We start from the raw sequence: 144,179 nt of genomic DNA on the forward strand, positions 1-144,179 counted from the left end.
TGTATCTCACACGTACAGAAGCAAACAATTAAATATTTTTGCCCAAAATGGGTGTTTTAATAATAGCAGAATAGATCTACAGTATGTAAAGGGTGTATCTCACACATACAGATGCAGACTAGGCCGCAATTAAAGAATTTTTCCTAAAATGGGTGTTTTTAAAATAGCAGAATAGAACCACAGCATCTAAAAGGTGTATCTCACAATGACATATGCAGAAAAGGCTGCAAAATTACATGTTTGGCCCCAAATTAGTGTTTTTTTTTTTTAATAGCAGAATAGAACCACAGTATATAAAGTGTGTATCTCACACGTACATATCCAGACTGGGCAGCAATTAAAGATTTCTGCCCAAAATAGGTGTTTTATTAATAGCAGAATAGAACTACAGTATCTAAAGGGTGTATCTCATAATGACATATTCAGCAAAGGCTACAAAATAATGTTTTTTGCCCAAAATGTTTTTGTTTTTTTTATAACAGAATATGACAGCCGTTTATAACGCTTGAATTTCACACGTGCAGATGCAGCAAGGGCTGTAAAATTGTGTATTTTGCCCAAAAAGGGTGTTTTTTAAAACCCAGAGAATTATAGCTGTATTTCTAGTTTAAATTGCAGACTGACTAATGCGGCAGCGGCCCAAGATGAAGTTTATTGCCAAAAATGGGTGTTTTTTCAAAGCCAGGAAATTATTGCAGTATTTAAAACTTGTTTTTAACAACAACAGATGCAGCAAGGGCTGCAATATTAAGTATTTTGCCCACAAAGGGGGTTCTTTTTTTTACTAACCGAATATGACAGCTGTATATAACGCTTGAATTTCACACATGCAGATGCAGCAATGGCTGTAAAATTGTGTATTTTGCCCAAAAAGTGTGTTATTTAAAACCCAGAAAATTATAGCTGTATTTCTAGCTTAAATTGCACACTGACTAATGCTGCAAAGGCACCAGATGTAGGATATTGCCAAAAAAGGGTGTTTTAAAAAAAAAAACTAATTATTATTGCAGTATTTCAAGATTGGATTTGAATGTCACAAAAGCACATATGCAGTGCTGGTGCAGTGAGCTTGCATAAAATGGCCTCAGCCACCCACCTAATTAACAAATGGATAAAAGTAAATTTTTCTGTGTCACTGGGCTCAGGGCAGGGTAAAAAGATTGTGCACTGCACCCACACAATTAAATCTATGTAGATCCCTGAGTTCAATTGGAGTTCTGATTAAAGATTCTGTCCTATTCTTTCCCTCACAGCAGCAGCATCTGCTAAGCACAGCAGAGTGATGTGCAGCGCTACCTGACTCCAGCTTATATAGAGGCTGGGTCACATGCTGCACTGGCCAATCACAGCCATGCCATTAGTAGGCATGGCTGTGATGGGTTCTATGTATGGTTGAGCGAACCCGAACTGTAAAGTTCGTGTTCGTATCAAACTTTTGTATTTTTGGAACCCGGACCCAAACCCGAACATTTTAGTAAAAGTTTGGGTTTGGGTTTGGTGATTTCTCTGCACTTTTTGAAAGGCTGTAGAGCATGCCAATCAACAAGCGTTTAACTCTGTGCCCTTAGAAGCCATCACAGCCATGCCTACTAATGGCACGGCTGTGATTGGCCAGTGTAGCATGTGAGCCAGCCTCTATATAAGCTGGAGTCACGTAGCGCTGCACGACACTCTGCTGTGCTTAGTGTAGGGAGAAGATGCTGATGATGATTTCAGGGAGAGAATAGGAGAGAATCTTTGCTCAAAACGTGAATCTAACTCAGCGATCTACATACATTATGTTGTGTGGGTGCAGGGCACAATTTTTTTTATCCTGCCCTGAGCCCAGAGATGGAATAAAAACTTTTAAGAGTCAGTTAGGTGGGCAGTGGCCATCTTATGAAAGCTCAGTGCACCAGCATTGCATCTGAGCTTTTGGGACAAAGAAACCAAGTTTTAAAAACAGCACAAATAATCTGTTTTTATAAAAATATAAAAATTGGGCAATTTACAACATCTGGTGCATTTGCAGGCTTAGTCAGTGTGCAAATTAAGCTAGAAATACAGCCATCATTTTCGGGTTTTTAAAAACACACTTTCTTGCCAAAAAACACTATATTCCAGATCTGCAAGTGTTATATTAACGTTTAATATATACAGCTTTCATATTCTGTTACCAAAAAACCCCCACTTTTTTGGCAATATACAACATCTGGATTAGTCAGTATGCAATTTAAGCTAGAAATGCAGCCATCATTTTCTGGGTTTTTAAAAACACACTTTTTTGCCAGATTCCACTATTTTTCTGGCCTTGCAGCATCAGCACATGTGGAATTCCAGTGTTACTATACTGCTGTAAAATTCAGTTATTAAACAAACACCATTTGGGCAAAAAAAAAAATTGTTGGCAGCCTTTGCTGCAGATGTCATTGTGAGATACCGCCTTTAAATACTGTCTTTCTATTCAGTTATTTGAAATAAAGCTGATTTGGGCACAATTCTCTGATAGCGGCCTAATGTGGATCAGGGCGTGTAAAATACATCCTTTAAATACAGGGCTTCTATACCGGTATTTGAAATACAGACATTTTGGCCAAACAAATTTAATTGCAGCCTAGTGTGGATCAGGGCGTGTGAGATACACCCTGTATATACAGGGGTTCTATTCAGGTATTTGAAATACAGCCATTTTGGGCAAACAAAATTAAAAGAAGGCCTAGTCTGGTTCAGTGCGTGTGAGATGCAGCCTTTAAACAAAAGGGGTTTGATTCTTTTATTAATAAAACACCTTTTTGGGGGCAAAATACACAAATTTTGCCCCCAAGGCCTTGCAGCTTCTTGATGTGTGAAATTCCAGAATTATATACTGCTGCTATATTCAGTTATTAAACAAACACCTGTTTGGGAAAAAAAAAAAATATTTGGCAGCCTTTACTGCATATGTCATTGTGAGATACACTCTTTATATATTTGGGTTGTATTCAGATATTTGAAATACCACCATTTGGTGCACAAATCTTTAATTGAGGCCTAGTCTGGTTCAGGGCGTGTGAGATACACCCTGTACATACTGTCGTTCTATTTTACTATTAAACACCCATTTAGGGCAAGTTCCTGAATTTGAGAAATATGAGGAGAGCGTCAAATAAGGGACGTGGCCCAGGTCGTGGTGCTGCTGGTGGAGCTCCTGTTCCAGGGAGAGGTCGTGGTCGTGTGCAAGCTACACACACAAGTAAAAACCCTTCCTCAGGTGCGAGTAGGCGACAGAACCTGCAGCGGTATGTGGCTCTACGAATGGTGAGGCCTGAACAAGTACAGGCGATAGTAGATTGGGTTGCTGACAGTGGATCCAGTTCCTTCACATTGTCTTCCACCCAGTTTCCTGCTGAAAGACCACAGTTTGCACCTGCAGCCGATGTCCATCAGTCTTTCACCTCACCCCCTTGCAAATCAGCCAAGCAGTCTGAGCCCCAAGTCATGCAGCAGTCTCTTCTGCTTTTTGATGACTCTGTTAGCAGGGTTTTCCAGGGCCATATATCTAGCCCTGCCCCAGTAGCACTGATGCCCAACCACTTATCTTTCAAGATGAGCACATGGGAGGACCATTGCAGCATGTCTCGGATGATGACGAAACACAGGTGCCAACTGCTGGGGCTTTCGAAAGTGTGCAGACCGACAAGGAAGGCAGGGGTGAAGACTGGGTGGAAGATGATGTGGAAGACGATGAGGTCCTCAACCCCACATGGAATCAAGGTCATGCCAGTGACCTAGGTAGTTCGGAGGGAGAGGCGGTGGTTGCACAGAGCCACCAGCACAGCAGAAGAGGGAGCAGGGTTCAAAAGTGGAGTGGCCTTCCTCTAGACAGTACGCCTGCTACTGCCCACCACAGCAAGGGACGGAGCACACCAAAGCCAGCTCCAAGAAGTTCCCTGGCGTGGCAGTTCTTCAGACAATGTGCTGACGACAAGACACGAGTGGCTTGCACGCTGTGCAATCAGAGCCTGAAGGCATAAACGTTCTAAACATGAGCACAACCTGCATGGCCAGGAATCTAAGAGCAAATCACGTGCTGCAGTGGAGTAGACACCTAAAAAAAACAAGAAAGGTCTCTGGCTCCTCCTGCTTCATCTTCCACTGCAGTCTCCATCCACCTCTGGAGTGACAGTGCCACCTGCCACCCCGCAAACAGAGGATCTTCCAGCAACACCACCTCCTGGGTCACCAAGCATCTCCACAATGTCCCACCGAAGCGTTCAGCTCTCCATCTCCAAAACGTTGGAGAGGAAGAGGAAGTACCCCCCTAGCCATCCGCGATCACTATACCTAAATGCCAGCATTTCAAAATTACTGGCCTTTGAAATGCTGTCATTCCGTTTGGTGGATACGGATAGTTTTAAAGGCTTTATGGCATTGGCTGTCCCACAGTACGTCGTGCCCAGCCGCCACTACTTTTCCAGGCGAGCCATTCCTTCCCTGCACAACCAAGTGGGGGACAAAATCATGTGTGCACTGCACAACGCCATCTGTGTCAAGATGCACCTCACTACGGATACGTGGACCAGTAAGCATGGTCAGGGATGTTATATCTCCATAACAGCACACTGGGTAAATGCAGTGGCGGCTGGGCCTTAGGCGGTTAGCAGTTTTGTGCATGTCCTTCCACCACCGAGGATTGCAGGGCACTTCAGTTTGTCTCCTGTTGCTTCCTTCTCCTACTCTGCTTCCTCATCCTCTACCGGCTCCTCATCTGGTCAGCGTAACACCTTTACCTCCAACTTCAGCACAGCCAGGGGTAAACGACAGCAGGCTGTTTTAAAACATATCTATTTGAGGGACAAACCCCACACCGCGCAGGAGCTGTGGACGGGCCCTGAACAACAGACCGATGAGTGGTTTGTGCCATTGAGCATCAAGCCCGGCCTGGTGGTGTGCGATAATGGGCAAAATCTCGTAGCAGCTCTAGGACTAGCCGGTTTGACGCAGATCCCTTGCCTGGTGCATGTGCTGAATTTGGTGGTGCAGAGATTACTTAAAAATTACCTAGATATGTCAGAGCTGCTGCATAAAATGCAGGCCGTCTATGCACGCTTTTGTCTTTCTCACCCTGCTGCTGCTCGCCTTCCAGCTCATAGCCTCATATGCAACGTGCCCACAAGGTGGAACTCCACCTTGCACATGCTGGCCAGACTGTGCGAGCAGCAGCATGCAATAGTGGAGTTTCTGCTGCATGCATGGGTGAGTAACTCGGCGGAACAGCACCACTTCACCAACAATGACTGGGCCTCCATGCGAGACGTGTGTTCCTTGATGAGCTGTTTCGAGTACTCCACCAACATGGCCAGTGCCGATAACGCCTTTCTCAGAGTTACTATCCCACTTCTATGCCTCCTTGAAAAAACGCTCCTGGTGATGATGGAAGAAGATGTGGCACAGGAGGAGGAGGAGGAAGAGGGATCATTTCGTAGGATTTCCGGCAGTCATTCTCAAGTGGCTCCGAGGAGGGGTTCCTGCACCCACAAATGGCAGGTACACAATTGTCTAGCCAAGGCACAGTTCTGGAGGATGACAAGGTGGAGGATGAGGAGGAGTTGGAACCATGTTCACAGCAGGGTGGCACCCAGACCAGCTCATGGCCATCACTGGTGCGTGGCTGGGGGGATACAGAGGACACAGACAATATACCTCCCACAGAGGACAGCTTTTTGTTGCCTCTGGGCAGCCTGGCACACATGAGCGATTACATGCTGCAGTGTCTCCCCAACGACCGTTGAGTTGCCCACATTCTAACTTGTGCTGATTACTGGGTGGCCACGCTCCTGGATCCCCATTACAAGGACAACGTACCGTCCTTAATTCCAACACTGGAGCGTGATCGTAAGATGCGCAAGTACAAGCACACGCTGGTAGACGCGCTGCTGGTGGCATTCCCACCTGACAGCGGGGGCACAGTGGAAGCACAAGGCGAGGGCAGTGAAAAATGGAGAGGTTGCCAACGCAGCTGGGGCACCACCAGCACCTCAGAAGGCAGGGTTAGCATGGCCAAAATGTGGAAAAGCTTTGTCAGCACGCCACAACAACCAGCACCACCAGCTGATATGGAACGTCTTAGCAGGAGGCAGCATTTCACCAACATGGTGGAGCAGTATGTGTGCACATGCCTACACGTGCTGAATGACTGGTCTGCCCCCTTCAACTTCTGGGTCTCCAAATTGAGCACATGGCCTGAGCTTGCCCTTTTCTCCTTGGACGTGTGTTTAGCATGGCAGGGGGCGTCATCACAGACAAGTGCAGCCATCTGTCCACAGCTAATGTGGACAAGCTCACGTTCATTAAAATGAACCAGGCATGAATCCCTCAGGACTAGAGTTGAGCGAACACCTGGATGTTCGGGTTCGAGAAGTTCGGCCGAACATCCCGGAAATGTTCGGGTTCGGGATCCGAACCCGATCCGAACTTCGTCCCGAACCCGAACCCCATTGAAGTCAATGGGGACCCGAACTTTTCGGCACTAAAAAGGCTGTAAAACAGCCCAGGAAAGAGCTAGAGGGCTGCAAAAGGCAGCAACATGTAGGTAAATCCCCTGCAAACAAATGTGGATAGGGAAATGAATTAAAATAAAAATTAAATAAATAAAAATTAACCAAAATCAATTGGAGAGAGGTTCCATAGCAGAGAATCTGGCTTCCCGTCACCCACCACTGGAACAGTCCATTCTCAGATATTTAGGCCCCGGCACCCAGGCAGAGGAGAGAGGTCCCGTAACAGAGAATCTGTCTTCATGTCAGCAGAGAATTAGTCTGCATGTCATAGCAGAGAATGAGGCTTCACGTCAGCCACCACTGCAACAGTCCATTGGCATATATTTAGGCCCAGCACCCAGGCAGAGGAGGGAGGTCCCGTAACAGAGAATCTGTCTTCATGTCAGCAGAGAATTAGTCTGCATGTCATAGCAGAGAATGAGGCTTCACGTCAGCCACCACTGCAACAGTCCATTGGCATATATTTAGGCCCAGCACACACACAGGCAGAGGAGAGAGGTCCCGTAACAGAGAATCTGGCTTCATGTCAGCAGAGAATCAGTCTGCATGTCATAGCAGAGAATGAGGCTTCACGTCAGCCACCACTGCAACAGTCCATTGGCATATATTTAGGCCCAGCACACACACAGGCAGAGGAGAGAGGTCCCGTAACAGAGGATCTGGCTTCATGTCAGCAGAGAATCAGTCTGCATGTCATAGCAGAGAATCAGGCTTCACGTCAGCCACCACTGCAACAGTCCATTGTCATAAATTTAGGCCCAGCACCCAGGCAGAGGAGAGAGGTCCCGTAACAGACAATCTGGCTTCATGTCAGCAGAGAATTAGTCTGCATGTCATAGCAGAGAATGAGGCTTCACGTCAGCCACCACTGCAACAGTCCATTGGCATATATTTAGGCCTAGCACACAGGAAGAGGAGAGAGGTCCCGTAACAGACAATCTGGCTTCATGACAGCAGAGAATCAGTCTGCATGTCATAGCAGAGAATGAGGCTTCACGTCACCCACCACTGCAACAGTCCATTGGCATATATTTAGGCCTAGCACACAGGCAGAGCAGAGAGGTCCCGTAACAGACAATCTGGCTTCATGACAGCAGAGAATCAGTCTGCATGTCATAGCAGAGAATGAGGCTTCACGTCACCCACCACTGCAACAGTCCATTGGCATATATTTAGGCCTAGCACACAGGCAGAGCAGAGAGGTCCCGTAACAGACGATCTGGCTTCATGTCAGCAGAGAATCAGTCTGCATGTCATAGCAGAGAATGAGGCTTCACGTCAGCCACCACTGCAACAGTCCATTGGCATATATTTAGGCCTAGCACACAGGCAGAGGAGAGAGGTCCCGTAACAGACAATCTGGCTTCATGTCAGCAGAGAATCAGTCTGCATGTCATAGCAGAGAATGAGGCTTCACGTCAGCCACCACTGCAACAGTCCATTGGCATATATTTAGGCCCAGCACACACACAGGCAGAGGAGAGAGGTCCCGTAACAGACAATCTGGCTTCATGTCAGCAGAGAATTAGTCTGCATGTCATAGCAGAGAATGAGGCTTCACGTCAGCCACCACTGCAACAGTCCATTGGCATATATTTAGGCCCAGCACACAGGCAGAGGAGAGAGGTCCCGTAACAGAGAATCTGGCTTCATGTCAGCAGAGAATCAGTCTGCATGTCATAGCAGAGAATGAGGCTTCACGTCAGCCACCACTGCAACAGTCCATTGGCATATATTTAGGCCCAGCACACACACAGGCAGAGGAGAGAGGTCCCGTAACAGAGGATCTGGCTTCATGTCAGCAGAGAATCAGTCTGCATGTCATAGCAGAGAATCAGGCTTCACGTCAGCCACCACTGCAACAGTCCATTGTCATAAATTTAGGCCCAGCACCCAGGCAGAGGAGAGAGGTCCCGTAACAGACAATCTGGCTTCATGTCAGCAGAGAATTAGTCTGCATGTCATAGCAGAGAATGAGGCTTCACGTCAGCCACCACTGCAACAGTCCATTGGCATATATTTAGGCCTAGCACACAGGCAGAGGAGAGAGGTCCCGTAACAGAGAATCTGGCTTCATGTCAGCAGAGAATCAGTCTGCATGTCATAGCAGAGAATGAGGCTTCACGTCACCCACCACTGCAACAGTCCATTGGCATATATTTAGGCCTAGCACACAGGCAGAGGAGAGGTTCATTCAACTTTGGGTAGCCTCGCAATATAATGGTAAAATGAAAATAAAAATAGGATTGAATGAGGAAGTGCCCTGGAGTCCAATAATATATGGTTATGGGGAGGTAGTTAATGTCTAATCTGGACAAGGGACGGACAGGTCCTGTGGGATCCATGCCTGGTTCATTTTTATGAACGTCAGCTTGTCCACATTGGCTGTAGACAGGCGGCTGCGTTTGTCTGTAATGACGCCCCCTGCCGTGCTGAATACACGTTCAGACAAAACGCTGGCTGCCGGGCAGGCCAGCACCTCCAAGGCATAAAAGGCTAGCTCTGGCCACGTGGACAATTTAGAGACCCAGAAGTTGAATGGGGCCGAACCATCAGTCAGTACGTGGAGGGGTGTGCACACGTACTGTTCCACCATGTTAGTGAAATGTTGCCTCCTGCTAACACGTTGCGTATCAGGTGGTGGTGCAGTTAGCTGTGGCGTGTTGACAAAAGTTTTCCACATCTCTGCCATGCTAACCCTGCCCTCAGAGGAGCTGGCCGTGACACAGCTGCCTTGGCGACCTCTTGCTCCTCCTCTGCCTTGGCCTTGGGCTTCCACTTGTTCCCCTGTGACATTTGGGAATGCTCTCAGTAGCGCGTCTACCAACGTGCGCTTGTACTCGCGCATCTTCCTATCACGCTCCAGTGCAGGAAGTAAGGTGGGCACATTGTCTTTGTAGCGTGGATCCAGCAGGGTGGCAACCCAGTAGTCCGCACAGGTTAAAATGTGGGCAACTCTGCTGTCGTTGCGCAGGCACTGCAGCATGTAGTCGCTCATGTGTGCCAGGCTGCCCAGGGGTAAGGACAAGCTGTCCTCTGTGGGAGGCGTATCGTCATCGTCCTGCCTTTCCCCCCAGCCACGCACCAGTGATGGACCCGAGCTGCGTTGGGTGCCACCCCGCTGTGACCATGCTTCATCCTCATCCTCCTCCACCTCCTCCTCATCCTCGTCCTCCTCGTCCTCCAGTAGTGGGCCCTGGCTGGCCACATTTGTACCTGGCCTCTGCTGTTGCCAAAAACCTCCCTCTGAGTCACTTCGAAGAGACTGGCCTGAAAGTGCTAAAAATGACCCTTCTTCCTCCTCCTCCTCCTCCTCCTGGGCCACCTCCTCTTCCATCATCGCCCTAAGTGTTTTCTCAAGGAGACATAGAAGTAGTATTGTAACGCTGATAACGGTGTCATCGCCACTGGCCATGTTGGTGGAGTACTCGAAACAGCGCAACAGGGCACACAGGTCTCGCATGGAGGCCCAGTCATTGGTGGTGAAGTGGTGCTGTTCTGTAGTGCGACTGACCCGTGCGTGCTGCAGCTGAAACTCCACTATGGCCTGCTGCTGCTCGCACAGTCTGTCCAGCATGTGCAAGGTGGAGTTCCACCTGGTGGGCACGTCGCATATGAGGCGGTGAGCGGGAAGGCCGAAGTTACGCTGTAGCGCAGACAGGCGAGCAGCAGCAGGATGTGAACGCCGGAAGCGCGAACAGACGGCCCGCACTTTATGCAGCAGCTCTGACATGTCGGGGTAGTTGTGAATGAACTTCTGCACCACCAAATTCAGCACATGCGCCAAGCAAGGGATGTGCGTCAAATTGGCTAGTCCCAGAGCTGCAACGAGATTTCGCCCATTATCACACACCACCAGGCCGGGCTTGAGGCTCACCGGCAGCAACCACTCGTCGGTCTGTTGTTCAATACCCCGCCACAACTCCTGTGCGGTGTGGGGCCTGTCCCCCAAACATATGAGTTTCAGAATGGCCTGCTGACGTTTACCCCGGGCTGTGCTGAAGTTGGTGGTGAAGGTGTGTGGCTGACTGGATGAGCAGGTGGAAGAAGAGGAGGAGGAAGCCGAGAAGGAGGAGGTGGCAACAGGAGGCAAAGAATGTTGCCCTGCGATCCTTGGCGGCGGAAGGACGTGCGCCAAACAGCTCTCCGCCTGGGGCCCAGCTGCCACTACATTTACCCAGTGTGCAGTTAGGGAGATATAGCGTCCCTGGCCGTGCTTACTGGTCCACGTATCTGTGGTTAGGTGGACCTTGCTACAGATGGCGTTGCGCAGTGCACACTTGATTTTATCGGATACTTGGTTGTGCAGGGAAGGCACGGCTCTCTTGGAGAAGTAGTGCCGGCTGGGAACAACATACTGTGGGACAGCAAGCGACATGAGCTGTTTGAAGCTGTCTGTGTCCACCAGCCTAAATGACAGCATTTCATAGGCCAGTAGTTTAGAAATGCTGGCATTCAGGGCCAGGGATCGAGGGTGGCTAGGTGGGAATTTACGCTTTCTATCAAATGTTTGTGAGATGGAGAGCTGAACGCTGGCGTGTGACATGGTTGAGACGCTTGGTGACGGAGGTGGTGGTGGTGGTGTTGGTGGTACATCCCCTGTTTGCTGGGCGGCAGGTGCCAACGTTCCTCCAGAGGCGGAGGAAGAGGCCGAGGCGGCAGCAGCAGAATAGGCCGAGGCGGCAGCAGCAGAAGAGGTAGCAGGGGGAGCCTGAGTGACTTCCTTGGTTTTAAGGTGTTTACTCCACTGCAGTTCATGCTTTGCATGCAGGTGCCTGGTCATGCAGGTTGTGCTCAGGTTCAGAACGTTAATGCCTCGCTTCAGGCTCTGATGGCACAGCGTGCAAACCACTCGGGTCTTGTCGTCAGCACATTGTTTGAAGAAGTGCCATGCCAGGGAACTCCTTGAAGCTGCCTTTGGGGTGCTCGGTCCCAGATGGCTGCGGTCAGTAGCAGGCGGAGTCTCTTGGCGGCGGGTGTTCTGCTTTTGCCCACTGCTCCCTCTTTTGCTACGCTGTTGGCTCGGTCTCACCACTGCCTCTTCCTCCGAACTGTGAAAGTCAGTGGCACGACCTTCATTCCATGTGGGGTCTAGGACCTCATCGTCCCCTGCATCGTCTTCCACCCAGTCTTGATCCCTGACCTCCTGTTCAGTCTGCACACTGCAGAAAGACGCAGCAGTTGGCACCTGTGTTTCGTCATCATCAGAGACATGCTGAGGTGGTATTCCCATGTCCTCATCATCAGGAAACATAAGTGGTTGTGCGTCAGTGCATTCTATGTCTTTCACCGCTGGGGAAGGGCTAGGTGGATGCCCTTGGGAAACCCTGCCAGCGGAGTCTTCAAACAGCATAAGAGACTGCTGCATAACTTGAGGCTGAGACAGTTTCCCTGGTATGCATGGGGGTGATGTGACAGACTGATGGGGTTGGTTTTCAGGCGCCATCTGTGCGCTTTCTGCAGAAGACTGGGTGGGAGATAATGTGAACGTGCTGGATCCACTGTCGGCCACCCAATTGACTAATGCCTGTACCTGCTCAGGCCTTACCATCCTTAGAACGGCATTGGGCCCCACCATATATCGCTGTAAATTCTGGCGGCTACTGGGACCTGAGGTAGTTGGTACACTAGGACGTGTGGATGTGGCAGAACGGCCACGTCCTCTCCCAGCACCAGAGGGTCCACTAACACCACCACGACCATGTCCACGTCCGCGTCCCTTACTAGATGTTTTTCTCATTGTTATGGTTCACCACAACAACAAATATATTATTTGGCCCAATGTATTGTATTCAAATTCAGCGGGATATAAATTTGAGGCCTAGTATTTAGGCGCTGGGTGACCGGTATGGATTTAGTGACAGAATTAGACTTGGAAATGCACAGAAGCGTGTGTGTGTGAAGTTATTCTGAATGACCCAATGTGCACCTTGAATATTATATACCCTTTTAGGGATAGATTTCAAATAGCTCTGATATAGCAGAAACCACTAAATTATGAAATTGCTAAATTGGGAATTGTATTTCAACCCAGAACAAGAAATGTGCTTGAACGGACACTAAATAACTCGCCCAGCTACAGCACTAACGAGAGATTTAGCAGGATATAAATTTGAGGCCTAGTATTTAGGCGCTGGGTGACAGGTATGGGTTTAGTGACAGAATTAGACTTGGAAATACACAGTAGCGGGTGTGTGTGAAGTTATTCTGAATGACCCAATGTGCACCTTGAATATTATATACCCTTTTAGGGATAGATTTCAAATAGCTCTGATATAGCAGAAACCACTAAATTATGAAATTGCTAAATTGGGAATTGTATTTCAACCCAGAACAAGAAATGTGCTTGAACGGACACTAAATAACTCGCCCAGCTACAGCACTAACGAGAGATTTAGCAGGATATAAATTTGAGGCCTAGTATTTAGGCGCTGGGTGACAGGTATGGGTTTAGTGACAGAATTAGACTTGGAAATACACAGTAGCGGGTGTGTGTGAAGTTATTCTGAATGACCCAATGTGCACCTTGAATATTATATACCCTTTTAGGGATAGATTTCAAATAGCTCTGATATAGCAGAAACCACTAAATTATGAAATTGCTAAATTGGGAATTGTATTTCAACCCAGAACAAGAAATGTGCTTGAACGGACACTAAATAACTCGCCCAGCTACAGCACTAACGAGAGATTTAGCAGGATATAAATTTGAGGCCTAGTATTTAGGCGCTGGGTGACAGGTATGGGTTTAGTGACAGAATTAGACTTGGAAATACACAGTAGCGGGTGTGTGTGAAGTTATTCTGAATGACCCAATGTGCACCTTGAATATTATATACCCTTTTAGGGATAGATTTCAAATAGCTCTGATATAGCAGAAACCACTAAATTATGAAATTGCTAAATTGGGAATTGTATTTCAACCCAGAACAAGAAATGTGCTTGAACGGACACTAAATAACTCGCCCAGCTACAGCACTAACGAGAGATTTAGCAGGATATAAATTTGAGGCCTAGTATTTAGGCGCTGGGTGACAGGTATGGGTTTAGTGACAGAATTAGACTTGGAAATACACAGTAGCGGGTGTGTGTGAAGTTATTCTGAATGACCCAATGTGCACCTTGAATATTATATACCCTTTTAGGGATAGATTTCAAATAGCTCTGATATAGCAGAAACCACTAAATTATGAAATTGCTAAATTGGGAATTGTATTTCAACCCAGAACAAGAAATGTGCTTGAACGGACACTAAATAACTCGCCCAGCTACAGCACTAACGAGAGATTTAGCAGGATATAAATTTGAGGCCTAGTATTTAGGCGCTGGGTGACAGGTATGGGTTTAGTGACAGAATTAGACTTGGAAATACACAGTAGCGGGTGTGTGTGAAGTTATTCTGAATGACCCAATGTGCACCTTGAATATTATATACCCTTTTAGGGATAGATTTCAAATAGCTCTGATATAGCAGAAACCACTAAATTATGAAATTGCTAAATTGGGAATTGTATTTCAACCCAGAACAAGAAATGTGCTTGAACGGACACTAAATAACTCGCCCAGCTACAGCACTAACGAGAGATTTAGCAGGATATAAATTTGAGGCCTAGTATTTAGGCGCTGGGTGACAGGTATGGGTTTAGTGACAGAATTAGACTTGGAAATACACAGTAGCGGGTGTGTGTGAAGTTATTCTGAATGACCCAATGTGCACCTTGAATATTATATACCCTTTTAGGGATAGATTTCAAATAGCTCTGATATAGCAGAAACCACTAAATTATGAAATTGCTAAATTGGGAATTGTATTTCAACCCAGAACAAGAAATGTGCTTGAACGGACACTAAATAACTCGCCCAGCTACAGCACTAACGAGAGATTTAGCAGGATATAAATTTGAGGCCTAGTATTTAGGCGCTGGGTGACAGGTATGGGTTTAGTGACAGAATTAGACTTGGAAATACACAGTAGCGGGTGTGTGTGAAGTTATTCTGAATGACCCAATGTGCACCTTGAATATTATATACCCTTTTAGGGATAGATTTCAAATAGCTCTGATATAGCAGAAACCACTAAATTATGAAATTGCTAAATTGGGAATTGTATTTCAACCCAGAACAAGAAATGTGCTTGAACGGACACTAAATAACTCGCCCAGCTACAGCACTAACGAGAGATTTAGCAGGATATAAATTTGAGGCCTAGTATTTAGGCGCTGGGTGACAGGTATGGGTTTAGTGACAGAATTAGACTTGGAAATACACAGTAGCGGGTGTGTGTGAAGTTATTCTGAATGACCCAATGTGCACCTTGAATATTATATACCCTTTTAGGGATAGATTTCAAATAGCTCTGATATAGCAGAAACCACTAAATTATGAAATTGCTAAATTGGGAATTGTATTTCAACCCAGAACAAGAAATGTGCTTGAACGGACACTAAATAACTCGCCCAGCTACAGCACTAACGAGAGATTTAGCAGGATATAAATTTGAGGCCTAGTATTTAGGCGCTGGGTGACAGGTATGGGTTTAGTGACAGAATTAGACTTGGAAATACACAGTAGCGGGTGTGTGTGAAGTTATTCTGAATGACCCAATGTGCACCTTGAATATTATATACCCTTTTAGGGATAGATTTCAAATAGCTCTGATATAGCAGAAACCACTAAATTATGAAATTGCTAAATTGGGAATTGTATTTCAACCCAGAACAAGAAATGTGCTTGAACGGACACTAAATAACTCGCCCAGCTACAGCACTAAGGACAGATTTAGCTGGATATAAATTTGAGGCCTAGTATTTAGGCGCTGGGTGACAGGTATGGGTTTAGTGACAGAATTAGACTTGGAAATGCACAGTAGCGGGTGTGTGAAGTTATTCTGAATGACCCTATGTGCACCTTGAATATTATATACCCTTTTAGGGATAGATTTCAAATAGCTCTGATACAGCAGAAACCACTAAATTTTTAAATTGCTAAATTGGGAATTGTATTTCAACCCAGAACAAAAAATGTGCTTTGACGGACACTAAATAACTTTCCCAGCCACAACAGGACAGCGGTAACGAGAGATTTAGCGGGATATAAATTTGAGGCCTAGTATTTAGGCGCTGGGTGACCGGTATGGATTTAGTGACAGAATTAGACTGGGATATGGCCAAAAAATAACCACACTATTGCTGGTTAAATGCACTTGGTGATGGGCGCAGCTTGCCCCTGATGTAGTATATGGCCAAAAAATGAACAGACTATTGCTGGTTAAATGCACTTGGTGTCACAGCTTGACCAACCACACTACTGAGGGTTAAATGCACTTGGTGACGGGCGCAGCTTGCCCCTGATTTAGTATATGGCCAAAAAATGAACAGACTATTGCTGGTTAAATGCACTTGGTGTGATAGCTTGACCAACCACACTACTGAGGGTTAAATGCACTTGGTGTGACAGCTTCACCCTGATGTAGGCTTTAGCCAAAAAACAACCACACCATTGAGGGTTAAATGCACTTGGTCGCAGCTTGTGCTGGCGCACCACAAGACACAAAATGGCCGCCGATCACCCCAGAAAAATGTGACTGACAAACGGTCTGGGCAGCCTAAAAACAGTGAGCAATTGAGGATCAGCAGCTCAATGATCCACAGCTGCAGATCGATCAGTTAATCAAGTCCTTTGGAGGAGTTAATCTGCCTAATCTCGCCCTACTGTCGCAGCCGCAACCTCTCCCTACGCTAATCAGAGCAGAGTGACGGGCGGCGCTATGTGACTCCAGCTTAAATAGAGGCTGGGTCACATGGTGCTCTGGCCAATCACAGCCATGCCAATAGTAGGCATGGCTGTGATGGCCTCTTGGGGCAAGTAGTATGACGCTTGTTGATTGGCTGCTTTGCAGCCTTTCAAAAAGCGCCAAGAAAGCGTCACAAAAGCGCGAAGAAAGCGACGAACACCGAACCCGAACCCGGACTTTTACGAAAATGTCCGGGTTCGGGTCCGTGTCACGGACACCCCAAAATTCGGTACGAACCCGAACTATACAGTTCGAGTTCGCTCATCCCTACTCAGGACTTGTCCGTACCTTGTGCAGAATAGACATGTATACTGGCACTTACCAGCAGCGCAATTGCTCATTCTTGTATTTTGTATATTTCACACTCTTTGGCCTCATGTACACGATAATATTTTTTCACGGTCCGCAAAACGGGGTTCTATTGTTCCGTGTCCGTTTTTTTTTCCGTGTGTCTTGCGTGATTTTTGGAGGATCACGGACATGAAGGAAAGTTAAAAAAAGAGTCATTTTGGTGTCCGCCTGGCCATGGCAGAGCCAAACGGATCCATCTAGACTGACAATGCAAGTCAATGGGGACGGATCCTTTTGACGTTGACACAATATGGTGCAATTGCAAACGGATCCGTCCCCCCATGACTTTCAATGTAAAGTCAGGAGTCCCTGGGAAGGTTTCAAATCGAAACGCGCGTTGGGGTGTGCAGTCTTCCTGTGGATTTGTTACTTTTTATATACGGTATGTGACCTTGTCTCTCTGAACCGCATGGTTAATTTGACCTGCTGCGGTCTTTTGCCTATTGAACCAGCCTTGGTCATGTTTTTGGTCTATTATATACTTTTTTCAGCTTGCACATGCACTTTACCTTCTGCTGTATTTGGCTGAATAGACATATTAATACATTTAAGAGATCCATATTGAAGTGTTGTCATTTCTTTGCTTATATTATATAGCATGCACTTGCACTTTATAATTGACGTCATTACTTGCACTCTGACTAATAGCGGATACTCTCTTTAATGTATATTCTATATAGTAGCTGTCTTTACTTATAGACGCTTATACTCAGGTCACCTACCTCATCATACTGTTGTACTTGATAAACTCTCCCAGGATTGTACTGCACTTTTTGCATTTGTCTGTCATTTCTTTGTATATGTTTTTTAATTATATATCTAATAAAATAACACTTTTTAGCTTAGTAGTTTTCAGTGTCTCTTTATAGGTTACACTGCTATACCTAGTAGACCTGTAAAAAAAAAATATATATATATTTGTCATTTACATTTTCGGGTGAAATTCACCAATGTTTGGGTGTGATGTACCACTGCTACATTCTTAGGTTGACATTATGCAATTTTAGACGTGAATAAACCCCTGTTCTGCATAGGTCACAGGGAATAACATTTCTGAAATGCTTCTTTAAAAGATGTGTGCCACCACCTTTGATTCAATGCTTAAACTTAAACAAATTGTACCATATTTGCACTTCAATAATTTGTCTCACATTTCCGCTATACTCCTTTGGTCAACATTTGTGCCTCAATAGCTTTTCCCACATTTTTGCTTGACTCTTTTGGCCCACATTTGGGCTTCTGTAATTTGTACAACATTTGTGCCTTAATAGCTTTTCTCACATTTCCGCTTGATCCCCAAATTTTTTTATAAATTTATCTCCCTTATATTTGGTGTCTTTTTCTCATGCTCCCTCCCCAGCGTGGAACCCTGATTCGCCTATAACCGTGATCAACATGGTAGGCTCAGAAAAGAACATTGAAAGTTGATAGAGAAGATATCCAAATGGATTGTGGATATCACTGGGACACCTCTACATAGGTGACAGGAACATAAATTTTTTTAAAAAATTGTCAATTACATTGTCAGGTGACATTTTTCAAATGTTGCCAGATAGAAACCCCTGCTCTGCAAAGTTGACAGGGAATAAAATGTAATAAATTATTCAGTAATTAATGCACACCACATCCTTTCATTCAATGCTTAAACTTTAAAAAAGTTGTCACACTTTTATACTTTAATAATTTGTCCCACAATTCAACTCTATAATTTTAAATTTGAAAAATGAATTCTCCCTTGGATAAGGTCTCTCTTTCTCTCTCTCTCCGGTGTGGAACCCTGATTCCCCGCCACCCGTGATCACCATGGTAGGTGCAAAAAATAACATTGAAAGTTGATAGAGCAGATATTAAATTGGATCGTGAACATCACGGGGACATGCGACATGGTGGGGCAGAAAGCTTGCACACGCCTACATGAACTGACTGACAGGGGTAAGCCCCTGCAACTTCTGGGTCTCCAAATTGGGCACATGGCCTGAGCTTGCCCTTTACCCTTTGGAGGTGCTGGCCTGCCCTTTAGCCAGTGTATTGTTTGAACGTGTGTTTAGCACTACTGCAGGGGGTTATCACAGGTTATATTTCCGAATGTTTTGGGGTGTACCCTAATTTAAAAAAATAAAAATAAATTTAAAACCAAAAAGTTGTGTAGGCTACCTCCTCCTCCTCCACAGCCGCTTCCACCTACACAGCCACATCCACCGCCTCCTCAACCTCCTACTACATATGGACCTGGTCCTCCTAGATCAAGATTATTATTTTTTATTTTTACGTATTTTATGTTATTTTAAGTCATTTCTAGAGTTGAGCGAACACCTGGATGTTCGGCCGAACTTCCCGGAAATGTTCGGGTTCGGGATCCGAACCCAACCCGAACTTCGTCCCAAACCCCATTGAAGTCAATGGGGACCCGAACTTTTCGGCACTAAAAAGGCTGTAAAACTGCCCAGGAAAGGGCCAGAGGGCTGCAAAAGGCAGCAACATGTAGGTAAATCCCCGGCAAGCAAATGTGGATAGGGAAATGAATAAAAATAAAAATAAAATAAATAAAAATTAACCAATATCAATTGGAGAGAGGTCCCATAGCAGAGAATCATGCTTCACGTCACCCAACACTGGAACAGTCCATTGTCAGATATTTAGGCCCAGGCACCCAGGCAGAGGAGAGAGGTCCCGTAACAGAGACTCTGGCTTCATGTCAGCAGAGAATCAGTCTTCATGGCATAGCAGAGAATCAGGCTTCACGTCACCCACCACTGTAACAGTCCATTGTCAAATATTTAGGCCCCGGCACCAAGGCAGAGGAGAGAGGTCCCATAACAGAGAATATGGCTTCATGTCAGCAGAGAATCAGTCTTCATGTCATAGCAGAGAATCAGGCTTCACGTCACCCAACACTGGAACAGTCCATTGTCAGATATTTAGGCCCAGGCACCCAGGCAGAGGAGAGAGGTCCCGAAACAGAGAATCTGGCTTCATGTCAGCAGAGAATCAGTCTTAATGTCATAGCAGAGAATCATGCTTCACGTCACCCAACACTGGAACAGTGCATTGTCAGATATTTAGGCCCAGGCACCCAGGCAGAGGAGAGAGGTCCCGTAACAGAGAATCTGGCTTCATGTCAGCAGAGAATCAGTCTTCATATCATAGCAGAGAGTCATGCTTCACGTCACACAACATTGGAACAGTTCATTGTCAGATATTTAGGCCCAGGCACCCAGGCAGAGGAGAGAGGTCCCGTAACAGAGAATCTGGCTTCATGTCAGCAGAGAATCAGTCTTCATGTCATAGCAGAGAATCATGCTTCACGTCACCCAACATTGGAACAGTCCATTGTCATATATTTAGGCCCCGGCACCCAGACAGAGGAGAGGTTCATTCAACTTTGGGTTGCCCCGCAATATAATGGTAAAATGAAAATAAAAATAGGATTGAATGAGGAAGTGCCCTGGAGTACAATAATATATGGTTAAGGGGAGGTAGTTAATGTCTAATCGGCTGTAGACAGGCGGCTGCGTTTGTCTGTAATGACGCCCCCTGCCGTGCTGAATACATGTTCAGACAAAACGCTGGCCGCCGGGCAGACCAGCACCGCCAAGGCATAAAAGGCTAGCTCTGGTCACGTGGACAATTTAGAGACCGAGAAGTTGAATGGGGCCAAACCATCAGTCAGTACGTGGAGGGGTGTTGCACACGTACTGTTCCATTATGTTAGTGAAATGTTGCCTCCTGCTAACACGTTGCGTATCAGGTGGTGGTGAAGTTAGCTGTGGCGTGTTGACAAAACTTTTCCACATCTCTGCCATGCTAACCCTGCCTCAGAGGAGCTGGCCGTGACACAGCTGCCTTGGCGACCTCTTGCTCCTCCTCTGCCTTGGCCTTGGGCTTCCACTTGTTCCCCTGTGACATTTGGGAATGCGCTCAGTAGCACGTCTACCAACGTGCGCTTGTACTCGCGCATCTTCCTATCACGCTCCAGTGCAGGAAGTAAGGTGGGCACATTGACTTTGTACCGTGGATCCAGCAGGGTGGCAACCCAGTAGTCCACACACGTTAAAATGTGGGTAACTCTGCTGTCGTTGTGCAGGCACTGCAGCACGTAGTCGCTCATGTGTGCCAGGCTGCCCAGAGGTAAGGACAAGCTGTCCTCTGTGTGAGTCGTATCGTCATCGTCCTGCGTTTCCCCCCCAGCCACGCACCAGTGATGGGCCCGAGCTGCGTTGGGTGCCACCCCGCTGTGACCATGCTTCAGCCTCATCCTCCTCCACCTCCTCCTCATCCTCGTCCTCCTCGTCCTCCAGTAGTGGGCCCTGGCTGGCCACATTTGTACCTGGCCTCTGCTGTTGCAAAAAAACCTCCCTCTGAGTCACTTCGAAGAGAATGGCCTGAAAGTGCTAAAAATGACCCCTCTGCCTCCTCCTCCTCCTCCTGGGCCACCTCCTCTTCCATCATCGCCCTAAATGTTTTCTAAAGGAGACATAGAAGTGGTATTGTAACGCTGATAACGGCGTCATCGCCACTGGCCATGTTGGTAGAGTACTCGAAACAGCGCAACAGGGCACACAGGTCTCGCATGGAGGCCCAGTCATTGGTGGTGAAGTGGTGCTGTTCCACAGTGCGACTGACCCGTGCGTGCTGCAGCTGTAACTCCACTATGGTCTGTTGCTGCTCGCACAGTCTGTCCAGCATGTGCAAGGTGGAGTTCCACCTGGTGGGCACGTCGCATATGAGGCGGTGAGCGGGAAGGCCGAAGTTACGCTGTAGCGCAGACAGGCGAGCAGCAGCAAGATGTGAACGCCGGAAGCGCGAACAGACGGCCCGCACTTTATGCAGCAGCTCTGACATGTCGGGGTAGTTGTGAATGAACTTCTGCACCACCAAATACAGCACATGCACCAGGCAAGGGATGTGCGTCAAACCGGCTATTCCCAGAGCTGCAACGAGATTTCGCCCATTATCGCACACCACCAGGCCGGGCTTGAGGCTCACCGGCAGCAACCACTCGTCGGTCTGTTGTTCTATACCCCGCCACAACTCCCTGTGCGGTAGAGGGGCCTGTCCCCCAAACATATGCTCTCTTGGAGAAGTAGTGCCGGCTGGGAACAACATACTGTGGGACAGCAAGCGACATGAGCTGTTTGAAGCTGTCTGTGTCCACCAGCCTAAATGACAGCATTTCATAGGCCAGTAGTTTAGAAATGCTGGCATTCAGGGCCAGGGATCGAGGGTGGCTAGGTGGGAATTTACGCTTTCTCTCAAATGTTTGTGAGATGGAGAGCTGAACGCTGCCGTGTGACATGGTTGAGATGCTTGGTGACGCAGGTGGTGGTGTTGGTGGTACATCCCATGTTTTTTGGGCGGCAGGTGCCAATGTTCCTCCAGAGGCGGAGGAAGAGGCCGAGGCGGCGGCAGCAGCAGAAGAGGCCGAGGCGGCAGCAGCAGAAGAGGTAGCAGGGGGAGCCTGAGTGACTTCCTTGTTTTTAAGGTGTTTACTCCACTGCAGTTCATGCTTTGCATGCAGGTGCCTGGTCATGCAGGTTGTGCTAAGGTTCAGAACGTTAATGCCTCGCTTCAGGCTCTGATGGCACAGCGTGCAAACCACTCGGGTCTTGTCGTCAGCACATTGTTTGAAGAAGTGCCATGCCAGGGAACTCCTTGAAGCTGCCTTTGGGGTGCTCGGTCCCAGATGGCGGCGGTCAGTAGCAGGCGGAGTCTCTTGGTGGCGGGTGTTCTGCTTTTGCCCTCTGCTCCCTATTTTGCTACGCTGTTGGCTCGGTCTCACCACTGCCTCTTCCTCGGAACTGTGAAAGTCAGTGGCACAACCTTCATTCCATTTGGGGTCTAGGACCTCATCGTCCCCTGCATCATCTTCCACCCAGTCTTGATCCCTGACCTCCTGTTCAGACTGCACACTGCAGAAAGACGCAGCAGTTGGCACCTGTGTTTCATCATCATCAGAGACGTGCTGAGGTTATATTCCCATGTCCTCATCATCAGGAAACATAAGTGGTTGTGCGTCAGTGCATTCTATGTCTTCCACCGCTGGGGAAGGGCTAGGTGAATGCCCTTGGGAAACCCTGCCAGCGGAGTCTTCAAACAGCATAAGAGACTGCTGCATAACTTGAGGCTCAGACAGTTTTCCTGGTATGCATGGGGGTGATGTGACAGACTGATGGGCTTGGTTTTCAGGCGCCATCTGTGCGCTTTCTGCAGAAGACTGGGTGGGAAATAATGTGAACGTGCTGGATCCACTGTCGGCCGCCTGTACCTGCTCAGGCCTTAGCATCCTTAGAACGGCATTGGGCCCCACCAAATATCGCTGTAAATTCTGGCGGCTACTGGGACCTGAGGTAGTTGGTACACTAGGATATGTGGCTGTGGCAGAACGGCCACGTCCTCTCCCAGCACCAGAGGGTCCACTAACACCACCACGACCATGTCCGCGTCCCTTACTAGATGTTTTCCTCATTGTTACCGTTCACCACAATAACAAAAATATTATTTGGCCCAATGTATTGAATTCAAATTCAGGCCTTTTTTACAGACACCTAACACTATCTGGCTATCTATTTAGGTACCGTATTACACTAATACAGGCACAGCAGTAACCACAGATTTAGCTGAATATAAATTTGAGGCCTAGTATTTAGGCGCTGGATGACAGGTATGCGTTTACGGACAGAATTTTACTTGGAATTGCACTGTAGCGTGTGTGTGAAGTTATTGAGAATGACCCTATCTGCACCTTGAATCTAATATACCCTTTTAGGGATAGATTTAAAGTAGGCCTGATACAGCAGAAACCACTAATTTAGAGAATTGCTAAATTGGAAATTGTATTTCAACCCAGAACAAAAACTGTGCTTTGACGGACACTAAATAACTTGACCAGCCACAGCAATAATGACAGATTTAGATGAATATAAATTTGAGGCCTATTATTTAGGCGCTGGGTGACAGGTATACGTTTACACACAGAATTAGACTTGGAATTGCACAGTAGCGTGTGTGTGAAGTTATTGAGAATGACCCTTTCTACACCTTAAATCTTATATACCCTTTTAATGAATAGATTTAAAGTAGCCCTGATACAGCAGAAACCACTAATTTAGGAAATTGCTAAGTTGGGAATTGTATTTCAACCCTGAACAAAAATATATCCTTTGCCAGACAGCAGACAGTATTACAATTGGCTGGCCACAGCTGAAACACCAGATTTAGGGTACTGCTATTTTGGCAATTGTATTTTACCCCTCAATAAAATAGCAAGCACAGCCAAGCCCCTGATGTAGGATATTGCCAAAAAATAACCACACTATTGATGGTTAAATGCATTTGGTGACAGCTTGCCCCTGATGTAGGATATTGCCAAAAAATAACCACACTATTCATGGTTAAATGTACTTGGTGGCAGCTTGTAAAGGGGGAATATTAATCCCCCTTTACAAGGGGGAATATTAATTGTAAAGGGGGAATATTAATCACCAATATTATGTGAATATTGATAATTAATATTCATAAATAGGAACAACCGTCTAGTGAAGACTCTGCCTATTTATGCCTTTATATAATAAATAACACAATACTTTTGCTATGCTTTACACTAATCACTAATGCTAGCTGCATGCGCCTTACTAACTCGCTACCGCTAACAAGTACACGCTACACAAAGGGTACAAATATAACGGTATTTATTTAACACACTAAGCACGCAATACACTAACAATACACAGCACTACACATATACAATACTCAAACTACGCTACAAGTTCCCAATTCCACCCATAAACTAACTATACAATACACACATACAAGTATATTAACAAGACACAAAATGGCCGCCGATCACCCCAGAAAAAAGTGACTGAAAAACGCTCTGGGCAGCCTAAAAACTGTGAGCAATTGAATAGCAGCAGTTCATTGATCCACAGCTGTAGATCGATCACTGAATTAAGTCTTTTGGAGGAAATAATTACTGCCTAATCTCGCCCTAATGTCGCAGCTACAACCTCTCCCTACACTGATCAGAGCAGAGTGACGTGCGGCGCTACGTGACTCCAGCTTAAATAGAGGCTGGGTCACATGCTGCACTGGCCAATCACAGCCATGCCAATAGTAGGTATGGCTGTGACGGCCTCTTGGGGCAAGTAGTATGACGCTTGTTGATTGGCTGCTTTGCAGCCTTTCAAAAAGCACCAAGAAAGCGACGAACACCGAACCCGAACTTTTACGAAAATGTTCGGGTTCGGGTCCGTGTCACGGACACCCCAAAATTCGGTACAAACCCGAACTATACAGTTCGGGTTCGCTCATCCCTAGTCATTTCCCTATCCCCTTTCCATGACAGGCCATTTTAGTGCTCAAAAGTTCAGGTCCCCATTGACATCTTTCAAATTTCTGTTTATTGAGATAACAGACATATATAACATCAGTAAGAAATAGGGCAACAAGCCCCTGGATCACAAGAGCAATTAGACACAAGCTTATAAGGGCAAAGCACAGCATCTCATATAGTCACTCAGTTGCTGCTATTGATGACCAATAACATACTAGAGATATGATAAATCAGTGATACAATACATGAATGGGAGATTTAAACAGGCATTAGAACACATCTACAAGGAGAAGTAGTGGGCCAAACAAACGCTGAGAACGTGAGATACTGTTGGGGTACCTATTTGAGGATCTAAAGACAAATCTGAGGATGTCCTCTAGGGCTTCTGAAGCCATGCTGCCCAGGTAATTAAATATTTTCATGGGACAAGGATTCCCAACTAACCTTAGATTCGAGTAACTTATTGTATAAACAGGAGAGTAGTTTACGTCTGGGCCTGGGGGATTGTAGAATGGCATCATACCAAGTGTAATCTTTTTGAACCTTGGCCAGATAATCTTTGCATATGGTACTAAAGTGAAGGTAATGCAAATGTGTCCACTTGTTAATATTATAGGATTCCTTCAACCCATGAAACTCCGGAGTCACATTAACCTTTAACACATCACCAACAGCCGCGTTGCCAAAACTAGGCCACAAATTGAGGTCATCTCTATAGCTATGATTTAAATAATAAGGAACCAAGCGGATAGGCATGAAGGGAGAAGGACCTCTGGGGAGCTCCAAAAGAGGAGATACTTTTTTCCAGACCCTGCCGATACCCAGAAATGTAGGGTTCAGTTGTGTCCAACAATGTTAACAGAGGGCGGGGTTACCCATAGTCTAGCCAGTTCGAATGGGTCCCAAGCATTATTAACTATGTGACAGCCCAGTTTACGAGAGTAAGGGTTCAATATTTCTGAGTGTAACCTCATTAGGTTGGCTAGGTAGTAGTCCTGTACATCTGGCAGGCCAAACCCACCTTTAGAGATTGGTTGGGATAGTAGAGTGTAAGCTACACGAGGCCTAGTCTTTCTCCAAATAAAGGTTGAAAAGAGTCTACGCACTTGTAGCAAATATGATTTGGAAAAGGAGATCGGCAGGGTCTGAAAAAGATAAAGTAGTCTAGGGAGAACATAAGTCTTTAATAGGTTTTTCCTGCCTATCCAAGAAAGGCAGGGAATCTTTAAGTCCATCAATTGCACTCGGATTTCAGATAAAAGGGCAGCGTAATTAAAATGAAACAGTTGGCTTGGGTCACTAGTTATGTTAACTCCTAGATACTTAATATGTGTTGTTGCCCATTTGAAGGGAAAGGAGATAGCCAGTGAGGAAATGGTACTAGCTGGAACATTAATTCCCATGGCCGAGCATTTGGGGAGATTTATTTTAAAGTTGGGCAAATGGCCAAAATCCTGCAGTAGTGTTAAGATCTCTGGGAAGGCAGTGACAGGATCAGAGAGGATCAGTAACATATCATCTGCAAAAGCTGCCACCGAATGTTGCATGGGACCATTTTTTACCCCTCTGATGTTATCATTTTGCCTGATGGCCTGAATAAGAGTCTCCAGACAGAGTATGAAAATGGTAGGGGACAACGGACAACCCTGGCGAGTGTCATTGGAAATGTTAAAATGTGGGGAAAGTATGCCGTTGACCTGTACTCTTGCATGAGGAGCCGAGTACAGGGACAGCACCACTTCAATAAATTTAGGATGGAATCCAAATTTGTGTAGGGTAGCCTCCATAAATCTCCAGTCCACCCTGTCAAAAGCCTTCTCGGCATCCGTGCTTAACAGAGTCAGGCCTCCTCTATTTCGCAGAGCATGTTGTATTAACATTTGGACTCTGAAGGTGCTGTCCCTGCACTCCCGCCCCCCACAAATCCAGTTTGCTCAGGAGAGACAAGGGTTTGTAGAAATGGGGCGATTCTATGTGCCAATAACTTGGCCCATAGCTTAGTATCAGTGTTTAGGAGGGATATAGGTCTGTAGTTAGAGGGAAGGTCAGGGTCTTTGTTTGGTTTTGGAAGGACCACTATGTGAGCCTCTAGCCCTTGTTTAGCAATTGGAGAGCTTTTAACAAAGAGTTGAAGTATGTCACCCAATGTGGGCCTAATACAGGGAAGGGGTTGAGTTTATTTTTTATTTATTTTTTACTTCCGAGAGGGTGATAGGAGAGGTCAGGGATTCACTGTCCGCCTGTGATAGTGCTGGTAAATTGAGAGATGTCAGAAACTCATTAGTAAGGTCAGTGCTGTCCTGAATGATATCGGGGGCCTCATCTGCTCGGATATTATATAAAGTGGTGTAATATGAGTAAATGTTTGCTATGCTTTGAGCGTCAGATACTAAGTCCCCTTTTTCACTACGCATTCTGGCTATATAGGACTGGTCATTTCGCTTTTTGATAAGGGCCAATATCAATCTGTTCCCCTTGTTCCCATGGGCATATTGTTTGTGCCTAATTTTAACATGTGCCTTGGCGGCTTTTATATTTGTCTAAGAGCTGTCAAAGCCTCCAGATCCTTGATTGGCATGGATATTTTGTGGGCTTGTTCCAATAGTGATATTTGGGACAATAAGGGGTCTAAATGTGCTTCACGTATTTTCTTTAAGTGGAAACCTAAGGCTATAAATTTGCCGCGCACAACTGCTTTATGAGCCTTCCAAATTGAAGCTGGAGAGGCATCAGGTCCAAAATTGAATGCAAAGTAATTTGTCAATGTGTTAATGAAGGCGTCTGATTCAGCCTGAGTGTCGAAAAGCGTAGGATTAAGTGTCCAAATCCATTCCTTACCAGACACCCCTGGGACAGTAAAGGAAAGGGAAACAGGAGCATGGTCTGAAATTGTGATACCGTGGATTTCCGTCTTGTGTACCTGGGGCAATAAATAATCTGAAATAAGCAAATAATTGAGGCGTTGGTATGATTTATGCGGATGTGAATAATAAGAATAATCCCTTCTGTCTGCGTGTATGCATCTCCAAGCGTCACATACACCCATGTCTCTAATTTTGCAAAGTATGCCGCTCAATGCCCCATGGGAGACCGCGGACCTGCGAGTGGATGCATCCAAGAGAGGGTTAAGTGTTAGGTTGAAGTCCCTCCCTACAATCCCCCCGGTGTCTTCTGTTCCTCTGCCTCTTCAAAGTGGACCACTTAGGGGGTACTTGTAGAGGAGGTAAATCTTCTTCCAGGGGAATCGGCATCCAAGAAGATAGAACCATAGGCTCCAAGCGTAAAGGTTCCCATATCTGCCTCAAGTCCTCTGGTGAACGGATAGTGTAGCGTTTGTTCCCATGTGTGATAAGGAGGCCAAAGGGGAACAGCCAACAGTGCATGATCCTAGAAGAACGCAATAGATCTGTGAGAGGTATCAACATTCTCCTTTTCTGTAAGGTAGAGGATGCAAGGTCTTGGTAGATTTGTATCTTGGAACCCAGCATCTGGATATCCTCCATAGCTCTGGATCTTTTTAAAATAGCTTCAGTGTCCTGCAAACCAGCATATTATGTCCCTGGGGTTGTCAGAGGGGGGAGGTCTTGGGCGCAATGCTCTGTGGACTCTTTCTATCACCATTTGTGCCGCCTGCCCCGGGCCCAGCAATACCCCAAACAGCTCCTTCATGACATTGAATAAATCCTCTTTTTCTGTAGCCTCAGGCAGGTTCCTGAATCTCAGGTTTTTTCTACGGCTTCTATTCTCCTGATCTTCTAGGAGTAATAGGGAGTCGTTAATTGCCGTGCGGTGAGTGTCCAAGGTGACTTCTGAAGGAGACACAGTGCGACCCAGGGAGCTCTTCGGTTGTATTTTGACCATCCCGGTGGGTTAGTGTGCTTAATATAGGGCTTTAAAAAGGCTTGGTGGCAGGAGCATTACTCTCGAGCTTCCACCATCCAGAGCGGTCAGGCTCCGCCCCCGGGTTCCCATTGACAAGTTTGGGTCCTGAACTCTAACTTTTTTCCAAAGTTCGGCCGAACCCGTCGAACCCGAACATCCAGGTGTCCGCTCAACTCTACTTCTAAGGTCACACAGTTAAACCCTTGTTGATTGGATGCTCTGCAGCCTTTCAAAAAGCGCTAGGAAATCGCCGAAAACCAAACCCTAACTTTTACTAAAATGGTCCAAAAATCCTAAAGTTCGGGTTCGCTCAACCCTAGCCCTGACCTGTCACTACTCAGCAAGTAAAGTCATTCTTGGGCATGGTGGTGTACTATATGAGGTTTGTCCCTAGTTTTGCTACAGTCGCCGCACCATTGACAGGCCTAATGAAGGGATGCAAGTCAGTGATGGTCCACTTAAATGATCAGGGGAAAAAGGCTTTCTCCGCTTTGAAGTCAGCCCTGTGTGGGTCCCTGGTTTTGGTGACGCCAGACTTCAAAGGGGAGTTTTTTGTGCAGACCGATGCCTCCAAGGTAGGTCTCTGTGCTGTACTGTCTCAAGATGTTGACTGGGAGGAGCATCCCGTTGTCTTCCTCAGCTGGACGCTCACCCTAGCCGAGACTGGGTACAGTATAGTGGAGAGAGTGCCTGGCCATCAAGTGGGCATTCTAGTTTCTCCGCTATTATCTTTTGGGGAGAAAATTCCATCTGGTGACTGACCACTCCCCTCTCAAGTGGATGAGCCAGGCCAAAGAGCAGAATGCTCAGCTCACCAATTGGTTTGTATCTTTGCAAAACTTTAAGTTTTCAGTGGAACACGGGGCAGGCAGGTTACAGGGAAACGCGGATGCCCTGTCCCGGGTCCACTGTCTGGCAAGTGTTCACCCCCTCAGGGTTGAACAAAGGGGGGAGATATGTAAGAAGGAACAAGGGTCTGTCATTGATGGAAGATACGTGTCACCGAGGTTCCTCGCCTCGGTGAGGTAAGAACTGGATTTTTCCCTGAAGTGTTAGTTTTGCAGTTGCAGTCTGACGCTTCAGCTGTTAATATGGCTGTAAAGCCGATCCGGGCCGGATCTTATTGGGAGCAGCCAAAGAGCAGGGTGGGTGGCTGTTCCCCACGGTTCCAGGCCGGGTTTTGGGCTGGGATATAAAAACCCAACCACCACGTTCAGCTGGGGTGGATTATCCTCCATGTCAGAGAGGCTGTGGAGTCTGTGTCTTGAGAGCCGCATGCTGGGGAAACAGGCCTCTGAAGCCTGCTGTGGACTGCGGGTGGAAAATTGCTGACCAGGTCAAGGTTTTTTGCACTGTGGACTTTTGGTGGTGTGAACAGGCACCAAAACTGAACACCGTTACTTTTAGCTTGTTTTTCCTTATGTGTGAATAAAACACTGAACTTTACTTTACAACCTTGTTTTTGCCTCTGTACTGCGTCCGCTTAGCCTGCCTACCAGAGCAAATCCCCAGTTTGCAGTTTTTTTCTCAATCACCTCCACAAATAACTTGAGGGCAGGGGGCAGGGGGCAGGTAACAGGTGTGGGCAATATAAAAATCAGACATGAAAGCAGATAAAAAAGAAAGAAGTTCACTTAGTCTTTGCATTGTGTGTCTGTGTGCGCCACACTAAGCATGGACAACAGAAAGAGGAGAAGAGGACTGTCTGAGGACTTGAGAACAAAGTTGTGGAAAAATATGAACAATCTCAAGGTTACAAGTCAATCTCCAGAGATCTTGATTTGCCTTTGTACACAGTGCGCAACATTATCAAGAAGTTTGCAACCCATGACACTGTAGCTAATCTCTTTGGGCGTGGACAGAAGAGAAAAATTGATGAAAGGTGTCAACGCAGGATAGTCCGGATGGTGGATAGGCATCCCCAAACAAGTTCCAAAGATATTCAAGCTATCCTGCAGGCTCAGGAAGCATCAGTGTCAGCACGAACTATCCGTCGACATTTAAATTAAATTAAACACTATGGCAGGAGACCCAGGAGGACCCCACTGCTGACACAGAGACATAAAAAAAGCAAGACTACATTTTGCAAAAATGAACTTGAGTAAGCCAAAATCCTTCTGGGAAAACATCTTGCAGACAGATGAGACCAAGATGGAGCTTTTTGGTAAAGCACATCATTCTACTGTTTACCGAAAACGGAATGAGGCCTACAAAGAAAAGAACACAGTACCTACAGTGAAATATGGTGGAGGTTCATTGATGTTTTGCTGCCTCTGGCACTGGGTGTCTTGAATGTGTGCAAGGCATCAAGAAATCTGAGGATTACCAACGGATTTTGGGTCGCACATTTTAGAGCCCAATGTCAGAAAGCTGGGTTTGCATCCGAGATCTTGGGTCTTCCAGCAGGACAATGAACCCAAACCTACATCAAAAAGCACCCAGAAATGGATGGCAACAAAGCGCTGGAGAGTTCGGAAGTGGTCAGCAATGAGTCCAGATCTAAATCCTATTGAACACATGTGGAGAGATCTTAAAATTGCTGTTGGGAAAAAGTGCTCTTCCAATAAGAGAGACCTTAAGCAGTTTGCTAAGTAAGAGTGGTCCAGAATTCCGGGTGAGAGGTGTCAGAAGCTTATTGATGGTTATAGGAAGCAACTGATTTCAGTTATTTTTTTTCCAAAGGGTGTGCAACCAAATATTAAGTTAAAGGTGTCAATAATTTTGTCCAGCCCATTTTTGGAGTTTGGTGTGACATTATGTCCAATTAGCTTTTTTTCCTCCCTTTTTTGTTATTTTTTTCCAATACCCACAAAGGGAATAAACATGTGTATAGCAAAACATGTGTTACGGCAATACTTTTCTATGAGAAATACTTCATTTTCTTGAAATATTTCAGTGGTACCAACATTTACGGCCATGACTGTAAATATATATAAAAAAAAAAGTTATTTGGGTCAGAATATGGTAATGTAGAGCAAAAAAATATTTTTTGTACATTTTTTGTTAAGTATTAAAGCACAAAAAACATACAAATGTAATATTGCTGTAATCATTAGTGTTGAGGGCGCAAATATTAGAATTGTGAATAATAATCGTGAACATCGGCACTTCCAGAATTTGCAAATATTTAGAATATAGTAAAATATATTAGTATTTTTGAATATTCTAGATTTTTTTATAATCTGAACCCATGATCCCTCCCTGATTCTTGCTTGTGGGCAAGTGAGAAGACTGCAATGTCTTTGAGCTTAGCAACATCCCTAGCAACCAATAGGAAAGTTACCTACCCCTTACTATATAAGAACCTCCCCAGCAGCCATTTTCTACAGTTTTTGAAAGTTTGGAGAGAGACAGCAGTGTCATTGCTGTATTCTGTGCTTTCCACTCATTACATTAGATAGATAGTTAGATAGCTTATATATATATATATATATATATATATATATATATATAATACAGATAGTTATTGGGAGATAGTCAGTGTAGGTTAGATAGTGATATAGTGTAGCTGTTGCAGTGCAGTGTGTTAGGTAGTGTGATAGGTTCTGCTGTCCATACATACATGCTACAGACATAGTGCTGTGATGTCACTACAATACATAGTGCACCAATCAGTAATATGTAGTCAGACCTGCTAAAATGTGAAGTTTCACGTATTGCACCAAAATATTTGCATCATTAGTGCCGATTAGCGCAATCGCGAATATATTGGAGCACTTTATCTGCATTTAAAGCCATTTTTTATGTTCTGCCATCCAAACCATTTTCTCCAGTCTCAGGAAACTACTAGCAGCTTGGAAAATGTAGCAAAAGTGACCCACACTTCTATTGCGCACGCATTACGCGAATATTACATTGTCGATTTTCACAATCAAGAAAATAATCAGGAATACTCAAATTTGCGAATATAAGATAAATATTCTACAAAATATTCATGAAATATTGCAAATTTGAATACTGTCCTTGCCGCTCATCACTAGTAATCATACTGATTCGAAGAATGAAGGGAACAGGTCAGTTTTACCATATAGGGAATACTATAAATATGAAATCCATAAAGCTGTGGCAGAATTTTTTCCAATTCCATCCCTTTTTTATTTTAATTTCCAGCTTCCCACTACATCTTATGCAATATTAAATTATGTCTTTAGGAAGCACAACTTGTTCCACAGAAAACAAGCCTTCATATGGCTTTGTGAACAGGAAAGTAAAAAAGTTATGGCCAGAAGTAAAAAATGGAAAAGCAAAAACAGAAAATAGCCCTGGACTGAAAGTTTTAAAAAAGGTTTAGTCTTGAACAGCTGGTTAATTTCTGTAATAATTATTCTTCACAGGGACATTTATTTTTATGAATTCATGCACCCATAGTCCCAAATCAAGACTATCTCAGCCTGACCAAAATGTGTTCAGCTGTAGCTTCTTCAGTGACATTGTACCATTAGAAGCATTTTATTTGAAGTACATTATTTAGAGAAACTAAGATGATTTCCAAGAGGAAGTTTAATTATTTCAAACAACCCAAGACTGCTGTCTTGAACAATAGGGCCTGGGTTGCACAGAAATTAATTGTCCTAGGGCATTTTAGTGATTATTTACATCAATATGTGTGAGCTAAAACAAGGAGTGGGTCTAAAACACAGATGAGGTGCAACTATGTGAGCTCTTTAAGTACAACTACGTGAGCCCTTGCTGTGATTCCTTCAATGTCTTTGTTGAGAAACCCTCTGTGTACAATACCAGGAAAAAAATTATCACTGAAAACTGCCCAAGACTAATATATCAGCTTGAAAATATTTTACAGTTTCTTAAACCGGATCCCCAAAAACTGACCTTGCACAGTTAAAATATATTGCAACACAGGTGACAGTAAAAATAGAGGGAAAATCAGACCCAAAAGCTACAGTTCATATTATATTTAAATATTATTTACAGTCTCTAAAAAATATTGTGAAAAGCTACAGTTCATAGCTTAAACAATAAGATTAGTTAAGCAGTAATTTTCAATTACAAAATATACTATTCCTATTAATCATGCAAAGAGTTCAATTTAAAAACAGGACGCACTTGCCGTTACTAAGAAGTTGCATAATCCAATTTTAAATTCAGCTTTAATTTGCAACAAATCTGATTAACTCACACACTGTACAGTATTTACAGTTTTGTCTTGTCTTTCTTTAGGTATATGCTTACTCTCACAGTTCAAACCAGTGGGTTAAGAATGCAGTTATTATTGCAAAATAAAATCATTAATCCTATAAAACTAAGATCCTGAACTTGTTACAGGTATTGAAGAGCTGGTAAACTGAACAACAGAAAATCTTTTCTTAATAAATGTTTTTACTAATTAACAATTGCACATAGCAAAAAAAAAAAAAAAAACTACAAAGTGGGATTAATGCATGTTGTATATACAAACTGGATTCCAAAAAAGTTGGGACACTATACAAATCGTGAATGAAAACTGAATGCAATAATGTGGAGGTGCCAACTTCTAATATTTTATTCAGAATAGAACATAAATCACGGAACAAAAGTTTAAACTGAGAAAATGTACCATTTTAAGGTAAAAATATGTTGAATTAGAATTTCATGGTGTCAACAAATCCCCAAAAAGTTGGGACAAGGCCATTTTCACCACTGTGTGGCATCTCCCCTTCTTCTTACAACACTCAACAGACGTCTGGGGACCGAGGAGACCAGTTTCTCAAGTTTAGAAATAGGAATGCTCCCCCATTCTTGTCTAATACAGGCCTCTAACTGTTCAATCGTCTTGGGCCTTCTTTGTTGCACCTTCCTCTTTATGATGCGCCAAATGTTCTCTATAGGTGAAAGATCTGGACTGCAGACTGGCCATTTCAGTACCCGGATCCTTCTCCTACGCAGCCATGATGTTGTGATTGATGCAGAATGTGGTCTGGCATTATCTTGTTGAAAAATGCAGGGTCTTCCCTGGATGGGAGCATATGTTGTTCTAGAACCTGAATATATTTTTCTGCATTGATGGTGCCTTTCCAGCGATGCAAGCTGCCCATGCCACAATAACTCATGCAACCCCATACCATTAGAGATGCAGGCTTCTGAACTGAGCGTTGATAACAATTTGGGTTGTCCTTGTCCTCTTTGGTCCGGATGACATGGTGTCTCAGATTTCCAAAAAGAACTTCGAATCGTGACTCGTCTGACCACAGAACAGTCTTCCATTTTGCCACACTCCATTTTAAATTATCCCTGGCCCAGTGAAAATGCCTGAGCTTGTGGATCTTGCTTAGAAATGGCTTCTTCTTTGCACTGTAGAGTTTCAGCTGGCAACGGCGGATGGCACTGTGGATTGTGTTCACTGACAATGGTTTATGGAAGTATTCCTGAGCCCATTCTGTGATTTCCTTTACAGCAGCATTCCCGTTTGTGGTGCAGTGTCGTTTAAGGGCCCGGAGATCACGGGCATCCAGTATGGTTTTACGGCCTTGACCCTTACGCGCAGAGATCGTTCCAGATTCTCAGAATCTTCGGATGATGTTATGCACAGTTGATAATGATAGATGCAAAGTCTTTGCAATTTTTCGCTGGGTAACACCTTTCTGATATTGCTCCACTATCTTTCTGCGCAACATTGTGGGAATTGGTGATCCTCTACCCATCTTGGCTTCTGAGAGACACTGACAGTGTCAATTGACCTAATTAGTGTTAATTGGTCTTCCAGCTCTTCGTTATGCTCAAATTTACTTTTTCCAGCCTCTTATTGCTACTTGTCCCAACTTTTTGGGGATTTGTTGACACCGTGAAAATTTGAATCAACGTATTTTTCCTTTAAAATGATACATTTACTCTGATTAAACGTTTGATCTGTCATCTACGTTCTATTACAAATAAAATATTGACATTTGCCATCTCCACATCATTGCATTCAGTTTTTATTCACAATATGTTTAGTGTCCCAACTTTTTTTGGAATCCGGTTTGTAGAATTAATGCATGTTGTATATAAAATGTCTTTGTACATTGTGATAAACTTAAATTGGCACATTCCAGTGTTGTGTGTTGGGCAAAAACTTTAAAAATGTATTCCCCTCTCAGGATAGGCACCACACCTCTGTACAGTGACCGAATAACACCGCCATACCGTGACCGGATAAAAGGGTATAAGAGGGCACAGTACAGGGAATGACTAGGGACACTGCACAGGGTGTGGTAAGAGGGCCTAATGCAGGGTATAAGGGGGCACAGTACAGGGTGAGGGACACAGTACGAGGTGGGGGGAACAATCACATGACCTTGTGACATTAGAAGGTCCTTATGGTGAATGTGTTTCATACGCCACCATAATGAGAGGCAGAGGAGCGAGATAGGGGTGTGATTATGTGGCTAGAGATAAAAAAAAAATAACTGTCGGCCAGTACAGGCCCCACAAATTAGCCAATAGGCATTCACCTATTTAATTGCCAATAGGCATTTTTTTTTCTCTCTGCTGTGTGTTGCTATTTAAACCCATTTTTTTTTTTTACTCTGCTTGATTAAGGGGAGTGCTCTGGGCAACCAGGTGCTATAAATTAAATCACTGAACTCTCCAGAGCTTGCTCTTTCTGAGGCTTGCTCTACTAAATGGGCTTCTTATTAAGTGGAGTTAAAGAAAAGGGCTTCTGATGCTGAGTGTGATTTTGTGGGAGTGATTGCAGGTGGCTGAGTATGGTTTAAGCAGAGATCCTTTAAAGTTAAGTTTTTGCATTTTAGTACTGCCATTTAAAATGTTTTTTTTTTCTCTGCTGTGTTTTGCCATTTAAACCCATTCTTTTTTCTCTGCTTGATTAAGGGGAGTGGGCTGGGCAACCAGGTGCTATAAATTAAATCACTGAACTCTCCAGAGCTTGCTCTTCCTGAGGCTTGCTCTACTAAGTGGGTTTCTTATTAAGTGGAGTTAAAGAAAAGGAGTTTTAGACAAGGAGTTGGAAACTAAGGCTGGATATAATTTCCTTGTGTCTTGTTGGCTTAATTCTAGGTAGTCCTTTAACTACAGCAGACAGGGTCTAGTTGCTTTTTTACTGTTGCAATCCCCATTTAGTATGTGTTGCACAATTGACAACACAGTCCAGTGCACATCTTGCATGATGTATGCAATCCTGGAACAGCCATTCGAGGGTGTATATCTTTGTTCAAGATGTGAGCAAATTACCATTTTGGAATTGCAAATCGAGTCTCTAAACGGGCAAGTTGCAACACTGAGAGGGATTGACAATTTGCAAAAGAGTTTCCTTCTCACCGAGCAAGCACTCTTTGGGGTAGATGAGGGGGAGGTTGACAGAGAGGCGGCTGAGGAAATTGAGCTAGCTAGCTGGGTAACAGTTAGAAAGCGGGGTAGAGGGAAGAGTGCCAGGGAGGCTAGCCCTGATCTGACACACCCCACACTGCTGCAGCCGGACACTTCCTCTGCCAGTCAGGGGAATGTCAGCTCCAGTAAGCAGGGAACCAGGAGAGCAGGGCAGGCCAGACAGGTGCTGGTAGTGGGAAACTCTATTATTAGGGGTACAGAAAGGGCAATCTGTCACAAAGACCATGATCGCCCAACAGTGTGCTGTCTTCCTGGCGCTAGAGTTCAAAACATCACAGATCAGGTTGACAGATTGCTAGGAGGGGCTGGAGAGGATCCAGCGGCCATGGTCCATATTGGAACCAATGACAAAGTTAGAGGTAGGTGAGAGTCCTTAAAAATGATTTCAGGGATTTAGGTCAAAAGCTTAGGGCATAAAAATACTGCCTGTACCACGAGCCACACAAGAAAGGCAGCGGGAGATTAGGGAGATTAACAAGTGGCTCAAGAACTGGTGTAGGAAGAAGGGATTTGGGTTCCTGGAGAACTGGGTCAACTTCTCTATCGGCTACAGGCTCTATTATAGGGACCGGCTGCACCTCAATGGGGAAGGAGCAGCTTTGCTGGGGAGAAAGATGGCTAGAAGGTTGGAGGAGTGTTTAAACTAGGGACTGGGGGGAGGGAAATTACATTATAGGAGGGGAAGATAGGACAGATAGAGACCGGGGCAAGGTAGTGGGACTGGGGGAGGAATGGAAGGAGGGACTAGAATAGTTCAGAAGGAAAGGTGTAGGGTAAAAAATATACATAAACATCTTAATTGTATGTATGCTAATGCCAGAAGCCTGACTAATAAAACTGGGGAGCTGAAATTAGTGATGTGTGAGGAGAACTATGACATAGTGGGAATAACTGAGACATGGCTGGATGATAGCTATGGCTGGGCAGTTAATGTACAAGGTTACAGTCTGTTTAGAAAGGAATGTCAAAACCGGAGAGGGGGAGGGGGAGGGGTTTGCCTTTATGTAAAGTCTTGTCTAAAGCCCACAATCCGTGAAGATATAAGTGAGGGACATGAACACGTGGAGTCATTGTGGGTAGAGATACATGGAGCTAAAAACAACAATAAATTACTAATAGGTGTTTACTATAAACCACCTAATATACCAGAGTCCACAGAAAATCTACTACTTAACGAGATAGACGAGGCGGCAAATCATAATACGGTGGTCATTATGGGGGACTTCCACTACCCAGATATAGACTGGGAAACTGAAACTTGTATATCTCATAAAGGAAACAGGTCCTTGGCAATAACCAAAGACAATTGTTCAGAACCCAACTAGAGGGACGGCCATACTGGACTTAGTATTAACCAATAGGCATGACAGAACAACAGACGTGCAGGTTGGGGGACACCTAGGAAATAGTGACCATAAAGTAATAACCTTCTAATTATCATTCAAAAGAGCGTTTCTACAGGGAGGAACAAAAATACCAAACTTCAAAAAAGCTAAATTTAGCCAACAAAGCGAGGCCTTAGGCCTAACTAACTGGGACAAAGTCCTCAAAAATAAAAATACAGCCACAAAATGGGATATCTTTAAAAGCATCCTAAAATCTCAATGTGAGCGGTACATACTGTATGGGAATAAAAGGTTAAGGAACAAAAAGAAACCAATGTGGATAAATAGAACTGTAAAGAAAGCGGTAAATGACAAAAAGAAAGCATATAAATCACTAAATCATAAGGAAAAAAATAGAATATGTAAAAAAAATAAAAGCGGCCAAACTAGAGACCGAGAGATCAATTGCCAAAGAGTAAAACTAACCCTAAAATGTTCTTCAATTATATAAATGTTAAAAAGTATAAATCTGAAGGTGTCGGCCCTTTAAAGAGTAATGAAGGGGGAGTCGCAGAGAGCGATGAGGAGAAAGCAAAGCTGTTAAATATTTTTTTCTCTCCAATGTATTCACTGAGGAAAATAAACTGTCAGTTGACATGCAGAATGTAAAAATAAATTCCCCATTAACAGTGTCCTGTCTGACCCAGGAAAAAGTACATTAGCAACTTAAAAATATTAAAATAGACAAATTGCCAGGACCGGATGGCATACACCCCCGTATCCTAAGGGAATTAAGTAATGTCATAGCCAGACCCTTATTTCTGATATTTGCAGACTCTATACTGACAGGGAATGTCCCACAGGATTGGCGCATGGCAAATGTGGTGCCAATATTCATAAAGGGTCCAAAAACAGAGCCTGGAAACTATAGGCCTGTAAGTTTAAAATCTGTTGTGAGTCAACTGTTTGAAGGTTTTCTGAGAGATGCTATCTTAGAGCATCTCAACGGAAATAAGCAAATAACGCCATATCAGCATGGCTTCGTGAGGGATCGGTCATACCAAACAAATTTAATCAGTTTCTATGAGGAGGTAAGAGTTCTAGACTTGACAGCGGCAAATCAATGGATGTCGTATATCTGGACTTCTCCAAAGCATTTGACACTGTACCACATAAAAGGTTAGTATATAAAATCAGAATGCTTGGACTAGGAGAAAATGTCTGTATGTGGGTAAGTAACTGACTCAATGATAGAAAACAGAAGGTGGTTATTAACGGTACACACTCAGATTGGGTCACTGTCACTAGTGGGGTACCTCAGAGGTCAGTATTGGGCCCTATTCTCTTCAATATATTTATTAATGATCTTGTAGAAGGTTTGCATTGTAAAGTATCAATTTTTGCAGATGACACTAAACTGTGTAAAGTAATTAACACTGAAGAGGACAGTTTACTACTACAGAGGGATCTGGATAGATTGAAGTCTTGGACAGATAAGTGGCAGATGAGATTTAACACTGACAAATGTAAAGTTATGCACATGGGAAGGAATAATTCAAGTCACCCGTACATACTAAATGGTAAAACACTCGATAACACTGACATGGAAAAGGATCTAGGAATAAAAAAAAGAAGCAAACTAAGCTGCAAAAACCAGTGTCAGGCAGCTGCTGCCAAGGCCAATAAGATAATGGGTTGCATCAGAAGGGGCATAGATGCCCGTGATAAGAACATAGTCCTACCACTTTACAAATCGCTAGTCAGACCACACATGGAGTACTGTGTACAGTTCTGGGCTCCTGTAAACAAGGCAGACATAGCAGAGCTGGAGATGGTCCAGAGGAGGGCAACTAAAGTAATAACTGGAATGGGCCAACTACAGTACCCTGAAAGATTATCAAAATTAGGGTTATTCACTTTAGAAAAAGGACAACTGAGGGGAGATCTAATTAACATGTATAAATATACCAGGGGTCAGTACAGAGATCTATCCTATCATCTATTTATCCCCAGGACTGTGACTGTGATGAGGGGACATCCATTGCGTCTGGAGGAAAAAAGGTTTTTACACAAACATAGAAAAGGATTCTTTATGGTAAGAGCAGTGAGACTATGGAACTCTCTGCCTGAGGGGCCTGGATGTATTTCTGGAGCGTAATAATATTACAGGCTATAGCTACTAGAGAGGGGTCGTTGATCCAGGCAGTTAGTCTGATTGCCTGATTTGAGTCGGGAAGGATTTTTTTATTCCCCTAAAGTGGGGAAAATTGGCTTCTACCTCACGTTTTTTTTTTTTTTTCTTTTGCCTTCCTCTGGATCAACTTGCAGGATAACAGGCCGAACTGGATGGACAAATGTATTTTTTCGGCCTTATGTACTATGTTACTATGTTGCCTGACAGCAAAGAACTTTGGATTCTGTGGCTGGAGGTACATTAGGCGTTTACAGGATAAATATGTAACTATCGGCCAGTATGGAACCCAAAAATTTGGCAATAGGCATTCACCTGACAGCAAAAAACTTTGGATTATGTGGCTGGAGATACATTAGGCGGTCACAGGATAAAAATTTAACTGTCAGCCATTACAGACCTGAAAAATTAGGCAATAGGCATTCACCTGACAGCAAAGAACTTTGGATTCTGTGCCTGGAGCTGCATTAGGCGGTCACAGGATAAATATGTAACTGTCGGCCAATACAGGCCAAAGAAATTTAGCATTCACCTAACATAAAGGCATTTTATGCTGCTGTATATACAGTCAGGTCCATAAATATTAGGACATTGACACAATTCTAAAATTTTTGTCTCTATACACCACCACATTGGATTTGAAATGAAACGAACAAGATGTGCTTTGACTGCAGACTGTCAGCTTTAATTTGAGGGTATTTACATCCAAATCAGGTGAACAGTGTAAGAATTACAACAGTTTTCATATGTGACTCCCACTTGTTAAGGAACCAAAAGTAATGGGACAATTGGCTTCTCAGCTGTTCCATGGCCAGATGTGTGTTATTCCCTCATTATCCCAATTACATTAAGCAGATAAAAGGTCCAGAGTTAATTTCAAGTGTGCTATTTGCATTTGGAATCTGTTGCTGTCAACTGTCAAGATAAGATCCAAAGAGCTGTCACTATCAGTGAAGCAAGCCATCATTAGGCTGAAAAAAACAAAACAAACCCATTAGAGAGATAGTAAAAGCATTAGGCGTGGCCAAAATAACTGTTTGGAACATTCTTAAAAAGAAGGAATGCACCGGTGAGCTCAGAAACACCAAAAGACCCGGAAGAACATGGAAAACAACTGTGGTGGATGACTTAAGAATTCTTTCCCTGGTGAAGAAAACACCCTTCACAACAGTTGGCCAGATCAAGAACACTCTCCAGGAGGTAGGTGTATGTGTGTCAAAGTCAAAAATCAAGAGAAGACTTCAACAGAGTGAATACAGAGGGTTCACCACAAGATGTAAACCATTGGTGAGCCTCAAAAACAGGAAGGCCAGATTAGAGTTTGCCAAACGACATCTAAAAAATCCTTCACAGTTCTGGAACAGATGAGACCAAGATCAACTTGTACCAGAGTGATGAGAAGAGAAGTGTATGAAGAATGAAAGGAACTACTCATGATCTTAAACATACCACCTCATCAGTGAAGCATGATGGTGGTAGTGTCATGGCATGGGCATGTATGGCTGCCAATGGAACTGGTTCTCTTGTATTTATTGATGATGTTACTGCTGACAAAAGCAGCAGGATGAATTCTGAAGTGTTTGGGGCAATATTATCTGCTCATATTCAGCCAAATGCTTGAAAACTCATTGGACGGCGCTTCACAGTGCAGATGGACAATAACCCAAAGCATACTGCAAAAGCAACCAAAGAGTATTTTAAGGGAAAGAATTGGAATGTTATGCAATGGTCAAGTCAATCACTTACCTGAATCCGATTGAGCATGCATTTCACTCGCTGAAGACAAAAGTGAAGGGAAAATGCCCCAAGAACAAGCAAGAACTGAAGACAATTGCAGTAGAGGCCTGGCAGAGCCTCACCAGGGATGAAACACAGTGTCTGGTGATGTCTATGCGTTCCAGACTTCAGGCTGTAATTGACTGCAAAGGATTTGCAACCAAGTATTAAAAAGTGAAAGTTTGATTTGATTATTATTCTGTCCTATTACTTTTGGTTCCTTAACAAGTGGAAGGCACATTATGCAAACTGTTGTAATTCCTATACCGTTCACCTGATTTGGATGTAAATACCCTCAAATTAAAGCTGACAGTCTGCAGTTAAAGCAAATCTTGTTTGTTTCATTTCAAATCCATTGTGGTGGTGTACAGGGAGTGCAGAATTATTAGGCAAGTTGTATTTTTGAGGATTAATTTTATTATTGAACAACAATCATGTTCTCAATGAACCCAAAAAACTCATTAATATAAAAGCTGAATATTTTTGGAAGTAGTTTTTAGTTTGTTTTTAGTTTTAACTATTTTAGGGGGATATCTGTGTGTGCAGGTGACTATTACTGTACATAATTATTAGGCAACTTAACAAAAAACAAATATATACCCATTTCAATTATTTATTTTTACCAGTGAAACCAATATAACATATCAACATTCACAAATATACATTTCTGACATTCAAAAACAAAACAAAAACAAATCAGTGACCAATATAGCCACCTTTCTTTGCAAGGACACTCAAAAGCCTGCCATCCATGGATTCTGTCAGTGTTTTGATCTGTTCACCATCAACATTGCGTGCAGCAGCAACCACAGCCTCCCAGACACTGTTCAGAGAGGTGTACTGTTTTCCCTCCTTGTAAATCTCACATTTGATGATGGACCACAGGTTCTCAATGGGGTTCAGATCAGGTGAACAAGGAGGCCATGTCATTAGATTTTCTTCTTTTATACCCTTTCTTGCCAGCCACGTTGTGGAGTACTTGGACGCGTGTGATGGAGCATTGTCCTGCATGAAAATCATGTTTTTCTTACCTTGCAGACTTCTTTCTGTACCACTGCTTGAAGAAGGTGTCTTCCAGAAACTGGCTGTAGGCCTGGGAGTTGAGCTTGACTCCATCCTCAACCCAAAAAGGCCCCACAAGCTCATCTTTGATGATACCGGCCCAAACCAGTACTCCACCTCCACCTTGCTGGCGTCTGAGTCGGACTGGAGCTCTCTGCCCTTTACCAATCCAGCCATCTGGCCCATCGAGACTCACTCATTTCATCAGTCCATAAAACCTTAGAAAAATCAGTCTTGAGATATTTCTTGGCCCAGTCTTGACGTTTCAGCTTGTGTGTCTTGTTCAGTGGTGGTCGTCTTTCAGCCTTTCTTACCTTGGCCATGTCTCTGAGTATTGCACACCTTGTGCTTTTGGGCACTCCAGTGATGTTGCAGCTCTGAAATATGGCCAAACTGGTGGCAAGTGGCATCTTGGCAGCTGCACACTTGACTTTTCTCAGTTCATGGGCAGTTATTTTGCGCCTTGGTTTTTCCACACGCTTCTTGCGACCCTGTTGACTATTTTGAATGAAACGCTTGATTGTTCGATGATCACGCTTCAGAAGCTTTGCAATTTTAAGAGTGCTGCATCCCTCTGCAAGATATCTCACTATTTTTGCCTTTTCTGAGCCTGTCAAGTCCTTCTTTTGACCCATTTTGCCAAAGGAAAGGAAGTTGCCTAATAATTATGCACACCTGATATAGGGTGTTGATGTCATTAGACCACACCCCTTCTCATTACAGAGATGCACATCACCTAATATGCTTAATTGGTAGTAGGCTTTCGAGCCTATACAGCTTGGAGTAAGACAACATGCATAAAGAGGATGATGTGGTCAAAATACTCATTTGCCTAATAATTCTGCACGTAGTGTATAGAGACAAAACATTTTTTATTGTGTCGATGTCCCAATATTTATGGACCTGACTGTACATAAGGCAAGGACCATTCTTTGTTCTGCGTGTTGGCGTATATGTGTGGGCTGGCATGAGGAAATTCAATTACACGTGGTCATCACAGGTATTGAATTCCTCTAAGATCCATGCCTCATTCATTTTTAAAAATGTAAATAGTCCACACTGTCATGAGCTGTGCTTATCGGTCACAATCTCTCCCTGCTGCGCTGAACGTCCTTTTGGACAGGACACTCGACGAGGGGCAAGTCAAGAGTTCCAAGGCCAAATTGTGCCAGCTCTGGCCACAGGTCAAGCCTGCACACCCAGTAGTCCAGGGGTTCCTCACTTCTAAGAGCATCCAGATCGGCCGTTGACCCGATGTAGTCAGACACCTGTCGGTCTAGGCATTTCCTGAGGCTGGATCCAGAGGGAGGCGGTCGATGGGTTGGCTGCAAGAATTATCTCATATCCGTAGTGACCATCACATCTTCAAAATGGCCTCTTCTTGCAGGCGCGGTAGGATTGGTACCCGCACCTGTTTTGCTGTGGGTTAAAATTCCTCTGCCAGCGCACGCAACAGCAGAATGCAGCATCTCTTACAGCAAGGCCTAGAAATGCTGCATTCTGACAGCCCCCTGTGATGCTGGTAACATGTCTGCCATTTTGTGTTTGTACTGGGGGTCTAATTAAGTTGCCACTCAGTACTGGTCCTTGCCCTTTATGCTTTTAATGCGGGGGTCCCTCTGCAGACACTGCAGCATGAAGGCCCACATTTGCACTAAATTAAAAGTGGAGGAGCGCCCAGGCTCATGCTCATCGCCCAGGAGAATTTCGTCCTCAGTCTCTTCCCCCCAGCCACAGACAACACCATGGATCCCCAAAAAGTTTGACGTTTCCTCAAAGCCTGCTATTTTTGCTCCTTCTCCTCCTCCCCCCAGCCACCATCCTCATCTGACTCCTCTTCAGACTTCTGCTGACTTGTCTCAGATGGAGTAATCCCCCCTCGAAATTAATTCAGCATTGCGACTTCCTCATCTCCTGCTCTTGCTCCTCGACAGCTTGATCAATCACACGACACAATGCATGCTCCAGAAAGAAGGCGTAAGGTACAATGTCACTGACGGCTCCCTGTCTGCGACTGACCAGTTTGGTGATCTCATCAAATGGCCACAGAAGTCTGCATGCGTCGCGCAAGAGCAGCCACTGGGGCGGTGAAAAAGAACAAACTCCCCAGAACCTGTCCAGCCGCAAAGTTCATACAGGTAGTTGGTAATAGCACGTTACTGCTGAAGCAGCCTATCAAGCATATACAAGGTGGAGTTCCAGCGTGTCCGGCTGTCACAAATCAGACGTCTGATGGACAGGTGGTGTCGCTGCTGAACGTCAGCAAGGCGAGCCATGGCCGTGTAAGATCTTCTAAAATGGCCTGCCGAAATGCGTCCTGGACCCCGGGGTATTTGGCGATGAATCACTGCTCAACTAAGTACAGGACGTGTGCCATGCACGGCACATGTGTCATTTTGCCCTGTCTCTGCGCACTCAGCAGATTGGCACCGTTGTCAAACACCACTTTACCAACTGTCAAATTGAGCGGGGTTAGCCACTGATCGGCCTGTGACCGCAGAGCTGAAAGCAGTGCAGGACTGGTTTGGCTCTTGGCTTCCAGACACAACAGCCGCAGCACAGCATGGCAACATCTCACCTGGCACGTCAAATAGGTTCTGGGGAACTTGGGGTGTGCAACGGAAGTGTTGGTAGTAGTGGAAAAGGAGCAGTCAGCTGAGGAGAAGATGGAGGATGAAGTAGGGGAAGGAGAAGAAGAGGCAGACCTGCATGCAATCCATGGCGGTAAAACCAAATCCACACAGGTGCCACGGGCAGTAAAAGTTATGTACCTTCCCTGCCTGTGTTTTCTAGACCACATGTCTGTGTGTCAGATGTATCTTGGCACCAACTCTGTGTGCCAGAGATTTATTAACTTGCCGCTGAATGTGGCCATATAGTTCAGGGATGACCTTCTGGGAGAAATATTCAGAGGATCTTCCATTGCAGTGTGCCAATGGCCACAAATTTTCTAAAGGCCTCCGAGTCCAACAATTTATATTGCAGTAGTTTGCGGGCTAACAGTACTGACAAGCCAGTGGTCAGCTGTTGGGCAAGAGGATTATCCAGCGTCATAATTTTTTTTATGCTCAAGCATTTGGGCCACAGAAGCCTGCCTTGTGCCAGATGAACGCAACAACAGCACAGTGGAAGGTGAAGTGGAGGACAAATGGAAGGAGAGAGGAGAAGGAGAAGAGGCAGGACGTGGCGTGCCGGGAGTGTGGCTTTGTGGGTTCTGACGGCGTTGCTCCCACTGGGCTCGGTGATGGGAGGCCAGGTGCCTTCTTAAGGCGGTCGTCCTTAGGTGTGTGTTGGGCTTACCGGGACTTATGCGTTGACAGCACAGGCTGCAGATGGCAACACTATTATCAGCAGCTGACACATTAAAAAAAGCCCACACTGCGGAGCCATGTGCCAGCATCCTGGGAGCGCCAGATGTGACCGTGAATGACGGATGGGTCACTTCAGGTACATCTGCAGTCTGCTTTTTGCCTCCTGTGCACTACGAGCTCTGCCTGCTTCTCCTCCTTCTCCTCCCTCTCTGCTGCTCCGTCTCTCCCTCTGAACTCACCTCCTCTTCCTCTCTTGTGGGCACCCACGTGACGTCCATTGACATGTCATCATCATCATCATCATCACCTTCACCACCACTGACATAAGAGATATCAGAGTAGGCAGCAACAGCGGGGACTACGATCCTTGGGCTGATATGCGTACTGTCATCAGACCGCTGGGTGGCGGCCGTTGCTATATCCTCTTCCTTATCTGATGCCAAGCGTATCAGTAGAGTCTGGGAATGGATAGGAAAATAATTCCTATGACTCGAGTGAAGGGGCTATGGTGGTGGTGGTGTCTTTGGGGGTGTACACAGCAGAGAGTGAGGAGGGTGCAGATACAGAGGATGAGGAGGGTGCAAAAGCGGAAGGCTGAGTGAGCCACTCAACCAACTTTGGTGCCCCTTTAAAGTTATTGCACGCGCCTTCTCCAACTTCCCAGTTAGGCTCTGGCCTGGTGCACCTGCCCGACCCCTACCATCCCTGCGGAACAATCTACCTCTTCCTCTGCCTGTCATTTTCTAAATAACCCTCTGCCTAAGGGTCTGCAGAGAAGAGCAGTATATTGCAGTCCTCAATCAGTATTTGTTGGAAAAAGGTATATAACAATAGCATTCCTCAATCAGTATTTTTGTGGTATATGGCACCCCTCAATCAGAATTTGGCAGAAACAGGTATATGGCACCCCTGCATCAGTATTTGGTGGAAAAAGCTATATAGCAATAGCATCCTTCAATCAGTATTTTGTGTATATGGCACCCCTCAATCAGTATTTGGCGGAAACGGGTATATATAGCACCCCTCAATCAGTATTTGGCAGAAACAAGTATATGGCACCCCTCAATCAGTATTTTGTGGAAGCAGGTGTATTGCAGACCTCAATCAGTATTTGGTGGAAGACGGTATATAGCAATAGCACCCCTCAATCAGTATTTTGTGGAAGAAGGTATATGGCACCCCTCAATTAGCATTTTGTAAAAGAAGTTATATGTCACCCCTCAATCAGTATTTGGCGTAAACAGGTATATGCCAACCTTTAATCAGTATTTTGTAGAAGCAGGTGCATCGTAGCCTTCAATCAGTTTTTAGTGGAAGAAGTTGTATAGCAATAGCACCCTTCAATTAGTATTTTGTGGAAGAAAGTATATGGCACCTGTCAATCAGTATTTGGTGGAAACAGGTATATAGCACCCCTCAATCAGTATTTAGAAGGAACAGGTATATGGCACCCCTCAATCAGTATTTCATAGAAGTAGGTGTATCGTAGCCTTTAATCAGTATTTGGTGGAAGAAGGCATATAGCAATAGCACCCCTCAATCAGTATTTTGTGGGAAAGGTTATATGGCACCCCTCAATCAGTATTTTGGCGGAAACAGGTATATAGCACCCCTCAATCAGTGTAGCTGGCCAGCTAAGACCTGTCCTAGGTTGCTAGTATAGCCTATATGTGTATACAGCTAAACCTGCTAATAACCTTAATACAGTTCCTATGATTATGTGTTAAAGACAAAGGCAGAGTTATTTACTGTGACATCATGTTTTGGATGTCATATAACTGTTATATTTTGTGTTCACAGAAGCAGAAAAATATAATATGCCTTTAAGATTCATTTTGTAATGTAAGGTGAGCTCAGTGACACAGCAGAAACAACAGAAAGTATAGTGTTAATCTGTTGTTGCTGGGCAGAAGTCTAGACCAATCACAGCCAGCTTCTCACACAGCAAGAGTTTTTACCAATCATAGCCAGCCTTACACACAATCTGTCTAGGAATACCCCCAGCTCCTGCTGCTAGAATCATTATTCACTAGAGACAGGAGCTGAAGAGACATTCACTCCACTGAGAGCTGTGTTTTTATGGAAACAAGAGGCCAAAATAGGTATTTATAACAGTTCTATAATGTTCCTAGTTAGTATTGTGTTTAGAACTGTATACTGTACTATATATATATATATATATATATATATATATATATATATATATATACACCTAAAGAATTATTAGGAACACCTGTTCAATTTCTCATTAATGCGATTATCTAGTCAACCAATCCCATGGCAGTTGCTTTAATGCTTGTAGGGTTGTGGTCCTGGTCAAGACAATCTCCTGAACTCCAAACTGAATGTCAGAATGGGAAAGAAAGGCGATTTAAGCAATTTTGAGCGTGGCATGGTTGTTGGTGCCAGACGGGCCGGTCTGAGTGTTTCACAATCTGCTCAGTTACTGGGATTTACACGCACAACCATTTCTAGGGTTTACAAAGAATGGTTTGAAAAGGGAAAAACATCCAGTATGCGGCAGTCCTGTGGGCGAAAATGCCTTGTTGATGCTAGAGGTCAGAGGAAAATGGGCCGACTGATTCAAGCTGATAGAAGAGCAACGTTGAGTGAAATAACCACTCGTTACAACCGAGGTATGCAGCACAACCTTGAGGCGGATGGGCTACAACAGCAGAAGACCCCACCGGGTACCACTCATCTCCACTACAAATAGGAAAAAGTGGCTACAATTTGCACTAGCTCACCAAAATTGGACTGTTGAAGACTGGAAAAATGTTGCCTGGTCTGATGAGTCTCGATTTCTGTTGAGACATTCAAATGGTAGAGTCCGAATTTGGCATAAACAGAATGAGAACATGTATCCATCATGCCTTGTTACCACTGTGCAGGCTGGTGGTGGTGGTGTAATGGTGTGGGGGATGTTTTCTGGGCACACTTTAGGCCCCTTAGTGCCAATTGGCCATCCTTTAAAGGCCACAGGCTACCTGAGCATTGTTTCTGACCATGTCCATTCCTTCATGACCACCATGTACCCATCCTCTGATGGCTACTTCCAGCAGGATAATGCACCATGTCACAAAGCTCGAATCATTTCAAATTGGTTTCTTGAACATGACAATGAGTTTACTGTACTAAAATGGCCCCCACAGTCACCAGATATCAACTCAATAGAGCATCTTTGGGATGTGGTGGAACGGGAGCTTCGTGCCCTGGATGTGCATCCCTCAAATCTCCATCAACTGCAAGATGCTATCCAATCAATATGGGGCAATATTTCTAAAGAATATTATCAGCACCTTGTTGAATCATAGCCACGTAGAATTAAGGCAGTTCTGAAGGCAAAAGGGGGTCCAACACCGTATTAGTATGGTGTTCCTAATAATTCTTTAGGTGAGTGTATATATATATATATATATATATATATATACACACTCTCCTAAAAAATTATTCTAGTCAACAAATAAAATGGCAGTTGCTTCAATGCATTTAGGGTTGTGGTCCTGGTCAAGACAATCTCCTAATCTCCAAACTGAATGTCCGAATGGGAAAGAAAGGTGATTTAAGCAATTTTGAGCGTAGCATGGTTGTTGGTGCCAGACAGGCCGGTCTGAGTATTTCACAATCTGCTCAGTTACTAGGATTTTCACGCACAACCATTTCTAGGGTTTACAAAGAATGGTGTGAAAAGGTAAAAACATCCAGTATGCAGCAGTCCTGTGGGCGAAAATGCCTTGTTGATGCTAGAGGTCAGAGGAGAATGGGCTGACTGATTCAAGCTGATAGAAGAGCAACGTTGACTGAAATAACCACTCGTTACAACCGAGGTATGCAGCAAAGCATTTGTGAAGCCACAACACGCACAACCTTGAGGCGGATGGGCTACAACAGCAGAAGACCCCACCGGGTACCACTCATCTATACGACAAATTGGAAAAAGAGGCTACAATTTGCACAAGCTCACCAAAATTGGACTGTTGAAGACTGGAAAAATGTTGCCTGGTCTGATGAGTCTCAATTTCTGTTGAGACGCTCAAATGGTAGAGTCCGAATTTGGCGTAAACAGAATGAGAACATGTAACCATCATGCCTTGTTACCACTGTGCAGGCTGGTGGTGGTAGTTTAATGGTCTGGGGGATGTTTTCTGGGCACACTTTAGTCAAAATCCTCTGTTCTATTGCTGTGTGACATAAATGCCCTTTTGCCATGCATGAACCCCTACTGTGCCTGGGTGACAGGGGCCTAAATGTCTCAAAATCCTCTGTTGTATTGCTGAGTGACATGATCCCCCTTTTGCCATGAATCAACCCCTGCTGTGCCTGGTTGACAGGGGCCTAAATCTCTCAAAATCCTCTGTTGTATTGCTGGGTGACATGATCCCCCTTTTGCCGTGAATGAACCCCTGCTGTGCCTGGGTGACAGGGGCCTAAATCTCTCAAAATCCTCTTTTATATTGCTGGGTGACATAACCTTATTTTGCCATGAATGAACCCCTGCTGTGCCTGGGTGACAGGGGCCTAAATCCCTCAAAATCCTCTGTTCTATTGCTGGGTGACATAAACCCCCTTTTGCCGTGAATGAACCCCTGCTGTGCCTTGGTAACAGGGGCCAAAATGTCTCAAAATCCTCTGTTGTATTGCTGGGTGACATGACCCCCCCTTTTGCCGTGAATGAACCCCTGCTGTGCCTGGGTGACAGGGGCATAAATCTCTCAAAATCCTCTGTTGTATTGCTGGGTGACATGAACCCCCTTTTGCCGTGAATGAACATCTGCTGTGCCTGGGTGACAGGGGCCTAAATCTCTCAAAATCCTCTTTTATATTGCTGGGTGACATAACCTTATTTTGCCATGAATGAACCCCTGCTGTGCCTGGGTGACAGGGGCCTAAATCCCTCAAAATCCTCTGTTCTATTGCTGGGTGACATAAACCCCCTTTTGCCGTGAATGAACCCCTGCTGTGCCTTGGTAACAGGGGCCAAAATGTCTCAAAATCCTCTGTTGTATTGCTGGGTGACATGACCCCCCCTTTTGCCGTGAATGAACCCCTGCTGTGCCTGGGTGACAGGGGCATAAATCTCTCAAAATCCTCTGTTGTATTGCTGGGTGACATGAACCCCCTTTTGCCGTGAATGAACATCTGCTGTGCCTGGGTGACAGGGGCCTAAATCTCTCATAATCCTCTGTTGTATTGCTGGGTGACATGAACCCTCTTTTGCCGTGAATGAACCCCTGCTGTGCCTGAGTGACAGGGGCCTAAATCTCTCAAAATCCTCTGTTCTATTACTGGTTGACATGGATCCCCTTTTGATGTGAATGAACCCCTGCTCTGCATTGCTGACAGGGAACTAAATTTATTGAAAACATCTGTAACTTATCGGAAGATGCGCGACTACAAGCGCACGCTGATGATAGCATTCCCACCTGACAGCGGGGTCACAGTGGAAGCACAAGGCGAAGGCAGAGGAGGAGGAAGAAGTCGCCAATGCAGCTGGGGCACCGCCAGCACCTGAGACAGCAGGGTTAGCATGGCCCAAATGTGGAAAAGCTTTGTCAGCCTTGGAGGTGCTGACCTGCCCTGCAGCCAGTGTATAGTGTGAACGTGTATTTAGAATGGCAGAGAGCATTATCACAGGCCGCAGCCAATGTGGACAAGCTTACGTTTATTAAAATGAACCAGGCATGGATCCCACAGGACTTGTCCGTACCTTGTGCAGAATAGACATTTATACCAGCCTCAACCATCCATTCTTGTACTCAAGTGCACTTATTCTTAGTTTTATTTTGTTATATGTGCCAATATTCTGGGGGATACCCCATTTTAAAAATAAAAAATAACACAAATCAGTGTTGGCTACCTATTCCTCCTTCACCACCGCTTCCACCTGCACCGCCACGTCAACCTACAACACCACATCCACCCATCCACCGCCTCCTACTCCGAGATCCAGATTGTTATTTTTCTGTATTTTATGTTATTTTAAGTCATTTCCCTATCCACATTTGTTTGCAGAACAGTTGCCATGCTCTTGAGCACATTTTGATGCCTTTTGCAGCCCTCTAGCCCTTATCAGGACTAATTTAGAGCCATTTTGGTGCCCAAAAGTTCGGGTCCCCATTGACTACAATGGAGTTTGGGTTCGGGGTCAAGTTCGAGTCCCGAACCCGAACCTCCAGGTGTCCGCTCAACTCTAATGCCTGCCATCCCTGTTCTTTATAGCTGCTTCTGCCTAATATCATGCCACTGCTGCGGCCTGCCCCCAATCATCTTTTATAAGGCTGTTGCTGACTCCATCATGCTGCTGCTGCTCCTTGCTGCTAATCCCCTACTGACACTACTTCAACTGTATTACCACTACTACTACTAACACTACTACTATTGCCACTACTGCCTATAGATAAGCTGACCTGCTGACTTGCATGTTACATGCTATACTGCTTCTGTTGCTGCTACTATTGTAGACACGTGTCTCTTATTACCCTACCTTTTCCACCTCCACCCTGCTCTGCTGCTGCTGCTCTCAATTAAAAGGGAAAATTTTTCTAGGCAACAAGCCACTTTTTTCCTCTGACAATTAACACTTGTGTGCTTGTCATATGGGCAATCATTCTGAGTTTATCAAGGAATCATTTTTTGATACCTGTTCCCCAAACAAGCCACGTTTTTTTTTTTTTTTTTGTCCCATAAAACCCATGTGTGTTTAAACAGCATCTTCCCCAATAAGCGACAATTTTGGGAAGCTTTGAAATTTTAAGACCCTCACCGTACATGTACGGCGCTGGTGGACGTGACTTAAGGACCAGCGGAGGAGCCTGATCAGCGGCACAGACCCATTAGTCACTGACAGCCGGGCCCCTGCTGCATATGCTGGCATCGGTGAAGACACAGATGCCGGCCTATTGACCCCTTGTATACCGCGGTCAAATCTGATCGGGGCATGCAGAGGGTTTACGGAGGGTGCAAGTGCCCTTCGCATGTCCATCGGTCTACGCGCTGCAGTGGCGGGGACCCGATGGCAGAGAAGGCAAGCCCAATGTCTTCCATAGGCGTCGGGGCTTGCCTTCTACAGAAGCCTGTGAGATCCAGCCCTTAGGCTAAAAGCCAATGCATTACAATACAGGTTGTATTGTACTGCATTGCAGAGGGGATCAGACTCCAGAAGTTGAAGTCCCAGAGTTGGACAAAAAAAAAGTAAAAAAAAGTGTTTTTCATAATAAAAATAAAGTTTCAAATAAAAAAAGCCCCTTTCCCAAAATAAAACACATAAAATTGTAAAAAAATTGTAAAAAAATAAAAACAGACACATTGTGTATTACCGCAATAAAAATATCACCCCTCACCTGAATGCCGTAGAAAAAATAAATAAAAACCGTGCTAAAACAACCATTTTTGTCACCTTACATCACAACTAGCGAAATACCAAGTGATCAAAAAGTCATACGCACCCCAAAATATTACAATTAAACCCTCATCTCATCCCGCAAAAAATGAGACTCTACCTAAGACAATCGCCCAAAAATAAAAAAAAGGTGTTTCTCAGAATATGGAGACACTAAAACATGATTTTTTTTGCTTCAAAAATGCATTTATTGGGTAAAACTTAGATAGGTGAAATAAAGTATACATATTAGATATTGCCATGTCCGTAACAACCTTCTGTATAAAAATATCACATGACCTAGTACCAATCAAACCGTCATCTGATACGGAAAAATACCCCTATATAAGACAGTTGCCCCAAAAAATTAAAGAAATACGTCTTTCAGAATATAGAGACACAAAAATATATATTTTTTTAATGCTTTATTATGTAAAACTTAAACCAACAACAGAAAAAGTAGGCGTTCTAGGGGAGCATTATCACTGTTGGGAGTGCTGTAGGGGGCAGTATTACTATTGAGGGCATTCTAGAAAGCAATTACTATTGGTGGGACTTGGAGGAGCACTATTACTATGGGGGGCACTAATATTTCTTCAGGGTAGTATTTGGGGGTGTTGAGGAGTACAGCAAGCAGCAGGATAACTCTGTGTGGACTCTAGGTTGGGAGATGATGATAGAAATGTGGGGAAGCTAAGATTTCTTTGTCTAACATATTGCAGAGACAAAGCATGGCTTGAAAGAAGTTGTCTGGAACAAATGGAGAAGATAATGAGACAGAAGATCTACATTGGAGGAGACGTCACCTGGGAGGCACTGATTGTGACAGGTATGTGCTGCTGTATAACAAGTACAGAGAAATGGGTGGAAGCAGTTTTGTGGAGCTCTGCAGACTACGTGGCAATTAATAGCTATAAAACAGCGAATTCAGGCTATTTCTGCCGGAAAATGAGATACCCAGACTAAGGAATCCAACCGGAACCGATTGATCAAATTTTCATCAGTTTCAGAAGTGGTTGGATGGCGCGGCCTACAGCACATCTAGAAGCGCCGGCCTAAATTTCAGCTCCTTGCCACATCTTGCAAGTAGGCTAACGGTGTTACCCCGCACCCCACATTAACTCTGCATAGCCAGCGGTTTGCCTACTGTGCACTAATTTGTACTAAAGCTTTTGTGATCAAGCGGAACTTTCCCGCCCGTTTGGACCAGCGGATCACCGTGACGCACTCCGGACTCAGCGACTAGGCGGCTACAGTTCTGACAACTACAAGCTCCCCAAAAGCCAGACGACAAAAGTGAGTTTCTATGCACACCGCCGATCGGGAGAGAAAGCAACCGGTACCGCCGCGTACAAGAAGCTGCCAAAAAAGATCGCAGTAACAGTCAACATACGGTCCGGAAGATAATCGGATAATTGCGATTAAACTGGCAAGTATCGGAACATACCTGCTATACAGAGGATAGACGAATCGCCGCAATATCAAGCCACCGATTCCCCGACTGACTGTTCCAGAAGAGTCAGACATCCGATTCAAGCACCGGAGGCACTACTGACTTTCCATCAGCATCCCTGCGATTATTAAAGTCACCGCTCTGGGGACAAACCGAGGGCCTGCAAAAATAATCACACCATAAAGATACCTACCGGGACCTAGAAGCTGCAGGTGCCAAGAACCGGAGTGCCGTCCTGAAGCTGCAGTCGGCCGGAGGAACAAGGAAGACGCTGCGCTACACTGGCAGAACACTGCAGGTACCGGAGTATACAGGTCCTTCTAAAAAAATTAGCATATTGTGATAAAGTTCATTATTTTCTGTAATGTACTGATAAACATTAGACTTTCATATATTTTAGATTCATTACACACCAACTGAAGTAGTTTTAGCCTTTTATTGTTTTAATATTGATGATTTTGGCATACAGCTCATGAAAACCCCAAATTCCTATCTAAAAAAATTAGCATATCATGAAAAGGTTCTCTAAACGAGCTATTAACCTAATCATCTGAATCAACTAATTAACTCTAAACACCTGCAAAAGATTCCTGAGGCTTTTAAAAACTCCCAGCCTGGTTCATTACTCAAAACCGCAATCATGGGTAAGACTGCCGACCTGACTGCTGTCCAGAAGGCCATCATTGACACCCTCAAGCAAGAGGGTAAGACACAGAAAGAAATTTCTGAACGAATAGGCTGTTCCCAGAGTGCTGTATCAAGGCACCTCAGTGGGAAGTCTGTGGGAAGGAAAAAGTGTGGCAGAAAACGCTGCACAACGAGAAGAGGTGACCGGACCCTGAGGAAGATTGTGGAGAAGGACCGATTCCAGACCTTGGGGGACCTGCGGAAGCAGTGGACTGAGTCTGGAGTAGAAACATCCAGAGCCACCGTGTACAGGCGTGTGCAGGAAATGGGCTACAGGTGCCGCATTCCCCAGGTCAAGACACTTTTGAACCAGAAACAGCGGCAGAAGCGCCTGACCTGGGCTACAGAGAAGCAGCACTGGACTGTTGCTCAGTGGTCCAAAGTACTTTTTTCGGATGAAAGCAAATTTTGCATGTCATTCGGAAATCAAGGTGCCAGAGTCTGGAGGAAGACTGGGGAGAGGGAAATGCCAAAATGCCTGAAGTCCAGTGTCAAGTACCCACAGTCAGTGATGGTCTGGGGTGCCATGTCAGCTGCTGGTGTTGGTCCACTGTGTTTTATCAAGGGCAGGGTCAATGCAGCTAGCTATCAGGAGATTTTGGAGCACTTCATGCTTCTATCTGCTGAAAAGCTTTATGGAGATGAAGATTTCATTTTTCAGCACGACCTGGCACCTGCTCACAGTGCCAAAACCACTGGTAAATGGTTTACTGACCATGGTATTACTGTGCTCAATTGGCCTGCCAACTCTCCTGACCTGAACCCCATAGAGAATCTGTGGGATATTGGGAAGAGAAAGTTGAGAGACGCAAGACCCAACACTCTGGATGGTCTTAAGGCCGATATCGAAGCATCCTGGGCCTCCATAACACCTCAGCAGTGCCACAGGCTGATTGCCTCCATGCCGCCCGCTCTATATCAACACCCCACAGTGAGTACTGCTGGGTTTAAGAGTGGATGGGCCCTGTAACTGATAACAGCTAAGTTCGGCATTGGACGCCACAAGTATAGAGGGATCCCAGACACACAGAGCGATCACAAGCCAGCATATAAAGAGCTGGGTGTAAGATTGTTAGGCAAAGTTCTGTGCTACAACGACCCAGGACAGCCCTGAGAGATTGCTATATAACAGCTCCGCTGCAAATAGAAAGGTGTAGAACAACCATCACACAAGAAGTAAACCTGCCCTCAGTCTGCAATTCACCCACTCTGCCGCCTCTTTCAGGTTAAATGAGATAATATAATGCAGAACCATATGTAATGTACAGCTGTGGCTAGTGAGGACCACAAGAATATGAGAGACTGACATTCCTCTTTTACCATCCTATCCATTCAACGCAGTAGAGTTGACAATCTCAGAACAGTAATGGTCAAAATCGGCCCAAGCAAATCCAGACCCTCTTCCAAGTGTCTCACAGGCTCATTGGACTCTTACATGCAGAAACGCCCTCTTGTTTCATCAACCAAGATCGCACATACGCAAAAGTCCACGCCTAGCAGCTCTTCACTCAAATCACCCGCCACCAATAACCCATCAGAGATGGAAAGTGACCAAGAAGATGACACATCCCTACCCATCTCCAGAGGGTTTCTAGGTCAGGCTCTGTCAAAAGCACTGGAACCAGAAGTAAAAGAACTCCAAGAGATAAAACAGGAAATGAAGTGCATGGGCGGAAGAGTTGAGCAACTAGAAAACACTCAAGCCCAATTAGTCTCATATACAGAAGCATCTTCTGCAAACTTTTCATCATGTCAGGCTCACATGAACAAAATAGTTAATTGGATGGAAGACCAGGAGAATAGAGCCAGACGCAACAACCTGCGTCTTAAAGGTATCCCAGAATCCATATCCCCAGAAGCGTTACCTGACACAACTAAGCAAATATTCTCAACCATACTAGGCGACAACTACCTCTTAGAGATCTCCATCGAAAGAGCCCACAGAGCATTAAGAGCCAAACCACAAGTGTCAGACCCACCAAGAGACGTAATCTGTCGCCTTTTCAACTCCAGAGTAAGAGACGACATATTAAAATTCGCTCGCATCAAACCCATGGTCAAAGTGGAAGGTTCCGAAGTGTCAATATACCTAGACTTAGCTAGAGTCACCTTATCTAAAAGGAATATGCTACGTCCCCTAACAGAGGTCCTACGTTACAGGAACATCCCATACCGATGGCTGTTCCCATTCGGCCTCTCTTTCACAGTGGAGAGTAAACGATACATCCTAAGAGACTACTCTGAACTCGCGGACATTCTATCTACACTTCAGATCACAGATATTGATATCCCAGACTGGTCCCCAATACTAGACCTTACCAGTCTTCCGACGATTCCCCCTCCCACACCATGGGAAACTGTTGGAGCAGAAAGGAAGAGCCGCAGCCGAAAACGTCAGGGGAAACTAACCCCGAGAAGACTTGACATTGATCCCACCTGAACACTGAGCTGATCTAGGTGATACTTACTTAACAATACTCTTCGGGTATTACTCTCTTCCAATGGTTAAATTGAATTACATTTACTGTTCACTACAGTTGTTTTATTTACTGTTCATCTCTGCTTCTGTGTTCTCTTCTCCATGAGGGGTGGGGGGGAGACTGTAACGGACCGTTTCAGCAGACAAGGGGTTAAGATCCGTTTAGGCGATATGCCCCTTTCCGAGAGACAGGCACAGCTACGGCAGAACACCAACCTCCTGAACTGGATACAAAATAGCACTCCAAACTGGAACCTCACAAATAGCTGTCAGCAGACGAATAGGAAAAGGATCCAATCAGCTTACACTCCTGGCAATCAGTCTCCAACAGCATACAGGGAATCCCCCCAATAACGAGACAAGGCTCCGTCTTGAGGGTCAGCAGTGATCTGACGTGCTGGCACACCCAGCCTGGTTTTTATTACAGTTTTGCAAATACAGAACAGATACAACATATCCCCACAATGCATCATGGTTTCCTCCCCTCTGTCCCGGAGACGACCGAAGACAATCCAATTATCTCTCAGGACAAAAGGGAGATCACCAATACACATGTGGAGACAACAGGACAGATATCACCATTTAAACACACAATGGCACACCCCCACAGCAAACACAGACATTTAACATATCCCCAGATAGCTCAAGTCTGAGTGCATATCATTAGGTGAATGGCACTCAGAATACACAAATACAATAATATTAGCTATCTGGGTGCCTTCACATAACATACAATTTTATAAAACATATCACAGGAACCCCAAAACATGCAATAACCCCATAACCAATATATCCTCGGAACCGGGGGATCTGGGTGAACCACATGTCCAAAATTCACCCACATCCGTTCAGTAGTTTGGAAGATACAGTTACACTGAAAATATACAAGTTATACCAAAAATAGTCACTAATAAATATGTCCCCTGTTTGGTAGTTTCAAACTACTGAATGATGTCTCTGTGCACCAAATACAGGCAAGATAGCACCGTGTTGAAAAGTCAGAACAGTGTCTGTGAGCTAAAATGGCCGCTATCTATTGTTCTCACCATGTGCTTCATCCAAGCAAGTAAGGCAGAGGATGCAATCCAGGGACAGAGGGCTCCGTCCCAAGTGCCTTAAGACCCAATAACGTAAGGGACCATTATCCCAGGGCAGGAGGCTAGTAAACAGCCCCCTCCAAAACACCGTGGCGAGGTTGGTTTCGCCACAGAGACCCGCGGCTTTATTTCACAAATATGGAAATTACATTCTGAACTATCTGATTTACCTCCAGTCACTGGGGAACGGCCGCGGGTCCCCCCCTTACCTCTCTCCTCTATATTTACCTAACTAGCTGGACCGGACAATCTTCCGACCCGGCTTATAATTTTTGGATTTGTTAGTCAACTCACACCACATAGGATTAGTTCAATGTGTATATGGCCCTCACGGCTACTGCTTATCTATGTCAACACATATGTTGATTTTTCTCAGTTTTTTACTGTATTCTCAAATGTTCCACTTACTTGGGATGTTTTATCTATGGTCTATACAGACATGTTCTCACTACTTGTTAACCCCCCTTCCCCCACCTCTATCCCAATCACACACCCTGGACCTCCCACTCCCCCATCTTGCATCACTCAGACATAAAACAGACGCAAAACCATCACTTTATCATTCCTTTCCATGACCGCATTACACTTAATCTCATATAACGTTAGAGGTCTTAACTCACCAATTAAGCGCAGTCAGCTCCTCCAGACATTGAAAAAATCACGAGCGGATATCTTATTCCTACAGGAAACTCACTTCCTCCCAGGAAAGACACCCTCTTTTCAAAAACACTTCTACACCCATTGGTACCACTCACATACCCCTAAGAAGAACTCCAGCGGAGTGGCCATAGCTTTCTCCAAACATATCATTTTTGAACTTGAGAGCTCATATAACGACAAAGATGGCAGACTGCTTATTCTCATAGGGTTGCTTATCGGAAAACAGGTCACGCTGGCAAACCTATATGCCCCTAATATACAACAGCCCCAATGGATTAGAGAAACCATAACATTAATTCATAGTATGAGTAAGGGAGAACTAATAATAGGAGGAGACCTCAACGTAGCTCTTGACCCGCTTATAGACACATCCTCCGGCAGATCCACCCTATCCTATAAAGCACTAAGACTTATTAAATTATCTCTACAAATACTCTCCTTGACTGATGTGTGGCGTTTTCTCCACCCCTCAGTGAAGGATTACACCCTATATTCGGCTCCCCACAACTCATACCACAGAATTGACTATTTCTTCCTCCAGCAATCTTCTCTCACCAAAGTACAATCCGCCACAATAGGCTCAGGGGTACACTCTGACCATTCCCTAATAGGAATTTACATACTACTGTCAGATCGTCCCCATGCAAGGTCACCATGGAGACTTAATGAGACCCTCCTTACTACTCCAGAGGTCCACAAAAGAATATCAGACAGTCTCCTTACATACTTCAGGCTAAATACCAACACAGAAGTATCCATACCAATAGTATGGGAGGCACACAAGGCAACCATTAGGGGAGAATTTATCTCTATTGGCACGTTTTGTAAAAAACAGAGAGATCAACAAATAAGATCCCTACAGGCAGAGATCTCCAATTTTGAGAAACTTCATAAAAAATCTCTTATATCACCAGTTCTTCAAAAACTTACAGAAGCCCGCATAAAGCTCAGAGACCTACTGAACAAAAACTCTGCTAAACTATATATGTCAGTCAAACACTCTTTCTATGCTCACGGAGATAAAGCCTCTAAACTAATGATGTCTCTTATTAAGAGAAGAAAACCCCACACCTTCATAAAAGAAATTAAAGATAAAAAAGGAAATATTACTACCGACCCCGAGATGATCGAAAAAGAATTCATCGCCTTCTACTCCTCTTTATATCAATTACACCCCTCAGAGCAACGAGTAAATTCACAAGAAACCCTTGCAGCAATTTCCAAATTTTTAACCAAAGCCTCCCTCCCCAAACTACACCCTAGTACACATCCTAACCTATTACTACCTTTCTCACAGGAAGAGGTCCGGTCCACCCTGCGAAGGTGCCCTAAACAGAAATCTCCGGGCCCAGACGGTCTCCCTTGCTCGTATTATGACTCTTTTTCAGGTGTTCTTCTCCCTCACCCGACGGACACATTTAATGCATACCTCTCAGGCTCTAATATACAGAGACAGGCCCTCGAAGCCTATATTACCTTGATCCACAAAGAAGGGAAAGATGCCACTCAGTGTGGCAGCTATAGACCCATCTCTTTGTTAAACACAGACCTGAAACTCTATGCAAGCTTATTAGCCAATAGACTTAAACCTCTAATTCCCTCATTGATCTCCCCAGAGCAGGTGGGGTTTCTGTCCGGAAGGGAGGGGAAGGATAACACCCTGAGAATTCTCTCCATAATACAAATAGCTAACCAGAAAAAAAAAAAACACTAGTTCTGTTGGGAACAGACACGGAGAAAGCATTCGACAGGGTGGACTGGACCTATATGAAACAGGTACTCTTACATTTTGGCCTACCACAAGAGTTTGTTGATGCCATATTTCGGATGTACGACACCCCCTCAGCAAGACTTCGCATAAACCAAACCCTCTCAGCTCCCTTCCAAATTTGTAACGGTACACGTCAGGGTTGCCCCTTATCACCGATCCTTTTTGTCCTCTCTCTTGAACCACTGCTAGCCTCAATTAGACTTCACCCAGACATAAAGGGTTTTGACGATGACAAATTTATACACACCTCAGCTGCATATGCAGATGATATCTTACTGACACTGTCAAACCCACTCTCTGCCTTACCAGCGCTGCGAGGTATCATACAGGAATATGGCACGATATCGAACTTTAAAATTAACGCATCCAAATCAGAAGCACTAGGACTTAACATTAGTAAAGAAGAAATTGAAACTCTACGCTCCCAACATCCTTTTCACTGGCCAGAATCATATATCACATACTTAGGCATTAAACTCAGTCCAAAATGGAAAGATTTATACGTGCTGAATTACGCCCAGATCCCGAACATCTTTAGCCAAATATTGTCATCATGGTCTTTGCCCTTTTTATCCTGGATGGGTCAGAAAAACCTAATAAAAGCGATACTGCTCCCCAAACTGACATACCTATTCCAGACTCTCCCAATACCACTTCCAGTAAGTTTTTTCAACAATATTCGCAAAACTGTTAGCAACTATCTCTGGAATGGCAAAAAAAAACAGATTAAACCAGATCCTTCTGACACAGCACAAATCAAGGGGAGGTATGTCAGTTCCTGACTGGAGATTATACTACGAAGCTACCCATATTACTAGGATAATACATTGGTTAAGAGCAGATGATAACAAACTTTGTCTCCCATTAGAAAACCTACTAGCCTCAGCCCCCCTCAGAGTTCTGCTTTGGAAAAAAGAAAAACCCACGTCCCAACTCACGCTAAATGTCATAACACAAACTACTATATCAATTTGGCACCAGTATATGAACTCCCTAAGTCCCATAGTTTCTCCCTTAATGACATTAGCAGACATCCCAGAACTACATCAGGAGAGATATAAAGATACTGGTCTTAAATTTACAGATATTAGCTCTATCAGGTTATCCACCTTCCTCGACCCAGAACAATTAGAAGACCCTCTGAATAACCTCCCATTACACGCTCTACATAAAGCACATATCCGCTCATTAATCAAACCATACCTCACCCAAACAACTATTCCCAGGGAACTAACACAATTCGAAAAATTGGCGGCCTCCTCCAACCCCCCTAAACACTTACTATCGCAGATCTATAACATTCTACAAGTAACTAAACATCCACATGCAGAAAGCTATCTGAGAGAGTGGGAAAAAGATCTAGACACCACCTGGTCCAAAACAGAAACCAAACAAATTTTCCTTAAATCCCACGGTATATCTAGATGCACCCGTCTCCAAGAAAACTCATATAAAATAGTCACCAGATGGTACCGTACACCTGTGAGACTCAAACAGATGACATGCTTAAATTCAGACATATGCTGGAAGTGCAACAGTTCAAGAGGCACATTTATACACATGTGGTGGGACTGTCCAGTGACCAAAACATTTTGGAACCAGGTACTCAACCTAATCAAAGCAATATGTACACCAACACAAGACCCAACTCTGGCTTCTATTTTCCTTAACATCCGCCTGGATAACATTCCATCAGAGAAAAGAATACTCTTCCAATTCCTCATGGCTGCAGCTAAACTACTGATACCCCAACATTGGAACCAACCAAGTTCCCCCACCCTTCCACAATGGCTACAAAAAGTGAACCATATTTTTCATATGGAAGAACTTTCGGCCTGGGAGCTAAGATCACATGCCAGATTTCTTAAAATATGGGATGGCTGGATCAAATACCGCACCTCATCCTCTGCTCTGCAACTTTTATCTGACCCAACCTAACATACTCCATGGGTGATCATAACATCTCTCCATATAACTGAGGTCCTCCCCCTCACCCCATCCTCTCTTTTTACTTTTCCTCCTTACTCAGCATTATCAATACAAAATGCCTTTACTGAGTTAATTGTCTTTATGCAGTACATTGTAACAACTTATGTTGTAAACTGAACTATATTCTGATTATATACACAATGTACCCCCATTGTATTTTATATACTTTTCAAAAAAATCAATAAAAAGAAAATTGAAAAGAAACAAGTACAGAAAAATGAGGGGTGATGGGGAGGCAACTTAGAGAACTAGAGAACTGGGCCATATTCATTGGGACTTGGGCACAGGTCTTTTGAGACCGTAGCAACGCCCCTGATGGAGCTAGGATTCTGAATGAATATGAGTTATGTAGATAAATGAACCAGGTTCTTCCAAAGCAGGATATACCTGTTTGCTCAACATTACTTCAAATATACAATATGGTAATAAAACATTTCTGAAATAAGAATTTATGGATACAGAATCACCTGTGAACTCATCACTAGTGGTAATTACAAATGTTTAATGTAATTCAGTGTACTGGGAAAAACATTTTATTATCAACATGAAGAACTGGTATGTGTATTATATGAATACAGTAGTATTCTTTTCGTTCAGTGTTTTATATTACTTTGAGACTTCTGATTTACCTCTTATAAAATTTACCAAGCGAGTAACTATATCTCTTTGTTGTTGTAAATGTAATTTCAGAGTCAGATGCAGTATCATTGGATCATACAGCTGATTATTTTTCTACAGACAAGAAAACATTTAGTTTCCCTTGTGCTTTTCTTGGATTTTAAACTTTGTTCTGCAAATTCTGAAAGGAACGTCAAAAATATATTTTGTTTAACGTGATAGATTAACTTAGAGTGGGCACAGTCAATTATATATACACTCACCTAAAGAATTATTAGAAACACCATACTAATGCGGTGTTGGACCCACTTTTGCCTTCAGAACTGCCTTAATTCTACATGGCATTGATTCAACAACGTGCTGATAGCATTCTTTAGAAATGTTGGCCCATATTGATAGGATAGCATCTTGCAGTTGATGGAGATTTGAGGGATGCACATCCAGGGCACGAAGCTCCCGTTCCACCACATCCCAAAGATGCTCTATTGGGTTGAGATCTGGTGACTGTGGGGGCCATTTTAGTACAGTGAACTCATTGTCATGTTCAAGAAACCAATTTGAAATAATTCGAGCTTTGTGACATGGTGCATTATCCTGCTGGAACTAGCCATCAGAGGATGGGTACATGGTGGTCATGAAGGGATGGACATGGTCAGAAACAATGCTCAGGTAGTCCGTGGCATTTGAACAATGGCCAATTGGCACTAAGGGGCCTAAAGTGTGCCCAGAAAACATCCCCCACACCATTACACCACCACCACCAGCCTGCACAGTTGTAACAAGGCATGATGGATACATGTTCTTATTCTGTTTACGCCAAATTCCGACTTTACCATTTGAATGTCTCAGCAGAAATCGAGACTCATCAGACCAGGCAGCATTTTTCCAGTCTTCAACAGTTCAATTTTGGTGAGCTAGTGCAAAATGTAGCCTCTTTTTCCTATTTGTAGTGGAGATAAGTGGTACCCGGTGGGGTCTTCTGCTGTTGTAGCCCATCCGCCGCAAGGTTGTGCGTGTTGTGCGTGAAAATCCCAGTAACTGAGCAGATTGTGAAATACTCAGACCGGCCCGTCTGGCACCAACAACCACGCCACGCTTACAATTGCTTAAATCACCTTTCTTTCCCATTCTGACATTCAGTTTGGAGTTCAGGAGATTGTCTTGACCAGGACCACAACCCTACATGCATTGAAGCAACTGCCATGTGATTGGTTGACTAGATAATAGCATTAATGAGAAATAGAACAGGTGTTCCAAATAATTCTTTAGGTGAGTGTATGTATATATATATATATATATATTTTTTTTTTTTTTTTTTTCTCTTGTCCCCATCTCTCACTCTAATGGAAAATATTAAGTATATTTTTATAGTAGGTTTCTTCTTGACCTATTTCTAATGTGCACTTCCATTCTGTATAGTTTGTTTGAGTTTTATGAGTTTCTATAATAGAGAGCTGTTGCATAGCAAGATGTTTATGCAGCACTGGCTTCAAATTTACATTTATTTTTCTTGCATAATGAACTTGCAGATTGGAAATGGAGATGTATAAGACAGAAGTACTGTAGCATAAGATAAATAAGATTAACTATTGTAGATGGTAGACCAAAGATCAAAGATTATAGCTGGTAGAGAAATAAAAAAAATAAAAAATGTTCTGAAATGGTATTTTTTTTTTCATTTGAAATATTTTCCACTGTCCTATACTTACTGAAGATTGTGCTGACTAGTGATGGCCTTGCGGTTTGCATGCCATATACTTTTGCATTGTGCCAAACTTTGACCCATGACACATCCATCAGGTGGGACAGGACAGCCAATTAAGACATTTCAAACCATGGACACACCCCTACCCTATAACAGAACCGGATCTGGCTGCCATTTTACATTCTGTATTTTGTCAGTGTAGGGAGAAGTTGCTTTGTGAAGAAGGGACAGGTTGTTAGGGACACCAAACGCTAGCTAATAGGTCCACAAAAGTCCTTTGAAGGACTTGTATAGGTGTGCTATCGAAAGGTGTGATATATACAGAGGGGTGTGATATACAGTACAGACCAAAAGTTTAGACACACCTCATTCAAAGAGTTTTCTTTATTTTCATTACTATGAAAATTGTAGATTCACACTGAAGGCATCAAAACTATGAATTAACACATATGGAATTATATACATAACAAAAAAGTCATATTCTAGGTTCTTCAATGTAGGCACCTTTTGCTTTGATTACTGCTTTGCACACTCTTGGCATTCTCTTGATAAGCTTCAAGAGGGAGTCACCTGAAATGTCTTTCACTTCACAGGTGTGCCCTGTCAGGTTTAATAAGTGGGATTACTTGCCTTATAAATGGGGTTGGGACCATCAGTTGCATTGTGGAGAAGTCAGGTGGATACACAGCTGATAGTCCTACTGAATAGACTGTTCGAATTTGCATTATTGCAAGAAAAAAGCAGCTAAGTAAATAAAAATGAGTGGCCACCATTACTTTAAGAAATGAAGGTCAGTCAGTCCGAAAAATTGGGAAAACTTTGAAATTGTCCCCAAGTGCAGTCACAAAAACCATCAAGCGCTACAAAGAAACTGGCTCACATGCGGACCGCCCCAGGAAAGGAAGACCAAGAGTCACCTCTGCTGCGGAGGATAAGTTCATCCGAGTCACCAGCCTCAGAAATCGCAGGTTAACAGCAGCTCAGATTAGAGACCAGGTCAATGCCACACAGAGTTCTAGCAGCAGACACATCTCTAGAACAACTGTTAAGAGGAGACTGTGTGAATCAGGCCTTCATGGTAGAATATCTGCTAGGAAACCACTGCTAAGGACAGGCAACAAGCAAAAGAGACTTGTTTGGGCTAAAGAACACAAGGAATGGACATTAGACCAGTGGAAATCTGTGCTTTGGTCTGATGAGTCCAAATTTGAGATCTTTGGGTCCAACCACCGTGTCTTTGTGCAACGCAGAAAAGGTGAACGGATGGACTCTACATGCCTGGTTCCCACGTGAAGCATGAAGGAGGAGGTGTGATGGTGTGGGGGTGCTTTGCTGGTGACACTGTTGGGGATTTATTCAAAATTGAAGGCATACTGAACCAGCATGGCTACCACAGCATCTTGCAGCGGCATGCTATTCCATCCGGTTTGCGTTTAGTTGGACCATCATTTATTTTTCAACAGGACAATGACCCCAAACACACCTCCAGGCTGTGTAAGGGCTATTTGACCATGAAGGAGAGTGATGGGGTGCTGCGCCAGATGACCTTGCCTCCACAGTCACCGGACCTGAACCCAATCGAGATGGTTTGGGGTGAGCTGGACCGCAGTGTGAAGGCAAAAGGGCCAACAACTGCTAAGCATCTCTGGGAACTCCTTCAAGACGGTTGGAAGACCATTTTAGGTGACTACCTCTTGAAGCTCATCAAGAGAATGCCAAGAGTGTGCAAAGCAGTAATCAAAGCAAAAGGTGGCTACATTGAAGAACCTAGAATAGGACATATTTTCAGTTGTTTCACACTTTTTTGTTATGTATATAATTCCACATGTGTTAATTCATAGTTTGGATACCTTCAGTGTGAATCTACAATTTTCATAGTCATGAAAGTAAAGAAAACTCTCTGAATGAGAAGGTGTGTCCAAACTTTTGGTCTGTACTGTACGTATAATATACTTTCTAACATAGAAAGTATATTATAGTGCATTTGTACTGTGCAGCAGTTGTGTGCAGTTCTGCTGCGATACCGCAGCTATATAGGGGGACAAACGCTATTGGAACAACTAATTGCAACGGGTGTGATATACCAGTTGCCTTCCAAAAAAACTGATTGAGGTAGGGGTGTGATATACCTAAAATATACTTTCTATAGAGTGCATTTGAACTGTGCAGCAGTTGTGTGCCGTTCTGCTGAGATACCTCAGCTATATAGAGGTTCAAACGGTATCGGAACAACTAATTGCAACAGGTGTGATATACCTGTAGACCTCACAAAAACTGAGTGAGGCAGGGGTTTGATCTACCTATAATTAGAGATGGCCTTGCGGTTCGCCCGGCGGTCGTTTCGCGCGAACTTTGCGTGTTCCCGATTCGCCGAACATGCGAACATATGGAGAAATTTGCGCCTGTCATTTCTTTTACATTGTGTAGAACTTTGACCCATGACACATCCATCAGGTGGTACAGGACAGTAAATTGAGACATTTCAGCACATGGACATACACCCTACCTTATAAATAAACCTGATCTGGCCGCCATTTTACATTCAGTGTTTTGCCAGTGTAGGGAGTGGCTGCTGTGTGGAGCAGTGACAGGCTGTTAGGGACACCAAACGCTAGCTAACAGGGCCACAAAAGTCATTTTAAGGACTAGTATAGGTGTGCTATCTATATGTGTGATACACAGAGGGGTGCAATATACTTATACTTTTATAATGAGTCAAAAACACATAGATCTATATAGTGATCACCTGTAAGTCAGGGGCCTAATGGCTACTGGCTTACTAGGGCCATTTTCATATAGGGTAAGGTTCCGGACGGGGTCGCTCTTATCAGGGCGGGTTGTCTGTGGTTAGGCTATCAGGGCCAGAATAGCACCCTTCTGTATAGGGCAATATCAAGGACAGTTCTTTTCCCACCCTGTCCTTCAATACTACATGATCATCTAGCCCAGGGATAGATGTTTTTTGCTTTCACTTTGGGATTCATGGATGTGCACTGGGACCTCCCGGATTGTGGTAGGACATATGGTTTCTAATTTGGTGCCGCCGATCACCTGATTTAGTTATTGCCTACCACATCTATGCTTTTTGCTTAAAGGGGTTCTGCACTTTGCTTTAACTGATGATCTATCTTCTGGATACCCGGGACCCCCCGCCGATCAGCTGTTTGAGAATGCACCGGCGCTTCAGCAGTGCCGGGGCCTTCTCGCTGTTTACCGCTGGCCCAGTGATGTCACGACTAGTATCAACTAGCGTGGGTGGGGCTAAGCTCTGTTCATTTGAATGGACCTTACCCCGCCCACACTAGTTGATTCTAATCGTGACGTCACTGGGCCAGCGGTAAATAGTGAGAAGGTCGTGCCTCTGCTGGAGAGCCACTGTCTTCTCAAACAGCTGATCGGCGGGGGTCCTGAGTGTCGGACCACGCCGATCAGATGCTGATGATCTATCAAGAGGATAGATCATCAGTTAAAACAAAGTGCAGAACCCCTTTAACTTTATTAATTTAATTTATTTTCATTTTGAGGGATATCTTTTCCATTCAGACGTCCGCAAAATGGGTCTGCATCCGTTCCGCAATTTTGCGGAATGGGTGCAGACCCATTCATGTTCAAAGGGGCCGCAATGTGCTGTCCACATCCACATTTGCGGATCCGCATTTGCGGATCTGCACTTCCGCATCTGTGCTTCCGTTTCCGCAAAAAAATAGAACATATCCTATTCTTGTCCGCAATTGCAGACAAGATTAGGCATTTTCTATTATAGTGCCGGCGATGTGCGGTCCACAAATTGCAGAATGCACATTGCCGGTGTCTGTGTTTTGCGGATACGCAAAACACTTACGGACGTCTGAATGGACCCTCATAGTATAGTAAAATTATTAAAGGTTACGTTTTCTCTTTTTGTATATTCTAATGGATTGCCTTCCTTGTACAATGTTATAATATACTTTCTATGTTAGAAAGTATATTATGGTGCATTTGTATTGTGCGGCAGTTGTGTGCGGTTCTGCTGCGATACTGCAGGTATATAGAGGGACAAGAGTTATTGGAACAAATCATTTTTACTGGTGTGATATACCAGTTGCCCCCCCCCCAAAAAATGATTGAAGCCGGGTGTTATATACCAATATACTTTCTTTATAGTGCATTTGGGTACTGTATAGTGCATTTGCGCATGCGCGAAAAATATATTGCCGATATTTTGCATTGAAAAAAATTATAAATGGAGATCGCAAATTTGAATAATACATCTGGTATGTCACTGTTCATGTTGTGGGGCTATTTGTGCACTTCTAGTAATTATTTCTTAGCGGCAAATATGAGCTGATGGTTTTTCAGGTTCGCCTGCCATTAAAATGAATGGGACCCGCCACGAACTTGCGGTTCGCGAACATTTTCGTGAACCGTCCCGGCAGATGTTCGTCCATCACTACCTATAATATACTTTCAATATAATGCATTAGAACTGTGCAGCACTTGTGTGCGGTTCTGCTGCGATCCCGCAGCTATATAGAGTGACAAACGCTATTGGAACAACTAATTGCAACGGGGGTGATATACCAGTTTCCCCCCCAAAAAACTGATTGAGGGGTGTGTTATACCTGCTTCCACAAAAAACTGTTTAAGGGATTAGATATACCTGCTTCCACCAAACATTGATTGATGCCTGCAATATACCTGCTTCCACAAATACTGCTCTTCTCTAGGGACTTAGGCACAGGGTCATTTTGAAAATGACAATCAGAGGAAGAGGCAGGTCATTCCGCAGGGGTGGTAGGGTTCGGCAGGTGCCACAGGCCAGAGCCTAAGTGGACAGTTGGAGAAGGTGCACGCTATTACATCAAAGGATGCACCAGAGTTGGTTGAGTGGCTCACTCACCCTTCTTCTTCTGCACCCTCCTCATCCTTTGTATCTGCACCCTGCTCACTCTTAGCTATGTGCACCCTCAAATCCAATACCACCACCACCATAGCCCCTCCACACGAGTCATCCATTCCCAGACCTTACCTATGCACAGCAATTCTTGATATCGGAAGAGGAGGAAGCAACGGCCGCCACCTAGCAGTCTGACGACAGTACTTAGATCAGCCCAAAGAAGGAGGTCCCCTCTGTTGCTGCCTACTCCGAGATCTCAAATGTCAATGGTGGTGAAGGTGAGGAGGATGACATGTCGATGGACGTCACGCAGGTGCCCACAAGAGAGGAAGAGGATTGGAGTTCAGAGGGAGAGATGGATCAGCAAAGAGGGAGGAGAAGGAGAAGAAGCAGGCACAGTTTGCAGGGCACAGGAGGCAAAAAGAAGACTGTAAATGTTTCTGGAGCTAGCCATCCACCATGCACGGTCACTTCTGGCACTTCCAGGATGCTGGCACATGGCTCCGCAGTGTGGGCTTTTTTTTTAAGTGTCAGCTGCTGACAATAATGTTGCCATCTGCAGCCTCTGCTATCAACGCATAAGTCCCGGTAAGCCCAACACTCACCTAGGGATGACCGCCTTAAGAGTCCTACCATCACCGAGTCCAGTGGGAGCAACACCGTCAGAACCCACAAAGCCACACTACCGGAGCTCCACATCCTGCCTCTTCTCCTTCTCCTCTCTCCTCTTATTTGGAATCCACTCTACCTTTCACCGTGCCATTGTTGCGTTCATCTGGCATAAGGCAGGCTACTGTGGCCCAAATGTTTGAGTGTAAAAAGATGATGATGCCGGATAACTCTCTTGCCCAACGTCTGACCGCTGGCTTGTCGGAACTGCTAGCCCACCAACTACTGCCATGGATGTTCGGGTTCGAGAAGTTCGGCCGAAATTCCCGGAAATGTTCGGGTTCGGAATCCGAACCCGACCCGAACTTCGTCCCGAACCCGAACCCCATTGAAGTCAATGGGGACCCGAACTTTTCGGCACTAAAAAGGCTGTAAAACAGCCCAGGAAAGAGCTAGAAGGCTGCAAAAGGCAGCAACATGTAGGTAAATCCCCTGCAAACAAATGTGGATAGGGAAATGAATAAAAATAAAAATAAAATAAATAAAAATTAACCAATATCAATTGGAGAGAGGTCCCGTAACAAAGAATCTGGCTTCACGTCACCCACCACTGTAACAGTCCATTGTCAGATATTTAGGCCCAGGCACCCAGGCAGAGGAGAGAGGTCCCGTAACAGAGAATCTGGCTTCATGTCAGCAGAGAATCAGTCTGCATGTCATAGCAGAGAATCAGGCTTCACGTCACCCACCACTGTAACAGTCCATTGTCATATATATAGGCCCAGGCACCCAGGCAGAGGAGAGAGGTCCCGTAACAGAGAATCTGGCTTCATGTCAGCAGAGAATCAGTCTGCATGTCATAGCAGAGAATCAGGCTTCACGTCAGCAACCACTGTAACAGTCCATTGTCATACATTTAAGCCCAGCACCCAGGCAGAGGAGAGAGGTCCCGTAACAAAGAATCTGGCTTCATGTCAGCAGAGAATCAGTCTGCATGTCATAGCAGAGAATCAGGCTTCACGTCAGCCACCACTGTAACAGTCCATTGTCATATATTTAGGCCCAGGCACCCAGGCAGAGGAGAGAGGTCCCGTAACAGAGAATCTGGCTTCATGTCAGCAGAGAATCAGTCTGCATGTCATAGCAGAGAATCAGGCTTCACGTCAGCCACCACTGTAACAGTGCATTGTCATATATTGAGGCCCAGGCACCCAGGCAGAGGAGAGAGGTCCCGTAACAGAAATTCTGGCTTCATGTCAGCAGAGAATCAGTCTGCATGTCATAGCAGAGAATCAGGCTTCACGTCAGCCACCACTGTAACAGTCCATTGTCATATATTTAGGCCCAGCACCCAGGCAGAGAAGAGAGGTCCCGTAACAGAGAATCTGGCTTCATGTCAGCAGAGAATCAGTCTGCATGTCATAGCAGAGAATCAGGCTTCACGTCAGCCACCACTGTAAAAGTCCATTGTCATATATTTAGGCCCAGGCACCCAGGCAGAGGAGAGAGGTCCCGTAACAGAGAATCTGGCTTCATGTCAGCAGAGAATCAGTCTGCATGTCATAGCAGAGAATCAGGCTTCACGTCAGCCACCACTGTAACAGTCCATTGTCATATATTTAGGCCCAGGCACCCAGGCAGAGGAGAGAGGTCCCGTAACAGAGAATCTGGCTTCATGTCAGCAGAGAATCAGTCTGCATGTCATAGCAGAGAATCAGGCTTCACGTCAGCCACCACTGTAACAGTCCATTGTCATATATTTAGGCCCAGGCACCCAGGCAGAGGAGAGAGTGCCCTTAACAGAGAATCTGGCTTCATGTCAGCAGAGAATCAGTCTGCATGTCATAGCAGAGAATCAGGCTTCACGTCAGCCACCACTGTAACAGTCCATTGTCATATATTTAGGCCCAGGCACCCAGGCAGAGGAGAGAGGTCCCGTAACAGAGAATCTGGCTTCATGTCAGCAGAGAATCAGTCTGCATGTCATAGCAGAGAATCAGGCTTCACGTCACCCAACATTGGAACAGTCCATTGGCATATATTTAGGCCCCGGCACCCAGACAGAGGATAGGTTCATTCAACTTTGGGTTGCCTCGCAATATAATGGTAAAATGAAAATAAAAATAGGATTGAATGAGGAAGTGCCCTGGAGTACAATAATATATGGTTAAGGGGAGGTAGTTAATGTCTAATCTGCACAAGGGATGGACAGGTCCTGTGGGATCCATGCCTGGTTCATTTTTATGAACGTCAGCTTGTCCACATTGGCTGTAGACAGGCGGCTGCGTTTGTCTGTAATGACGCCCCCTGCCGTGCTGAATACACGTTCAGACAAAACGCTGGCCGCCGGGCAGGCCAGCACCTCCAAGGCATAAAAGGCTAGCTCTGGCCACGTGGACAATTTAGAGACCCAGAAGTTGAATGGGGCCGAACCATCAGTCTGTACGTGGAGGGGTGTGCACACGTACTGTTCCACCATGCGGTGCCACCCCGCTGTGACCATGCTTCATCCTCATCCTCCTCCACCTCCTCCTCATCCTCGTCCTCCTCGTCCTCCAATAGTGGGCCCTGGCTGGCCACATTTGTACCTGGCCTCTGTTGTTGCAAAAAAACTCCCTCTGAGTCACTTCGAAGAGACTGGCCTGAAAGTGCTAAAAATGACCCCTCTTCCTCCTCCTCCTCCTGGGCCACCTCCTCTTCCATCATCGCCCTAAGTGTTTTCTCAAGGAGACATAGAAGTGGTATTGTAACGCTGATAATGGCGTCATCGCCACTGGCCATGTTGGTGGAGTACTCGAAATAGCGCAACAGGGTACACAGGTCTCGCATGGAGGCCCAGTCATTGGAGGTGAAGTGGTGCTGTTCCGCAGTGCGACTGACCCATGCGTGCTGCAGCTGAAACTCCACTATGGCCTGCTGCTGCTCGCACAGTCTGTCCAGCATGTGCAAGGTGGAGTTCCACCTGGTGAGCACGTCGCATATGAGGCGGTGAGCGAGAAGGCCGAAGTTACGCTGTAGCGCAGACAGGCGAGCAGCGGCAGGATGTAAACGCCGGAAGCGCGAACAAACGGCCCGCACTTTATGCAGCAGCTCTGACATGTCGGGGTAGTTGTGAATGAACTTCTGCACCACCAAATTCAGCACATGCGCCAAGCAAGGGATGTGTGTCAAATCGGCTAGTCCCAGAGCTGCAACGAGATTTCGGCCATTATCGCACACCACCAGGCCGGGCTTGAGGCTCACCGGCAGCAACCACTCGTCGGTCTGTTGTTCTATACCCCGCCACAACTCCTGTGCGGAGAGGGGCCTGTCCCCCAAACATATAAGTTTCAGAATGGCCTGCTGACGTTTACCCCGGGCTGTGCTGAAGTTGGTGGTGAAGGTGTGTGGCTGACTGGATGAGCAGGTGGAAGAAGAGGAGGAGGAAGCTGAGTAGGAGGAGGTGGCAACAGGAGGCAAAGAATGTTGCCCTGTGATCCTTGGCGGCGGAAGGACGTGCGCCAAACAGCTCTCCGCCTGGGGCCCAGCTGCCACTACATTTACCCAGTGTGCAGTTAGGGAGATATAGCGTCCCTGGCCGTGCTTACTAGTCCACGTATCTTTGGTTAGGTGGACCTTGCCACAGATGGCGTTGTGCAGTGCACGCTTGATTTTATCGGATACTTGGTTGTGCAGGGAAGGAACGGCTCTCTTGGAGAAGTAGTGCCAGCTAGGAACAACATACTGTGGGACAGCAAGCGACATGAGCTGTTTGAAGCTGTCTGTGTCCACCAGCCTAAATGACAGCATTTCATAGGCCAGTAGTTTAGAAATGCTGGCATTCAGGGCCAGGGTTCGAGGGTGGCTAGGTGGGAATTTACGCTTTCTCTCAAATGTTTGTGAGATGGAGAGCTGAACGCTGCCGTGTGACATGGTTGAAATGCTTGGTGACGGAGGTGGTGGTGTTAGTGGTACATCCCCTGTTTGCTGGGCGGCAGGTGCCAACGTGCCTCCAGAGGCGGAGGAAGAGGCCGAGGTGGCAGCAGCAGAAGAGGCCGAAACGGCAGCAGCAGAAGAGGCCGAGGCGGCAGCAGCAGAAGAGGTAGCAGGGGGAGCCTGAGTGACTTCCTTGGTTTTAAGGTGTTTACTCCACTGCAGTTCATGCTTTGCATGCAGGTGCCTGGTCATGCAGGTTGTGCTAAGGTTCAGAACGTTAATGCCTCGCTTCAGGCTCTGATGGCACAGCGTGCAAACCACTCGGGTCTTGTCGTCAGCACATTGTTTGAAGAAGTGCCATGCCAGGGAACTCCTTGAAGCTGCCTTTGGGGTGCTCGGTCCCAGATGGCGGCGGCAGAAGCAGGCGGAGTCTCTTGGCGGCGGGTGTTCTGCTTTTGCCCACTGCTCCCTCTTTTGCTACGCTGTTGGCTCGGTCTCACCACTGCCTATTCCTCCGAACTGTGAAAGTCAGTGGCACGACCTTCATTCCATGTGGGGTCTAGGACCTCATCGTCCCCTGCATCGTCTTCCACCCAGTCTTGATCCCTAACCTCCTGTTCAGTCTGCATACTGCAGAAAGACGCAGCAGTTGGCACCTGTGTTTCGTCATCATCAGAGACATGCTGAGGTGGTATTCCCATGTCATCATCAGGAAACATAACTGGTTGTGCGTCAGTGCATTCTATGTCTTCCACCGCAGGGGAGGGCTGGGTGGATGCCCTTGGGAAACCCTGCCAGCGGAGTCTTCAAACAGCATAAGAGACTGCTGCATAACTTGAGGCTCAGACAGTTTCCCTGGTATGCATGGGGGTGATGTGACAGACTGATGGGCTTGGTTTTCAGGCGCCATCTGTGCGCTTTCTGCAGAAGACTGGGAGATAATGTGAACGTGCTGGATCCACTGTCGGCCACCCAATTGACTAATGCCTGTACCTGCTCAGGCCTTACCATCCTTAGAACGGCATTGGACCTCACCAAATATCGCTGTAAATTATGGCGGCTACTGGGACCTGAGGTAGTTGGTACACTAGGACGTGTGGCTTTGGCTGAACGGCCACGTCCTCTCCCAGCACCAGAGGGTCCACTAATACCACCACGACCATGTCCGCGTCCCTTACTAGATGTTTTCCTCATTGTTACCGTTCACCACAATAAGAAAAATATTATTTGGCCCAATGTATTGAATTCAAATTCAGGCCTTTTTTTACAGACACCTAACACTATCTGGCTATCTATTTAGGTACCGTATTACACTAATACAGGCACAGCAGTAACAACAGATTTAGCTGAATATAAATTTGAGGCCTATTATTTAGGCGCTGGGTGACAGGTATAGGTTTACTGACAGAATTAGACTTGGAAATGCACAGTAGCGTGTGTGTGAAGTTATTCAGAATGACCCTATGTGCACCTTGAATCTTATATACCCTTTTAGGGATAGATAGGGATAGATTTAAAATAGCTCTTATACAACAGAAACCACTAAATTAGGAAATTGCTAAATTGGGAATTGTATTTCAACCCAGAACAAAAACTGTGCTTTGACGGACACTAAATAACTTGACCAGCCACAGCAGTAACAACAGATTTAGCTGGATATCAATTTGAGGCCTAGTATTGAGGCGCTGGGTGACAGGTATAGGTTTACTGACAGAATTAGACTTGGAAATGCACAGTAGCGTGTGTGTGAAGTTAGTTAGAATGACCCTATGTGCACCTTGAATCTTATATACCCTTTTAGGGATAGATTTAAAATAGCTCTGATACAGCAAAAAACACGAAATTAGGAAATTGCTAAATTGGGAATTGTATTTCAACCCAGAACAAAAACTGTGCTTTGACGGACACTAAATAACTTGACCAGCCACAGCAGTAACGACAGATTTAGCTGAATATAAATTTGAGGCCTAGTATTGAGGCGCTGGGTGACAGGTATAGGTTTACTGACAGAATTAGACTTGGAAATGCACAGTAGCGTGTGTGTGAAGTTATTCAGAATGACCCTATGTGCACCTTGAATCTTATATACCCTTTTAGGGATAGATTTAAAGTAGCTCTGATACAGCAGAAACCACTAAATTAGGAAATTGCTAAATTGGGAATTGTATTTCAACCCAGAACAAAAACTGTGCTTTGACTGACACTAAATAACTTGACCAGCCACAGCAGTAATGACAGATTTAGCTGGATATAAATTTGAGGCCTATTATTTAGGCGCTGGGTGACAGGTATACGTTTACTGACAGAATTAGACTGTGATATGGCCAAAAAATAACCACACTATTGATGGTTAAATGCACTTGGTGTGACAGCTTGACCAACCACACTATTGAGGGTTAAATGCACTTGGTGACAGGCTCAGCTTGCCCCTGATGTAGTATATGGCCAAAAAATAACCAGACTATTGATGGTTAAATGCACTTGGTGTGACAGCTTGACCCTGATGTAGGATTTAGCCAAAAAACAACCACACCATTGAGGGTTAAATGCACCTGGTGACAGCTTGCCCCTGATGTAGTATATGGCCAAAAAATAACCACACTATTGCTGGTTAAATGCATTTGGTGTGACAGCTTGACCCTGATGTAGGATTTAGCCAAAAAACAACCACACCATTGAGGGTTAAATGCACTTGGTGACAGCTTGCCCCTGATGTAGTATATGGCCAAAAAATAACCAGACTATTGATGGTTAAATGCACTTGGTGTGACAGCTTCACCCTGAGGTAGGATTTAGCCAAAAAACAACCACACCATTGTGGGTTAAATGCACTTGGTGACAGCTTGCCCCTGATGTAGTATATGGCCAAAAAATAACCACACTATTGCTGGTTAAATGCACTTGGTGTGACAGCTTGACCCTGAGGTAGGATTTAGCCAAAAAAACAACCACACCATTGAGGGTTAAATGCACTTGGTGACAGCTTGCCCCTGATGTAGTATATGGCCAAAAAATAACCAGACTATTGATGGTTAAATGCACTTGGTGTGACAGCTTGACCCTGATGTAGGATTTAGCCAAAAAACAACCACACTATTGAGGGTTAAATGCACTTGGTGGCAGCTTGTGCTGGCGCACCACAAGACACAAAATGGCCGCCGATCACCCCAGAAAAAAGTGACTGAAAAACGCTCTGGGCAGCCTAAAAACAGTGAGCAATTCAATAGCAGCAGTTCAATTATCCACAGCTGCAGATCGATCTTTGAATGAAGTCTTTTGGACGAGTTAATCATGCCCTAATCTCGCCCTAACATCGCAGCTGCAACCTCTCCCTATGCTGATCAGAGCAGAGTGACGGGCGGCGCTATGTGACTCCAGCTTAAATAGAGGCTGGGTCACATGCTGCACTGGCCAATCACAGCCATGCCAATAGTAGGCATGGCTGTGACGGCCTCTTGGGGCAAGTAGTATGACGCTTGTTGATTGGCTGCTTTGCAGCCTTTCAAAAAGCGCCAAGAAAGCGACGACCACCGAACCCGAACCCGGACTTTTACGAAAATGTCCGGGTTCGGGTCCGTGTCACGGACACCCCAAAATTCAGTACGAACCCGAACTATACAGTTCGGGTTCGCTCATCCCTACTCGGAGGCTTTTAGAAAATTTGAGGCCATTGGCACACGTCAATGGAAGGTCCCCCGAAGGACATATTTCTTCCAGAAAGGCATCCCAGAGCTATATGGCCACGTTCAGCGGCAAGTTAATATATCTCTAGCACACAGTGTTGGTGCGAAGATACAGTGCCTTGCAAAAGTATTCACCCCCTTGGATCTATTCGTATTTTGGTGCCTCACAACCTGGAATTAACATGGATTGTTTGAGGATTTGCATCATTTAATTTACTGAAAAAATAAATAAAAATAAAACAACATCTTCAAAGTTGGGGGAACTTTGAAGATTTTATTTTATTTTATTGTGACGCAAACAACAATTAGGACAAAGTAAATGTGCATAACTATTCACTCCCCTAAGTCAATACTTTGTAGAGCCACCTTGTGCGGCAATCACAGCTTTAAATCTTACCACTGGGGTTTTTGTCCATTCCTCCTTGCAAAACTGCTCCAGCATCTTCACATTGGATGGTTTGTGCTTGTGAACAGCAATCTTTAAGTCTGACCACATATTTGCTATTAGATTGAGATCAGGGATTTGACTAGGCCATTCCAACACATTTACATGTTTCCCTTTAATCCACTCAAGTGTTGCTTTAGCAGTGTGTTTGGGGTCATTGTCCTGCTGGAAGGTGAACCTCCATCCTAGCCTCAAATCACGCACAGAGTGGTACAGGTTTTGCTCCAGAATATCCCTGTATTTAGCACCATCTTTGCCTCAACTTTGACCGGTTTCCCACTCCCGGCTGCTGAAAAACATCCCAACAGCATGATGCTGCCACCACCATGTCTCACTGTGGAGATGGTGTTCTTTGGGTGATGGGATGTGTTGGGTTTGCACCAGACATAGCGTTTTCTATGAGGGTTCGAAAAGTTAAATTTTAGTCTCATCAGACCAGAGCACCTTCCCCCATACATTTTGGCAGTCTCCCACATGCCTTTTCACAAACTCACAACGTGCCCTCTTGTTTTTAGCTGAAAGTAATGGCTTTCTTCTGGCCACTCTACCATAAAGCCTAACTCTATCGAGCGTACAGCTTATTGTCGTCTTATGTACAGATACTCCAGTCTCTGCTGTGGAACTCTGCAACCCCTCCAGGGTTCCCTCAGGTCTCTGTGCTGCCTCTCTGATTAATGCCCTCCTTGCCCAGTCCATAAGTTTTGGTGGGCAGCCGTATCTTGGAAGGTTTGCTGTTGTGCCATGTTCTTTCTATTTGGTTATGATAGATTTATTGGTGCCCCTGGGGATCATCAAAGATTGTACTGACTTGTACTTCTCAGCAACATTGTCACTTACTGGTTTGGAGAGTTCCTTGATCTTCATGGCAGTGTTTAGTTAGTGATGCCTCTTGCTTAGGTGTTGCAGCCATTGGGGCCTTTCAAAAAAGGTGTGTGTATATAATGACAGATCATGTGACATTTAGATTGCACACAGGTGGACATCATTTCACTAATTATGTGACTTCTGAAGATACTTGGTTGCACCAGAGCTTTTTTTGGGCTTCCTAATAAAGGGGGTGAATACATACGCACATGACAATTTTCTGTTTTCTATTTCTAAACAATAGTTTTATTTATATATTTTTCTCATTTCACTTCACCAATTTAGACTATTGTTTTCTGATCCATCATATAAAATTCAGATTAACAAAACATTAAATTTAAGGCTGTAATGTAACAAAATATGAAAAAAGTCAAGGGGGGTGAATACATTTGCAAGGCACTGTACATATGACCACAGACACGTGGTATAGAAAACACAGGCAGGGAAAATACATAACTTTTACTGCCCACTGGGTTAACCTTCTGACGGCCGTCAGACATGTAACCTTTGGCTCCCATGTGGATTTGGTGTTACCGCCACGGATTGCATGCAGGCCTCCCTCTTCTTCTCATCCTCCTACTCTATCCTCTGTCCCCTCCTCGGCTGACTCATTTTTTTCCACGGCTACCGCCTTTTCCACTGCGCCCCCCATACTCACCAGAACCTATTCTAAATCCCAGGTGAGACGTTGCCATGCTGTGCTGCGGATGTTGTGCCTGGAAGCCAAGAGCCACACCGGTCCTAGACTGCTTTCAGCTCTGCAGTCACAGGTTAATCAGTGGCTAACCCCGCCCAATTTGACAGTTGGTAAAAAGGTGTGCGAAAACGGTCCCAATCTGCTGAGCACGCTGAAACAGGTCAAAATGACACACGTGCCGTGCAACGATTTGCTGCCAAAATCCCCAGGGTTCGGGATGTCTTGTGGCAGGCCAGGAAAATCTCTGGCCACTTTAGAAGATCTTATACGGCCATGGCTTGCCTTGCTGACGTACAGCGGCGACAACACTTGCCGGTCAGACGTCTGGTTTGTGACAGCCTGACACACTGGAACTCCACCTTGTATATGCTTGATAGGCTGGTCCAGTAGAAACGTGCCATTAACGACTACCTGTACGAACTCTGCAGCAGCACAGGTTCTAGGGAACTTGGTTTCTTTTCACCGCGCCAGTGGCTGCTCATGCGCGACACAAGCAGACTTCTGCTGCTGTTTGAGATCATCAAACTGATCAGTTGCAGCCAGGGAGTTATCACTGACATTGTAACTTATGCCTTCTTTCTGGAGCGTGCATTGCATTGTGTCATTGATCAAGCAGTCGAGGAGCAGGAGCAGGAAGATGAGGAGGTTGCAATGCTAAATGAATTCCCAGGAGGGCTACTCCATCTGAGAAAAGTCATCAGGAGTGTGAAGAGGAGTCAGAGGAGGATGGTGGCTGACGGGAGGAGGAGGAGGAGCAAAAAGAGTGGGCTTTGAGGGGGATTTCAGACTTTTCGGGAATCCATGGTGTTGTTTGTGGCTGGGGGGAGGAGACCGAGGACGACATTCTCCTGGGCAATGAGCCAGGGCACTCCACCACTTCCAATTTAGTGCAAATAGGGGCCTTCATGCTTCAGTGTCTGCAGAGTGACTACCGTATAAAAAGCAAAAAGGGCAAGGACCAGTACTGTGTGGCAGCGTACTTAGACCCCCGGTACAAACACAAAATGGCGAACATGTTACCAGCATCATAGAGGGCTGTCAGAATGCAGCATTTCTAGGACTTGCCACGAGAGATGCTGCATTCTGCTGTTGCGTGTGCTGGCAGAGGAATTTGCACCCACAACTAAACAGGTGCCAATCCTACTGCGCCTGCAAGAAGAGGGCGGTTTGAAGATGTGTTGGTCACTACGGATATGAGATCATTCTTGCAGCCAAACCATCGACAGCCGCCCTCCGGGTCCAGCCTCAGGGAACGTCTAGACCAACAGGTGTCTGACTACATCGGGTTAACGGCCGATGTGGACGCTCTGAGAAGCGAGGAACCCCTTAACTACTGGGTGTGCATGTTTGACCTGTGGCCAGAGCTGGCACAATTTGCCATGGATTTTTCGGCTTGCCCCTCCTTTCCGAAAGCACGTTCAGCGCAGCAGGGGGCCTAGCTCACGACAGTGTGGATTACCTCACATTTCTAAAAAATGAATGAGGCATGGATCTCGGAGGAATTCAACACCTGTGATGACCATGTGTAATTGAATTTCCAGTCAATATTGGAACAAAACCTTCAGGCTTCTGCAAGAAAGCTGAACACGAAGAGGAACTTCATCTTTCAGCATGACAACGACCCATAGCATACATCCCAATCAACAAAGGAATGGCTTCACCAGAAGAAGATTAAAGTTTTGAAATGGCCCAGCCAGAGCCCAGACCTGAATCTGATTGAAAATCTATGGGGTAATCTGAAGAGGGCTGTGCACAGGAGATCCCCTCGCTATCTGACAGATTTTTAGTGTTTTTGCAAAGAAGAACGGGCAGGTCTTGCCAAGACAAAATGTGCCATGCTGATAGACTCATACCCAAAAAAGACTGAGTACTGTAATAAAATCAAAAGGTGCTTCGACAAAGTATTAGTATTTCAATATACAGCACATATACCTGACATTTTAACAGGCCTGTGTATTTTATTTGTAATGATTCACACTGAAGGCATCAAAACTATGAATTAACACATTTGGAATTATATACATAACAAAAAAGTGTGAAACAACTGGAAATATGTAATATTCTAGGTTCTTCAAAGTAGCCACCTTTTTCTTTGATTACTGCTTTGCACACTCTTGGCATTCTCTTGATGAGCTTCAAGAGGTAGTCACCTGAAATGGTTTTCACTTCACAGGTGTGCCCTGTCAGGTTTAATAGGTGGGATTACTTGCCTTATAAATAAGGTTGGGACCATCAGTTGCATTGTGGAGAAGTCAGGTGGATACACAGCTGATAGTCCTACTGAATAGACTGTTAGAATTTGTATTATGGCAAGGAAAAAGCAGCTAAGTAAAGAAAAACGAGTTGCCATCATTACTTTAAGAAATGAAGGTCAGTCAGTCTGAAAAATTGGGAAAACTTTGACAGTGTCCCCAAGTGCAGTCACAAAAACCATCAAGCGCTACAAAGAAACTGGCTCACATGTGGACCGCCCCAGGAAAGGAAGACCAAGAGTCACCTCTGCTGCGGAGGATAAGTTGATCTGAGTAACCAGCCTCAGAAATCGCAGGTTAACAGCAGCTCAGATTAGAGACCAGGTCAATGCCACACAGAGTTCTGGCAGCAGACACATCTCTAGAACAACTCTTAAGAGGAGACTGTGTGAATCAGGTCTTCATGGTAGAATATCTGCTAGGAAACCACTGCTAAGGACAGGCAACAAGCAGAAAGAGACTTGTTTGGGCTAAAGAACACAAGGAATGGACATTAGACCAGTGAAAATCTGTGCTTTAGTCTGATGAGTCCAAATTTGAGATCTTTGGTTCCAACCACCGTGTCTTTGTGTGACGCAGAAAAGGTTAACGGATGGACTCTACATGCCTGGTTCCCACCGTGAAGCATAGAGGAGGAGGAGGTGTGATTGTGTGGGGGTGCTTTGCTGGTGACACTGTTGGGGATTTATTCAAAATTGAAGGCATACTGAACCAGCATGGCTACCACACATCTTGAAGTGGCATGCTATTCTATCCGGTTTGCGTTTAGTTGGACCATCATTTATTTTTCAACAGGACAATGACCCCAAACACACCTCCAGGCTGTGTAAGGGCTATTTGACCATGAAGGAGAGTGATGGGGTGCTGCGCCAGATGACCTGGCCTCCACAGTCACCGGACCTGAACCCAATCGAGATGGTTTGGGGTGAGCTGGACCGCAGAGTGAAGTCAAAAGGGCCAACAAGTGCTAAGCATCTCTGGGAACTCCTTCAACTCTGGGAACTCCTGTAGGAAGACCATTTCAGTTGACTACCTCTTGAAGCTCATCAAGAGAATGCCAAGAGTGTGCAAAGCAGTAATCAAAGCAAAAGATGGCTACTTTGAAGAACCTAGAATATGAAATATTTTCAGTTGTTTCACACTTTTTTGTTATGTATATAAATCCACATGTGTTAATTCATAGTTTTGATGCCTTCAGTGTGAATCTACAATTTTCATAGTCATGAAAATAAAGAAAACTCTTTGAAAGAGAAGGTGTGTTGAAACTTATGGTCTGTACTGTATATATCTATATATATAGATATATACAGTCAGGTCCATAAATATTGGGACATTGACACAATTCTAACATTTTTGGCTCTATATACCACCACAATAGATTTGAAATGAAAAAAATAAAAATAAATGTGCTTTAACTGCAGACTGTCAGCTTTAATTTGAGGGTATTTACCTCCAAATCAGGTGAACGGTGTAGGAATTACAATCGTTTGCATATGTGCCTCCCACTTGTTAAGGAACCAAATATAATGGAACAGAATAATAATCATAAATCAAACTTTCACTTTTTAATACTTGGTTGCAAATCCTTTGCAGTCAATTACAGCCTGAAGTCTGGAATGCATAGACATGCTGGGTTTCATCCCTGGTGATGCTCTGCCAGGCCTCTACTGCAACTGTCTTCAGTTTCTGCTTGTTCTTGGGGCATTTTCCCTTCAGTTATGTCTTCAGCAAGTAAAATGCATGCTCAATCGGATTCAGGTCAGGTGATTGACTTGGCCATTGCATAACATTCCACTTCTTTCCCGTAAATAAACTATTTGGTTGCTTTTGCAGTATGCTTTGGGTCATTGTCCATCTGCACTGTGAAGCGCCCTCCAATGAGTTCTGAAGCATTTGGCTGAATATGATCAGATAATATTGCCTGAAACACTTCAGAATTCATCCTGCTGCTTTTCTCAGCAGTCACATAATCAATAAATACAAGAGAACCAGCCATTCATGCCCACACCAAGACACTACCACCACCATGCTTCACTGATGAGGTGGTATGCTTAGGATCATGAGCAGTTCCTTTCCTTTTCCATACTCTTCTCTTCCCATCACTCTGGTACAAGTTGATCTTGGTCTCATCTGTCCATAGGATGCTGTTCCAGAACTGTGAAGGCTTTTTTAGATGTCGTTTAGCAAACTCTAATCTGTCCTTCCAGTTTTTGAGGCTCCGGTTTACATCTTGTGGTGAACCCTCTGTATTCACTCTGGTGTAGTCTTCTCTTGATTGTTGACTTTGACATACATACACCTACCTCCTGGAGAGTGTTCTTGATCTGGCCAACTGCCATGAAGGGTGTTTTCTTCACCAGGGAAAGAATTCTTCGGTCATCCACCACAGTTGTTTTCCGTGGTCTTCCGGGCCTATTGGTGTTGCTGAGCTCACCGGTGCATTCCTTATTTTTAAGTATGTTCCAAACAGTTGTTTTGGCCATGCCTAATGTTTTTTCTATCTATCTAATGGGTTTGTTTTGTTTTTTCAGCCTAATGATGGCTTGCTTTACTGATAGTGACAGCTCTTTGGATCTCATCTTGAGAGTTAACAGCAACAGATTCCAAATGCAAATAGCACACTTGAAATGAACTCTGGACCTTTTATCTGCTCATTGTAATTGGGATAATGAGGGAATAACACACACCTGGCCATAGAACAGCTGAGAAGCCAAATGTCTCAATTACTTTTGGTTCCTTAACAAGTGAGAGGCACATATGCAAACAGTTGTAATTCCTACACCGTTCCCCTGATTTGGATGTAAATACCCTCAAATTAAAGCTAACAGTCTGCAGTTAAAACACATCTTGTTTGTTTCATGTCAAATCCATTGTGGTGGTGTATAGAACCAAAAATGTTAGAATTGTGTCGATGTCCCAAAACTTATGGACCTTACTGTATGTGTAATGGTGGAATAATTCACAAGACAAAATGTTAAACCATTGATGACCATTACTAATGTGCAACATATGTAAGAATTGGAGATGAGCAAACCAGTCCAACTGAAACTGAATATTAGTGATGAGCGAGCATGCTCGGCCGAATACCTGTTCAGCTCGAGCATTGCTACGCTCAGCACATGGCGGTACTCGACCGAGTACCACATGTGCTCAAGCAGCATGCTCGAGTCTCCTCCCCACACGTTTAACGGCTGCTAAGCAGCAAAAAAACATGCAGGTAAGTACTGCCATCACTGTAATGCCAGTAGCCATGTTGGCTGCTGGCATTACAGTGATTGGCTGGCTGGAAAGCATCATCGGGTGCTATAAAGAACCCGATGATGCAGGTTCGGCTCATTGCGAGTCAGGGAGAGCTGCGCTTAGGAAGGGACAGATAGTGTAGGGACATTATGATCGCAATATATTTAAGTGAATAACGTTTCAAAGACCCAAAAGTCCCTTTAAAGGGACACTGACAGGCCCAATTAGCATATTGAGTTATATATATCACAGTACAGGTCATATAAAGTGTATTAGAATCATGTAAGTAACCCCCCTGCCCACCTTATAAATACGGAAATATAAAGTTTTATAACCTGCTTGTCCGGTCTCCAATCTGCCCAAGGGGCGGCGTTTCATCTGAAAATGCGCCCAGCCAGCCGTTCCCAACTGCCGTTCTGAAGCCCCGCCCAGCTCTCCAATATTCACGTGGCTGGGCGGCGGCTACAACTCTCCAGGTCTCGATCCTGCGCATGGGCAATCGAATCCTCCTGGCATCGTTTGTGTGTAATCTTCTGCGCCTGCGCCCCGCCGTGGTTAAATCGCGCCTGCGTACACACCCTGTCTGCGTCCCCGAGCCTCTGCCTCATGCGCATGCGCCAGACACTGTTCATAGCAGCAGCGCTTCAGGCGCATGCGCATGAGGCAGAGGCTCGGGGACGCAGGCAGGGTGTGTACGCAGGCGCGATCTAACCACGGCGGGGCGCAGGCGCAGAAGATTACACACGAACGATGCCAGGAGGATTCGATTGCCCATGCGCAGGATCGTGACCTGGAGAGTTGTAGCCGCCGCCCAGCCACGTGAATATTGATGAGCTGGGCGGGGCTTCAGAACGGCAGTTGGGAGCGGCTGGCTGGGCGCATTTTCAGATGAAACGCCGCCCCTTGGGCAGATTGGAGACCGGACAAGCAGGTTATAAAACTTTATATTTCCGTATTTATAAGGTGGGCAGGGGGGATACTTACATGATTCTAATACACTTTATATGACCTGTACTGTGATATATATAACTCAATATGCTAATTGGGCCTGTCAGTGTCCCTTTAAGGACGATTGTGTGTGGTGGCAGCAACTTAATTGTGCAAAGCAGTACTCAAATATTTTTTTTATACTTTGCAAAATAGTGATTCTTTTGCAATTTAGAAGGTGTCTGCAGTGACTTGTGACATCTGTGCAGCAATACCTTCTGTGTGTTAGGGGCAGAGATAGGAAGAATTTTAGTGAAAACAATAATTTTTCCCATAATCAACATTTTTGCTGTCAACGGTGTAATCTATGAATTGTGTGATCTGCATTTCAATACCTTATGTGGTTGTCAGGCCCAGGTATAGTGAAAAATATAAATATAAACTACATCAGAAAACAGTGTCTGTACCGCAGATTCCAATAATCTGGGCCTTAAATAGTGTCCATATTCTGTGTGTTTCTGTGACATATACTGTCCTACATCAGAAAACTGTGTCTTTAGCGAACTGTGAAACAATCTGCGCCACATCTAGTGACAAAACCATTAATATGAATAAGGTGAGCACTAAGGGACGCAGAGGCCAACATCCACCATACCCAGCTTCATGTCGGACCAGTGCGAACAGTTGGTCGGTTGGATTACTGAAGATAATGTTTCCAGTCGGTTAAGCACCATCCTCTCTTCCACCAAGTCCAGTCTCTGTAGCCAAGAGTCTGGTCAACCGAATCCTCTCTCTGATCATCCTTCCTCCCACCATGGAGAGGCTTTCCAAACAAGTGATCCCACACTCGGATATTCCGAGGATCTCTTTCAAGCGCCACTATTACATTTGGCCCTCGCACCCAGCATGCTTGAAAAGGGACCTGAGATATTGTGCCCTGATTCCCAACCTCTTGAGCCTTCACAGTCTCAAGAAGATGACGGTGGTGAATGGCAATCATTCAGTTCACGAGGTGGATGATGATGAGACAAAGTTAACAATCACTAAGGTTGTGGTTAGATCAAGTCAAAATCACAGACATATAGTGGCCAATATGGGGGAACTGCCCAAACACCAAACACTGTAGCGTATTTATCATTGGGCGAGCAGTTCCACCGCATGCGAACCACTAAAATACCGATGGCAAGTATGGGGGAGCTGCTCAAACCCCAAACACTGTGGCGTGTTTCTCATTGGGGGAGCAGTCCCACCGCATGTGGACCGCAGCAAACGACCATGTTTTATAAGTATTGAATGTGCCTTCATCTGGCAATTGAACATTCTTTTGCACCTGGAAACCTCCATCACATGATCTGATATGGGTGTGGCTTACAGTCTTGCTTTGTTCACATTGCATTAGCTGTCCTGCTATGCGGTTGTGTGGAAGCTTGGCTGTGAGCTGGATTTCATCACCTTCAGACCGTGTTCACACCATAGTTAGCGCAGTGGTAGGACCCCTTGCCATGCTGAGAACCGTGACGTGGTGCATGTTGGGCTCCGATATCTTCCTGACAGGAATATATTGGCAAAAGTCTCAGCTTTTAACATCTGCTTGTATGACCAGCTAGTATAGTCAGTGGTATATCCGTTTGGTGCACTTTCTTCAGTGATTTGTTAGATCAAGTCAGGAGGATGAGCAGAGTCAGGAAGAGGAGGTGGTTGACGATGAGGTCACTGACCCAACATGGGAAGGTGAAAGCTGAGCGAGGACAGCAGTACACAGGGGGAGGGATCTGCAGCACCGCAACAGGCAGGAAGAGGCAGTGGGGTTGAAAAAGGGAGAAGTCAGCCAAAAACCAACAGGCCCGCACCCCCATGCGTACATCTACCTTGCCAAGCGGTAGGTGTTCCGCAGTATGGCGCTTTTTTGAGGCAAGTGCAGATGACAAAAAAGTGGTCGTTTGCAACCTGTACCGAACCAAAATGAGTCAGGGCATGAACACTAGCAACCTCACCACCACCAGCATGATCCGCCATATGGCATCCAAGCACCCTAACAAGTGGGCCAAACGCCTGGGTCCACAATCTGGGTCTGCGGGTCACAACACTCCCTCCTCTTCCCCTGTGTTACGCACTGCTGGCCAATCCCCTGTCAAAGGCGCAGGCCCGGTTGCCCCTTGCCTTGCACCAGGATATTCGCATGAACCATTAGCAACAACATCCACTTCCCTGTCCCAGTGCAGCGTCCAAATGTCCATAACACAGTCATTTGAACGCAAGCGCAAATACCCACCCACAGGCCCCAGGACTAAATGTGCAACTTTCGACTCTACTGGCCCTTGAAATGTTGTCATTTGGGCTTGTGGAAACTGAGGCCTTCCGCAGCCTGATGTCGGCGGCCTTCCTTCGGTATGGAGTCCCCAGCCGCCGCTTTTTTTCTTGGTGTGCCATGCCCGCCTTACATCAGCATGTGTCCCAGAACATCACCCGTTCCCTGACCAACGCAGTTACTGGGAAGGTCCACTTAACCACGAACACATGGACAATTTCTGGTGGCAAGGGACGCTACATTTTCCTGACCGCACACTGGGTAAATGTTGTGGAGGACAGGAGTGAGTTGTACCCTGGGATGGTACAGGTGATCCCCACGCCCAGGATTGTGGGACCTACTTCCATCAGGGTCTCCACCAGCAGCTATGTTACTGGCTCCAACCCCCACTTCCCCTCCTCCGCCGCTTCCTCCTCCACTTACACCTCAAGCAGCAATCAGCCATCAGTTGCTAGCTGGGAGCAGTGTGGCACTGCTGTGGGTAAGTGTTAGTAGGCTGTGCTGAAGTTAATATGTTTAGGGGACAAACAGCACACGACCGCAGAGCTGTTGCAGGGTATAAGGGACCAGACTGAGCTGTGGCTCTCGGCACTCAACCTACAGCCAGGCATGGTTGTGTTTGACAATGGCTGTATCTTGGTGGCGGCTTTGGAGCTTAGCAACCTGACGACACACATCCCATGCCTAGCCCGTGTCTTAAACTTAGTGATTACTAGTGAAGGCGCGCCGCGTGTGTGCCCGTTTCCGCAATTCGTCCACAGCTTCAACCGGTCTGTCAAGGATGCAGCAGCGCTTGCGGCTTCCAGCTCACCGCCAGGCTTTGTGAGCAGCAGAGGGCAGTTGTGGAATACCAGCTGCAACCTGGTTGTCGCCTTTTGAGCCAACTTCCACTATTCACAAGCAAGCAGTGGACATTGATGTCAGACCTGTGTGAGGTTTTAAAAAAACTTTGATGAATCCACACAGATGGTTAGTGGCGATAACGCTATTATCAGCATAACCATTAAACTGCTGTGTCTACTCAAACGATCACTGCTCACAATTAAGGATGACACTCTGAATGTGGCAGATGAGGAAATGGGGGAGGACATTACACAGGGTGATAGCCAGCCCACCCTCAGTTCGTCTTCACAGTGCAAATTGGACCATGAAGAGGAGGAGCTGGAGACAGTTTCCTCTGCTACAGAGAGTAGTACCCATGGAACTTTAATTCCATCTGATCAGCGTGGATGGACAGAAGAGGAGGAGGAGAAGATAGAGAGTCATCCTGATGTCGACATCGACGTCTTGCCTGTTGGTAATCTGGCACACATGGCTGACTTCATGTTAGGCTGCCTTTCCCGCAACCCTTTTTAGATAACACAGATTACTGGGTGTTCACCCTTTTCGAACCCCACTACATAGAAAACTTATCTTTCATTCCTGTGGTGGAGAGGACGAGTAAAACGGTGAAATAACAGAAGGTACTTGTTGAGAAATAGCTCCAAAATTTTCCATCTGACAACGCTGGTGGCAGAGTCCATACTTTCTTGGGCAACCGAGAAAGGGGGACAAAGGAAACACACATTAGTTCCAGCAAAGGCAGGGCAACACTCTCCAAGGCATGGCACACTTTCATGAAACTCCGCCATCAACCTCACCCTGAAGCATGGCATAGTGCAAGGAGGGAAAAGTCACAACTACTGGGTGTCCAAGCTGGACACATGGCACTAACTTGTGCTCTATGCCTTGGAGGTGCTGGCCTGCCCTGCCGCCAGCATTTTGTCTGAGCATGTGTTTAGTGCTGCTAGTGGCATTATAACAGATAAGCATATCCGCTTTTTCACTAGCAATGCTGACAGGTTGACTCAGATAAAAATGAACAAGGCCTGGATTGCCCCTGACTACGCAACTCCACCAGAGGAGAGCTGAGCTGATGATGAACATAAAGACAATTTTAATCTATCATTTATAATGTACTCAATCTACTGTAGTGTATTCCCATGCACCTTTTCCACCACAAAAAAAGAGTATATGGTTGAATTTTGTTTTCTCCTCCTCCTCATTCAGATTGTATATATTCCCTCCACTCAATTTTTTTTTTTTATAGGGTCAGCTCAACTGCATGCCCTTAACTCAAATTTTTTTATAGGGTCAGCTGAACAGAATGCACTCGCATATAATGTTTTAGAGCATCTGCTCACCAGCAGGCCCTCGCCCCTAATTGTTTAGAGGGCCAACTCAACAGCAGGCCCTCGCATATAATGTTTTAGAGCATCAGCTCACCAGCAGGCACTCGCATATAATGTTTTAGAGCGTCAGCTTACCTGCAGGCACTCACATATAATGTTTTAGAGTTTCAGCTCACCTGCAGGCACTCACATATAATGTTTTAGAGCGTCATCTCACCAGCAGGCACTCGCATATAATGTTTTAGAGCATTATCTCAACTGCAGACCCTCACATATAATGTTTTAGAGTGTCAGCTCACCAGCAGGCACTCGCATATAATGTTTTAGTGCATCAGCTCACCTGCAGGCCCGCAACTCAAATCTTTTACAGGGTCAGCCCACCTGCAGGCCCGCTACTCATGCTGCCTTGCTTTAAAGTATAAACACTCCACAAAAATTTAACTAAACACCTCTATATAGAAACATAGAAAGTCTTTATTAACTATACATTAAACAGTACTTGTAACATGTATAAAATCAGCAGTAAGGAAGGGGGAAACCTTCAGTGAGGAACAAAAAAATCCCTAGAGGGGGCTGAGGGGTCGGCACACGGGGCGCACAGAATTACAGAAAGAACCATACAGAAAGCCAACATGAAATAATACAAGCCCCAGATGTAGAGGTCCAATAATAAGGCAGGCTAACAGGTTATGTGTGGAAGTTAGTAGCAATAAATACCCCAAAATGTGTGTGGATCCCTAAGTCACCTTCTCCCAACGTCGTTTCACCAGTGAACTGGGTTCTTCTAGGGACAAGAAACTAGTACAGAACTCCTTTATGTAGCGTCTTCCCAGGTGTAAATTAATGAACTAAATTACTACAAGTTGTGTCCTAGACAATGCCCTCCAATGAGGTTTCACATAGCAGATCACATGATCACAGGGAGGGCCGATTAGGATGCAGAGGCATAGGACCTGAAGCTCAGCCGGGATGACGCACCAACCACGTGGGGTGCATGTGACCAATACGTCAGTCCGATGTCACCCAGGTCCACAGCCACCACTATAAACGCCGGAAAGCCGCAGACATAAAGATTACAAATTGCAAAGGTATCACATAGAAAATAAAGAGGCACCATTCATAATATAAAATGACTCAAAAAAGGACAACAGGATATAACCAATAAGTGCACGTAGATATATATATATATATTATATATATATATATATATATATAAATACACACATACACATGGCCACACCTCCAGAGGGGCCTGACCAGGGCAGAATTACATGCTAGGTCATGTAACTATGATAACACTTCAGACGCACAGGTTGCCTATGATCGGCACATCAGCGCCTCATCACATGGTCCTGAGCAGTAATAACAAAAAAACTAAACCCCTAATAAATACAAGGACAATAAGGCTATGCAACAGTAAAACAAAAGTGTCAAGAGAATAAAAGAATGTGAAAAAGAGGTGAAAAAGTGTGACAAGTGTGAGTGATGGTGATGGAAAAAGGAAGTGAGGAAGTGAGAAAGGGGTTAAAAAAGATACATATAAGGTGTGTGCAAAAAAACTAATCGAATCGTATAAGCATATTATTTACCAGTGTTAATGCCAAATAAATATATAAAATGTAAATAAATGTGAATAATTTATAAATAAATAAATATTTAATTCATATAAACCTATGTAAGTGCATTCTACAAAAAATGTGAGAAAAAGATCATATGTTAGTGCAATATAATAATGGATTCATTGATTAAAAAGCTAGTTTAAAAACCGCCAAATACCTCCTAAATTCATATAATAATGTAAAAGATGTTGTTAAACGTCCAAAAGTGAGTGATGCTTTATCATTTCAGATAAACCCTTCCCTACAGGGAAAAACAGACAGATGCCCAACCGCCTCAGCAACCCCTCCACAAGAACCCAATAACGGATAAGGCTAGATAAAACTCCACAAGGGGGCAGGCATATGAAACCGAGACAAGCAAGGCCATCCATCTGGCCCTCCAAGACACACCACGGGCAGGTAAGCACTAAAAAGTAAAAAAGAGAAAGAAAAAAAGGGGGGAAAACAGTCAAAATTGAAAGCATATGGAATTTAAAACAATAAAAACAAGGGACTAGGATGCGCAAATAGAACCCAAAAAAATGCATATCCATAGCACCTATTATACATTATAGATATGAGGAAAGGACATATCCTCATTCAATCCCCTAGGTATCATGCAATCTAGTTCATGAATCAATCTTACCTCCTTCTGTGCCAATATTTTCTTCCAATGGACGTGTATACAAAGGATGGCACAACTGACCCAGAGGCAATGGTAGGTGCTCTGATCGATATGACACCTCCAATCATGTAAATAATTGCAATATAAGTAGATGATCGGCACTCAATACCCTTCTTTCACACTGAATTCATTTTAATTATCAATAAAACAATGGTAATAAAATTTGATAGAATTAGCATAAAATTCACACTAATGTCACAAACCGGATAGACAACTAAAATCAATAATACTATCTACGCATAGGTTGGACTAATAGTGTAGAGATTGTCCATCTGTGCAAAAGAACGCTGTGCAAAATCCCACATGAGAACTAATCGAGGCTGTCATGAATAATGAGGGATGCTCATATTAAAATGTTCACAATGTTCATCCGATTAATGTTGATACAATTTTTGTAGATTATCTCAATGTACTCGTTTTAGGATATATACACAACACAATCCCGTTTTTTTGAAACCTTTCACAAACTTATAATGTGCTCACTCATAGCATAACCTTCGCAAACTCATGCGGTACTGACTCATAGTCATTTTTTTCTGGGTATCAGTACATGATGTGTGGCATCCCATGTGTTATCCCACGTGTTGAACAGCTAGTCTGCACTTACCTCCGAGATCCCGTTGATGTCTTGTGAGATTACCGCTAGCGTGCAGCTCTGATAAAAACTTCAAGATCCCGTCGTCATCTCATGGGATTTGGAGTTTCTGTGCTCCTCCGCTACTGGCTGTGTAGTGAAGGAAGTAGAAATGTATGCACCGGTTTTCTTCTGTGTTGTAATGGCTTTGATGATTATTGATTAGTTGTCTATCCGTCTTTTTATATACAAGTATGTGATTTGTACAAGTGTGAATTTTATGCTAATTCTATCCAATTTTATTGCCATTGTTTTATTGATCATTAAAATGCATTCAGTGTGAAAGAAGGGTATTGAGTGCCGATTGTCTACTTATATTTTATAATATATATAATAATATATATTTATGAATATTTTATTACCACCACGCGATGTGATATAAACGCGGTCAATGCCTCTGACCCGGAATTTGTTGCTGTGGCAGTTATGAAATTGCTTGAAGTGCCTGGGGATAGGTTTAAGCATAGTTATATCCTCCTCATCCCTAGCTGCTTCTATACCTAGGACGTGTTCCCGTGTGCGTCTCTTCAATTCCCTTGTAGTCATGCCTATGTAAACATATTGGCATGGGCAAGTCACCAAGTAGATCACCCCTAAAGTATTACACATGATGTTATGGGTAATGATGTGCTGTCTGTTCCTCTTAATAGGATTGCAGAAATGTAAGGCCCTGTCGATATTTGGACAGGACACACATTTCCCACACTGAAAACACCCCCACTTTGGGCCCTTGGAAAAAAAACTTCTCTGCGGGTGGTGGCCAGGGTGGTAACTTTTGACCAATAATTCTTTTAAGTTTTTTTGCGTGCCTATAGGTAATGGATGGGCAAGAGGGGAGAGTCTTAGTCAGAATGGGGTCTAGATGTAGTACCTCCCAATATTTCATCAAGGCATCTTTCATCAGATGCCACTGAGGATTATACGATGTAATAAAGCATACCTTATCGTCTTGATTTTGATTTTGATGTTTCTGACGGTACACTAGTAGTTGATCTCTTTTTGCCACTTTGGCCTTATTATATCCTTGTAATATCTTCGTTCTGGGGTATCCACAATCTAGAAACCTCTTCCAAAGGTCCTGAGACTGTATTTCAAAAGCTTCTTCCATCGAGCAGATCCTTTTGGCCCTCCAAAATTGGCAGTATGGTATATTTTGAATAAGATTTGATGAATGACATGAATCTGTGTGTAAGACTGAATTTGTGGAGGTTTCTCTATGAAAAAGATCAGTGGATATTTCATCCACCAAGATTTGAACATCCAAAAAATCCGGACATGTTTTGTTAATCCTATAAGTCAATGTGATGTTCCGATTATTTTGGTTCAAAGCCCCCACTAGTTCGGTGAATCCAGACTGTGGACCCTGCCACACGATGAAGATGTCATCAATGTAACGGACCCACATCTGGATCCCAACAATCATATCAAATGTCTCTGTCAGGAACACCTCTCTCTCCCACAGCCCCAGGAATAGGAAGGCATCCCAAACAGAAAAAAGTTGTGGGTAAGGACAAATTCCAGCAGTTCTAAAATGAACTCACCCATTTCATCATCTATGTCCACCATAGTCAGAAAAAAATCAAACTGTTTTCAAACCTTCTCTATGATGGATGCTTGTGTAGAGCGATTTAACATCACAGGATGCTATCCACATGTCTGGTTCCAGATTCAAATCGTTCAGTCGAGGTAGAAGATCCATAATGTCCTTCACAAAAGACAGTAATTGTTCCACAAGTGGCTGTAACACAAAGTCAATAAATTTGCACGCAGGTTCACATATTCCCCATCCCTGAATCTATTGGATGTCCAGTGGGACAGGTGGCATTTTTATGCATCTTAGGGAGCATATACAAGCAGGTTACTTTTGGATGTTCAGGAATAAGGCTATCAGTCTGCTTTTTTGTAAGGATCCCTTTTTCCTGAGCTCGTAAGACTAACATGGTTAACTCCCTTTTATATTGATCACTGGGGTTATAGGTTAAACGCTTGTAACATGTGAAATCCTTCAACTGCCTGTATGCTTCCTTTTCATACTCCTTTTTTGGCCAAATCACTATATTACCACCTTTTTCCGCAGGTTTAAACACTAGATCCTTCATGTTTTGCAATTCCTGAAGGGCCTTTCTCTGTATATATGTTAAGTTATATTGCTTTAAGTAGTTATCATTTGCAATCTTATGAAATTTCTTTGTGACTAATTGCCGTAGCCAATGTAGCCATAGCCGTTTATCATGCTCCCTCTCTGAAATTGAACAATGATTCCCCATCACCGAAGGTCACCATGTTAGGCGCATAAAAGAACATCGAAAGTTGATAAGGAAGATATCAAAATGGATCGTGGACGTCACAGAGACGTCCACAATGACATTCCCTGTAATTTTTTATTACTCATTCCAATAATTTTTTTTTACTCATTCCAATAACAGGGCATCTTAAGAGTCCTGTAATGTTATTTATCGTCACTACCTCCCTGAGTCGGGAGTGGGTAATTGCCGCAAGCCTGCTGCTCCCGAACCATGCTGTTCCCGAACCATTTCAGTGGTGTTTCTGTCACTTTCTGACTTTTTTCAATGGACCAGGCACCCTCCCTTCTTCAGAGCAGGGGGTGCCTGGTTGTCTCCCATTGACTTCTTTTATACTCGGGTGCTCGGCCGAGAACATGAATATAGCAATGTGTTCGGGCCGAATACTTTGGTGCTCGATCATAACTACTGAATATACATAAACTGATGATTGAGGTGCATTAGTGGCATGATGCAGGCCACAGCCTTCTGCATGTACATTTATGCTGCTTAACCCCTTAAGGACACGGCCATATTTCACCTTAAGGACCAGGCAATTGTTTTTCAAATCTGACCAGTGTCACTTTATGTGTGAATAACTTTAAAATGCTTTTACTTATCCAGGCCATTCTGTGTTTTCGTCACATATTGTACTTCATGACACTGGTAAAATGGAGGTAAAAAAAATATATATATTTTATTTATAAAAAATGCCAAATTTACCAAATATTTGGAAAAATTTTCAAATTTCTATTTCTCTACTTTTATAATAGATAGTACTACCTCCAAAAATAGTTATTATTTTACATTCCCCATATGTCTACTTCATGTTTGGGTCATTTTGGGAATGCCATTTAATTTTTGGGGATGTTACAAGGCTTAGAAGTTTAGAAGCAAATCTTTTCAGAACATTTCTAAAACCCACTTTTTCAGGACTAGTTCAGGTCTGAAATCACTTTGTGAGGCTTACATAATAGAAACCACCCAAAATGTTTTCACAAACTTTGTTAACCCTTTAGATGTTCCACAAGAATTAATGGAAAATAGAGATAACATTTAAACATTTCACTTTTTTGGCAGATTTTCCATTTGAATAAAAAAAAAATTCCAGTTACAAAGCAAGGATTTACAGCCAAACAAAACTCTATATTTATGGCCCTGATTCTGTAGTTTACAGAAACACCCCATATGTGGTTATAAACTGCTGTATGGGCACACGGCAGAGCGCAGAAGGAAAGGAATGCCATACGGTTTTTGGAAGGCAGATTTTGCTGGACTGTTTTTTTTTACACCATGTCATAGTAACATAGTACATAAGGCTGAAAAAAGACATTTGTCCATCCAGTTCGGCCTGTCATCCTGCAAGTTGATCCAGAGGAAGGCAAAAAAAAAATTTGAGGTAGATGCCAATTTTCCCCACTTTAGGGGAATAAAAAATTCCTTCCCAACTCCAATAAGGCAATCAGACTAACTCCCTGGATCAACGACTCTAGTAGTTAAAGCCTGTAATATTATTACACTCCAGAAATACATCCAGGCCCCTCTTGAATTCATTAATTGTACTTACCATCACCACCTCCTCAGGCAGAGAGTTTCATAGTCTCACTGCTCTTACCATAAAGAATCCTCTTCTATGTTTGTGTACAAACCTTCTTTCCTCCAGGCGCAGAGGATGTCCTCTCATCACAGTCACAGTCCTGGGGATAAATAGATGATGTGATAGATCTCTGTACTGACCCCTGATATATTTATACATAGTAATTAGATCTCCCCTCAGTCGTCTTTTTAAAGTGAATAACCCTAATTTTGATAATCTTTCAGGGTACTGTAGTTGCCCCATTCCAGTTATTACTTTAGTTGCCCTCCTCTCCAGCTCTGCTATGTCTGCCTTGTTCACAGGAGACCAGAACTGTACACAGTACTCCATGTGTGGTCTGACTAGCGATTTGTAAAGTGGTAGGACTATGTTCTTATCACGGGCATCTATGCCCCTTTTGATGCAACCCATGATCTTATTAGCCTTGGCAGCAGCTGCCTGACGCTGGTTTTTGCAGCTTAGTTTGCTGTTTTTAAAATTCCTAGATCCTTTTCCATGTCAGTGTCCCATTTGAAGCCTTCCTGATGCACCCCTGGAGTAGAAACTCCAAAAAAGTAACCCCATTTGGGAAACTACGGGATAGGGTGGCAGTTTTGTTGGTACTATTTTAGGGTGCATATGATTTTTGGTTGCTCTATATTACACTTTTTGTGAGGCAAGGAAACAAGAAATAGCTGTTTTTACTTTTTGCTATCTACAACATTCATCTGACAGGTTAGATCATGTGTTATTTTATAGAGCAGGTTGTCACGGACGTGACAATACCAAATATAACTTTTTGGTTATTTGTTTAAGTTTTACGTAACAAAGCATAAAAAAAAAAAAAAAAAAGATTCTTCAGTTTCTCCACATTCTGAAAGCCATAGTTTTATTATTTTTTTGGCAATTGTCTTGTGTATGGGGCTCATTTTTTGGGGGATGAGATGACGGTTTGATTAGCACTATTTTGGGGTGCGTATGACTTTTTGATCGCTTGCTATTACACTTTTTGTGATGTAAGGTGACAAAAAAATTGCTTTTTTACAAATTTGTTATTCTTATTTTTTTACGGTATTCACCTGAGGGGTTATGTCATGTGATATTTTTATAGAGCAGGTTATTACGGACGCGGCGATACCTAATATGTCAACTTTTTTTTATTTATGTAAGTTTTGTACAATGGTTTCATTTTTGAAACAAATCAAATCATGTTTTAGTGTCTCCATAGTCTGAGAGCCATAGTTTTTTCAGTTTTTGTGCGATTATCTTGGGTAGGGTATGATTTTTGCGGGATGAGATGACGGTTTGATTGCAACTATTTTGGGGTGCGTATGACTCTTTAATAGCTTGCTATTATACTTTTTGTAATGTAAGGTGACCAAAAATGGCTTTTTTTAAACCGTTTTTTTTTTTTTTTACAGTATTCTCCTGAGGGGTTATGTCATGTGATATTTTTATAGAGCAAGTTATTACGGATGCGGTAATACCGAATATATCTACTTTTTTATTTATGTAAGTTTTACACAATGATATCATTTTTTAAACAAAAAAAATTGTGTTTTAGTGTCTCCATAGTCTGAGAACCATAGTTTTTTTTTTCAGTTTTTGGGCGATTATCTTGGGTAGAGATGACGGCTAGATTGGTACTATTTTGGGGGTGTATGACTTTTTGATTACTTGCTATTATACTTTTTTTGATGTAAGGTGACAAAAAATAGCTTTTTTTTACACCGTTTTTATTTATATTTTTTTACGGTGTTCACCTGAGGGGTTAGGTCATGTGATATTTTTCTAGAGCAGGTTCTTACGGATGTGGCGATACCTAATGTGTATACTTTTTTATTTACTTAAGTTTTACACAATACCAGCATTTAAAAAAATAAATAAATATGTTTTAGTGTCTCCATATTCTGAGCCATAGTTTATAATTTTTTTGGGAGATTGGCCTATGTAGGGGCTACTTTTTTGAGGGATAAGGTGATGGTTAGATTGGTACTATTTTGGGGGGCAGACACCTTTTTGATAACTTGGTGTTGCACTTTTTGTGATGTAAGGTGACAAAAATGTCTTTTTATTTTACACCATTTATATTTTTATTTTTGTATGGTATTTATTGGACAGGGTGGATTATGTGATATATTTATAGAGCCGATCATTATGGATGTGGCGATACCGAATATGTGTGGTTTTTTTTCTGTTTTTTTATTATAAAATAAGGAGAAAGGGGCATTTTCTTTTTCTACTTTATTAATTTTATTACTTTATTAATACTTAATTACATTTTTTTTTTACATTTTTTTCTTTACTTTATTTCTCTAATGTTAACTTTTGGGGGTCTGATCCCCTCTGCAGAGAGAACCGCGGATAACACGAGAATCCACAATCCTAGAGACCTGAAACTCAAGATTACCATCGATCACAATCTGAGGAGGAGGCAAAGATGAGGGTACAGTGGGTTGGACATAAGGTTTTAATAGGGACTTGTGAAAAACATTATGGATCTTCCATGTCTGAGGAAGATCAAGACAGAAGGCAACGGGATTGATGACGGACAAGATTTTGTAAGGCCCAATAAACTTAGGACCCAACTTCCAGGAGGGAACCATCAACTTGATATTCTTAGTAGACAACCACACCAGATCACCAACATTCAGGTCTGGACCAGGCACACGTCTCTTATCCGCCACACGCTTATATCTCTCACTCATGCTCTTTAGATTATCCTGAATCTTTTGCCAAATAGATGACAAAGACAAGGAGAATCTTTCCTCATCAGGTAAACCAGAAGCCCCCTCTCCAAAAAATGGTGACTTATCAGAGGACTTCTGACGACGCTAATTTAAAGCAAACTCAGCAAGGGACAAAAAAGAACACTAATCCTCCTGATTCTCTGCCACAAAACAGCGCAGATATGTCTCCAGATTCTGAATAACGCGCTCTGTCTTGCCATTCAACTGCGGGTGGAAAGCAGAAGAGAATGACAACCGAACCCCCAAGCGAGAACAGAAAGCCTTCGAGAATCTGGAAACAAACTGCGTGCCACTATCAGAGACTATGTCTGAAGGAATGCCATACAATTTGACAATGTGATCAACAAATGCCTGTGCCAGCGTTTTAGCATTGGGCAACCCAGGAAAAGGAATAAAATGTGCCATTTTGCTAAAACGGTCCACCACCACCATAATCACAGTCTTCCCCGAGGAACGAGGCAGGTATGTAATTAAGTCCATGGAGAGATGTGTCCAAGGACGGAAAGGAATGGGTAACGGGAAGATAGGACCTGATGGCCGTGAATGAGGGACTTTGGCACAAGCGCAGGTCTCGCAGGCTGCCACAAAACCCTCAACCGACTTATGAAGCGCCGGCCACCAGAATCTTCGAGCAATGAGATCCACTGTGGCTCTACCCCCCCCCCCCTGGGTGCCCAGCAAGGACAGTATCGTGGTGCTCCTTAAAAACCTTATGTTGTAAAGCGAGAGGTACGAACAACCTCCCAGGAGGACAAAGATCAGGAGCCTCTGCCTGGGCTGCCTGAACCTCTGCCTCCAATTCAGGATAAAGAGCAGAGACAACCACCCTTTCAGCCAAAATGGGACCCGGGTCTTCAAAGTTCCCCTTTCCCGGAAAACAACATGACAGGGCATCCACCTTCAAATTCTTAACCCCAGGGCGGAACGTGACAACAAAATTAAACCTTGAAAAGAACAAAGACCATCTGGCCTGTCTCAGGGTTCAGACGCTTGGCTGACTCCAAGTAGGCCAGATTCTTATGGTCGGTAAACACGGTAATAGGGTGTCTGGCTCCCTCTAGCCAATGGCGCCATTCCTCAAAAGCTAACTTGATGGCCAACAACTCACTATCTCCCACATCGTAATTTCTCTCTGCGGAGGAGAGTTTCTTCGAGAAAAAGGCACACGGTCACCATTTGGCAGGAGAGGGACCCTGAGACAAGACCGCACCCACACCCACCTCAGAGGTGTCCACCTCAACAATGAAAGGCAGAGAGACATCAGGTTGTATCAAGATGGGAGCGGAAGCAAAACTCTCTTTGATACTAGGAAAGGCCTTACGTGCATCTACCGACCAGGAGGAAAAATCTACCCCCTTTTTAGTCATATCAGTGAGTGGCTTAACAACAGAGGAATAATTCAAAATTAACTTCCTGTAATAATTGGTAAAACCCAAAAAACGCATCAGCACCTTCTGAGTCTCAGGAAGCTCCCAATCAAGCACAGCGTGGACCTTCTCGGGGTCCATGCGAAAACCAGAAGCGGAGAGAAGAAAACCCAGAAATTGAATTTCTGGAACCGCAAACACCCATTTTTCCAGTTTAGCGTACAATTTATTCTCCCACATAATGAGCAAAACCTGACGTAGGTGGTCCCTATGAGTCTTTAAATCAGGAGAAAAAATCAAAATGTCATCTAGATACACTAGTACAAATTTCCCCATTAAATGATAGAAAATACTGTTCACAAAATGTTGGAAGATGGCTGGAGCATTCATCAAACCAAAAGGCATAACCAAATTCTCAGAATGGCCCTCAGGGGTATTGAAGGCCATCTTCCATTCATCCCTTTCTCTGACCCTGACCAGGTTGCATGCCCCTCTCAAATCCAACTTGGAAAAAACTTTAACCCCAACAATCTGGTTAAAGAAGTCCGGGATCAGAGGAAGTGGATAAGGGTCACGAATTGTGATACTGTTCAGATCCCTGAAATCCAGACATGGTCTTAAAGAACCATCTTTTTTCTTGACCAAAAAAAAAACTGCGGCAACAGGTGACCTTGAGAGTAGTATGTGTCCCTTTCTCAGGCTCTCAGAGATATAAGTATGCATATCGACCCTTTCAGGTTTAGAGAGATTGTATAATCAATATTTAGGCAGCTTGGTGCCTGGGATGAGATTAATAGGGCAATCATACTCCCGGTCAGGGGGCAGCTCCTGAACACCACTCTCAGAAAACACATCCAAAAATTTAGAGAGAAAAGATGGTACATTCTTAGTAGAAACCTCTGAAAGAGACGTTGAGAGGCAATTCTCTCTGCAAAAGTCACTCCAACCATTTATTTGCCTCGCTTGCCAATCAATGGTGGGGTTATGTTTAGTGAGCCAGGGTAGCCCCAACACCAGAGGAGTAGGTAATCCGCTTAGGACGAAACATGACACATCCTCAACATGAGCATCACCCACAGTCAAACGGATATTGTGAACTATGCCTTTTAATGATTTTTGAGAAAGTGGAGCGGACTCAATAGCAAAAACATGTCCTTTCCCAAAGTGCATACCTGGAAACCATGTGTTATAGCAAATTGATTATCAATGAGATTGACAGCTGCTCCACTATCTACAAAAATCTCACAAACAATATTCTTACTCTCTAGCATCACCCTGGCAGGTAGGACAAAACGGGAACTACAAGAAAACGGAAAACTTTAAATTTCCGCATCAACCTTGCCAATAGTAACAGATGGAACGTTTTAAGAGGCCTTTTTTCTTTTTGTTTGTTACTACTCTCAAAAAACTCCCTGAATCTCCTAGAGGGACAAACATTTGCCAAATGATTTATACCTCCACAACAGAAACAAACCCTCCTCTGAGAGATGAATCCTCTATTATTAGAGGCAAGCAAACCTAGCTGCATGGGCTCCTGCTCAGAGAGGATTGAGAGAGACTGAGGCTCCTGCGCACTGAATGAGACCGCCGCACTGTCCTTGGACTGAGTATGACAGAAAGGAGTGATCTCTCCTCTCTCTCTAAGACGCCTGTCAATACGAACGGCCCGAGACATGGCAGAGTCCAAGGAGGTAGGTCTCTCATGAAAGGCAAATGCATCTTTCAATCCCTCTGAAAGACCATGGCAAAATTTACTTTGGAGTGCAGCATCATTCCAACCAGTATCAGCTGCCCATCTCCGAAATTCTGAACAGTATATCTCTGTGGACTGTTTACCCTGGCATAAAAGATGCAGTTTAGATTCAGCCAGAGCAATACGATCCGGAACATCATATATCTGACCCAGGGCTAAAAAGTTCATCCACTGAACGGAGGGGCCGTTCCCCCACCAGCAGCGAAAAGCCCCAGGACTGAGCGTTGTCCCTGAGCAGCAAGATGATGATCCCCACCCTCTGCTACTCATCACCAGAGGAATGGGGAAGTAGGCGAAAATTGAGTTTGCAAGCCTCTCTAAAACGAACAAAATTCTCACTACCCCCGGAGAACGTATCCGGAAGCGAGATTTTAGGCTCAGAACAAATTCTATGAACGCAAGCAGAAACGGTCACCTGAAACTGAGAGACAGTTTTCTGGAGATCTGCTACCTCCAGTGAAAGACCCTGCATGCGGTCAATCAAGGCTGAAACCGGATTCATGCTTAAGACGGTTTTGGCGGTTTATAATGTCACGGATGGTGTTGCAGAAAACAACAAGCAACAAATAAAGACCCGACTGACTTGATCCCAAACTAAGGAACAAATGGGTGAGCCCTATAAAAGCCCTAGAGCTCTCCCTGCCTGCTCAGCCCATGCAAAGATCTTTATGATAGAAAGTTGCATGTCCACGTACCTAGACTGAGTGACACCTGCAAACCCTATTATAGTGAGGAGACACGACCACCGGCTCCCTGCACTAAATACGGAGGGAGTCAGGGTCACCTAGAATCAAGCCAACAGGAAAACACAAATACAGAAATAGACTTATCTGAGGAACCAGCAGTAGTAGCATCTAGCAGTGAACACAATCCAGGAAGTATTATAAACCGCAAAGTGAAGCAGTATGGGAGGGGATATAAAGGGAGGCAATCACTGCTAATAGATGACAGATGGAAGAGGGAGAAGAGATGTCAAAATGAAACCAAAACAAAAGAACATCAGGCAGGAGATACTAAAGAACTTCTCAGAGATCTTGCGGTGACACTGTGGTCTTAATCGTGCTATGCACTTTTTCAGGCTAGGGAGTAACGCCTCTGCTCAGAGGTACAAATGCAGCTGGCGATTGGTGTCTGAGCGGCCTCAGCGCATGTGATTTTTGTTGCTGTCTCCCAAAGTTTCTCTGTGATCATTTGCAAGCTTCTAACTTTCAGTCAGAGCCTTGTTTGCTGCAGGGTTCTGGTGATCCATACTGCTAGTTGAATGCAAAGACAACAGGCTCTCTGGGTTCCTCTGATAACAAGGGTTACTGATGTTTCAGGTGAGTAGGCCGCAGTAGGCCTCAAAGCTCTCAGTTCTAGTACAGAGCAATATGCTCCTGGTTGGAATCAGAAGATAACTGGGGTTAGTTGGACTGTGGGATGTCACTCGATATTCTTCCGACAGCAGAAGCTGCTACCCATTAATTGGAAGAGTGGTCAGTCCAAGCCATTTCCTACATGATGATCCCAGGGCCAGGATATAAAAAACAGTCCAGCAAGAGAATATTTAATTCTTGTGCCCCATTTTTTTTTTTTATTATTTAAATTTTTTATTTAAAGTATTTGTAATTGTACAATCATAGAGAAGCATAAGTCATACATAGACAATAAAAAATTGTACAGGGTAGATAATTCAGTTGTGAGCAGTAACAGAGAAGTGAAACTGTAACATGGACACATTTGATGACTTAAGTGCAGTTCAGTGAACATATTTCTATGAGAATTTGAGATGAGGAAAGGTTTGTATTCCCTTACTTTTCCAATATGTTGATTAGATGACTATTAATCAACTCTTAATTAACTCTCTACTAACTCTCTACTGACTAGAGGTTACTATATACAGGGAGTGCAGAATTATTAGGCAAATGAGTATTTTGACCACATCATCCTCTTTATGCATGTTGTCTTACTCCAAGCTGTATAGGCTCGAAAGCCTACTACCAATTAAGCATATAAGGTGATGTGCATCTCTGTAATGAGAAGGGGTGTGGTCTAATGACATCAACACCCTATATCAGGTGTCCATAATTATTAGGCAACTTCCTTTCCTTTGGCAAAATGGGTCAAAAGAAGGACTTGACAGGCTCAGAAAAGGCAAAAATAGTGAGATATCTTGCAGAGGGATGCAGCACTCTTAAAATTGCAAAGCTTCTGAAGCGTGATCATCGAACAATCAAGCGTTTCATTCAAAATAGTTAACAAGGTCGCAAGAAGCGTGTGGAAAAACCAAGGCGCAAAATAACTGCCCATGAACTGAGAAAAGTCAAGCGTGCAGCTGCCAAGATGCCACTTGCCACCAGTTTGGCCATATTTCAGAGCTGCAACATCACTGGAGTGCCCAAAAGCACAAGGTGTGCAATACTCAGAGACATGGCCAAGGTAAGAAAGGCTGAAAGACGACCACCACTGAACAAGACACACAAGCTGAAACGTCAAGACTGGGCCAAGAAATATCTCAAGACTGATTTTTCTAAGGTTTTATGGACTGATGAAATGAGAGTGAGTCTTGATGGGCCAGATGGATGGGCCCGTGGCTGGATTGGTAAAGGGCAGAGAGCTCCAGTCCGACTCAGACGCCAGCAAGGTGGAGGTGGAGTACTGGTTTGGGCTGGTATCATCAAAGATGAGCTTGTGGGGCCTTTTCGGGTTGAGGATGGAGTCAAGCTCAACTCCCAGTTCTACTGCCAGTTTCTGGAAGACACCTTCTTCAAGCAGTGGTACAGGAAGAAGTCTGCATCCTTCAAGAAAAACATGATTTTCATGCAGGACAATGCTCCATCACACGCGTCCAAGTACTCCACAGCGTGGCTGGCAAGAAAGGGTATAAAAGAAGAAAATCTAATGACATGGCCTCCTTGTTCACCTGATCTGAACCCCATTGAGAACCTGTGGTCCATCATCAAATCTGAGATTTACAAGGAGGGAAAACAGTACACCTCTCTGAACAGTGTCTGGGAGGCTGTGGTTGCTGCTGCACGCAATGTTGATGGTGAACAGATCAAAACACTGACAGAATCCATGGATGGCAGGCTTTTGAGTGTCCTTGCAAAGAAAGGTGGCTACATTGGTCACTGATTTGTTTTTGTTTTGTTTTTGAATGTCAGAAATGTATATTTGTGATTGTTGAGATGTTATATTGGTTTCACTGGTAAAAATAAATAATTGAAATGGGTATATATTTGTTTTTTGTTAAGTTGCCTAATAATTATGCACAGTAATAGTCACCTGCACACACAGATATCCCCCTAAAATAGCTAAAACTAAAAACAAACTAAAAACTACTTCCAAAAATATTCAGCTTTGATATTAATGAGTTTTTTGGGTTCATTGAGAACATGGTTGTTGTTCAATAATAAAATTAATCCTCAAAAATACAACTTGCCTAATAATTCTACACTCCCTGTATACTGTAAATAAACCAGTCGGCAAAGGTTGTTTAATTGATAGGGGTAGGGGTAGCTCGTCCTTGATTAGAGTGTCTGTGTTTGACCCACTTTACCCATCTACCTTTAAATTTTGGGTAATTGCGTGCTTCAGCAGCTGCTAGCTCTTTAAACCTAAATATAGAGTCGATCATTTCTCTCCATAGATCTGGAGAAGGAAGTTTGGCTGTGAGCCAGAAACGAGGTAAAAGGAGGCGTGCGGCCATGAGAAGAGTGTAGAATAATGAAGGAATCCTTGAGGTGGAATCTGGTGAAGGCAGACTTAGCAAGGCAAGCTGGGGGTTTGGTGGTATTGAGGTTTCGCATATTTTATTGCTCAGGTTGAATATATCTTCCCACCAACTTAATACTCTGGGGCATAGCCACCATATGTGGAAGAAGGTTCCCCTAGACTCATTGCACCTCCAAAACCTATCCGAATTAGAACTTTCATATTTGGACATGTCAGGGGTTTTGTACCACCTTGTCAATAGTTTGTAACCATTTCCTGAATGAGGACACATCTTGAGGATTTAGGAGAGGTAATATATAGCTTGTTTAAGTCTTGTGGTGAGAAAGAGGTATTCAAATATTTTTCCCACAAGCCCACATAAGCTGGTTTTGCCCCATTTATTTTAAGTATTACTTGGCAAATGTTTTTTAAAGGCAATTTGCAAGTCTATTGCTAATTTTATTTTAACACAGTTTAAAGTTGTATTTCTGTATTTATTAGGCAAATCCATTGGAAAATAACTGAAATATTTTTAGATAATTAGTATTTTTTGGCCTAGTCTAGACTTTAGATGGTGTGATAAATAGGCCTACTTTTGCGTATGATTTCATATATATATTGTGTGATCGTGTATACTGTATTCCACGATTCTTAAATATTGTTTGCATGTCTCTGCTGTGAGACAGTGACTGGAAAAGTAGTAGAGAATCGTTATATTTCACCTAGGTTTCTTTCATATACCATGTTCTAGGTTACAGGAGGTGGATATCTTAACTAGGAAAGCTGTGTGAGATATCAGAAATCCAGGAAAGATGGGTTGCCTTAGCAAAACATAGTTTTCTGAGTACTTTGGTAAATGGTGTTGCCGGACCTGGATTTTAATGGAAGAAGGATGCAGGTTGGTAGCGAGGCTCCTCATTCCCTTCCTATCCAGAACAGGTTTCCTATAGAGCTCTCAGCCAGGTGATGGAGCTCAGCTCATTTCTGGGCTATAAGGGTTTGCACTATGAGCATGTATGTGTGGGTGACTGGTTGAACTGACTGGCTTTCGCCATTGCTACTGAAGTCTGCTCAACAACAAAAAGGACACTGTGAGTTTATTTTGATTTGTGTCGTGTGGCTGGTAGTAGGCCGCCCGAATAGAAAGGGTGATTTTATGTTTAGTTAGTGCTCAGCCGAGCAGGAATTTGTTTTGTGTTTTGCCTGAATGTAAAGGCCTTATATTTTGCTTGTGGATGAGAATAAAGAAAAAAGGCAAATCCCTGTGCGAACTGTGCCATTGTGTCACTGTCTCTGAGTGCTGTGCCTACCACTAGTGAGCTGACCCCCACAATGCTTAGTCTGGGCCTGTATGGGGACAATGCATCCTCTTTGGAGGAAATCAGATTATCACTTACTAGAAACTGGACCTTTGCAGCTGGTAATTGTGACACTTTGTGATCTCGGCAATATGAATAAATCGCAAATGCATCCTGTTTTAAAATTACAAACATCACAAGAGCCCTCTCATTCACACAAAGTTAAAACTTGCAGTTACAGCTCACAGAGCAGAGGTAAATTAGCAAATCCTTGCTAAAGATCCTTCCTGACCTCATGCCAGGTTATATATCCATCAATCTGATATTGTCTTCACAAAACCCCATAACAATACCCTCTCTATTGTCTGAGCGCCCCAGCACAGCAGGGGTCCCAACACCCTAAACCTGGTCAGAAACTTCAGAGAAGAATCACAGATCCTTATCACACAGCAGGTTGGTACAAGAAGAAAGATGACCTGAAAATCACCTCCAATCCATAGATTTCCTTTTTTTTTTTTCTCATATTTCATGGGTTAGGAAAATATGGAATGAACAATCTCTTACAAAATGGTTGAGATTATTCTAACACACCTTCCAGGAAATCCACAAACAAATCGGAGATTCTCGCTTCGAGATATAAAGGTTCTCAGGCACACGTTATTGTCTTCCAGTCATATTTGGTATCAGATGATTCGTAGTTCACTGATTATAAATTAGAATTCTATTTCTTAATTTGACCTATAGATACTGAGAAACTGGCAAAGCAAGGCTGCTGCCAGATTTTCTCTATCTGGGGCAAGAACTGCCCCCTCTTCCAATTACACAAGGCTGGACTTGTGCGTGTCATAGTCACTCCCAGCTACAGAGTGGGTAAAACAGAGCGACCCACTCAGGTCGGGGTATTTCATATACCATCTGAAGTCGAATAACATCACGACCGACCGCTGGACACAGGCACCCCGCCATCTTGAATTATTCCTTGCAAAGACTTTATCTTTTACTAGACTCTACCATGGAAATTCTGAACTTACAGACATTCTATTCCCTTTCAACTCTTACTTATTTCTATCCAACCAATCTGTTCGACTGGCAGGTATATTTGCCTGTCAGTTTTAATGTATATTTCTGTGTATAGTTTTTATAATAGTTTTTGCCCTTGTTACCTGATTATTTGGTCTATGCTAAGAACTCTTTCCGATACGATACGTAAAACACTAAAAAAGAATGGATTTCATGGGAGGATACCACAGAGGAAGCCACTGCTGTCCAAAAAAAAAATCATTGCTGCACATTTACAGTTTGCACAAGAGCACCTGAATGTTCCACAGTAGTACTGGCAAAATATTCTGTGGACAGATGAAACCAAAGTTGAGTTGTTTGGAAGAAACACAGAACACTATGTGTGGAGAAAAAAAGTCACAGCACACCAACATCAAAACCTCATCCCAACTGTGAAGTATGGTGGTGGGGGCATCATGGTTTAGGGCTGCTTTGCTGCGTCAGGGCCTGGAAGGATTGCTATCATCGAAAGAAAAATTAATTCCCAAGTTTATCAAGACATTTTGCAAGATAGCTTAAGGCCATCTGTCTACCAGCTGAAGCTCAACAGAAGATGGATGTTGCAACAGGACAACGACCCAAAGCATAGAAGTAAATCAACAACAGAATGGCTTAAACAGAAGAAAATATGTCCTCTGGAGTGGCCCAGTCAGAGTCCTGACCTCAACCCGATTGAGATACTGTGGCATGACCTCAAGAAAGTGAATCACACTAGACATCCCAAGAATATTGCTGAACTGAAACAGTTCTGTAAAGAGGAATGGTCAAGAATTACTCCTGGCCGTTGTACACGTCTGATCTGCAACTACAGGAAACATTTGGTTGAAGTTATTTCTGCCAAAGGAGGTTCAACCAGTTATTAAATCCAAGGGTTCACATACTTTTTCCACCTGCACTGTGAATGTTTACATGGTGTGTTCAATAAAAACATGGTAACATTTAATTCTTTGTGTGTTATTAGTTTAAGCAGACTGTGATTGTCTATTGTTGTGACTTAGATGAAGATCAGATCACATTTTATGACCAATTTTTGCAGAAATCCATATCATTCCAAAGGGTTCACATACTTTTTCTTGCAACTGTATTCAGAATATAGCGCTATATATTCGTTATATCGAATATTCAGCATATTTTCTTTTTCATCTGAACACATGATTCCTCTCTGCTTCTTGCTTGTGGGCCAATGAGAAGGAAGCAATGTCAAGTTCACAACAATACTTAGTGCACAAATCAGTAATCTGTAGTCAGACCTGCTAAAATTTGAAGTTGCACTGCCGATTAGCGCAATTGCGAATATATTGGAGCACCTCACTCTATCTGCATATAAAGCTATTGTAATGTTCTGCCGTGCCAATCATTTTCTCCAGTCTCAGGAGAAACTCCTGAAACTTCTAGCACCCTGAAAAATGTAGCCAAAGTGACCCATGCCTGTATTTTGCGTTACCAATTCACATTATGCAATTTTTACATTGCCTATTTTTTTCATTCAATAGAATGATCTCAAATTCGCGAAAATATGACAAATATTCTACAAAATATTTGTGAAATATTGCTAATTTGAATATAGCCCTTGCCGCTCATCACTATTAATCACTGTAATACTTGTGTTCCGTATAATGTGGCCATCACAGGGAGTCTAAACATTCCACCCTTGACAGCCAGCATTCCCAAATAATGAGCAACTCACTTTTTGGAACCCTTACACAAGTCATATTTGGTATGACTGGCATAATGAAACATGTCTTACTAAAACATGTTGGGCCTTGGATATCCATTAGTGGGGACAGGAAGACTTGTTTTATTGATATTTCATGCTTTCCTAGCTGAGGGAGAGAGGTGGAGCATGCACATGTAATGAAGGCCTTCCCTGAAGGCTGGGCCAAGAATGGGAGGGAGACCCCTCTCAGCTCCACCCTCTGCTGAATGGGGATAAAAACAGGGATTTTGAACCTTTTGTGAACACAATTTGGGGATCCGATCGACATTTAGTTGTTTTCCACGTTCTCCTATCCTGGAACCAGAACAGACTCTTATAAAGCAATTTGCTAAGTATACCGGGTACTGGCTTAGGATACCGAAGATGTTTTCATTTTTTCATTTTCATTTTTCTTCCCTATCTTCCTGGAGCCATAACTTTTTTATTCTTCATTTACATATCCATATAAGGGCATGTTTTTTGCAGGACAAGCTGAACTTTTTAATGCCACTATTTAATATGACTTACAATGTCGTGTAAAGTAGAAAAAATTGTGGAATTGGAAAAAAAGAAATTCCTCCACAGTTTTATGGGTTTTGTCCCTACAGTGTTCCCTTTGCAGCAAAACTGACCTGTGTCCTTTATTCTCTGGGTCAGTACAATTACAATGATACCACATATTTGTATGTTTTATATGTCTAAATAGTGTAAAAATATATTAAAACTCTGATAAAAAAAATATATTTATAACATCACTATATTCTGACCTCTATAACTTTTTTAGGATCTGTACTTTTTATTTATACCACTTTGGAGTGTGTGTAACTTTTTGATAACATTTTAATCTTTTTTTGGGTAAGAGAAGCAATGAAAAAATGGTGAATCAGCCATGTTGATACTTTTTTCCGTTACGCTATTTGCTGTATTGGAAAAATAGTTTTATATTTTAATAGTACAGGTATTTTCTGACACTGTGATGCCCGTGATGTTTATATTTTTTATTATTTATGTATTTATTTTTTTACTCTAAAGAAAGGGGGTGATTTAAATTTTAATATTTTTTTATTTTCTATATTTCTTTAATTTTTTTTAATACTAATGTCTGTAAAGCGCTGCGGGATATAGCAGAGCTATATAAGTGCATTAAATAAATAACTAATATACGGTGCTCATTTCTCAATCTTCTTATGGGGGTGTTTTATTTACTTTTCAGAAGTTCCCATAGGACTAAGCCTCATAAGAACTTTTGTAACTTATTGGAAGGAAGGAAACTCCTGGAAAATAAATATTGGGCCTGGTATCAGCAAAGGCTTCAGAGAAAAGGCATAGTGGTTCCACAAAATCCTTAACAGTTACAGGTATTTGAGATGTACTATTTTTTTTTTTAAACATGAATCATTTTTACAATGGCACTTATGTTGTATATCAGCATGAAGTATAGAACATTATTGTGTATTTAATACCTATAAATTGTATGGTACTAAAGCATTGATTTATTTAAACTTCTATAATACAACAATCATGTATAATAGAATTCTAGAAATTGCATGAACAAAGCGCTATGGAATTACCTCAGGCATCATCTCACATTACACTTCAGAAAAAATATGCTGTGTTAGACTTTATGAAATAATATAAAACATACTGTAGTACAAAGGAAGAGACATCCTAAAGATATTAAGTTCAAAAGCTTCACATATGGATTTTGTGTATTAAAATATTTATAAGTGTTAATGATGGATAAAAAATATTCTGCAAACAATAGAAAAGTAGTTGGAGAACATACCAGTTCATGGAAATAATGCAACTCCACAAGTATGTTTACTTTTAAAGGGTTTTTCTAAGCATAACAATTTAGCGGCTTGTCCCATTAGAATTAGGGGCAGTATTAGACTCTTAGGGCTGTTTCATATGAGCGAGTCCACTGCAGGAATCACGCTCCATGTGTGAGTGTGATCCTCCATTTTTGACTTGCAGGAGCGCATGGCAGTATCATGATTTGTAATGATATCTGCCTCCGCTTGACCTTACTGCTACAGGATCATACTGACAGGATTCTGTAGAAGTAAGATCAAGCTGTGCAACATAGCATTATAAATCAGTATAATGCACTGCGCTCCTGCAAGTCCATTACAGAGTATCACGCTCACACACTTTTGGGGCTCCATTGAAATTAATGGTTCCGCTTTCGTTCTTTAAAATTATGGAATGGATGCCGACACAAATATACGTAGTCTGAATGAACCCTTAAGGATAGCTGTAGTCCTACTAATGTTTATTTTTTAAGGTTTAAAAGGTATTCCCAGTATATATAACGTGGCTATAGTACTCACAGAATTATACATTGGTACTCTTTCATATAACAAATAACTTCCTATAAATTAGAGTGTTACTATATATTCATTAGCTTAAATGAACAATCTCCTACGTTTCCAGTTTTAACTAGTTGCTAGGAATAGCAAATGGTAAAATGTGCTGAAATTTTAAACAGAATATTGTCACCATGAATTTATTGTTAAATGAGACACAGTACCTTGTAGGGTTAGGTTAGCTGAAAGTAATGATGCCTTTCACTTGATCTGTTAATTCATTCTGGATAGAAAGCACTATGCAGGAAAAAGAGGGGCTTACTGTCATGGAACCATGAACCAGACGTACAACAAGAGATAAGTGGAAAATAAGAAGGTTTTATTGAAGAGCAAGCCGTAAGCAAAGTCCGAACGGATGGCTAAACCGAAGCAGGGTCTTGCGGAGACAGAGGTCAGGAACCAGAAGGGTAGTCAGACGAAGCCAGGAACAGGAACCAACGGGGTAGTCAGACGAAGCCGGAATCAGGAACCAACGGGGTAGTCAGACGAAGCCGGAATCAGGAACCAACGGGGTAGTCAGACGAGGCCAGGATCAGGAACCAGAAGCAGCAGCAGTCTTGGAAGCATGTGAACACAGGAGGACCAAGCAAGGAACTGAAGCCACAGACCTCCTATATATATATGAGCTGGGCATCCAGCTCCTCCCAGTGGGAAGGAGGAGCCGCAGGGTGGGAGGCTACAAGAAAACCCAGAAACCAAGATGGCCGCCAGCACATGTCAAACGAAGGGAACAGCAAGGAGGTAAGACCATGACAGTACCTCCCCCTCAAGGGCCCCTCCTCCGCGGAGTAAGGAACGGTTTCTGAGGGAAGCGTGCGTGGAAGGCTCGGAGCAAAGCAGGAGCATGGACATCTGCGGAGGGAACCCAGGAACGCTCCTCTGGACCATAACCACGCCAATGGACCAAAAACTGCACCCGGCCGCGGACCAGGCGTGAGTCCAGGATATTGCTCACCTCATACTCCTCACGATTGCCCACTTGGACCGGACGAGGCCGAGGAATCGAGGAAGTGAAACGATTACACACCAGTGGCTTCAACAGGGAGACATGAAACACGTTGGAGATCCGCATGCCAGGAGGAAGCGCAAGGGCATAGGCTACCGGGTTTACCCTGCGAAGCACTCGGAAGGGACCAACAAAGCGAGGCGCCAGCTTGGGAGTGGGCACTCGAAGGTTGAGGTTGCGGGTGGACAACCATACGCGGTCTCCGACCTGGTAGGAAGGAGCGGGCGCTCGTCTGCGATCAGCCTGGAGTTTCTGGCGCTGCGCAGAGACCTCAAGGGACCTCTGGATCTGTACCCAAGAAGCACGTAGGACGGAAAGGTGATCCTCCACAGCCGGAATATCCTGGGGAGAGAATACTTCCGGTAACACGGCAGGTTGGAACCCATAATTGGCCATGAAGGGAGACGTCCCAGAGGAAGAGTTCACCGCCGTGTTCCTGGCAAACTCAGCCCAAGGCAGGAGGTCAACCCAATTGTCTTGGTGATCGGAGCCATAGCAACGAAGGAATTGCTCCAAGGCCTGATTGGATCGTTCTGCGGCCCCATTGGACTGAGGGTGGTAGGCCGAGGAGAAAGAGAGATGAATCCCCAACTGGGAGCAAAAGGCGCGCCAGAACCTGGACACAAACTGACTCCCCCGATCCGACACAATCTCCTTGGGCAAACCGTGCAACCGGAAGACCTCCCTGGCAAAAATCGAGGCCAACTCTTGTGCAGAGGGTAACTTCTTGAGAGGAACACAGTGGCACATTTTGGAAAACCGATCCACAATCATGAGAATGACCGTATGGCCTCGGGATGCAGGGAGGTCCACAATGAAATCCATCCCCAGGTGTGACCATGGACGCTCCCCGGTGGCTATGGGTTGCAAAAGGCCCAACGGAAGGTGCCGAGGGGACTTACTCTGGGCACAAACGGAGCATGCCGCTACATATGCGGCGATGTCGGAACGTAGAGAAGGCCACCAGAACAGACGTGAAACCGCCCAGGACAGCTGATTCTTTCCAGGGTGCCCCGCGGCCTTGGAGTTATGGTAGGTTCGCAACAACCGAGTGCGCAACTCCTCAGGCACAAAACATCTGCCGTTGGGTCTCCCAGAGGGAGCACCAGATTGAGCCGCCAAAATCTGCTCACCCAGAGGAGAAGTCAGGCTGGTGCGAATAGCGGCCAGGATCTGATTCGGGGGTATGACCGTAGTCGGAATCGACTCCTCCCCGGACAGCTCGGAGTACTGCCGTGATAAGGCATCCGCTCTGATGTTCTTGGAGCCGGGTAGGTAGGAGACCACGTAATTAAAACGTGACAAGAACAGAGCCCATCTGGCCTGACGTGGTGTCAATCTCTTGGCCTCAGAGAGGTAGGTCAGATTCTTGTGGTCCGTCAGGATGAGAACCGGAACCACCGAGCCCTCGAGCAAGTGCCTCCATTCTTTAAGGGCCTGCACGATGGCCAATAACTCCCTGTCACCAATCTGATAGTTGCACTCCGCGGAAGACAGTTTCCGGGAGTAAAACCCACAAGGAAGCAGAGGACCCTCTGGTGTTCTACGCTGAGACAGGAGGGCGCCTACTCCCGTCTCAGACGCGTCCACCTCGAGGACAAAAGGCAACCCAGGGTTGGGATGCGACAGAATCGGAGCCGACACAAAGGCGGACTTTAGAGCCTCAAAAGCTCGGATGGCCTAGAGCGGCCAGACCTGAGGATTACTGCCCTTCCTGGTCAGATCCGTGAGAGGCTTGGCTAGCATGGAAAAGTCCCTGATGAACTTCCGATAATAATTGGCGAAGCCCAAAAAGCGCTGCAGGGCACGAAGCCCACTGGGCTGGGGCCACTGTAAGACAGCCGAAACCTTTTCAGGATCCATGGAGAACCCCTCAGCGGAAATGATGTAACCTAAGAAGGTTACCTGGGATCGGTGAAATTCGCATTTCTCAAGCTTACCGAACAGCTTGTTCTCTCGTAAGCGTTGCAACACTCGTCTGACATCCAGAATGTGGGCCTCCATGGATGCAGAATATACCAAGATGTCATCCAAATAGACCACCACACACTGCTGCAACAGGTCACGGAAAACATCGTTGATGAATTCCTGGAAGACTGCGGGCGCATTGCACAACCCAAAGGGCATAACCAAGGATTCATAATGACCGGTCCTGGTGTTAAACGCGGTCTTCCACTCATCGCCCGCCTTGATCCTTACCAGGTTATATGCCGCCCTCAGGTCGAGTTTGGTAAAGACCGTGGCCCCTTTGAGGCGATCGAACAGCTCGGAAATCAAGGGTATCGGGTAAGCGTTCTTGATCGTGATGCGATTGAGACCCCTGTAATCGATGCAAGGCCTCAACTCGCCGCCCTTCTTTTTCACAAAGAAAAATCCAGCCCCTGCCGGGGACGAGGATTTGCGAATGTGTCCGCGTGAAAGCGCCTCCCTCACGTACTCCTCCATGGCCTCATTCTCCGCTACCGACAGTGGATAGACTTTGCCACGAGGAGGAACGGCACCGGATTGTAACTCTATGGCACAATCGTATGGGCGGTGCGGAGGTAGGGCAACCGCGCGCACCTTATCGAATACATCCCGGTACTCTTCGTATTCAGGAGGCAACAGAGAGTCCGAGGAAGTACACAGCAACTTGACAGGCCCATGGATGCAACTAGCCCCACACTGCGGTGACCACGAGAGGATCTCGACCGATCTCCAATCGAAAGTCGGATTATGCTTCTGGAGCCAGGGGTACCCCAAGACCACCGAGTAGTGTGGAGACGAAATAACCTGGAGACAGACCGACTCTCTGTGAACGGCACCAATGGCTATCCCCACTGGAAGGGTCTCATGAGTCACGTGTGGCGGCAGAAGGGGTCTGCCGTCTATCGCCTCAAGAGCCAGTGGGGAACCTCGAGGCTGCAGAGGAATGGAATTGGCGGCAACGAACACTCTATCAATGAACAAACCACCAGCACCAGAGTCCACCAACGCCTGGGTCGTCACCGAGCCCCCGACCCAGGAGAGGACAACCGTGATCAGTGGTTTGTCAACACGGGAAACCGGGGACGAGGAGACTCCACCCAAGATCTGCCCCCGACAGGACCTCAGGTGCGAGCGTTCTCCCGGACGGTTCGGACATGCCAACCGAAAATGCCCACCGAGACCACAGTACATGCATCGGCCCTCGCGTCTCCGGAGTACCCTCTCCCCCTCAGACAGGCGAGCAAACCCCCGCTGCATGGGTTCACCCCCAGACAAGTCATCCCCAGGAGGCGTGGGAGGAGAGGGAGGCACGGGTGGGACAGCAAACGTAGGCGCCAATCTGTTAGGAGACCTCCGCAGGCTCTCCTTAAAGGAAGGTCTCTCCCTGAGTCTGGTGTCAATCAAAATCAGGAAAGAAATAAGAGACTCGAGCTCCACTGGTAGGTCCTTAGCTGCAACCTCATCCTTCAAGGCATCCGAGAGACCATGAGAGAAAGCAGCGACCAGAGCCTCATTATTCCAGCCCACCTCTGCTGCCAGGGTACGAAACTCAATGGCGTATTCAGCTACGGATCGTGAACCCTGTCTGATGGACATAAGGAGCTTCGCAGCAGAGGCAGCACGAGCCGGCACATCGAATACCTTCCGAAGAGAAGCAACAAAACCGGAAAACTCGGCAACCACCGGATTGTTGTTCTCCCATAAAGGGCTGGCCCAGGCCAAGGCCTTGTCCGAGAGCAGCGAGATCAAGAAGCCCACCCTTGATCTCTCAGTAGGAAAGGCATGTGGCAGCAACTCAAAGTAAATGCCCACCTGGTTAAGGAAACCTCGGCACTGAGTTGGCTCTCCCCCAAAGCGCTGTGGAAGGGGGGCAGAACCGGTCATACCCTGAAACACCACAGGCGCAGCAACAGGTGTCAGGGTAGACTCTGGCGCAACAACCGGAGCGGCAGTAGGAGCGGGCCCAGGAGCGACAACCGACCCATCGGCAACGGAAGCTAAATGAGCCGTGCGTTCAAGCAGGGTTTGCAACGCCACAGCGAACCGACCCAACAGGTGATCCTGCTGATCAAGTCTGGCAACCAGCGTAGGTAGCGAGGGTGGCCCTGTACCGTCAGAATTCATGGCTTGGTCCTAATGTCATGGAACCATGAACCAGACGTACAACAAGAGATAAGTGGAAAATAAGAAGGTTTTATTGAAGAGCAAGCCGTAAGCAAAGTCCGAACGGATGGCTAAACCGAAGCAGGGTCTTGCGGAGACAGAGGTCAGGAACCAGAAGGGTAGTCAGACGAAGCCAGGAACAGGAACCAACGGGGTAGTCAGACGAAGCCGGAATCAGGAACCAACGGGGTAGTCAGACGAAGCCGGAATCAGGAACCAACGGGGTAGTCAGACGAGGCCAGGATCAGGAACCAGAAGCAGCAGCAGTCTTGGAAGCATGTGAACACAGGAGGACCAAGCAAGGAACTGAAGCCACAGACCTCCTATATATATATGAGCTGGGCATCCAGCTCCTCCCAGTGGGAAGGAGGAGCCGCAGGGTGGGAGGCTACAAGAAAACCCAGAAACCAAGATGGCCGCCAGCACATGTCAAACGAAGGGAACAGCAAGGAGGTAAGACCATGACACTTACAAAGGAAGCAGAAGGAGAAAGGGTGCACATAGTGACTTGGTCCCACCCCTAGTGCATTTAACTGCTAATTTGCATATATAGTAAAAGTACTTTTTATCCAGAATGTTAAAATATAATTACATTTAGCTGAGCTAGCCCTACAAGGCATTGTGCCTGGTTTAACAATACATTTATTGGTATCTGACCCCTTTAAGTAAACTGATCTAATAACCTTGCATACGTTTTAGTTGCCCAGCACAATCATTAATATTTACTGGTTTCTAATGGAGTCAGTAAGCACCATATTAACTTTCCATAGTTGATCTAAAATTCTATGATGCAGAATGCTATGCTGCACTGTATCTTGGATAATGTAGCTTTTCTGCTTCACATTACCATACTGCAAAGTTACTGACAGAATAACTCTCTGAACAATGAAGCATCAGTAGAAACTAGGCACACGGACACACATATACATGTGGGTATATTTTGACTATTTCATTTTATGTTTGTGTATGTGGTTAAGATAGCCACAGTGACCTCCATAATGCTCTGCCTCCTTAACAGTGACCTCCACAGTGGCCTGCCCCTTAATAGTGACCTGCACAGCACCCCGCCCCATGACATTGACCTCCACAGTGGCCAGCCCCTTTAACAGTGACACCCACAGTGCTCCATCCCCTTAACAGTGACCTCCAAAGCACCCCGCCCCCCAAACATTGACCTCCATAGCGGCCAAATCTCTTTTACTATGACCTCTACAGCACCCCACCCCTTTAACAATGACCTCTACAGCAGCTCACTCCATTAACAGCGGCCCTCACAGCTCCACTTTCTTTTAACAGTGACCTCCACAGTGCCCCTTCCCCTTAACAGTGACCCCTTTTATTGTGATCTCAACAGCAGCCTGCCCCCTTAACAGTGACCTCCACATTAAGCACTCTTAAGGAAAAATTCAATTCGCAACAAATCTGAATTTCCTTGTGATTCGCGGAAATGAATCATTTTTTTTACTAAAATGGAGGCAACACGTGTTACAAAGTGAAAGTAAGAAGCCTGGGAAAGTGAGATCACCTATAATGTGCAGACAGAAAATCAGCAGCTAGCAAGCTCCTGTGATGTCACTGCCCTTTAAAAGTCTCATCCCACATGGTCTCCGCCATTTCACTGTGAGCTGAGAATAGAGAGAGATGAGATAATCTGTATGGACAGTGTTGTTGAAAGCTGTTAACTGTGGAATATTGGATTGGGAGAGTGCAGGTACAGTGTGGGGAGATCATAGGGAGACTGCAGGGACAGTGTAGGGACTATAATCTGAAGGCACCCATAGGAGACAGCACAGTTTGCATCAATCCCTGTGTAGGGCACAGCGCTATCTAACTGAAAAATGCCCTCCTTGTTTAATAGATCAGCAATTCTATTATGCCTTGATTCTCAAATTAGGGTAAACAATCTTTCTAATTTTACCGTTATTGAGGTGTCCACCTTGTATAATAGATAAGCAATTCTATTAGGAATTGATCCTCTAACTGGGGTGACTAAGATGTGTAGTTCTACTGTTAGTGGGGTGTCCACATTGTTTTTCATAAATAAGCAATTCTATTAGGCCTTTATTCTCAAATTGGGATGAATAACCTGTCTACTTCTACTGTTAGTGTGGTGTCCACATTGTATAATAGATAAACAATTCTATTACACCTTGATTCTCTAGTTTGGGTGAATAACCTTTCTTGTTCTACTGTTATTGGGGTGTCCACCTTGTTTATTACATAAGAAATTCTTATTAGGCATTGATTCTCAAACTGATGTGAATAAACTGTCCAATTATACTATTATTCGGCTGTCCACCTTTCTGTCACAGTAACAGTTTCACTACGACACTGAACAAAAATATAAACACAACATTTTCGGTTTTTCTCCCATTTTGCATGAGCTGAACTCAAAGATCTGAAACATTTTCTACATACACAAAAGACCCATAACTCTCAAATATTGTTCACAAATTTGTCTAAATCTGTGTTAGTGAACACTTCTTCTTTGCCATGATAATCCATCCCACCTTACAGGTGTGGCATATCAAGGGGCTGATTAGACAGCATGAATATTGCACAGGTGTGGAAGGAGACTTTCCACAATAAAAGGGCACTCTGAAATGTGCAGTTTGATCACACAGCACAATGCCACAGATGTTGCAACGTTTGAGGGAGCGTGCAATTGGTATGCTGACTGCAGGAATGTCAACCAGAACTGTTGCCCGTGCAATGAATGTTCATTTCTCTACCATAAGCCGTTTCCAAAGGCTTTTCAGAGAATTTGACAGTACATCCAACAGGCCTCACAACCACAGACCACGTGTAACCACACCAGCTAAGGACCACCACATCCAGCATGTTCACCTCCATGATCGTCTGAGACCAGCCACCCGGACACCTGCAGCAACAATCGGTTTGCACAAACTGTCAGAAACCATCTTAGGGAAGCTCATCTGCATGCTTGTCGTCCTCATCTGGGTCTGGACCTAACTGCAGTTCGTCGTTGTGACGGACTTGAGTGGGCAAATGCTCACATTCGACGGCGTCTTGCACGTTGGAGAGGTGCTATGTTCACGTATGAGTCCCGGCTCTCACTGTTCAGGACAGATGGCAGACAGCGTGTGTAGCGTGTGGGTGAGTGGTTTGCTGACGTCAGCGTTGTAGATCGAGTGGCCCATGGTGGCAGTGGGGTTATGGTATGGGCAGGCGTATGTTATGGACAATGAACACAGGTGCATTTTATTGATGGCATTTTGAATGCACAAAGATACCGTGACGAGATCCTGAGGCCCATTGTTGTGCCATTTATCCATGACCATCACCTCATGTTGCAGGATGATAATGCACGGCCCCATATTGCAAGGGTCTGTACACAATTCCTGGAAGCTGAAAACATCCCAGTTCTTGCATGGCCAGCATACTCACCGGACATGTCACCCATTGAGCATGTTTGGGATGCTCTGGATTGGCGTATACAACAGCGTGTTACAGTTCCTGTTAATATTCTACAACTTTGCACAGCTATTGAAGAGGAGTGGACCAACATTCTATAGGCCACAATCAACAACCTGATCAACTCTATGCGACGGAGAAGTGTTGCACTGCGTGAGGCAAATAGTGGTCACACCAGGTACTGACTGGATTTCTGACCCCCCCCCCCCCCCCAGTAAGGCAAAACTATGCACATTTCAGAGTGGACTTTTATTGTGGGAAGTCTAAGGCACAACTGTGCAATATTCATGCTGTCTAATCAGCACCTTGATATGCCAGACCTGTGAGGTGGGATGGATTATCTTGGCAAAGGAGAAGTGCTCACTAACACAGATTTGTGACCAATATTTGAGAGTAATGGGTCTTTTGTGTATGTAGAAAATGTTTCAGATCTTTGAGTTCAGCTCATGCAAAATGGGAGCAAAACAGAAAGTGTTGCGTTTATAATTTTGTTCAGTGTAGAAAGGACTAGCTATGCATGTTGTTGCAATGCACTCTCCCTGCAGACTGGGATATAGCTGATTTCACATGCTTTGTGATGGAAACCCCACTGATCAGCTATTTGAGGAGGCCAGTGAGCGCTATAGCCTCTTCAAAGCTTACCAAGCACAGCGCTGTAAATTGTATAGCAGCCTTGCTTGGTATTGCAGCTCAGCCCCATTCACTTGAATGGGACTTATTAGACACAATGGCTCATTTTGTCTGGGGAACAATCATCAGAGAAAAAAATGGCCACTGTCTTGTTAGTACACATAAAACCTGTCCTAATCCCACAGCAGGACAAGTTACTTCAGAACACTGAGCTAGAGAACTGCCTCCTCTCTTCAGAACACTGAGCTAGTAGAGCTAGAGCCTTCTCTATGTGCTACTTGTCAGTAGAGTTGAGCGAACACCTGGATGTTCGGGTTCGAGAAGTTCGGCCGAACATCCCGGAAATGTTCGGGTTCGGGATCCGAACCCGATCCGAACTTCGTCCCGAACCCGAACCCCATTGAAGTCAATGGGGACCCGAACTTTTCGGCACTAAAAAGGCTGTAAAACAGCCCAGGAAAGAGCTAGAGGGCTGCAAAAGGCAGCAACATGTAGGTAAATCCCCTGCAAACAAATGTGGATAGGGAAATGAATTAAAATAAAAATTAAATAAATAAAAATTAACCAAAATCAATTGGAGAGAGGTTCCATAGCAGAGAATCTGGCTTCCCGTCACCCACCACTGGAACAGTCCATTCTCAGATATTTAGGCCCCGGCACCCAGGCAGAGGAGAGAGGTCCCGTAACAGAGAATCTGTCTTCATGTCAGCAGAGAATTAGTCTGCATGTCATAGCAGAGAATGAGGCTTCACGTCAGCCACCACTGCAACAGTCCATTGGCATATATTTAGGCCCAGCACCCAGGCAGAGGAGGGAGGTCCCGTAACAGAGAATCTGTCTTCATGTCAGCAGAGAATTAGTCTGCATGTCATAGCAGAGAATGAGGCTTCACGTCAGCCACCACTGCAACAGTCCATTGGCATATATTTAGGCCCAGCACACACACAGGCAGAGGAGAGAGGTCCCGTAACAGAGAATCTGGCTTCATGTCAGCAGAGAATCAGTCTGCATGTCATAGCAGAGAATGAGGCTTCACGTCAGCCACCACTGCAACAGTCCATTGGCATATATTTAGGCCCAGCACACACACAGGCAGAGGAGAGAGGTCCCGTAACAGAGAATCTGGCTTCATGTCAGCAGAGAATCAGTCTGCATGTCATAGCAGAGAATGAGGCTTCACGTCAGCCACCACTGCAACAGTCCATTGGCATATATTTAGGCCCAGCACCCAGGCAGAGGAGGGAGGTCCCGTAACAGAGAATCTGTCTTCATGTCAGCAGAGAATTAGTCTGCATGTCATAGCAGAGAATGAGGCTTCACGTCAGCCACCACTGCAACAGTCCATTGGCATATATTTAGGCCCAGCACACACACAGGCAGAGGAGAGAGGTCCCGTAACAGAGAATCTGGCTTCATGTCAGCAGAGAATCAGTCTGCATGTCATAGCAGAGAATGAGGCTTCACGTCAGCCACCACTGCAACAGTCCATTGGCATATATTTAGGCCCAGCACACACACAGGCAGAGGAGAGAGGTCCCGTAACAGAGAATCTGGCTTCATGTCAGCAGAGAATCAGTCTGCATGTCATAGCAGAGAATGAGGCTTCACGTCAGCCACCACTGCAACAGTCCATTGGCATATATTTAGGCCCAGCACCCAGGCAGAGGAGGGAGGTCCCGTAACAGAGAATCTGTCTTCATGTCAGCAGAGAATTAGTCTGCATGTCATAGCAGAGAATGAGGCTTCACGTCAGCCACCACTGCAACAGTCCATTGGCATATATTTAGGCCCAGCACCCAGGCAGAGGAGGGAGGTCCCGTAACAGAGAATCTGTCTTCATGTCAGCAGAGAATTAGTCTGCATGTCATAGCAGAGAATGAGGCTTCACGTCAGCCACCACTGGAACAGTCCATTCTCAGATATTTAGGCCCCGGCACCCAGGCAGAGGAGAGAGGTCCCGTAACAGAGAATCTGTCTTCATGTCAGCAGAGAATTAGTCTGCATGTCATAGCAGAGAATGAGGCTTCACGTCAGCCACCACTGCAACAGTCCATTGGCATATATTTAGGCCCAGCACCCAGGCAGAGGAGAGAGGTCCCGTAACAGACAATCTGGCTTCATGTCAGCAGAGAATCAGTCTGCATGTCATAGCAGAGAATCAGGCTTCACGTCACCCACCACTGCAACAGTCCATTGTCATAAATTTAGGCCCAGCACTAGTGTTGAGCGGCATGTCCCATATTCGAATTCGCGAAATTTTGTGAATATTCGAAAGAATATTCGTAAAATATTCGCGATTATTCAAATTCGTTATTATTTCGCATATGCGATAATTCGAATTATCGCATAATACATATGCTATGCAAAATTCACATGTGCGCTAATGAAATCGCCTTACGAAGATTCGCAACTCAATTCAATCACTAATGTATGAATGCAATGCCCTTTGCCTCTGTTCTGGGACAAGTGTAGATATTCGCATGTGCGCTAATAAAATCGCCTTACGAAGATTCGCACCTCAATCACTTTCTAGGGAATGTGAGACTTTTGGGAATCAATCGAGATACAGTGGGGGGTGATGACAGTAGTTGACAGAGTACAGATCAATGTAATCTGTAAGGTGGAAAGTAAAATAAAAAATACGAATATTCGTAAATCGAATTTTACGAAGTTCTACGTATTCGCGAATATGGTGCTATACTATATGAATGCACAGGCCTTTGCCTCTCTGTTCTCGGGACAAGTGTAGATATTTGCATTTGCGTTAATAAAATCGCCTTACGAAGATTCGCAGCTCAATTCAATCACTAATGTATGAATGCAAAGCCCTTTGCCTCTGTTCTGGGACAAGTGTAGATATTCGCATGTGCGCTAATAAAATCGCCTTACGAAGATTCGCAACTCAATTCACTAATGTATGAATGCAAAGCCCTTTGCCTCTGTTCTGGGACGTGCCGATATTCGCATGTGCGCTAATAAAATCGCCTTACGAAGATTCGCGCCTCAATCACTTTCTAGGCAATGTGAGTAAGATCTGAGCTGTTGGACCTTTGGGAAACAATCAATTATATGTGTACTGTAATTTTGTGGGGGGGGGGGGGGAAACAAAAAACGAATATTCGTTTTTACGAATATATAGCACTATATTCGAAATATTCGCGAAATCGCGAAGTTGCGATATTCGCGAAAAAAATTTGCTTTTCGAATATTCGCGCTCAACACTACCCAGCACCCAGGCAGAGGAGAGAGGTCCCGTAACAGAGAATCTGGCTTCATGTCAGCAGAGAATCAGTCTTCATATCATAGCAGAGAATCAGGCTTCACGTCACCCACCACTGTAAGAGTCAATTTTCATAAATTTAGGCCCAGAACCCAGGCAGAGGAGAAAGGTCCCGTAACAGACAATCTGGCTTCATGTCAGCAGAGAATCAGTCTTCATATCATAGCAGAGAATCAGGCTTCACGTCACCCACCACTGCAACAGTCAATTGTCATAAATTTAGGCCCAGCACCCAGGCAGAGGAGAGAGCTCCCGTAACAGAGGATCTGGCTTCATGTCAGCAGAGAATCAGTCTGCATGTCATAGCAGAGAATGAGGCTTCACGTCACCCACCACTGCAACAGTCCATTGGCATATATTTAGGCCTAGCACACAGGCAGAGCAGAGAGGTCCCGTAACAGACAATCTGGCTTCATGTCAGCAGAGAATCAGTCTGCATGTCATAGCAGAGAATGAGGCTTCACGTCACCCACCACTGCAACAGTCCATTGGCATATATTTAGGCCTAGCACACAGGCAGAGCAGAGAGGTCCCGTAACAGACAATCTGGCTTCATGTCAGCAGAGAATCAGTCTGCATGTCATAGCAGAGAATGAGGCTTCACGTCACCCACCACTGCAACAGTCCATTGGCATATATTTAGGCCTAGCACACAGGCAGAGCAGAGAGGTCCCGTAACAGACAATCTGGCTTCATGACAGCAGAGAATTAGTCTGCATGTCATAGCAGAGAATGAGGCTTCACGTCAGCCACCACTGCAACAGTCCATTGGCATATATTTAGGCCCAGCACCCAGGCAGAGGAGAGAGGTCCCGTAACAGACAATCTGGCTTCATGTCAGCAGAGAATTAGTCTGCATGTCATAGCAGAGAATCAGGCTTCACGTCAGCCACCACTGCAACAGTCCATTGTCATAAATTTAGGCCCAGCACCCAGGCAGAGGAGAGAGGTCCCGTAACAGACAATCTGGCTTCATGTCAGCAGAGAATTAGTCTGCATGTCATAGCAGAGAATGAGGCTTCACGTCAGCCACCACTGCAACAGTCCATTGGCATATATTTAGGCCTAGCACACAGGCAGAGCAGAGAGGTCCCGTAACAGACAATCTGGCTTCATGACAGCAGAGAATCAGTCTGCATGTCATAGCAGAGAATCAGGCTTCACGTCAGCCACCACTGCAACAGTCCATTGTCATAAATTTAGGCCCAGCACCCAGGCAGAGGAGAGAGGTCCCGTAACAGAGAATCTGGCTTCATGTCAGCAGAGAATCAGTCTTCATATCATAGCAGAGAATCAGGCTTCACGTCACCCACCACTGCAACAGTCAATTGTCATAAATTTAGGCCCAGCACCCAGGCAGAGGAGAGAGCTCCCGTAACAGAGGATCTGGCTTCATGTCAGCAGAGAATCAGTCTGCATGTCATAGCAGAGAATGAGGCTTCACGTCACCCACCACTGCAACAGTCCATTGGCATATATTTAGGCCTAGCACACAGGCAGAGGAGAGGTTCATTCAACTTTGGGTAGCCTCGCAATATAATGGTAAAATGAAAATAAAAATAGGATTGAATGAGGAAGTGCCCTGGAGTCCAATAATATATGGTTATGGGGAGGTAGTTAATGTCTAATCTGGACAAGGGACGGACAGGTCCTGTGGGATCCATGCCTGGTTCATTTTTATGAACGTCAGCTTGTCCACATTGGCTGTAGACAGGCGGCTGCGTTTGTCTGTAATGACGCCCCCTGCCGTGCTGAATACACGTTCAGACAAAACGCTGGCTGCCGGGCAGGCCAGCACCTCCAAGGCATAAAAGGCTAGCTCTGGCCACGTGGACAATTTAGAGACCCAGAAGTTGAATGGGGCCGAACCATCAGTCAGTACGTGGAGGGGTGTGCACACGTACTGTTCCACCATGTTAGTGAAATGTTGCCTCCTGCTAACACGTTGCGTATCAGGTGGTGGTGCAGTTAGCTGTGGCGTGTTGACAAAAGTTTTCCACATCTCTGCCATGCTAACCCTGCCCTCAGAGGAGCTGGCCGTGACACAGCTGCCTTGGCGACCTCTTGCTCCTCCTCTGCCTTGGCCTTGGGCTTCCACTTGTTCCCCTGTGACATTTGGGAATGCTCTCAGTAGCGTGTCTACCAACGTGCGCTTGTACTCGCGCATCTTCCTATCACGCTCCAGTGCAGGAAGTAAGGTGGGCACATTGTCTTTGTAGCGTGGATCCAGCAGGGTGGCAACCCAGTAGTCCGCACAGGTTAAAATGTGGGCAACTCTGCTGTCGTTGCGCAGGCACTGCAGCATGTAGTCGCTCATGTGTGCCAGGCTGCCCAGGGATAAGGACAAGCTGTCCTCTGTGGGAGGCGTATCGTCATCGTCCTGCCTTTCCCCCCAGCCACGCACCAGTGATGGACCCGAGCTGCGTTGGGTGCCACCCCGCTGTGACCATGCTTCATCCTCATCCTCCTCCACCTCCTCCTCATCCTCGTCCTCCTCGTCCTCCAGTAGTGGGCCCTGGCTGGCCACATTTGTACCTGGCCTCTGCTGTTGCCAAAAACCTCCCTCTGAGTCACTTCGAAGAGACTGGCCTGAAAGTGCTAAAAATGACCCCTCTTCCTCCTCCTCCTCCTCCTCCTCCTGGGCCACCTCCTCTTCCATCATCGCCCTAAGTGTTTTCTCAAGGAGACATAGAAGTGGTATTGTAACGCTGATAACGGTGTCATCGCCACTGGCCATGTTGGTGGAGTACTCGAAACAGCGCAACAGGGCACACAGGTCTCGCATGGAGGCCCAGTCATTGGTGGTGAAGTGGTGCTGTTCTGTAGTGCGACTGACCCGTGCGTGCTGCAGCTGAAACTCCACTATGGCCTGCTGCTGCTCGCACAGTCTGTCCAGCATGTGCAAGGTGGAGTTCCACCTGGTGGGCACGTCGCATATGAGGCGGTGAGCGGGAAGGCCGAAGTTACGCTGTAGCGCAGACAGGCGAGCAGCAGCAGGATGTGAACGCCGGAAGCGCGAACAGACGGCCCGCACTTTATGCAGCAGCTCTGACATGTCGGGGTAGTTGTGAATGAACTTCTGCACCACCAAATTCAGCACATGCGCCAAGCAAGGGATGTGCGTCAAATTGGCTAGTCCCAGAGCTGCAACGAGATTTCGCCCATTATCACACACCACCAGGCCGGGCTTGAGGCTCACCGGCAGCAACCACTCGTCGGTCTGTTGTTCTATACCCCGCCACAACTCCTGTGCGGTGTGGGGCCTGTCCCCCAAACATATGAGTTTCAGAATGGCCTGCTGACGTTTACCCCGGGCTGTGCTGAAGTTGGTGGTGAAGGTGTGTGGCTGACTGGATGAGCAGGTGGAAGAAGAGGAGGAGGAAGCCGAGAAGGAGGAGGTGGCAACAGGAGGCAAAGAATGTTGCCCTGCGATCCTTGGCGGCGGAAGGACGTGCGCCAAACAGCTCTCCGCCTGGGGCCCAGCTGCCACTACATTTACCCAGTGTGCAGTTAGGGAGATATAGCGTCCCTGGCCGTGCTTACTGGTCCACGTATCTGTGGTTAGGTGGACCTTGCTACAGATGGCGTTGCGCAGTGCACACTTGATTTTATCGGATACTTGGTTGTGCAGGGAAGGCACGGCTCTCTTGGAGAAGTAGTGCCGGCTGGGAACAACATACTGTGGGACAGCAAGCGACATGAGCTGTTTGAAGCTGTCTGTGTCCACCAGCCTAAATGACAGCATTTCATAGGCCAGTAGTTTAGAAATGCTGGCATTCAGGGCCAGGGATCGAGGGTGGCTAGGTGGGAATTTACGCTTTCTATCAAATGTTTGTGAGATGGAGAGCTGAACGCTGGCGTGTGACATGGTTGAGACGCTTGGTGACTGAGGTGGTGGTGGTGGTGTTGGTGGTACATCCCCTGTTTGCTGGGCGGCAGGTGCCAACGTTCCTCCAGAGGCGGAGGAAGAGGCCGAGGCGGCAGCAGCAGAATAGGCCGAGGCGGCAGCAGCAGAAGAGGTAGCAGGGGGAGCCTGAGTGACTTCCTTGGTTTTAAGGTGTTTACTCCACTGCAGTTCATGCTTTGCATGCAGGTGCCTGGTCATGCAGGTTGTGCTCAGGTTCAGAACGTTAATGCCTCGCTTCAGGCTCTGATGGCACAGCGTGCAAACCACTCGGGTCTTGTCGTCAGCACATTGTTTGAAGAAGTGCCATGCCAGGGAACTCCTTGAAGCTGCCTTTGGGGTGCTCGGTCCCAGATGGCGGCGGTCAGTAGCAGGCGGAGTCTCTTGGCGGCGGGTGTTCTGCTTTTGCCCACTGCTCCCTCTTTTGCTACGCTGTTGGCTCGGTCTCACCACTGCCTCTTCCTCCGAACTGTGAAAGTCAGTGGCACGACCTTCATTCCATGTGGGGTCTAGGACCTCATCGTCCCCTGCATCGTCTTCCACCCAGTCTTGATCCCTGACCTCCTGTTCAGTCTGCACACTGCAGAAAGACGCAGCAGTTGGCACCTGTGTTTCGTCATCATCAGAGACATGCTGAGGTGGTATTCCCATGTCCTCATCATCAGGAAACATAAGTGGTTGTGCGTCAGTGCATTCTATGTCTTTCACCGCTGGGGAAGGGCTAGGTGGATGCCCTTGGGAAACCCTGCCAGCGGAGTCTTCAAACAGCATAAGAGACTGCTGCATAACTTGAGGCTGAGACAGTTTCCCTGGTATGCATGGGGGTGATGTGACAGACTGATGGGGTTGGTTTTCAGGCGCCATCTGTGCGCTTTCTGCAGAAGACTGGGTGGGAGATAATGTGAACGTGCTGGATCCACTGTCGGCCACCCAATTGACTAATGCCTGTACCTGCTCAGGCCTTACCATCCTTAGAACGGCATTGGGCCCCACCATATATCGCTGTAAATTCTGGCGGCTACTGGGACCTGAGGTAGTTGGTACACTAGGACTTGTGGATGTGGCAGAACGGCCACGTCCTCTCCCAGCACCAGAGGGTCCACTAACACCACCACGACCATGTCCACGTCCGCGTCCCTTACTAGATGTTTTTCTCATTGTTATGGTTCACCACAACAACAAATATATTATTTGGCCCAATGTATTGTATTCAAATTCAGCGGGATATAAATTTGAGGCCTAGTATTTAGGCGCTGGGTGACCGGTATGGATTTAGTGACAGAATTAGACTTGGAAATGCACAGAAGCGTGTGTGTGTGAAGTTATTCTGAATGACCCTATGTGCACCTTCAATATTATATACCCTTTTAGGGATAGATTTCAAATAGCTCTGATATAGCAGAAACCACTAAATTATGAAATTGCTAAATTGGGAATTGTACTTCAACCCAGAACAAAAAATTTGCTTTGACGGACACTAAATATCTTGCCCAGCAACAACAGTACACCGGTGGGTAACGAGAGATTTAGAGGGAATTAAATTTGAGGCCTAGTATTTAGGCGCTGGGTCACCGGTATGGATTTAGTGACAGAATTAGACTTGGAAATACACAGTAGCGGGTGTGTGTGAAGTTATTCTGAATGACCCTATGTGCACCTTCAATATTATATACCCTTTTAGGGATAGATTTCAAATAGCTCTGATATAGCAGAAACCACTAAATTATGAAATTGCTAAATTGGGAATTGTACTTCAACCCAGAACAAAAAATGTGCTTTGACGGACACTAAATATCTTGCCCAGCAACAACAGTACAGCGGTGGGTAACGAGAGATTTAGAGGGAATTAAATTTGAGGCCTAGTATTTAGGCGCTGGGTCACCGGTATGGATTTAGTGACAGAATTAGACTTGGAAATGCACAGAAGCGTGTGTGTGAAGTTATTCTGAATGACCCTATGTGCACCTTCAATATTATATACCCTTTTTGGGATAGATTTCAAATAGCTCTGATATAGCAGGAACCACTAAATTATGAAATTGCTAAATTGGGAATTGTACTTCAACCCAGAACAAAAAATGTGCTTTGACGGGCACTAAATAACTTTCCCAGCTACAACAGGACAACGGTAACGAGAGATTTAGAGGGATTTAAATTTGAGGCCTAGTATTTAGGCGCTGGGTGACAGGTATGGGTTTAGTGACAGAATTAGACTTGGAAATACACAGTAGCGGGTGTGTGTGAAGTTATTCTGAATGACCCTATGTGCACCTTCAATATTATATACCCTTTTAGGGATAGATTTCAAATAGCTCTGATATAGCAGAAACCACTAAATTATGAAATTGCTAAATTGGGAATTGTACTTCAACCCAGAACAAAAAATGTGCTTTGACGGACACTAAATATCTTGCCCAGCAACAACAGTACACCGGTGGGTAACGAGAGATTTAGAGGGAATTAAATTTGAGGCCTAGTATTTAGGCGCTGGGTCACCGGTATGGATTTAGTGACAGAATTAGACTTGGAAATACACAGTAGCGGGTGTGTGTGAAGTTATTCTGAATGACCCTATGTGCACCTTCAATATTATATACCCTTTTAGGGATAGATTTCAAATAGCTCTGATATAGCAGAAACCACTAAATTATGAAATTGCTAAATTGGGAATTGTACTTCAACCCAGAACAAAAAATGTGCTTTGACGGACACTAAATATCTTGCCCAGCAACAACAGTACAGCGGTGGGTAACGAGAGATTTAGAGGGAATTAAATTTGAGGCCTAGTATTTAGGCGCTGGGTCACCGGTATGGATTTAGTGACAGAATTAGACTTGGAAATGCACAGAAGCGTGTGTGTGAAGTTATTCTGAATGACCCTATGTGCACCTTCAATATTATATACCCTTTTTGGGATAGATTTCAAATAGCTCTGATATAGCAGGAACCACTAAATTATGAAATTGCTAAATTGGGAATTGTACTTCAACCCAGAACAAAAAATGTGCTTTGACGGGCACTAAATAACTTTCCCAGCTACAACAGGACAACGGTAACGAGAGATTTAGAGGGATTTAAATTTGAGGCCTAGTATTTAGGCGCTGGGTGACAGGTATGGGTTTAGTGACAGAATTAGACTTGGAAATACACAGTAGCGGGTGTGTGTGAAGTTATTCTGAATGACCCTATGTGCACCTTCAATATTATATACCCTTTTAGGGATAGATTTCAAATAGCTCTGATATAGCAGAAACCACTAAATTATGAAATTGCTAAATTGGGAATTGTACTTCAACCCAGAACAAAAAATGTGCTTTGACGGACACTAAATATCTTGCCCAGCAACAACAGTACAGCGGTGGGTAACGAGAGATTTAGAGGGAATTAAATTTGAGGCCTAGTATTTAGGCGCTGGGTCACCGGTATGGATTTAGTGACAGAATTAGACTTGGAAATACACAGTAGCGGGTGTGTGTGAAGTTATTCTGAATGACCCTATGTGCACCTTCAATATTATATACCCTTTTTGGGATAGATTTCAAATAGCTCTGATATAGCAGGAACCACTAAATTATGAAATTGCTAAATTGGGAATTGTACTTCAACCCAGAACAAAAAATGTGCTTTGACGGGCACTAAATAACTTTCCCAGCTACAACAGGACAACGGTAACGAGAGATTTAGAGGGATTTAAATTTGAGGCCTAGTATTTAGGCGCTGGGTGACAGGTATGGGTTTAGTGACAGAATTAGACTTGGAAATACACAGTAGCGGGTGTGTGTGAAGTTATTCTGAATGACCCTATGTGCACCTTCAATATTATATACCCTTTTTGGGATAGATTTCAAATAGCTCTGATATAGCAGAAACCACTAAATTATGAAATTGCTAAATTGGGAATTGTACTTCAACCCAGAACAAAAAATGTGCTTTGACGGACACTAAATATCTTGCCCAGCAACAACAGTACAGCGGTGGGTAACGAGAGATTTAGAGGGAATTAAATTTGAGGCCTAGTATTTAGGCGCTGGGTCACCGGTATGGATTTAGTGACAGAATTAGACTTGGAAATACACAGTAGCGGGTGTGTGTGAAGTTACTCTGAATGACCCTATGTGCACCTTCAATATTATATACCCTTTTTGGGATAGATTTCAAAGAGCTCTGATATAGCAGGAACCACTAAATTATGAAATTGCTAAATTGAGAATTGTATTTCAACCCAGAACAAGAAATGTGCTTGAACGGACACTAAATAACTCGCCCAGCTACAGCACTAGGGACAGATTTAGCTGGATATAAATTTGAGGCCTAGTATTTAGGCGCTGGGTGACAGGTATGGGTTTAGTGACAGAATTAGACTTGGAAATACACAGTAGCGGGTGTGTGTGAAGTTATTCTGAATGACCCTATGTGCACCTTCAATATTATATACCCTTTTAGGGATAGATTTCAAATAGCTCTGATATAGCAGAAACCACTAAATTATGAAATTGCTAAATTGGGAATTGTACTTCAACCCAGAACAAAAAATGTGCTTTGACGGACACTAAATATCTTGCCCAGCAACAACAGTACAGCGGTGGGTAACGAGAGATTTAGAGGGAATTAAATTTGAGGCCTAGTATTTAGGCGCTGGGTCACCGGTATGGATTTAGTGACAGAATTAGACTTGGAAATACACAGTAGCGGGTGTGTGTGAAGTTATTCTGAATGACCCTATGTGCACCTTCAATATTATATACCCTTTTTGGGATAGATTTCAAATAGCTCTGATATAGCAGGAACCACTAAATTATGAAATTGCTAAATTGGGAATTGTACTTCAACCCAGAACAAAAAATGTGCTTTGACGGGCACTAAATAACTTTCCCAGCTACAACAGGACAACGGTAACGAGAGATTTAGAGGGATTTAAATTTGAGGCCTAGTATTTAGGCGCTGGGTGACAGGTATGGGTTTAGTGACAGAATTAGACTTGGAAATACACAGTAGCGGGTGTGTGTGAAGTTATTCTGAATGACCCTATGTGCACCTTCAATATTATATACCCTTTTTGGGATAGATTTCAAATAGCTCTGATATAGCAGAAACCACTAAATTATGAAATTGCTAAATTGGGAATTGTACTTCAACCCAGAACAAAAAATGTGCTTTGACGGACACTAAATATCTTGCCCAGCAACAACAGTACAGCGGTGGGTAACGAGAGATTTAGAGGGAATTAAATTTGAGGCCTAGTATTTAGGCGCTGGGTCACCGGTATGGATTTAGTGACAGAATTAGACTTGGAAATACACAGTAGCGGGTGTGTGTGAAGTTACTCTGAATGACCCTATGTGCACCTTCAATATTATATACCCTTTTTGGGATAGATTTCAAAGAGCTCTGATATAGCAGGAACCACTAAATTATGAAATTGCTAAATTGGGAATTGTATTTCAACCCAGAACAAGAAATGTGCTTGAACGGACACTAAATAACTCGCCCAGCTACAGCACTAGGGACAGATTTAGCTGGATATAAATTTGAGGCCTAGTATTTAGGCGCTGGGTGACCGGTATGGATTTAGTGACAGAATTAGACTGGGATATGGCCAAAAAATGAACAGACTATTGCTGGTTAAATGCACTTGGTGTGACAGCTTCACCCTGATGTAGGCTTTAGCCAAAAAACAACCACACCATTGAGGGTTAAATGCACTTGGTGACAGGCGCAGCTTGCCCCTGATTTTGTATATGGCCAAAAAATGAACAGACTATTGCTGGTTAAATGCACTTGGTGTGACAGCTTCACCCTGATGTAGGCTTTAGCCAAAAAACAACCACACCATTGAGGGTTAAATGCACTTGGTGACAGGCGCAGCTTGCCCCTGATTTTGTATATGGCCAAAAAATGAACAGACTATTGCTGGTTAAATGCACTTGGTGTGACAGCTTCACCCTGATGTAGGCTTTAGCCAAAAAACAACCACACCATTGAGGGTTAAATGCACTTGGTGACAGGCGCAGCTTGCCCCTGATTTTGTATATGGCCAAAAAATGAACAGACTATTGCTGGTTAAATGCACTTGGTGTGACAGCTTCACCCTGATGTAGGCTTTAGCCAAAAAACAACCACACCATTGAGGGTTAAATGCACTTGGTCGCAGCTTGTGCTGGCGCACCACAAGACACAAAATGGCCGCCGATCACCCCAGAAAAATGAGACTGACAAACGGTCTGTGCAGCCTAAAAACAGTGAGCAATTGAGGATCAGCAGCTCAATGATCCACAGCTGCAGATCGATCAGTTAATCAAGTCCTTTGGAGGAGTTAATCTATCTAATCTCGCCCTACTGTCGCAGCCGCAACCTCTCCCTACGCTAATCAGAGCAGAGTGACGGGCGGCGCTATGTGACTCCAGCTTAAATAGAGGCTGGGTCACATGGTGCTCTGGCCAATCACAGCCATGCCAATAGTAGGCATGGCTGTGATGGCCTCTTGGGGCAAGTAGTATGACGCTTGTTGATTGGCTGCTTTGCAGCCTTTCAAAAAGCGCCAAGAAAGCGTCACAAAAGCGCGAAGAAAGCGACGAACACCGAACCCGAACCCGGACTTTTACGAAAATGTCCGGGTTCGGGTCCGTGTCACGGACACCCCAAAATTCGGTACGAACCCGAACTATACAGTTCGAGTTCGCTCATCCCTACTTGTCAGGAATTATTATGCTGAATACAGATGATAAGATTTTAATCTCTGTAGGATTGAAGTTCATGAGGAGACATATAGTACAGAGAGGACAGACTGTGGTAATGCATACAAGTGTTGCTGCTCATTAGCCACATCCCCACCCTTCTTTCTGTACTTCAGCTGCCTCCTCAGGAACTCCATTCCTACAGAGATTCAGCTGAAGATCCCTGACAAGTAAAGCAGAGGGGAGGCTGAAGCAGTTCTTTAGTTCAGTGTTCTGAATTAATATGCTGCTCTGTGATTAAGATTATGCGTGTTTTATTAGTACAGTGGCCATTTAATTTTTTCCTGATGATTGCTAATTTCCAGAGAATTCCCAGAGAACCTCTTTAAGTGTTTTACACATTTTTAGCAACTCGTCTGACAAGGGGGTGTGACAGCTAAAAAGGGTCATGGATTTGCAGGAAGAGAATGTGTCTTAAACAAACATGCCATTATGCGCCAAAACTTTGGTGTTTTTTTTTTAGTTTACCATGCCAGCAAATAGGTAAAATAAGGTTAGACTGGACAGTCTAAACATGTAGTAATAATAATAATAATAATAATAATATTTATTTATATAGCGCCACCATATTTTGCTACACTTTACAAATTCATAGGGTTCATGTACAAAACAAAAGTAATTGGCTAATCTTCAAATGAAACACTAGGAGTCACGGCCCTGCTCGCAAGAGCTTACAATCTATGAGGAATTGGGGGTGACATATAAGGTAGTTGATTGTGATAAGTAGGATTCTGTCACGGAAGGTGTACAGAAAACTAGAAGACACAAAATGAAGATCCGACTGACTGGATCCAAAACTAAGGAACAAAAGGGAGAGCCCTGCAACAGACCTGGCTCTCTCACTAACTGCTCAGCCTATGCGAAAATCCCAATAAGAGATGATCGCATATCCTCGTACCTCGACTGTATAACACCTGAACACCCTATGATAGTGAGGGGACACGACCACCGGCTCCCTACACTTGATACGGAGGCAGTCAGGGTCACCTGGGATCCAGCAAACAGGAAAACACAAATGAACGAACAAAACTTATCTGTAGAAGACTCAGTAGTAGCATCAGCATGCACACACTCCAGGAAGTAATATAAACCGCAAAGAGATGCAGTATGGGAAGGGATTTAAAAGGGATGCAATCAGTGCAACTACATGACAGCTGAGAGAGGCTAACGAGATGAGAAAATGAAAGCAAAACAAAAGGAACCTCAAGGAGGAGGTTCTGAAGGACCTCTGTCAGAGCTTCTCAGATGTCTGGTGGTGACAGATTTGAGCCATTGAACTGACAGGAGTGGTGACGACCGACCTGCTTTGGGTTTGGGACTGCTAGAGGATAGAGTTTAGGCCAGAGGAGTTGGTGTGGGAGAAGTTTAGTCAGGAAAAAGTCATTTTAGGTAGCTTGATAAGCCTGCCTGAAAATATGTGTTTTTAAGGGCGTTTGAAGGTGGAGAAGTTGTGAATTGACCTAATATTCCAGGGCAGAGTATTCCAGAGAGTAGGTGCAGCTCGAGAAAAGTCTTGAAGATGGGAGTGAGAGGTATGAATTATGGAGGTTATTAATCTTAGGTCACTAACAGAACAGAGCACGAGTAGGGTGGTAGATGGAGATGAGGGAGGAGATGTATGGAGGTGCAGCACTGTGGAGAGCTTTGTGGGTGAGGGTGAGAAGTTTGAACTGTATTCTGTGGTGGATGGGCAGCCAGTGAAGTGACTGGCACAGACTAGCAGCATTAGTATAGCGGTTGGATGGATAGATGAGCCAGGCTGCAGCATTTAGGACAGACTGAAGGGGGGAGAGTTTAGTGAGAGGGAGACCGATTAGTAATGCATTGCCGTAGTCAAGACAAGAATGAATCAAGGCAACAGCAATAATTGTTGTCGTTTCCACCGTAAGGAAAGGGTGGATTCTGGCAATATTCTTAAGGTGTAGATGACAAGAGCATGTAAATGATTGTGCCAGATTTTTCATCCAGCAGTATAAGAGTTTCTAATTTTACCTTGTCTTACTCTTAGACCAAGTTCATATCCCAGCCTTTCAACATACAGTATATTATTAGACATTAGGAGGAATAAAAGTCTGTATAATAAAACCAAAGTATTATTAGGTGACCTTGCCTCTTTCCGATGTCTTGATCGCGTACTTTCACAAAGTCATTTCAAACCAAACTAACCCAATTAACTAAAAACAAGGATTTCCACATCCTGTGTCTGTACATAGCCTTCTAGTCTTGGAAGGAGGGTCACGTTTTCCCTCCTTTTTGAGCAAATTTCACACATTTTTAATAATAAGTTCCCTACTTTGCATGTTGGATTCCTGTGGTTTAGTGTGCCAAGGAAAATTAGTCTTAATCTATCAATCAAATAAAATTAGATTGAAATATGGCATTCCATAGAAAGTTGTGGGATGTACAGCTCCCAGTATGACCTAAACAGTGGTAAGAATATGCTGACAGTTGTTATTTCACAAACTAAACAGTTACCAGACATTGTGACATTTAAAAATAAAACTTGTCCCACAAAATATAAAACTTGCATATGGCTTGATTAACAGAAAAAAGTTATTGTGGTGTTTCAGAGAGTAAAATAATTTGTAGATATTAAAATGGGAGCATTCTTGTGGCTGCTATAAAATGATGATGTCTTATTTCCAAAAAACAGAACACAAGGTCTGTCTAAACAAAACCAAGGAAGCAGAAAAAACTTCACACAGACAGAATATTGCACATAAACCCTATACTAGCAATTGAGATGACCTCAGAGCACCTAACCCTGGTGGAGCCATTCCAAAGGTCATGTAGAGGATACCATGACCTGCAGAAAGGGTTAGGTATCAAAAACATTATAGATGAAAATTAATCAAAAAAATACTGGACCTAGTCCATAACTTGACCACAGCTTACACAGTCACAGTCCTGAGGATAAATAGATGATAGGAAATATCTCTGTACTGACCCTTGTTAAATTTATAACCCTTGTAGGAAGGCGCAAGGGTCCTTCGTTGACAGAAGATATGTGTCACCAAGATTCCTGGCCTCGGTAAAGTAAGAGCCTGTATTTTCTGGTGTCAGCGGCAGCTAATGCTGATTGACACTTTGCTATTTTAGCATGGCTGTATAGCTGATCCGGGACGGCTCTTACTGGGAGTAGTCAAAGTGATGGGTGGGTGACTACTTCCCACATTCCAGGTCGGCTCTTGACTGGCCTATAAAAAACCTAGCCAGCAGTGTCAGCTGAGAGTCATTACCTCTCTCTGACATAGGAGCTCTGGCAATCGCTGGTGTCGTAACTGAGCCCGGTGCTGGCTGAAAAGCTGAGACCTGTGTGTTGGGAGAGCAGGCCACCTAAAGCCTGCATTTTTGACTGCTGGAGGCAGAACCGCTGACAAGATGACTTTTTTTGTTATGCACAAACTTTCTACTTGATGTGAACAAACACCAACCTTGCAAAGAGTGTTTTTGTTTGACCTTATGTGTGAATAAACACAGACATTTGAATTACGAACTTGTACTTTGCCTCTGTACTAGTAGCACCCTCTTATCCCAACTACCAGAGCGAATCCCCACACCCTGTAAATGTTAGACAGAGGGTAGTGGGTTGGAGTGGGTAATTTTGAGCTATCTAGTTTAAGTTGTCTTGTCCGCTTAATATGACAAATGGTGTCAGCTAATATTCCTTAGATGTGGATGTCAGATAGCTAATGGGGGAAGATTTTATAAAAACCTGTGGCTAAAAGTAGCAGAGTGGGAGGTAGACATTAAAATCTGGGTTAACCGTTAAAGAGGACCTTTCATCAGAAAAGTATGTAAACTGACTATACCGACGTGTAGAGCGGTGCCCAGGGATCCCCTTGCACTTACTGTTATCCCCGGGCGCCGCTCCGTTCTCCGGTATCCTACTTAGGCTCCACCCGGGGGAACTTAGGCTCCACCCAGGGGAACCTGCCGGCGTCTCTTTCTCCTATGCTGTAGCGCTGGCCAATCGCATCGCTCAGCTCATAGCCTGAGGTATAATATAGTGTGGGCTAAGCATGCATGTAAAACCTGCATCCCATTAATATAATTGAGGCTGGTATGGCATTTAGTGAATGTAGCATTTAGTGTTAGGTTCCTGTCCTAAAGAGATTGCCTTGATGCCGGCAGACAGGCGCAAATCATTTTGTACACAATGTATTTGCCAATAATCTCACATTTACAATGCAGCATTAGTATTTTATATTTTATTAGCAGAAGGACCCAGCTTTGCACAGGTATATTTCATCTATTTCATTTAATGTTTGTGTGTAAAGATATTGACAGTATCCACTATGACAGTGACATCTACAGTACCACACCCCTTTATCAGTGACCTCCACAGCCGCCTGTCCCCTTAACAGTTATATCCACAGCAGCCGCCTCTTTATTAGTGACCTCCAAAGTACCCATCTCATTAACAGTGATTTTCTCAATAACCCGCCTCCTCTACAGAGCTCTGTTCTCTTAAAATGTGACCTCCACAACACCCTGCCCCCTTAACATTGACCTCTACAGCACCCCACCTCTTAACACTGACTTCCATAGCAGAGGGTCCCCTTAACTGTGACCTCCACAGTTCCCTGTCCCCTTAACAGAGTCCTCCACAGCATTCTGCCCCCTTATCAGTGACCTTAAGAGCAGCCCGCCCTTTTAACAGAGACCTCCACAGCAGCTCACCCCTTTATTAGTGACCTCCACAGTACCCCATCTCCTTAACAGTGATTTCCACAACACCCCATCCCCTTAACAGTAGCATCTACAGCAATCTGCCCATTAACACTGACCACCATAGTGGACCATCCCCTTAACTGTGACCTCCACAGCAGTCGTCCCCTAGGGTGGCGAGAGGTCTGGTTTAAGACTTAACAGTCTGGCCTTCAAACTCCCTATTCTCAGGCGCAGGGCTTGAACAGACACGAGGATGTTCTTTTTGAACAGCTCACTTTCAGACAGCAGCATTGTGTTGTCTGAGCGTGAGCTGTAGGGAGAAAGTCACTCTCCCTCCCAGACATGCAGCTGACAGAAGTAGATTTTTACCTTCATCTTTGCAATTGGAGTGGGAGGGGGTGTGGCTTAGCGGTACCTGGGGGCGGAATTTTTAAGTCTTTCTTTTGAGGCCACTCTACATGCCCCTGAACTGTGACCACCATAGCACTCCGCTCTCTAAGTGTCATCCACAGCACCCTGCCCCTTTAAAACTGACCTACAGCAGTGCAGAAAAATGGCTGGGTTGTTTTGGAAACCTGGTGTAAAACTGTCTGTATGTGGAGACCAAGGGCCTGCGATCTTCTATTGGCTGATAAGGGTCATGTGACCAAGCTTCTATTTGATAATGCATTTTTTTGGAATATCTCGTGCAGGGATGTCCTTTTGAACAGCTCACTCTGACAGCAGCACCATCCCTCCCACCCCTGCAGCTGACTGTATTTGATTTTTACCTTCATTTTTTTCAATCCCTGTCGGCTGCAGAGTGGGAGGGGGTGTGACCAATCTGGATCAGAGGCGTGGCTTATAGGGACCTGGAGGCAGAGTTTTTAAGTCTGTCTTTTGAACTATGACCTCCACAGCACTGCGCTCCCTTAACAGTGTCATCGATAGCACCCTAA

This window comes from Bufo gargarizans, chromosome 1 (genome assembly GCF_014858855.1).
Source record: "Bufo gargarizans isolate SCDJY-AF-19 chromosome 1, ASM1485885v1, whole genome shotgun sequence".
Taxonomy (NCBI): Eukaryota; Metazoa; Chordata; class Amphibia; order Anura; family Bufonidae; genus Bufo; species Bufo gargarizans.